General features: G+C 46.2%; 5 protein-coding genes across 5 annotated transcripts; 3 read left to right on the top strand and 2 right to left on the bottom strand.

The window, feature by feature from the left end:
* Positions 1-12,440: 12,440 nt before the first annotated feature.
* rab38b (RAB38b, member of RAS oncogene family) lies at positions 12,441-37,856 on the bottom strand. The gene is made up of 5 exons (XM_055941382.1): positions 37,678-37,856; positions 37,307-37,472; positions 20,397-20,548; positions 20,166-20,294; positions 12,441-14,692 (listed from the first exon to the last, which is right to left on the bottom strand). The coding sequence occupies exons 1-5, from the start codon at positions 37,708-37,710 to the stop codon at positions 14,540-14,542; spliced, it is 633 nt and encodes a 210-aa protein (XP_055797357.1). The 5' UTR covers positions 37,711-37,856; the 3' UTR covers positions 12,441-14,539.
* A 5,010-nt stretch (positions 37,857-42,866) lies between these two features.
* Positions 42,867-55,726, bottom strand: LOC129867906 (uncharacterized). The gene is made up of 2 exons (XM_055941381.1): positions 54,939-55,726; positions 42,867-52,106 (listed from the first exon to the last, which is right to left on the bottom strand). The coding sequence occupies exon 2, from the start codon at positions 49,544-49,546 to the stop codon at positions 43,790-43,792; it is 5,757 nt and encodes a 1,918-aa protein (XP_055797356.1). The 5' UTR covers positions 49,547-52,106; positions 54,939-55,726; the 3' UTR covers positions 42,867-43,789.
* Positions 55,727-62,987: 7,261 nt separating this feature from the next.
* kpna7 (karyopherin alpha 7 (importin alpha 8)) lies at positions 62,988-70,987 on the top strand. The gene is made up of 13 exons (XM_055941270.1): positions 62,988-63,104; positions 63,328-63,468; positions 64,731-64,816; positions 65,450-65,618; positions 66,628-66,727; positions 66,807-66,889; positions 67,491-67,577; positions 67,852-68,028; positions 68,161-68,217; positions 68,599-68,775; positions 69,761-69,943; positions 70,334-70,480; positions 70,835-70,987. Exons 1-13 carry the CDS (start codon positions 63,039-63,041, stop codon positions 70,919-70,921), a joined length of 1,560 nt encoding a protein of 519 aa, XP_055797245.1. The 5' UTR covers positions 62,988-63,038; the 3' UTR covers positions 70,922-70,987.
* A 4,213-nt stretch (positions 70,988-75,200) lies between these two features.
* timm10b (translocase of inner mitochondrial membrane 10 homolog B (yeast)) lies at positions 75,201-79,593 on the top strand. The gene is made up of 3 exons (XM_055941380.1): positions 75,201-75,495; positions 75,608-75,703; positions 78,067-79,593. Exons 1-3 carry the CDS (start codon positions 75,469-75,471, stop codon positions 78,697-78,699), a joined length of 756 nt encoding a protein of 251 aa, XP_055797355.1. The 5' UTR covers positions 75,201-75,468; the 3' UTR covers positions 78,700-79,593.
* Positions 79,594-100,484: 20,891 nt separating this feature from the next.
* fgl1b (fibrinogen like 1B) lies at positions 100,485-122,729 on the top strand. Its single transcript, XM_055941269.1, has 9 exons — positions 100,485-100,544; positions 100,758-100,894; positions 102,534-102,613; positions 104,416-104,575; positions 105,912-106,009; positions 107,792-107,880; positions 112,123-112,248; positions 115,153-115,217; positions 122,298-122,729. The coding sequence occupies exons 1-9, from the start codon at positions 100,485-100,487 to the stop codon at positions 122,482-122,484; spliced, it is 1,002 nt and encodes a 333-aa protein (XP_055797244.1). The 3' UTR covers positions 122,485-122,729.
* The last annotated feature ends 11,401 nt before the right edge of the window (positions 122,730-134,130 follow it).

Genomic DNA, 134,130 nt, shown 5'->3' with positions numbered 1-134,130 from the left:
ATGCTCTATAGGGGCTAGAGTGGTGCTCTGTAGTGGCTAGAGGGGTGCTCTGTAGGGGCTAGAGTGGTGCTCTGTAGTGGCCAGAGTGATGCTCTATAGGGGCTAGAGTGATGCTCTATAGGGGCTAGAGTGGTGCTCTGTAGTGGCCAGAGTGATGCTCTATAGGGGCTAGAGTGGTGCTCTGTAGTGGCCAGAGTGATGCTCTATAGGGGCTAGAGTGATGCTCTGTAGTGGCCAGAGTGATGCTCTATAGGGGCTAGAGTGGTGCTCTGTAGTGGCTAGAGTGGTGCTCTGGAGGGGCTAGAGTGGTGCTCTGTAGGGGCTAGAGTGGTGCTCTGTAGGGGCTAGAGTGGTGCTCTGGTGGGGCCAGAGTGGTGCTCTGTATCCAGTTTTTTTTTGTACCAGGGTAGATGGGACTGGGGTACAGCATCCAGGGTTATTTGTACCAGGGTAGATGGGACTGGGGTACAGCATCCAGGGTTATTTGTACCAGGGTAGATGGGACTGGGGTACAGCATCCAGGGTTATTTGTACCAGGGTAGATGGGACTGGGGTACAGCATCCAGGGTTATTTGTACCAGGGTAGATGGGACTGGGGTACAGCATCCAGGGTTATTTGTACCAGGGTAGATGGGACTGGGGTACAGCATCCAGGGTTATTTGTACCAGGGTAGATAGGACTGTGGTACAGCATCCAGGGTTATTTGTACCAGGGTAGATGGGACTGGGGTACAGCATCCAGGGTTATTTGTACCAGGGTAGATAGGACTGGGGTACAGCATCCAGGGTTATTTGTACCAGGGTAGATGGGACTGGGGTACAGCATCCAGGGTTATTTGTACCAGGGTAGATGGGACTGGGGTACAGCATCCAGGGTTATTTGTACCAGGGTAGATAGGACTGGGGTACAGCATCCAGGGTTATTTGTACCAGGGTAGATAGGACTGGGGTACAGCATCCAGGGTTATTTGTACCAGGGTAGATGGGACTGGGGTACAGCATCCAGGGTTATTTGTACCAAGGTAGATGGGACTGGGGTACAGCATCCAGGGTTATTTGTACCAGGGTAGATATGACTGAGGTGTTGAATTAGGTGCTGATCTATGGTGAAGTATTGTGTGGTTTCTCCGTGTTCCAGGCTAGCAAGGCTGAACTGTAATGTGTGGTTTCTCCGTGTTCCAGGCTAGCAAGGCTGAACTGTATTGTGTGGTTTCTCTGTGTTCCAGGCTAGCAAGGCTGAACTGTAATGTGTGGTTTCTCCGTGTTCCAGGCTAGCAAGGCTGAACTGTAATGTGTGGTTTCTCCGTGTTCCAGGCTAGCAAGGCTGAACTGTAATGTGTGGTTTCTCCGTGTTCCAGGCTAGCAAGGCTGAACTGTAATGTGTGGTTTCTCCGTGTTCCAGGCTAGCAAGGCTGAACTGTATTGTGTGGTTTCTCCGTGTTCCAGGCTAGCAAGGCTGAACTGTATTGTGTGGTTTCTCCGTGTTCCAGGCTAGCAAGGCTGAACTGTAATGTGTGGTTTCTCCGTGTTCCAGGCTAGCAAGGCTGAACTGTAATGTGTGGTTTCTCCGTGTTCCAGGCTAGCAAGGCTGAACTGTAATGTGTGGTTTCTCCGTGTTCCAGGCTAGCAAGGCTGAACTGTATTGTGTGGTTTCTCCGTGTTCCAGGCTAGCAAGGCTGAACTGTAATGTGTGGTTTCTCCGTGTTCCAGGCTAGCAAGGCTGAACTGTATTGTGTGGTTTCTCCGTGTTCCAGGCTAGCAAGGCTGAACTGTAATGTGTGGTTTCTCCGTGTTCCAGGCTAGCAAGGCTGAACTGTAATGTGTGGTTTCTCCGTGTTCCAGGCTAGCAAGGCTGAACTGTATTGTGTGGTTTCTCCGTGTTCCAGGCTAGCAAGGCTGAACTGTGACCTCTGAGTCGGACAGGCAGTGTTCTTCTTGTCACCATTTCATTATGTCTTGGGGTTGCTCGTTAAAATACTGTTAAACATTTACTGCCACTGAGCCAAAGGGACAGGGACATACGTGCACACACACACACACGCACGCACGCACGCACGCACGCACGCACGCACGCACGCACACACACACACACACACACACACACACACACACACACACACACACCTCTCATATAAAAGGTTATTGCAGGATCAAGGACGTGGCTGGTTGAGAACTCTGTAAAATAACACATTTATTGGGTTCACATAAAACAACGTCAAATCTGTTAGTTTGATAATAAACGGCTGGGTTCCAACATGTAAGGACTGTGTGTCGGAGTGCGAAGTCAAGCGCAGGAAACAGCAGGTGCAATAACAAATGTTCTTTAATGAACACTGAGAAACTAGGCCACCCTTCTATGCACTGGGTGTTCTCATAAAACAACCCCAGACACGGGGGGGAACGAAAACAGTCCAGTAACAATGTAGATCGAAAACAAACACCACTCTTACCAACTAACAATTCCGCACAAAGAAACGGGCGGGCCGGCTGACTGATAAGCCCAACTAATTACAAACCTAATACAAAACAGGTGTAACCAATAAACACATAGGGAGGGGGAGAAAAGGATCAGTGGCAGCTAATAGGCCGGTGACGACGACCACCGAGCGCCACCCGAACGGGAAGGAGAGCCTGCCTCGGTCGGAGTCGTGACACAACATGTACGTAGGTTGCTGAGACGTCAGACACGCGATTTAAAACCATAATTTCTCTGATAAGTGACCCATAACGCCCTGGAAGGGTCTATTGTATTATCAGTTGTACTGGGAGGCTTGTTGTATTTTATAATCAAATATTTTAGGTTAATTTATGGGGAAACAGTTGGAAGGCAGATATAACATCAAGCAGCCATTTTTAAATCAATATCTAATCATTTCTGGATAACAACGAAGCGCCATACTGTAATAGATTTCCATGAAAAAAGGGAAGAAAATGCATTTTAGCAAAAAAAATATATATTTCTCAAGAAGGAATTTAGCTAGGACTATCTGTGACTGGTGTGAGTGGGGAGGGGGAAACCCGAAAACTAGCTCTTATTGGCTTAGAGGTTTGGAACTGTCTTTCTTATTGGTCTATTAACTATTATACCTCATGGTGATGTCATCAGGCAGGTCAAAACTCTATCCCACCAAAACAGGCCTGAAATTTCAGGCGGTCTTTTCAATAAGTACACAATGCAGAGGATGTTGCAGAAAATACATAGAACGTTTTATTCCAAAACAATCACACGGTTTAAATTACAATGCCTTCAGAAAGTCTTCCAAACCCATTGACTTTTTACACATTGTGTGGTGTTACAAAGTGGGATTAAAATGGTTTTAATTGTAATTTCTTTGTCAACGATCTACACAAAATACTCTGTATTGTCAAAGAGGAAGAAACATTCTAAACACTAAACATACAGAGCCAGTCAACAGTTTGGACACACCTACTCATTACAGGGTTGTTCTTTATTTTTACTATTTTCTACATTGTAGAATAATAGTGAAGACATCAAAACTTTGAAATAACACATATGGAATCATGTAGTAACCAAAAAAGTGTTAAACAAATCAAAATATATTTTATATTTGAGATTCTTCAAAGTAGTAATATTATTTTGACTTGATGACAGCTTTGCACAGTCTTGGCATTCTCTCAACCAGCTTGATGAAGTAGTCACCTGGAATGCATTTCAATTAACAGGTGTCCCTTGTTAAAGTTAATTTGTGGAATTTAGTTGCTTCTTAACCCTTGTGTGGTGTTTGGGTCAGTGGGACCCATTTTGAATGTTTACTAAAAGAAAAATGACACATTTAATTATGTTTTCAACCTGAGACTCATTGGCCTTGGCTCGTTTTCTGTGAAGTACATGTAAAAGAACACATTTTCATTGAGTGCACACTGTTTACTCCCCCACACATTAATATTACATATGTGGTGTTCTGGTCCACTGGACCCCCCCCCCCTACACATTAATATTACATATGTGGTGTTCTGGTCCACTGGACCCCCTCCCCCCTACACATTAATATTACATATTTGGTGTTCTGGTCCCCTGGACCCCCCCCCCCCCCCCCCTACACATTAATATTACATATGTGGTGTTCTGGTCCACTGGACCCCCCCCCCCCCTACACATTAATATTACATATGTGGTGGTCCACTGGACCCCCCCCCCCCTACACATTAATATTACATATGTGGTGGTCCACTGGACCCTAGAGTAATAAAAGTGTGGGAAAGTGTATTTGCTGTGTTCCTTGTTGAGACCTTGTCACATGGGATGACGCTGGACAGACTAAGCAGGTTCGGAGAGTCAAACATTTAATAAAGAACGGACATGGAACGAGACAGGAAACGGACATGGAACGAGACAGGAAACGGACATGGAACGAGACAGGAAACGGACATGGAACGAGACAGGAAACGGACATGGAACGAGACAAGAAACGGACATGGAACGAGACAGGAAACGGACATGGAACGAGACAAGAAACGGACATGGAACGAGACAGGAAACGGACATGGAACGAGACAGGAAACGGACATGGAACGAGACAAGAAACGGACATGGAACGAGACAGGAAACGGACATGGAACGAGACAGGAAACGGACATGGAACGAGACAAGAAACGGACATGGAACGAGACAGGAAACGGACATGGAACGAGACAGGAAACGGACATGGAACGAGACAGGAAACGGACATGGAACGAGACAGGAAACTGACATGGAACGAGACAGGAAACCGACATGGAACGAGACAGGAACAGCGTCAGCAAACAGGAAACAGACAAAAAACAAGTATTGCAGCAGCAGGGATCAGAGCAGGGAACTGACAAATATATGGGAGGAAATAAACCTGGTCCAGGTGAGTCCAATATCGCTGATGCGCGTGACGAGGGAAGGCAGGTGTGCGTAATGGATGATAGGAGTGAGTGATGCAGGGCAGCCTGGCGCCCTCAAGCGACAGAGGAGGGAAGAGCGGGAGCAGACATGACAGCCCCCCCCCCCCCCCCCCCCTCTAAGGGCACCGGGGAAAAGCCACCTGGGAGAACCGGCATGGGCGCTGGGCAAGCCGGTTGGGGCGTGGAGACGAACCGGCAAGAGCGTGGGAGCCTGGCGAGGGAAGGCAGGTGTGCGTAATTGATGGCAGGAGTGCGTGATGCCTGGCGCCCTCAAGCAAAGTAGATATGTTACTAACAAATGAAGATTCCCTAGTGGGCAAAGCCGATATAACAGCTTAGTGGATAAAGGGAAGTAGGTTGGACTGACAGAACGGAAAAGACAAAATGGCGCACAGTTGATATCTATAATAATTAATTAATCTTCTGCACATGAACGCTCACTCATTCGGGAATAATTGCAATCAATCAATATTTACGCCCAGGTGTCGTGATCTTTCCTGTTGGAATCCGGTCCGTCTGCTGGAGACTTCATCCGAGTCTCTCTCTTTCTGTTTCCTTGAAGATCAAACATAATTAGTGGTTAGGATGGATACTTCAGAGTACCATTCAGAAATGTTCTCATAAAATAGATGTTTCGGCGGTTGTCGGTATTCAAATCAAATCAAAATCAAATCAAATTGATTTATATAGCCCTTCTTACATTAGCTGATATCTCAAAGTGCTGTACAGAAACCCAGACTAAAACCCCAAACAGAAAGCAATGCAGGTGTAGAAGCACGGTGGCTAGGAAAACCTCCCTAGAAAGGCCAAAACCTAGGAAGAAACCTAGAGAGGAACCAGGCTATGAGGGGTGGCCAGTCCTCTTCTGGCTGTGCCGGGTGGAGATTATAACAGAACATGGCCAAGATGTTCAAATGTTCATAAATGACCAGCATGGTCAAATAATAATAATCACAGTAGTTGTCGAGGGTGCAACAGGTCAGCACAAAGCCATATCTCTAATAATAAAACTTTTATATTGTATAGTTTAAGGTGTCTTAATAAAATTCAAAATCAAATAGGAAAATGATCCTTGGTACGAACTTCTTAAAACAATTCCATGTGCTATAGGTTAGTAGTATTTTTAAAAACGAGCCATAGAAAGTTAGTTGCAATTTCAGTTTAATCAATTAATTCAGTTTAATAAACCAGAAAAGACAAAACAAATTTTACAACAAATATTATGGTTAAACTGAAATAGCAGAAATCGATAAAGATAAATAATTGTAAATTATATAATAAATAGGCCTGGTAGAGATATGTCACACATGCAGCTAACAAAAGTATGTGGAAATGTCTGCTCTACGCAAAATTACAGCCAACTAATTGCAGTATTACTGCAAAAATGGAAGAGGCAAGTAGAAGGGGGAGAAAGTAAGGAACTTGTCTGTCAGTCATTAAAGAACATAAATGGTTAAAGAAAATTGTGATTAATAAAAAGTTTCATTTAAGGACCCAGACGTTTTTCAACATACAATTATTAAACAAAATTCTTGCAACCAAATGAATGTCACACCCTGATCTGTTTCACCTGTCTTTGTGCTTGTCTCCACCCCCCTCCAGGTGTCGCCCATCTTCCCCATTATCCCCAGTGTATTTATACGTATGTTATCTGTTTGCCTGTTGCCAGTTCGTTTTGTTCGTCAAACCTACCAGTGGTTTCCCCTCCTGTCGTTTTCTAGTTCCTGTTTTCTAGTGGTGTCACACCACCCTGGATAACTGACCTCTGCCTGCCCTTGACCTGTTGTTTTGCCTGCCCCTGGTTTATTCATAAACTTTTGCTAATTCGACACTGTCTCCATCTGGGTCTTCTCCTGAAAACGTGATATGGGGGATACACGCTAAATTACTTCTATGCTCGCTTTGAGGCAAGCGACACTGAAGATGCATGAGAGCACCAGCTGTTCCGGACGACTGTGTGGTCACGCTCTCCGTAGCCGATGTCAGTAAGACTTTTAAACAGGTCAACATTCACAAGGCTGTCGACGGATTACCAGGACGTGTACTACATGCATGCGCTGACCAACTGGCAAGTGTCTTCACTGACATTTTCAACCTGTCCCTGACCAAGTCTGTTATACCAACATGTTTTAAGCAGACCACCATAGTCCCTGTGCCCAAGAAAACCAAGGTAACCTGCCTCAACGATTACCGCCCTTTAACACTCATGTCCAGAATCACTAAGGTGCTTTGAAAGGCTGGTCATGGCTCACAATAACACCATCTTCCCGGAACCCCTAGACCCGCTCCAACAGATCCACAGATGATGCAATCTCAATCGCACTCCACACTGCCCTTTCCAACCTGCACAAAAATAACCCCTACGTGAGAATGCTGTTCATTGACTACAGCTCAGCATTCAACACCATAGTGCCCACAAAGCTCAACACTTCTCTAAGTACCCTGGTACTAAACACATCCCTCTGCAACTGGATCCTGGACTTCCTGACGGGCCGCCCCCAGGTGGTAAGGGTAGGCAACAACACATCCGCCACGCTGATCCTGAACACTAAGGCCCCTGAAGGGGTGAGTGCTTAGTCCCCTCCTGTACTCCATGTTCACTCCCTGTCCACTCATGACTGCACGGCCAGGCAAGACTCCAACACCATCATTAAGTTTGCAGATGACACAACGGTGGTAGGACTGATCACAGACAACAATTAGACAGCCTACAGGGAGGAGGTCAGAGACCTGGCAGTGTGTTACCAGGACAACAATCTCTCCCTCAGCGTTATCATGACAAAGTAGATGATCGTGGACTACAGGAAAGGAGGGCCGAGCACGCCCCCATTCACATGGATGGGACAATAGTGGAACAGGTTGAGAGCTTCAAGTTCCTCGGTGTCCACATCACCAACAAACTATCATGGTCCAAACCTACCAAGACAGTCGTGAAGAGGGTACGACAAAACCTATTCCCCTTCAGGAGACTGAAAAGATTTGGCATGGGTCCTCAGATCCTCAAAAAGTTCTACAGCTGTACCATCGAGAGCATCCTGATGTGTTGCATCACCACCTGTCATGGCAACTGCTCAGCCTCCGACCGCAAGGCTCTCAAGAGGTTTCCTGCTACCGCACGGGGCGGTACCGGAGCACCAAGTCTTGGTCCAAAAGACTTCTTAACAGCTTCTACCCCCAAGCCATAAGACTGCTGAACAGCTAATCAAATGGCTACCTGGACAATTTGCATTGATCCTTTTTTAACGCTGCTGCTACTCACTGTTTATTATCTATGAACAGTCACTTTACGCCTACCTACATGTACATATGACCTCAATTACCTCGACAAACAATGACCCCAAGCATATTTCCAAAGTTGTGGCAAAATGGCTAAAGGACAACAAAGTCAAGGTATTGGAGTGGCCATCACAAAGCCCTGACCTCAATCATATAGAACATTTGTGGGCAGAACTGAAAAAGCTTGTGTGAGCAAGGAGGCCTACAAACCTGACTCAGTTACACCAGCTCTGTCAGGAGGAATGGGCCAAAATGAACTCAACTTATTGTGGGAAGCCTTTGGAAGGCTACCTGAAACGTTTGACCCAAGTTTAACAATTTAAAGGCAATGCTACCAAATACTAATTAAGTGTATGTAAATTCTGACCCACTGGGAATGTGATGAAATAAATAAAAGCTGAAATAAATCATTCTCTCTACTATTATTCTGACATTTCACAATCTTAAAATAAAGTGATGATCCTAACTGCCCTAAGACAGGGCATATTTACTAAGATTAATTGAAAGGAATTGTGAAAAACTGAGTTTAAATGTATTTGGCTAAGGTGTATGTAAACTTCTGACTTCAACTGTATCCCAGTAACAGTAACTGATGATCCCAGTAACAGACGATCCCAGTAACAGTAACTGATGATCCCAGTAACAGTAACTGATGATCCCAGTAACAGTAACTGATGATCCCAGTAACTGATGATCCCAGTAACTGATGATCCCAGTAACAGTAACTGATGATCCCAGTAACTGATGATCCCAGTAACTGATGATCCCAGTAACTGATGATCCCAGTAACAGTAACTGATGATCCCAGTAACTGATGATCCCAGTAACAGTAACTGATGATCCCAGTAACAGTAACTGATGATCCCAGTAACTGATGATCCCAGTAACAGTAACTGATGATCCCAGTAACTGATGATCCCAGTAACAGTAACTGATGATCCCAGTAACAGTAACTGATGATCCCAGTAACTGATGATCCCAGTAACTGATGATCCCAGTAACTGATGATCCCAGTAACAGTAACTGATGATCCCAGTAACAGTAACTGATGATCCCAGTAACTGATGATCCCAGTAACTGATGATCCCAGTAACTGATGATCCCAGTAACAGTAACTGATGATCCCAGTAACTGATGATCCCAGTAACTGATGATCCCAGTAACTGATGATCCCAGTAACTGATGATCCCAGTAACTGATGATCCCAGTAACAGTAACTGATGATCCCAGTAACTGATGATCCCAGTAACTGATGATCCCAGTAACAGTAACTGATGTGCATTCAGAAAGTATTCAGACCCCTTTCTTCTTCCACAGTTTGTTACGTTACAGCCTTATTCTAAAATGGATTGCATTATTTTTTCCCCTCATCAATCCACACACAAGCACCCCATAATGACATCACAATACCCCATAATGACATCACAATACCCCATAATGACATCACACCCCATAATGACATCACACCCCATAATGACATCACACCCCATAATGACATCACACCCCATAATGACATCACACCCCATAATGACATCACACCCCATAATGACAAACCAAAAACAGGTTATTCTAAATGTTTGTATATTTTATTCAGACCCTTTACTCAGTACTTTGTTGAAACACCTTTGGCAGAAAACAAAAATCGATTATAGCCTTGAGTCTTCTTGAGTATGATGCTAGAAGCTTGGCACATCAGTATTTGGAGAGTTTCTCATTCCTCTTTGCAGATCCTCTCAAGCTCTGTCAGGTTGGATTGGGAGCATTGCTGCACAACTATTTTCTGGTCTCTCCAGAGATGTTCGATCGGGTTCAAGTCCGAGCTCAGACTGGGCCACTGAAGGACATTCAGAGACTTGTCCCGAAGCCACTCCTGTGTTGTCTTGGCTGTGTGCTTAGGGTTGTTGTCCTGTTGGAAGGTGAACCTTAGCCGCAGTCTGAGGTCCTGAGCGCTCTGGAGCAGGTTTTCATCAATTATCTCTCTGTACTTTGCTCTGTTCATCTTTGCCTCAATTCTCCCAGTCCCTACCGCTGAAAAAACATCCCCACAGCATGATGCTGCTACCACCATGCATCACCGTAGGAATAGAGCCAGGTTTCCACCAGACGCGATGCAGAGCATTCAGACCAAAGAGTTTAATCTTGGTTTCATCAGACCAGAGAATATTGTTTCTCATGGTCTGAAAGTCTTTAGGTGCCTTTAGGCAAACTCCAAGCGGGCTTTCATGTGCCTTCCGTCTGCTCAGCATCTCAGTGCTAGAAGGCATCACTACAGACCCGGATTCGATTCCAGGCTTTATCACAACCGGCCGTTATCACAACCGGCCCATAGGGGAACGCACAATTGGCCCAGCGTCGTCTGAGTTAGAGTAGGCCTTTCATTGTAAATAACAATTTGTTCTTAACTGACTTGCCTAGTTAAATAAAGGTAAAATAAGAAAAATAGAAAAGGCCAGATTGGTGGATCAAGATTCTCTCTGCACGTTGCTCAGAGAATCTTGTTTCTCAAAGTCTGAGAGTCCTTTAGGTGCCTTTTGGCAAACTCCAAGCGGGCTGTCATGTCCCTTGTACTGAGGAGTGGTTTCTGTCTGGCCATAAAGGCCTGATTGGTGGAGTACTGCAGAGATGGTTGTCCTTCTGGAAGGTTCTCCCATCTCCACAGAGGAACTCTGGATCTCTGTCAGTGTAACCATTGGATTATTGGTCACCTCCCTGACCAAGGCCCTTCTCCCCCTGATTGCTCAGTTTGGCTGGGCAGCCAGCTCTAGGAAGAGTCTTGGTGGTTCCAAACTTCATTTCAGAATGATGGAGGCCACTGTGTTCTTGGGGACCTTCAATGCTGCAGAAATGTTTTGGTATCCTTCCCCAGATCTGTGCCTCGACACAACCCTGTCTCAGAGCTCTACGGATAATTCCTTCGACCTCATGGCTTGGTTTTTGCTCTGACATGCACTGTCAACTGTGGGACCTTATATAGACAGGTGTGTGCCTTTCCAAATCATGTCCATTTAATTTAGTTTACCACAGGTGGACTCCAATCAAGTTGTAGAAACATCTCAAGGATGATCAATGGAAACAACACCTGAGCAACATTTTGAAACTCATAGCAAAGTGTGTGAATACTTGTGCAAATAAGGTTTTTATTTTGAAAACTTTTGCAAAAATGTTTAAAAAATTCTGTTTTGGCTTTGTCATTATAAGGTATTGTGTGAATATTGATTAAAAAAATGTTTAATCCATTTTAGAATAAGGCTGTCACAAAATGTGGGAAAAGGGAAGGGGTCTGAATACTTTCTGAATGCTCTGTATAAACATTTAATTTGGGAGGTATTTCATTCAGTGTCACGACTTCCGCCGAAGTTGGTCCCTCTCCTTGTTCGGGCGACGTTCGGCGGTCGACGTCACCGGCTTTCTAGTCGCCACCGATCCATGTTTTGTTTTCGTTTTGTTTTGTCTTCATTTTACACACCTGGTTTCCATTCCATAATCAATGTTCCTTATTTAACCCTCTGGCTTCCCTTTCTGTTTTGTGCGTGATTGTCGTTGTCATGGTGGTTCATTATTTTTGTGCTCAGGATATCTGTATTTTTCCTTGTTGGAACATTGCTTGAATTTTGAGGAAACTCTGTGTATCATACCTGTGTCCTGCGCCTGACTCCGCCTTATCTGTTAATTACTCATACCTGTGTCCTGTGCCTGACTCCGCCTTATCTGTTAATTACTCATACCTGTGTCCTGTGCCTGACTCCGCCTTATCTGTTTATTACTCATACCTGTGTCCTGTGCCTGACTCCGCCTTATCTGTTTATTACTCATACCTGTGTCCTGCGCCTGACTCCGTCTTATCTGTTTATTACTCATACCTGTGTCCTGCACCTGACTCTGCCTTATCTGTTTATTACTCATACCTGTGTCCTGCACCTGACTCTGCCTTATCCGTTTATTACTCATACCTGTGTCCTGCGCCTGACTCTGCCTTATCCGTTTATTACTCATACCTGTGTCCTGCGCCTGACTCTGCCTTATCCGTTTATTACTCATACCTGTGTCCTGCGCCTGACTCTGCCTTATCTGTTTATTACTCATACCTGTGTCCTGCGCCTGACTCTGCCTTATCTGTTTATTACTCATACCTGTGTCCTGCGCCTGACTCTGCCTTATCCGTTTATTACTCATACCTGTGTCCTGCGCCTGACTCTGCCTTATCCGTTTATTACTCATACCTGTGTCCTGCGCCTGACTCCGCCTTATCCGTTCACCAAACCGCTGACACTCAGTAACAGTTAAACATTTAATTTGGGAGGTATTTCATCTGTTACATGTGTCAAGTCTCCAAATCAGACATTATCAAATTTACGTGACATATAATTAGGCACACCTCCCCATTATTTTGTATAAAATTGTGCAAACTCCAAAACATATCGCAGTGCGTGTCGGGATATCACTTCGCTCTGAAGCTAGCAGCCTTGCTGGTTGAAGTGGCAATATGAGGGTCTAATATTTACTCCCTCGGCTTGCTGGCTTGGTTGAAGTGGCAATATGAGGGTCTAATATTTACTCCCTCGGCTTGCTGGCTTGGTTGAAGTGGCAATATGAGGGTCTAATATTTACTCCCTCGGCTTGCTGGCTTGAAGTGGCAATATGAGGGTCTAATATTTACTCCCTCGGCTTGCTGGCTTGAAGTGGCAATATGAGGGTCTAATATTTACTCCCTCGGCTTGCTGGCTTGGTTGAAGTGGCAATATGAGGGTCTAATATTTACTCCCTCGGCTTGCTGGCTTGAAGTGGCAATATGAGGGTCTAATATTTACTCCCTCGGCTTGCTGGCTTGGTTGAAGTGGCAATATGAGGGTCTAATATTTACTCCCTCGGCTTGCTGGCTTGGTTGAAGTGGCAATATGAGGGTCTAATATTTACTCCCTCGGCTTGCTGGCTTGAAGTGGCAATATGAGGGTCTAATATTTACTCCCTCGGCTTGCTGGCTTGAAGTGGCAATATGAGGGTCTAATATTTACTCCCTCGGCTTGCTGGCTTGGTTGAAGTGGCAATATGAGGGTCTAATATTTACTCCCTCGGCTTGCTGGCTTGAAGTGGCAATATGAGGGTCTAATATTTACTCCCTCGGCTTGCTGGCTTGAAGTGGCAATATGAGGGTCTAATATTTACTCCCTCAGCTTGCTGGCTTGGTTGAAGTGGCAATATGAGGGTCTAATATTTACTCCCTCGGCTTGCTGGCTTGGTTGAAGTGGCAATATGAGGGTCTAATATTTACTCCCTCGGCTTGCTGGCTTGGTTGAAGTGACAATATGAGGGTCTAATATTTACTCCCTCAGCTTGCTGGCTTGGTTGAAGTGGCAATATGAGGGTCTAATATTTACTCCCTCGGCTTGCTGGCTTGGTTGAAGTGACAATATGAGGGTCTAATATTTACTCCCTCGGCTTGCTGGCTTGGTTGAAGTGGCAATATGAGGGTCTAATATTTACTCCCTCGGCTTGCTGGCTTGGTTGAAGTGGCAATATGAGGGTCTAATATTTACTCCCTCAGCTTGCTGGCTTGGTTGAAGTGGCAATATGAGGGTCTAATATTTACTCCCTCGGCTTGCTGGCTTGAAGTGGCAATATGAGGGTCTAATATTTACTCCCTCAGCTTGCTGGCTTGGTTGAAGTGGCAATATGAGGGTCTAATATTTACTCCCTCAGCTTGCTGGCTTGAAGTGGCAATATGAGGGTCTAATATTTACTCCCTCAGCTTGCTGGCTTGGTTGAAGTGGCAATATGAGGGTCTAATATTTACTCCCTCGGCTTGCTGGCTTGGTTGAAGTGGCAATATGAGGGTCTAATATTTACTCCCTCGGCTTTGGGACACGAAGTTGCGCATGAATGAGTAAATGGAGGGCCAAGGATCGAGGAGAAGGGGATGTTTTGAAATCAGCGCCTCTGTCTTCTGGAGAGGTGGATATGAAGGGCACTTGTAGTGACATTCAATCATCTCTCCACTCTCTGCTCCACAACATATTAAGAATAATATATTACATTTAGCAGACACTTTTATCCAAAGCGACTCACAGTCACGCGTGTGTACATTTTACGTATGGGTGGTCCCTGGAATTGAACCCACTACCCTGGTGTTACAAGCACCATGCTCTATAAACTGAACTACAGAGGACCAACATAGTCCCGTTCCACTTCCGCTTTCTCCTCTCCAGGATCTGCCTCCTCTCCTCTCTTCACCTCTCCTCCACTCCTTCCTCTATAGTTTGAACCAGTTCTCTCTTCCTATCTTCTCCTCCCCTCGTATTATCCCCAGTCCTCTCCTCCTCTCCTCCCTCTATGGTTTGTAGCAGGCAGAGCAGATCCCAGGTTGTGAGTCGTCTAGCTATGGTTTGTAGCAGGCAGAGCAGTTCCCAGGTTGTGAGTCATTTAGTTTTGGAGAGATGGTGTCTGGGACCACTGACTTTAGGAAATCATTCTCTGTAGCCATGATGTGTTTCACCAGGAAGTTTGCGGCCTCGCTGATGTTGGTGTTCTCCTAAAGGAGTAAAACAACAAGATTAAAAGTTATTGGCTAGTTTCAGAGCTGTTGCCTTGTTAAACAAAATCAGGTGCTCCTTTGACATGGTTCAGTACACGTATATAAACACATTTTCATTGTACGAAATGGCAATGTTTTTATTGATCCTTACAGTGCCGGTCGGAAAGTATTCAGACCCCTTGAGTTTTTGCAATTTTTTTTAACGTTACAGCCTTTTTCTAAAATTGATTAAATTATATTTGTCCTCATTAATCTACAAACAATATATAGTAATGTCAAAGAGAAAACATGTTTTTAGAAATGTTTGCAAATTAATAAAAAAAATAAAAAAACAGAAATACCTTATTTACATAAGTATTCAGACCCTTTGCTATGAGACTCGAGAATTCAGCTCAGTGGCATCCTGTTTCCATTGATCATTCTTGAGATGTTTCTACAATTTGATTGGAGTCCACCTGTGGTCAATTCAATTCATTGGACATGATTTGGAAAGGCACAAACCTGTCTATATAAGGTCCCACAGTAGACAGTGCATGTCAGAGCAAAAACTAAGCAAGGATGTCAAAGGAATTGTCTGTATAGCTCTGAGACAGGACCGTGTTGAGGCACAGATCTGGGGAAGGGTACCAAAAATATTCTGCAGCATTGAAGGTCCCCAAGAACATGGTGGACTCCATCATTCTTAAATGGAAGAACTTTAGAACCTCCAAGACTCTTCCTAGATCTGGCCTCCCGGCCAAACTGAGCAACCGGGGGAGAAGGGCCTTGGTCACGGAGGTGACCAAGAACCCGATAGCTGTGCAGCGGCGCTCCCCATCCAACCTGACAGAGCTCGGGAGGATCTGCGGAGAAGGATGGGAGAAACTCCCCAAATACAGGTGTGCCAAGCTTGTAGCTTCATACCCAGGAAGACTTAAGGCTGAAATCGCTTCCAAAGGTGCTTCAACGAAGACAGACCCTTTACTGAGTAAAGGGTCTGAATGCTTAAGTAAATGTGATATTTCTGTTTTTTATTTTTTAATAAATGTACAAAATGTTCTAGAAACCTGTTTTTACTTTGTCATCGTGGGGTATTATGGGGTATTATGTGAAGATTGATGAGAAAAAAAAACAATTTCATCTATTTCTAAATATTATTTACAATAATAATAACGTAACAAAATGTGGAAAAAGTCAAGGGGTCGGAATACTCTCCGTATTCACTGTACCCAGGTAAAACAACCTAACCCTAACCCTAACCCTAACCCTAACCCTAACCCTGTACCCGGGTAAAACAACCTAACCCTAACCCTAACCCTAACCCTAACCCTAACCCTAACCCTGTACCCGGGTAAAACAACCTAACCCTAACCCTAACCCTAACCCTAACCCTGTACCCGGGTAAAACAACCAGGTAAAACAACCTAACCCTAACCCTAACCCTGTACCCGGGTAAAACAACCAGGTAAAACAACCTAACCCTAACCCTAACCCTAACCCTAACCCTGTACCCGGGTAAAACAACCAGGTAAAACAACCTAACCCTAACCCTAACCCTAACCCTAACCCTGTACCCAGGTAAAACAACCTGGTAAAACCCTAACCCTAACCCTGTACCCGGGTAAAACAACCTAACCCTAACCCTAACCCTAACCCTGTACCCAGGTAAAACAACCAGGTAAAACAACCTAACCCTAACCCTAACCCTAACCCTGTACCCGGGTAAAACAACCTAACCCTAACCCTGTACCCGGGTAAAACAACCAGGTAAAACAACCTAACCCTAACCCTAACCCTGTACCCAGGTAAAACAACCAGGTAAAACAACCTAACCCTAACCCTAACCCTGTACCCGGGTAAAACAACCTAACCCTAACCCTAACCCTAACCCTGTACCCGGGTAAAACAACCAGGTAAAACAACCTAACCCTAACCCTAACCCTAACCCTGTACCCGGGTAAAACAACCTAACCCTAACCCTAACCTTAACCCTAACCCTAACCCTAACCCTGTACCCGGGTAAAACAACCTAACCCTAACCCTGTACCCGGGTAAAACAACCAGGTAAAACAACCTAACCCTAACCCTAACCCTAACCCTAACCCTGTACCCAGGTAAAACAACCAGGTAAAACAACCTAACCCTAACCCTAACCCTGTACCCGGGTAAAACAACCTAACCCTAACCCTAACCCTAACCCTGTACCCGGGTAAAACAACCAGGTAAAACAACCTAACCCTAACCCTAACCCTGTACCCGGGTAAAACAACCTAACCCTAACCCTAACCTTAACCCTAACCCTAACCCTAACCCTAACCCGGGTAAAACAACCAGGTAAAACAACCTAACCCTAACCTTAACCCTAACCCTGTACCCAGGTAAAACAACCTAACCCTAACCTTAACCCTAACCCTAACCCTAACCCTAACCCTGTACCCGGGTAAAACAACCTAACCCTAACCTTAACCCTAACCCTAACCCTAACCCTAACCCTGTACCCGGGTAAAACAACCTAACCCTAACCTTAACCCTAACCCTAACCCTAACCCTAACCCTGTACCCGGGTAAAACAACCAGGTAAAACAACCTAACCCTAACCCTAACCCTAACCCTAACCCTCTCCGTATTCACTGTACCCGGGTAAAACCCTAACCCTAACCCTAACCCTAACCCTGTACCCGGGTAAAACAACCAGGTAAAACAACCTAACCCTAACCCTAACCCTAACCCTAACCCTGTACCCGGGTAAAACAACCAGGTAAAACAACCTAACCCTAACCCTAACCCTAACCCTAACCCTGTACCCAGGTAAAACAACCAGGTAAAACAACCTAACCCTAACCCTAACCCTAACCCTAACCCTAACCCTGTACCCGGGTAAAACAACCAGGTAAAACAACCTAACCCTAACCCTAACCCTAACCCTAACCCTAACCCTGTACCCAGGTAAAACAACCAGGTAAAACAACCTAACCCTAACCCTAACCCTAACCCTAACCCTGTACCCGGGTAAAACAACCTGGTTCAACTGATTTAGAAGCAGTGGGAATGTGTAGTGACTGTCTGACTGGACAGCAGCTTAGCCCATGACCTCTGACCCCTGTAGAACCTCCTAACCTTAACCCTGTCCCTAACCTTAACCCTAACCCTAACCCTAACCCTGTACCCAGGTAAAACCTGGTTCAACTGATTTAGAAGCAGTGGGAATGTGTAGTGACTGTCTGACTGGACAGCAGCTTAGCCCATGACCTCTGACCCCTGTAGAACCTCCTAACCTTAACCCTGTCCCTAACCTTAACCCTAACCCTGTACCCAGGTAAAACCTGGTTCAACTGATTTAGAAGCAGTGGGAATGTGTAGTGACTGTCTGACTGGACAGCAGCTTAGCCCATGACCTCTGACCCCTGTAGAACCTCCTAACCTTAACCCTGTCCCTAACCTTAACCCTAACCCTAACCCTAACCCTGTACCCAGGTAAAACCTGGTTCAACTGATTTAGAAGCAGTGGGAATGTGTAGTGACTGTCTGACTGGACAGCAGCTTAGCCCATGACCTCTGACCCCTGTAGAACCTCCTAACCTTAACCCTGTCCCTAACCTTAACCCTAACCCTAACCCTAACCCTGTACCCAGGTAAAACCTGGTTCAACTGATTTAGAAGCAGTGGGAATGTGTAGTGACTGTCTGACTGGACAGCAGCTTAGCCCATGACCTCTGACCCCTGTAGAACCTCCTAAACTTAACCCTGTCCCTAACCTTAACCCTAACCCTAACCCTAACCCTGTACCCAGGTAAAACCTGGTTCAACTGATTTAGAAGCAGTGGGAATGTGTAGTGACTGTCTGACTGGACAGCAGCTTAGCCCATGACCTCTGACCCCTGTAGAACCTCCTAACCTTAACCCTGTCCCTAACCTTAACCTTAACCCTAACCCTAACCCTAACCCTAACCCTGTACCCAGGTAAAACCTGGTTCAACTGATTTAGAAGCAGTGGGAATGTGTAGTGACTGTCTGACTGGACAGCAGCTTAGCCCATGACCTCTGACCCCTGTAGAACCTCCTAACCTTAACCCTGTCCCTAACCTTAACCTTAACCCTAACCCTAACCCTAACCCTAACCCTAACCCTTAACCCTAACCCTAACCCTAACCCTAACCCTAACCCTAACCCTAACCCTAACCCTAACCCTAACCCTAAACCCTATCCCTAACCTTAACCCTAACCCTAAACCCTGTCCCTAACCTTAACCCTAAACCCTAACCCTAACCCTAACATTAACACTAAACCCTAACCCTAACCTTATCCCTAACCCTAAACCCTGGCCCTAACCTTAACCCTAAACCCTAACCCTAACCCTAACCTTAACACTAAACCCTAACCCTAACCTTAACCCTAACCCTAAACCCTATCCCTAACCTTAACCTTTAACTTAACCTTTAACTTAACCTTTAACTTAATGCCTAAACTTAAGTTTTAGTTTAACCTTTGTGGAATTTGACGGACAGCTAAGAAACGGCTCCACATTCAGTCGCTGCAGTTACGCCACTGGCATTTTATTTGGAGATTAAGTTGATGTGTCTGTATTTGTATTTATTTATTACATTTTATTTAACCTTTTATTTAACTAGGCAAGTCGGTTAAGAACAAATTCTTATTTACAATGACGGCCTACCAAAAGGCAAAAGGCCTCCTGCAGGGATAAAAAATAAAAAATAAATACAATTAAAATATAGGACAAAAACACACAATATAAGACAAAAACACATAATATAGAACAAAAACACACAATATAGAACAAAAACACACAATATAGAACAAAAACACACAATATAGGACAAAAACACATAATATAGAACAAAAACACACAATATAGGACAAAAACACACAATATAGAACAAAAACACAATATAGAACAAAAACACACACTATAGAACAAAAACACATAATATAGAACAAAAACACACACTATAGAACAAAAACACACATCACGACAAGCGAGACACCACAACACTACATAAAGAGAGACCTAAGACAACAACATAGCAAGGCAGCAACACATGGCAACACAGCATGGTAGCAGCACAACATGACCACAACATGGTAGCAACACAAAACAAGGTAGAAACATTGTTGGGCACAGACAACAGCACAAAGGGCAAGAAGGTAGAAACAGCAATACAGCGTACAAAGCAACCACAACTGTCAGTAAGAGTGTTTTTTGCAGTTCGATCCAGTCGCTAGCTGCAGCGAACTGAAAAGAGGAGTGACCCAGGGATGTGTGTGCTTTGGGGACCTTTAACAGAATGTGACTGGCAGAACGGGTGTTGTATGTGGAGGATGAGGGCTGCAGTAGATATCTCAGATAGGGTGGAGTAAGGCCCATAGAGGGTGGCAGAATGAGGACCCCACAAAGCTGTTGTGCATGTTGTCTGTGTGTGCGTGCACATGGGTGCGTATGTGCGTGTATGTGTTTGTGCGTGCGTGTTCCCACCTTGGCTGAGGTCTCAAACCAGCCCACAAAGCCGTTGTCTTTACAGAACTGGTCCATCTTCACGCCGTTATTGGTCAGAACCTCCCGCCCATGGTCACATTTATTAGCCAATAGGACCGTGGCGATGCTCTGTCCAATAGAGAGGTAAAAGGCAAGAAGGTGATGCATATGAACAGGATGATTTAAATAGTACTTTACCATGGTAGAATCAACTCACTGTCCTGTACTCACCTCTCTGTTGGTCAGCATGAGTTTAGAGTCCAGGTCCTCCTTCCACTTGGTGATGGCTTCGAAGGTAGTCGGCCGTGTCACGTCAAACACGATGAACGCCCCAATGGCCTCTCGGTAGTACACACGGGTCATGTTCCCAAACCGCTCTTGACCTACAGCGGAGAGAGAGAGAGACAGAGATATACTGTTATTGTAACTGGTGGGATTTGAACCTTGTTCTCCCACATAGTAACGCAACATGTTCACCATTAGACCAAGAGGACAACCTTGTGATCAAAGGATGACAATTGGGTTCCGTGTCTCAGGCAGGACTGCTCTGTAACATTATCTTGTCTCAGGCAGGACTGCTCAGTAACATTATCTTGTCTCAGGCAGGACTGCTCAGTAACATTATCTTGTCTCAGGCAGGACTGCTCAGTAACATGATCTTGTATCAGGCAGGACTGCTCAGTAACATTATCTTGTCTCAGGCAGGACTGCTCAGTAACATTATCTTGTCTCAGGCAGGACTGCTCAGTAACATTATCTTGTCTCAGGCAGGACTGCTCAGTAACATTATCTTATCTCAGGCAGGACTGCTCTGTAACATTATCTTGTCTCAGGCAGGACTGCTCAGTAACATTATCTGCCATGTCTCAGGCAGGACTGCTCAGTAACATTATCTTGTATCAGGCAGGACTGCTCAGTAACATTATCTTGTCTCAGGCAGGACTGCTCAGTAACATTATCTTGTCTCAGGCAGGACTGCTCAGTAACATTATCGTCCATGTCTCAGGCAGGACTGCTCAGTAACATTATCTTATCTCAGGCAGGACTGCTCTGTAACATTATCTTGTCTCAGGCAGGACTGCTCAGTAACATTATCGTCCATGTCTCAGGCAGGACTGCTCAGTAACATTATCTTGTATCAGGCAGGACTGCTCAGTAACATTATCTTGTCTCAGGCAGGACTGCTCAGTAACATTATCTTGTCTCAGGCAGGACTGCTCAGTAACATTATCTTGTCTCAGGCAGGACTGCTCAGTAACATTATCTTGTCTCAGGCAGGACTGCTCAGTAACATTATCTGCCGTGTCTCAGGCAGGACTGCTCAGTAACATTATCTTGTCTCAGGCAGGACTGCTCAGTAACATTATCTTGTCTCAGGCAGGACTGCTCAGTAACATTATCTTGTCTCAGGCAGGACTGCTCAGTAACATTATCTTGTCTCAGGCAGGACTGCTCAGTAACATTATCTTGTCTCAGGCAGGACTGCTCAGTAACATTATCGTCCATGTCTCAGGCAGGAAAAGGTTACCAGCACTGTTTAGGAGACAGAAGGAAAAGGTGCAGAGAAAGTATTACTGTGGTTCCTTAGTGATGAGTGTAGCTACTACTCTTAAAAACAGACAGCTACAGCTCATTCCATTCTGTAGTCTAGGGGACTAACAGCAAATCAGTGGATAAGGTTATATTAGTGGCCATTTCAGTGACAGTTAACAGTCTCCACATTCCATCTTGAACAGACCCATTCAGAGTGAGTTAGTGAGTCTCCACATTCCCAGTCATTACATAGGCCCAGTGAAGCAGCTATTTCTGCAGGTCTGATTCTGGTCTAGTCTGGTCTGGTCTGGTCCGTCTAGTCTGGTCTAGTCTGTTCTGCAGGTCTGGTCTAGTCTGGTCTGGTCTAGTCTGGTCTAGTCTGTTCTGCAGGTCTGAGTCTGGTCTAGTTTGGTCTGGTCTAGTCTGGTCTGTCTGGTCTGGTCTGGTCTAGTCTGGTCTAGTCTGTTCTGCAGGACTGAGTCTGGTCTAGTCTGGTCTAGTCTGGTCTAGTCTGGTCTAGTCTGGTCTAGTCTGGTCTAGTCTGGTCTAGTCTGGTCTAGTCTGGTCTAGTCTGGTCTAGTCTAGTCTGGTCTGTCTAGTCTGGTCTGCAGGTCTGAGTCTGGTCTAGTCTAGTCTAGTCTAGTCTAGTCTGGTCTGGTCTAGTCTAGTCTAGTCTGGTCTGGTCTAGTCTAGTCTGGTCTGGTCTAGTCTGGTCTGTCTGGTCTGTCTGGTCTGGTCTGTCTGGTCTAGTCTGGTCTGGTCTAGTCTGGTCTAGTCTGGTCTGGTCTAGTCTGGTCTGCAGGTCTGAGTCTGGTCTAGTTTGGTCTGGTCTAGTCTGGTCTGTCTGGTCTGGTCTGTCTGCTCTGTCTAGTCTGGTCTGACTGGTCTGGTCTAGTCTGGTCTGCAGGTCTGAGTCTGGTCTAGTCTGGTCTGTCTAGTCTGGTCTAGTCTGGTCTGTGTGGTCTGGTCTGTCTTGTCTGTCTAGTCTGGTCTGTCTGGTCTGGTCTGTCTGGTCTGGTTTAGTCTGGTCTGTCTGTCTGGTCTGTCTGGTCTGGTCTGTCTGGTCTGGTCTGGTCTAGTCTGTCTGGTCTGGTCTGGTCTAGTCTGTCTGGTCTGTCTGGTCTGGTCTGTCTAGTCTGTCTGGTCTGGTCTTGTCTGGTCTGGTCTGTCTAGTCTGGCCTATCTGGTCTGTTTAGTCTAGTCGGTCTGGTGTAGTCTAGTATGGTCTAGTGTAGTCTAGTATGGTCTAGTGTAGTCTAGTCTGGTCTGGTGTAGTCTAGTCTGGTCTGTCTAGTCTGGTCTGTCTGGTCTAGTCTAGTCTGGTCTGGTCTGGTCTGGTCTGGTCTGGTCTGGTGTAGTCTGGTCTGGTCTGGTGTAGTCTGGTCTAGTCTGGTCTGGTCTGGTGTAGTCTAGTCTAGTCTGGTCTGGTGTAGTCTGGTCTGGTCTGGTGTAGTCTGGTCTGTCTGGTCTAGTCTGGTCTCTCTAGTCTGGTCTAGTCTGGACTAGTTTGGTCTGGTCTGATCTCTCTAGTCTGGTCTAGTCTGGTCTGGTCTGGTCTGTCTAGTCTGGTCTAGTCTGGTCTGGTCTGGTCTGTCTAGTCTGGTCTGGTCTGGTCTAGTCTGGTCTAGTCTGGTCTGGTCTGGTGTAGTCTGGTCTGTCTGGTCTAGTCTGGTCTAGTCTGGTCTGGTCTGGTGTAGTCTGGTCTGTCTGGTCTAGTCTGGTCTCTCTAGTCTGGTCTGTCTAGTCTGGACTAGTTTGGTCTGTCTAGTCTGGTCTAGTTTGGTCTGGTCTAGTCTGGTCTGGTCTGGTCTAGTCTGGTCTGTCCGGTCTGGTCTAGTCTGGTCTGTCTAGTCTGGTCTCTCTAGTCTGGTCTGTCTAGTCTGGACTAGTTTGGTCTGTCTAGTCTGGTCTGGTCTAGTGTAGTTTGGTCTGTCTAGTCTGGTCTGGTCTAGTGTAGTATAGTCTGGTCTGGTCTAGTCTAGTCTGGTCTGGTGTAGTCTGGTCTGGTGTAGTCTGGTCTGGTGTAGTCTGGTCTGGTGTAGTCTGGTCTGGTGTAGTCTGGTCTGGTCTGGTGTAGTCTGGTCTGGTCTGGTGTAGTCTAGTCTGGTCTGGTGTAGTCTGGTCTGGTCTGGTGTAGTCTAGTCTGGTCTAGTGTAGTCTAGTATGGTCTAGTCTAGTCTGGTCTGGTGTAGTCTAGTCTGGTCTGGTGTAGTCTAGTCTGGTCTGCTGTAGTCTAGTCTGGTCTGCTGTAGTCTGGTCTGGTGTAGTCTGGTCTGGTCTGGTCTGGTGTAGTCTAGTCTGGTCTGGTGTAGTCTAGTCTGGTCTGGTGTAGTCTAGTCTGGTCTGGTGTAGTCTAGTCTGGTCTGGTGTAGTCTAGTCTGGTCTTGTGTAGTCTAGTCTGGTCTTGTGTAGTCTAGTCTGGTCTTGTGTAGTCTGGTCTGGTCTGGTGTAGTCTGGTCTAGTCTGGTCTGGTCTGGTGTAGTCTGGTGTAGTCTGGTCTGGTCTGGTGTAGTCTGGTCTGGTCTAGTCTGGTCTGGTCTAGTCTGGTCTGGTCTAATCTGGTCTAGTCTGGTCTGGTCTACTCTGGTCTTGTCTGGTCTGGTCTAGTCTGGTCTGGTGTAGTTTAGTCTGACAGGTAGGTCTAGTCTGGTCTAGTCTGGTCTGTCTAGTCTTGCCTGTCTGGTCTCTCTAGTCTGGCCTAGTGTGGTCTGTATATTCTGGTCTGCTGTATGTTGGTGTAGTATTTTCTAGTCTGGTATGCTGTAGTCTGGCCTAGTCTGGTCTGTCTGGTCTGGTCTGCTGTAGTCTGGTATGCTGTAGTCTGGTCTACTCTGGTCTGGTATGCTGTAGTCTGGTCTACTCTGGTCTGGTGTAGTCTATTCTAGTCTGGTGTAGTCTGGTGTAGTCTATCGTCATCTGTGATTTTTTAACATTTAAGTAATTTAGCAGACATTATTAGCCAGAGTGACTTACAGTATACTGCGAGTGCATACATTTTCATACTTTTTCATACTGGTTTCCCGTGGGAATCGTGTCGTTAGAAAACTTGACGATGGTGTTGGACTCATGCGCACCCACGCAGTTGTGGGTTAACAGAAGGGGACTAAGCACGCACCCCTGAGGGGAACCCGTCTTGAAGATCAGCGTGACAGATCCATTGTTGCCTACCCTCACCACCTGGGGGTGGCCCATCAGGAAGTCCAGAATCCAGTTGCAGAGGGAGGTGTTCAGTCCCACGGTCCTTATCTTATTGATGAGCTTGGAGGGAACTATAGTGTTGAATGCTGAGCTGTAGTCAATGAACAGCATTCAACACATTGGGGTGACAGGTAGCCTAGTGGTTAAAGCATTGAGCCAGTAACCGAAAGGTTGTTAGATTGAATCCCCAAGCTGACAAATTAAAAATCTGTCGTTCTCCAGCTGAACAAGGCAGTTCCTAGGCCATCGTTGTAAATAAGAATTTGTTCTTAAAATTTCTTCTGGGATTGGTGTCCCATCCATGGGTCTGTTGAGCTAACGTAGGCTAATGCGATTAGCATGAGGTTGTAAGTAACAAGAACATCTCTCAGGACATGGACATATCTGATATTGTCAGAAAGCTTAAATTCTTGATAATCTAACAACAATGTCCAATTTACAGTAGCTATTACAGTGAAAGAATACCATGCACAGTTTTGAACATGAAGTTATTAATAAACAATTTAGGCACATTTTGAACAGAAATGCAATGGTTCATTGGATCAGTCTAAAACGTTGCACATACACTGCTGCCATCTGGTGGCCAACATCTAAATTGCAGCTGGGCTGGAATAATACATTATGGCCTTTCTCTTGCATTTCAAAAACGATGGTACAAAAACAAATACAAAAGAACGGTTAGTTTTTTCCATACATTATCTTGTACCAGATCTATTGTATTATATTCTCCTACATTCCTTTTCACATTTCACAAACTTCAAAGTGTTTCCTTTCAAATGGTACCAAGAATATGCATATCCTTGCTTCAGGACCTGAGTTACAGGCAGCTAGATTTGGGTATGTAGTTTTCGGCGAAAATTGAAAAAAGTTTAAAAAAAGTGCGGATAAAAGATGCGGATCCTGTAAATTGGAGTTGGTCAAAGGGTGTCTGGGATGATTGTGTTGATGTGAGCCATGACTAGCCTTTCATAGCATTTCATGGCTACAGATGTGAGTGCTACGGGGTGATAATCATTTAGACAGGTTACCTTGGTGTTCTTGGGCACAGAGACTATGATGGTCTTCTTGAAATACTGTATCTAGTCTACAAAACTAGGTCAGAGAGAGGATACCAATGTCAGCAAACACGCTTACCAGCTGAGTACACATCCTGGTAATCCATCTGGCCCTGCGGCCTTGTGAATGTTAACTAGTTTTAAAGGTCTTACTCACATTGGCAACAGAGAGTGTGATCACACAGTCGTCCGGAAACAACTGGTGCTCCCATGTGAGGTTCAGAGTTGCATTGCCTCGAAGCGAGCATAGAACGCATTTAGCTCGTCTGGTATGCTCGCATCACTGGGCAGCTCGCGGCTGGGTTTCCCTTTGGAATCCATGATAGTTTGCGAACCCTGCCACATCCGATAAGTGTCAGAGCTTAGTAAGATTCTATCTTAGTCTTGTATTGACGTGCACTTTGCATGTTTGATCGCTCGTCTGAGGTCGTAGAGGGATTTCCTATAAACGTTTGGATTAGTGTCCCGCTCCTTGAAAGCAGCAGCTCTAGCCTTTAGCTCAGTTGCCTGTAATCCATGGCTTCTGCTTGGGATATGTACGTACTGTCACTTTTAGGACAACATCGTCGATGCACCTATTAGTGCGGTGACTGATGTGGTAAACTCCTTAATGCCACGGGATGAATCCCAGAACTTATTCCAGTTTGTGCAAAGAAGTCCTGAAGTTTAGCATCCGCTTCATCTGACCACTTCCGTATCGAGCGCGTAACTTACCACCTTCTCCGCGGCGGGTGTTCCCTCTGCTGTTTACCTGAAGTCCTCGATCATCTCCTTTGTTTTGTTGACGTTGAGTGAGAGGTTTTTTTCCTGACACCACACTCCAAGTGCCCTCATCTCCTCCCTGTTGGCTGACTCATCGTTGTTGGTAATCAAGCCCACTGCTGTTGTGTCGTCTGCAAACTAGATGATTGAGTTGGAGGGCAGTGTGTAGTGTGATAGCGATTGCATCGTCATTGCCCTGTTGGGGTGGTATACAAACTGGAGTGGGGCTAGGGTGGCAGGTAAGTTGGAGGTGATTATGATCCTTGACTAGTCTCTCAAAGCACTTCATGATGACAGAAGTGAGTGTTATGGGGCGATAGTCATTTAGTTCAGTTATCTTTGCCTTCTTGGGTACAGGAACAATGGTAGCCATCTTGAAGCATGTGGGGGACAGCAGACTGCGATAGGGAGAGATTGAATATGTCTGTAAACACACCAGCCAGCTGGTCTGCGCATGCTCTCAGGACGCGGCTAGGGATGCCATCTGGGCCAGCAGCCTTGTGAGGGTTAACACGTTTAAATGTCTTACTCACATCAGCCATGGAGAAGGAGAGCTCACAGTCCTTGGTAGCGGACCGTGTCGGTGGCACTGTATTATCCTCAAAGTGGGCAAAGAAGGTGATCAGTTTGCCTGGCAGCGTGACGTCGTTGTCCGTGATGTGGCTGGTTTTCTTTTTGTAGTCCATGATGGCCTGTAGACCCTGCCACATACGTCTTGTGTCTGAGCCGTTGAATTGCGACTCCACTTTGTCTCTATACCAGGCCCGTCAGGAAGTCCAGGATCAAGTTGCAGAGGGAGGTGTTTAGTCCCAGGGTCCTTAGCTTATTGATGAACTTTGAGGGAACTATGGTGTTGAACGCTGAGCTGTAGTCAATGAATAGCATTCTCACATAGGCGGTCCTTTTGTCCAGGTGGGAAAGGGCAGTGTAGAGTGCAATAGAGATTGAATCATCTGTGGATCTGTTTGGGCGGTATGCAAATTAGTGTGAGTCTAGAGTTTCTGGGATAATGGTTTTGATGTGAGCAATGACCAGCCTTTCAAAGCACTTCATGGCTACGGACGTGAGTGCTACGTGTCTGTAGTCATTTAGGCAGGTTGCCTTCGTGTTCTTGGGCACAGGGACTATGGTGGTCTGCTTGAAACATGTTGGTATCACAGACTTAATCAGGGACAGGTTGAAAATGTCAGTGAAGACACCTGCCAGTTGGTCAGCCCATGCCCGGAGCACACGTCCTGGTATTCCGTCTAGTCCTCGGAGCCTTTTGAATGTTGACCTGTTTAAAGATCTTACTCATGTCGGCTACGGAGAGCGTGATCACACACGTCGTCCGGAACAGCTGATGCTCTCATGGATGCCTCAGCGTTTCTTGCCTCAAAGCGAGCATAGAAGTGATTTAGCTCGTCTGGTAGGCTCATGTCACTGGGCAGCTCGCGGCTGTGCTTCCCTTTGTAGTCTGTAATAGTTTGCAAGCCCTGCCACATCCAACGAGCGTTGGAGCCGGTGTAGTACAATTCAATCTTAGTCCTGTATTGAGTCAACTCCCTGAGTTTAGTCACACACACACACACACACACACACACACACACACACACACACACATACTAACTGGTTAGACTCACCAGTAGAGACTGTAGAGACACACAAACAGGATGGCAATGTAGATTATTCTACTCTATTTTGTCCTATTTTCAAACAAAACAAATAACATTTTAATTAAAACTTCTTGTCAATAGGGGGTGCTGTTAGCACTTTGTAATAAATTAAACTGCCTCGTACTCAATTCTTGCTCGTACAATATGCATATTATTATTACTATTGGATAGAAAACACTCTCTAGTTTCTAAAACCGTTTGAATTATATCTGTGAGGGAAACAGAACTGGACTTAGAGCAATTTTCCTATGTGGATGTGAGAATGCAGAATTCTGCAAGCTGTTCCCAGATCAGTTTATTAATTTGCCTTTCTTCTATTGGTTGAGATGCTCTGCATACGCCTTCCCCTGGATGTCAGCGAATAGTGAGACTTGAAATGGAGTCTCTAGGCAGATCTGAAAGGTTATAAATGGCTTGGGAAGGAAAGGTCCGGCCTTTTCCCTCTTCGCTCTGACACAGGAAGGACCTTGGCATATCGTACTAGAAGCTCCAGTTATAGCTCTTAGATATATCCGGCTGTGTTTTTATTCGATATAGCTGTTAAAGACATCATAATGTTGTTATTTTAAACCAAGTTATATCCGGATTTGTGAGGAAGTACTCATCCCGGATCCGGGAGCACCCTCATCAGTAAAAAAGCTGACTAGCATAGCCTAGCATAGCGTCACAAGTAAATACTAGCATCTAAATATCATTAAATCACAAGTCCAAGACACCAGAAGAAAGATACACATCTTGTGAATCCAGCCATCATTTCTGATTTTTAAAATGTTTTACAGGGAAAACACAATATGTATTTCTATTAGCTAACCACGATAGCAAAAGACCCAACTTTTTTTTTTTTCACAATTTTTTTACTGCATAGGTAGCTATCACAAATTCGACCAACTAAAGATATAAATAGTCACTAACCAAGAAACAACTTCATCAGATGACAGTCCTATAACAGATTTATTGTATAGCATATGTTTTGTTAGAAAAATGTGCATATTTTCAGGTATAAATCATAGTTTGACATTGCAGCCACCCTCACAACTCTCACCAAAGCAGCTAGAATAACTACAGAAACCAACATGAAATACCTAAGTACTCATCATAAACCATTTATGAAAAATACATGGTGTACAGCAAAGTAAAGACAAACATCTTGTGAATCCAGCCAATATTTCAGATTTTTTAAGTGTTTTACAGCGAAAACCCAATATACCATTATATTAGCTTACTACAATAGCCTACCACACAGCCCCATTCATTCAACATAACGTTAGCGATAGCGAATAAACCAGCAAAAGATATTAATTTTTTCACTAACCTTCTCAAACTTGTTCAGATGACAGTCATATAACATCATATTACACAATACATACATGGTTTGTTCGAAAATGTGCATATTTAGCGGCACAAATCGTGGTTATACATTGTGAATAGTAGCCAAACTGCAAACAAAATGTCGGGAGAAATCTTGGGAGAGGCACCTAATCTAATCAATAACTAATCATAAACTTGACTAAAAAATACAGATTGGACAGCAAATTAAAGATACATTAGTTCTTAATGCAACAGCTGTGTTGGATTTTTTAAATTAACGTTACTACGACATACAGCGTACGTTAAAGCGAGACCGCGCCAAAATTAATGGCGGAATAATAGTTTAACTTTTTCGACAGAAATTATGAATTAACATCATAAATAGTTCTTACTATTTGATGAGCTTCCATCAGAATCTTGTACAAGTTGTCATTTGTCCAGAATAATCGTTGCTCGGTTGTAGAATGTCGTCTTCAACTGTGGAATTAGCAGCAAACGTTAGCCATGTGGTGCAGACGTGTCCAAATCCCCAGAATTTAGCACAAAGAAAATTCCGAAAATCGCAATATACTGATATAAACTGATATAACTCGGTTTAAAATAACTACATTATGATGTTTTTAACACATATATCGAATAAAATCAGAGCCGGATATATCTAAGGGCTATAACGAGAGCTTTTCAGAATGCCATCCTGAGGTTGTTCTCGTGTCATGACGAACGTTGTAAAGAAAGTTGAACCCCCGGTTCCAAGAGCTCTTGTTCGGCCTCAGATCTACCTAGACACCCCATTCCAATTCTCACTGCTTACTGTCATCTAGGGAAAGGCGTATGCAGTGCATGTCGACTCATAGATTACATGCAAATTAATAAACTGACCCTGGAACAGAGCCCCCGATTTCAGATTTCTCAGTTCCTGACAGAAAGTTTGCTGCAAAATTAGTTCTGTTTTACTCACAGATATAATTCAAACAGTTTTAGAAACCAGAGAGTGTTTTCTATCCAATAGTAATAATAATATGCATATTGTACGAGCAAGAATTGAGTACGAGGCAGTTTAATTTGGGAACGATTTTTTTACAAAGTCGAAACGGCGCCCCAATATTGAGAAAAGGTTTTAATATAAAGTGATAATAATAAAAAAAAGATGAACAATGGTGGCTCACATTAGATGTCAGGGCAAGTGGAGAAGAGGAAATGGTACCACGACAGAGGTGGAGAAGAGGAAATGGAACAGCGACAGAGGTGGAGAAGAGGAAATGGAACCACGACAGAGGTGGAGAAGAGGAAATGGAACCACGACAGAGGTGGAGAAGAGGAAATGGAACCACGACAGAGGTGGAGAAGAGGAAATGGAACAGCGACAGAGGTGGAGAAGAGGAAATGGAACCACGACAGAGGTGGAGAAGAGGAAATGGAACAGCGACAGAGGTGGAGAAGAGGAAATGGAACAGCGACAGAGGTGGAGAAGAGGAAATGGAACAGCGACAGAGGTGAAGAAGAGGAAATGGAACAGCGACAGAGGTGGAGAAGAGGAAATGGAACCACGACAGAGGTGGAGAAGAGGAAATGGAACCGCGACAGAGGTGGAGAAGAGGAAATGGAACAGCGATAGAGGTGGAGAAGAGGAAATGGAACAGCGACAGAGGTGGAGAAGAGGAAATGGAACAGCGACAGAGGTGGAGAAGAGGAAATGGAACAGCGACAGAGGTGGAGAAGAGGAAATGGAACAGCGACAGAGGTGGAGAAGAGGAAATGGAACAGCGACAGAGGTGGAGAAGAGGAAATGGAACAGCGACAGAGGTGGAGAAGAGGAAATGGAACAGCGACAGAGGTGGAGAAGAGGAAATGGAACCACGACAGAGGTGGAGAAGAGGAAATGGAACCGCGACAGAGGTGGAGAAGAGGAAATGGAACCACGACAGAGGTGGAGAAGAGGAAATGGAACCACGACAGAGGTGGAGAAGAGGAAATGGAACCGCGACAGAGGTGGAGAAGAGGAAATGGAACAGCGACAGAGGTGGAGAAGAGGAAATGGAACAGCGACAGAGGTGAAGAAGAGGAAATGGAACAGCGACAGAGGTGGAGAAGAGGAAATGGAACCACGACAGAGGTGGAGAAGAGGAAATGGAACCGCGACAGAGGTGGAGAAGAGGAAATGGAACAGCGACAGAGGTGGAGAAGAGGAAATGGAACAGCGACAGAGGTGGAGAAGAGGAAATGGAACAGCGACAGAGGTGGAGAAGAGGAAATGGAACAGCGACAGAGGTGGAGAAGAGGAAATGGAACAGCGACAGAGGTGGAGAAGAGGAAATGGAACAGCGACAGAGGTGGAGAAGAGGAAATGGAACAGCGACAGAGGTGGAGAAGAGGAAATGGAACAGCGACAGAGGTGGAGAAGAGGAAATGGAACCACGACAGAGGTGGAGAAGAGGAAATGGAACAGCGACAGAGGTGGAGAAGAGGAAATGGAACCGCGACAGAGGTGGAGAAGAGGAAATGGAACCACGACAGAGGTGGAGAAGAGGAAATGGAACCACGACAGAGGTGGAGAAGAGGAAATGGAACCGCGACAGAGGTGGAGAAGAGGAAATGGAACAGCGACAGAGGTGGAGAAGAGGAAATGGAACCGCGACAGAGGTGGAGAAGAGGAAATGGAACCACGACAGAGGTGGAGAAGAGGAAATGGAATCACGACAGAGGTGGAGAAGAGGAAATGGAACCACGACAGAGGTCGAGAAGAGGAAATGGAACAGCGACAGAGGTGGAGAAGAGGAAATGGAACCACGACAGAGGTGGAGAAGAGGAAATGGAACAGCGACAGAGGTGGAGAAGAGGAAATGGAACAGCGACAGAGGTGGAGAAGAGGAAATGGAACAGCGACAGAGGTGAAGAAGAGGAAATGGAACAGCGACAGAGGTGAAGAAGAGGAAATGGAACCACGACAGAGGTGGAGAAGAGGAAATGGAACCACGACAGAGGTGGAGAAGAGGAAATGGAACCGCGACAGAGGTGGAGAAGAGGAAATGGAACAGCGACAGAGGTGGAGAAGAGGAAATGGAACAGCGACAGAGGTGGAGAAGAGGAAATGGAACAGCGACAGAGGTGGAGAAGAGGAAATGGAACAGCGACAGAGGTGGAGAAGAGGAAATGGAACAGCGACAGAGGTGGAGAAGAGGAAATGGAACAGCGACAGAGGTGGAGAAGAGGAAATGGAACCACGACAGAGGTGGAGAAGAGGAAATGGAACAGCGACAGAGGTGGAGAAGAGGAAATGGAACAGCGACAGAGGTGGAGAAGAGGAAATGGAACAGCGACAGAGGTGGAGAAGAGGAAATGGAACAGCGACAGAGGTGGAGAAGAGGAAATGGAACCGCGACAGAGGTAGAGAAGAGGAAATGGAACCACGACAGAGGTGGAGAAGAGGAAAGGAACCACGACAGAGGTGGAGAAGAGGAAATGGAACAGCGACAGAGGTGGAGAAGAGGAAATGGAACAGCGACAGAGGTGGAGAAGAGGAAATGGAACCACGACAGAGGTGGAGAAGAGGAAATGGAACCACGACAGAGGTGGAGAAGAGGAAATGGAACAGCGACAGAGGTGGAGAAGAGGAAATGTGACCACGACAGAGGTGGAGAAGAGGAAATGGAACCGCGACAGAGGTGGAGAAGAGGAAATGGAACAGCGACAGAGGTGGAGAAGAGGAAATGGAACAGCGACAGAGGTGGAGAAGAGGAAATGGAACCACGACAGAGGTGGAGAAGAGGAAATGGAACAGCGACAGAGGTGGAGAAGAGGAAATGGAACAGCGACAGAGGTGGAGAAGAGGAAATGGAACAGCGACAGAGGTGGAGAAGAGGAAATGGAACAGCGACAGAGGTGGAGAAGAGGAAATGGAACCACGACAGAGGTAGAGAAGAGGAAATGGAACCACGACAGAGGTGGAGAAGAGGAAATGGAACCACGACAGAGGTGGAGAAGAGGAAATGGAACAGCGACAGAGGTGGAGAAGAGGAAATGGAACAGCGACAGAGGTGGAGAAGAGGAAATGGAACAGCGACAGAGGTGGAGAAGAGGAAATGTGACCACGACAGAGGTGGAGAAGAGGAAATGGAACCGCGACAGAGGTGGAGAAGAGGAAATGGAACAGCGACAGAGGTGGAGAAGAGGAAATGGAACAGCGACAGAGGTGGAGAAGAGGAAATGGAACCACGACAGAGGTGGAGAAGAGGAAATGGAACAGCGACAGAGGTGGAGAAGAGGAAATGGAACCACGACAGAGGTGGAGAAGAGGAAATGGAACCGAGACAGAGGTGGAGAAGAGGAAATGGAACAGCAACAGAGGTGGAGAAGAGGAAATGGAACAGCGACAGAGGTGGAGAAGAGGAAATGGAACAGCAACAGAGGTGGAGAAGAGGAAATGGAACAGCGACAGAGGTAGAGAAGAGGAAATGGAACCACGACAGAGGTGGAGAAGAGGAAATGGAACCGCGACAGAGGTGGAGAAGAGGAAATGGAACAGCAACAGAGGTGGAGAAGAGGAAATGGAACAGCGACAGAGGTGGAGAAGAGGAAATGGAACAGCGACTGTCTGCCTGCGTTCCTGTCTATCTGTCTGCCTGTCTGCCTGCCTGTGTGCCTGTCTATCTGTCTGTCTGCCTATGTGCCTGTCTATCTGTCTGCCTGCCTGTGTGCCTGTCTATCTGTCTGCCTGTCTGCCTGCCTGTGTGCCTGTCTATCTGTCTGTCTGCCTATGTGCCTGTGTGCCTGTCTATCTGTCTGCCTGCCTGTGTGCCTGTCTATCTGTCTGCCTGTGTGCCTGTGTGCCTGTGTGCCTGTCTGTCTGTCTGTCTGTCTGCCTGCCTGCCTGCCTGTCTGGCTGTCTGGCTGTCTGTCTGGCTGTGTGTCTGTCTGTTTGTGTGTCTGTGTGTCTGTCTGGCTGGCTGGCTGGCTGTCTGGCTGTCTGTCTGGCTGCCTGTCTGTTGTGACACACTTCTTCTTCTTGTATTGTCATTAATGTCACAAGAGTTTTGATGGGATAAAAGGTTGATATAGTAACATTGTATTGTTTCTGAACAAACAGCCAAGGCTGTAAAGCCAGTTATAGGCAGACAGATAGGTGTGAGACAAGTACTGTGTGTGTGTGTGTGTGTGTGTGTGTGTGTGTGTGTGTGTGTGTTTACAATGGTACTACTGTGACTTGCCCTTAAATCTCCCTCACATGGGCTCACATGATTCCACCAATACCTCCACGAGATAGATGAACCGTGAGAGAGAGAGAGAGAGAGAGAGAGAGAGAGAGAGAGAGAGAGAGAGAGAGAGAGAGAGAGAGAGAGAGAGAGAGAGAGAGAGAGAGAGAGAGAGAGAGAGAGAGAGAGAGAGAGAGAGAGAGAGAGAGAGAGACAGAGAGAGAGAGAGAGAGAGACAGAGACAGAGACAGAGAGAGAGAGAGAGAGACAGAGAGAGAGAGAGAGAGAGAGAGAGAGAGAGAGAGAGAGAGAGAGAGAGAGAGAGAGAGAGAGAGAGAGACAGAGACAGAGACAGAGACAGAGACAGAGAGAGAGAGACAGAGACAGAGACAGAGACAGAGACAGAGACAGAGACAGAGACAGAGACAGAGACAGAGACAGAGACAGAGACAGAGACAGAGACAGAGAGAGACAGAGACAGAGAGAGACAGAGACAGAGACAGAGAGAGACAGAGACAGAGACAGAGACAGAGACAGAGACAGAGACAGAGACAGAGACAGAGAGAGAGAGAGAGAGAGAGAGAGAGAGAGAGAGAGAGAGAGAGAGAGACAGAGACAGAGACAGAGACAGAGAGACAGAGAGACAGAGAGACAGAGAGACAGAGAGACAGAGAGACAGAGAGACAGAGACAGAGACAGAGACAGAGACAGAGACAGAGAGACAGAGACAGAGACAGAGACAGAGACAGAGACAGAGACAGAGACAGAGAGACAGAGAGACAGAGAGACAGAGAGACAGAGAGACAGAGAGACAGAGAGACAGAGAGACAGAGAGACAGAGAGACAGAGACAGAGAGACAGAGACAGAGACAGAGACAGAGACAGAGACAGAGACAGAGACAGAGACAGAGACAGAGACAGAGACAGAGACAGAGACAGAGACAGAGACAGAGACAGAGAGAGACAGAGAGACAGAGAGACAGAGAGACAGAGAGACAGAGAGAGAGAGAGAGAGAGAGAGAGAGAGAGAGAGAGAGAGAGAGAGAGAGAGAGAGAGAGAGAGAGAGAGAGCTTCTAAAGGAAAGTCACACGCTGCATCAAATACAGAGAGTTTCTCCAACAAAGACAGTTCATGAACTGGAACCACCACTTTAAAACCAGTACAATCCAAAACCAGCAGGAATGATGAACACATGTTACATATTAAGATGCAGCATTTCATATGGCAGTTGTTCTTGGCTCTCTTCTTGTTCTTAATACACCGTGTGTGGACACCTGCTCGTCGAACATCTCATTCCAAAATCATGGGCATTGATATGGAGTCATAGTATGTATGCTGTAGCGTTAAGATTTCTCTTCACTGGAACTAAGGGGCCCGGACCATGAGAAACAGCCCCAGACCCTTATTCCTCATCCACCAAACTTTACAGTTGGCACTCCGCATTTGGGCAGGTAACGTTCTCCTGTCATCCGCCAAACCCAGATTTGTCCGTCGGACTACCAGATGGTGAAGCGTGATTCATCACTCCACAGATCTCATTTCCACTTCTCCAGAGTGGTGATCTTAGGCTTGTGTGCGGCTTCTCGGCCATGGAAACCCATATCATGAAGCTCCCGACGAATCGTTCTTGTGCTGAGGTTGCTTCCAGAGAAAGTTTGGAACTCGGTAGTGAGTGTTGCAACCGAGGACAGACGATTTCTACGCACTACGTGCTTCAGCACTCGGCGGTCCCGTTCTGTAAACTTGTGTGGCCTGCCACTTCGCGGCAGAGCCGTTGTTGCTCCTAGATGTTTCCACTTCACATAACAGCACAGTTGACCAGGGCAGCTCTAGCAAGGCAGAAATTTGACGAGCTGACTTGTTGGAAAGGTGTTATAGTGAAGCGCTAGAAAAGTCACGTTGAAAGTCACTGAGCTCTTGAGTAAGGCCATTTTACTGCCAGTGTTTGTCTATGGAGATGTTATACACCTGTGAGCAATTGGTGTGGCTGAAAAAGCTAAATCCACTAATTTGAAGGGGTGTCCACACACTGTTGACCATGTAGATTACTATAATAATATATATATAATAACATAACAATAACATATATAATATGATATTATGTACATTATCATTCCCATTCCCCCATCATTCCCACCTGTCCATTTTTTTTATATGAATTTATTACAGACAGTCATTCAACATCATTCTTGAATGACTGTCTCAGTGCTTCAAATAGAATAACAAGAGTTTTCCCCCAATAAGATGTCGTGTTGCCCAACAACAATATAAATAACTTTTTCCGGGTATGAACGAAGTTGACAAAAACAAGTTTGGATAAAGATGTGTTCTAATTGATGGTGGTAGCTTAAATTAGATAGAGAGGCATACAGTATAACAGAAGTTGATTTAAGAAGCGCGATTACTTAGTAGCGCTAGATTAAGGAGCTGTCTATCCTACCGGCGATGTCCCAAAGTTGTAGCCGTATGGTCTCAGAGTCCCAGTTCAGGACCTTCAGGGCGAAATCCACGCCAATGGTGGCGCGGTAGTTGGTGGAGTAAGTCTGATGGACATACCGCTTAATGATGGAGGTCTTCCCCACACCCAAGTCCCCGATCACCAACACCTGGAACACAGAGCACAAGCAGAACCCCACATCTACTATCATCATTCTCAAATTAGAAACCATTACAAATTGTCAGAGCACAACCAAACGAGACATCACCCGTCATTCTCCACTATAGGTCTAAATCATAAGACATTTTCATTCAAAATATCTATTTTATCATAATAACTTAATAAATACATTGAAGATATAAATATGAGGTTACCTTGTACAGGTGTTCCTTCCCGGGGTTCTGCATCCCGGCGGCGAAGGACAGAGGAAGTTGAAGGTCCTGTTCCACCCCGTAGTTTAATAATATGTTAAGACGGAAAAGGGGTGTTTGGTTCTAAATATCGTTTTACATAGCAGTTCCCTTTTCTTCTGTCCTCTCCTCTGCTCGGAAGCACGCGCACGCACACGCACACGCACACGCACACGCACACGCACACGCACACGCACACGCACACGCACACGCACACGCACACGCACACGCACACGCACACGCACACGCACACGCACACGCACACACACACACACACACACACACACACACACACACACACACACACACACACACACACACACACACACACACACACACACACACACACACACACACACACACACACACACACGGCAGGGAGGAATTCCTAGCTACAGGGGCACATGTGACCCAGCAGCAGCAGCTCCGGTTTCGCCTCGTGCCACGGGGAGGGAGACACACGATAGGAAGCTCGTGAGAGCCACATTCATGTTGAGTTGTCATGTCTGCGTCACGGGAGATTGTAAAGAACATCATCTGGGTGTTAACCAACAACACCGGCTCCGTGACTGGCTGCCATTACGGCTCCTCTAATACAAGTAGTTTATAGTCCACTACAATCACTGTGACTGGCTGCCATTACGGCTCCTCTAATACAAGTAGTTTATAGTCCACTACAATCACTGTGACTGGCTGCCATTACGGCTCCTCTAATACAAGTAGTTTATAGTCCACTACAATCACCATGACTGGCTGCCATTACGGCTCCTCTAATACAAGTAGTTTATAGTCCACTATAATCACTGTGACTGGCTGCCATTACGGCTCCTCTAATATAAGTAGTTTATAGTCCACTATAATCACCATGACTGGCTGCCATTACGGCTCCTCTAATATAAGTAGTTTATAGTCCACTACAATCACTGTGACTGGCTGCCATTACGGCTCCTCTAATACAAGTAGTTTATAGTCCACTACAATCACCATGACTGGCTGCCATTACGGCTCCTCTAATACAAGTAGTTTATAGTCCACTATAATCACTGTGACTGGCTGCCATTACGGCTCCTCTAATATAAGTAGTTTATAGTCCACTATAATCACCATGACTGGCTGCCATTACGGCTCCTCTAATATAAGTAGTTTATAGTCCACTACAATCACTGTGACTGGCTGCCATTACAGCTCCTCTAATACAAGTAGTTTATAGTCCACTACAATCACTGTGACTGGCTGCCATTACAGCTCCTCTAATACAAGTAGTTTATAGTCCACTACAATCACCATGACTGGCTGCCATTACGGCTCCTCTAATATAAGTAGTTTATAGTCCACTACAATCACCGTGACTGGCTGCCATTACGGCTCCTCTAATACAAGTAGTTTATAGTCCACTACAATCACCATGACTGGCTGCCATTACGGCTCCTCTAATGCAAGTAGTTTATAGTCCACTACAATCACTGTGACTGGCTGCCATTACAGCTCCTCTAATACAAGTAGTTTATAGTCCACTACAATCACCATGACTGGCTGCCATTACGGCTCCTCTAATATAAGTAGTTTATAGTCCACTACAATCACTGTGACTGGCTGCCATTACGGCTCCTCTAATATAAGTAGTTTATAGTCCACTATAATCACTGTGACTGGCTGCCATTACGGCTCCTCTAATACAAGTAGTTTATAGTCCACTATAATCACTGTGACTGGCTGCCATTACGGCTCCTCTAATACCAGTAGTTTATAGTCCACTACAATCACTGTGACTGGCTGCCATTACGGCTCCTCTAATGCAAGTAGTTTATAGTCCACTACAATCACTGTGACTGGCTGCCATTACAGCTCCTCTAATATAAGTAGTTTATAGTCCACTACAATCACTGTGACTGGCTGCCATTACGGCTCCTCTAATACAAGTAGTTTATAGTCCACTATAATCACTGTGACTGGCTGCCATTACGGCTCCTCTAATACCAGTAGTTTATAGTCCACTATAATCACTGTGACTGGCTGCCATTACGGCTCCTCTAATACAAGTAGTTTATAGTCCACTACAATCACTGTGACTGGCTGCCATTACAGCTCCTCTAATGCAAGTAGTTTATAGTCCACTACAATCACTGTGACTGGCTGCCATTACAGCTCCTCTAATATAAGTAGTTTATAGTCCACTACAATCACCATGACTGGCTGCCATTACAGCTCCTCTAATGCAAGTAGTTTATAGTCCACTACAATCACCGTGACTGGCTGCCATTACAGCTCCTCTAATACAAGTAGTTTATAGTCCACTACAATCACCGTGACTGGCTGCCATTACAGCTCCTCTAATATAAGTAGTTTATAGTCCACTACAATCACTGTGACTGGCTGCCATTACAGCTCCTCTAATGCAAGTAGTTTATAGTCCACTACAATCACCGTGACTGGCTGCCATTACAGCTCCTCTAATACAAGTAGTTTATAGTCCACTACAATCACCGTGACTGGCTGCCATTACAGCTCCTCTAATATAAGTAGTTTATAGTCCACTACAATCACTGTGACTGGCTGCCATTACAGCTCCTCTAATGCAAGTAGTTTATAGTCCACTACAATCACCGTGACTGGCTGCCATTACAGCTCCTCTAATATAAGTAGTTTATAGTCCACTACAATCACTGTGACTGGCTGCCATTACGGCTCCTCTAATGCAAGTAGTTTATAGTCCACTACAATCACTGTGACTGGCTGCCATTACGGCTCCTCTAATGCAAGTAGTTTATAGTCCACTACAATCACTGTGACTGGCTGCCATTACAGCTCCTCTAATATAAGTAGTTTATAATTCAATTATATCACTAGGGGCCATGTTTGAATCACTATGTTCTGGGCCCTGTGTGAATCACTATGCTCTGAGCCCTGTGTGAATCACTATGCTCTGAGCCCTGTGTGAATCACTATGCTCTGGGCCCTGTGTGAATCACTATGCTCTGAGCCCTGTGTGAATCACTATGCTCTGAGCCCTGTGTGAATCACTATGCTCTGGGCCCTGTGTGAATCACTATGCTCTGAGCCCTGTGTGAATCAATATGCTCTGAGCCCTGTGTGAATCACTATGCTCTGGGCCCTGTGTGAATCACTATGCTCTGAGCCCTGTGTGAATCACTATGCTCTGAGCCCTGTGTGAATCACTATGCTCTGGGACCTGTGTGAATCACTATGCTCTGAGCCCTGTGTAAATCACTATGCTCTGAGCCCTGTGTAAATCACTATGCTCTGAGCCCTGTGTAAATCACTATGCTCTGGGCTCTGTGTGAATCACTATGCTCTGAGCCCTGTGTGAATCACTATGCTCTGAGCCCTGTGTGAATCACTATGCTCTGAGCCCTGTGTAAATCACTATGCTCTGAGCCCTGTGTAAATCACTATGCTCTGGGCTCTGTGTGAATCAATATGCTCTGGGCCCTGTGTGAATCACTATGCTCTGAGCCCTGTGTGAATCACTATGCTCTGAGCCCTGTGTGAATCACTATGCTCTGGGACCTGTGTGAATCACTATGCTCTGAGCCCTGTGTGAATCAATATGCTCTGAGCCCTGTGTAAATCACTATACTCTGGGCCCTGTGTGAATCACTATACTCTGGGCCCTGTGTGAATCACTATACTCTGGGCCCTGTGTGAATCACTCATGTGTGCTCACTGCACTCAGTGTTACGTACACTTGGCCTTTTCTTAGAGCCCAAAAATAAAATACCTCCAGGTATTTTTTTTTATGCAATTCAAATCAAATCAAATGTTATTTGTCACAAACACGTGTTTAGCAGATATTATTGCGGGTGTAGTGAAATGCTTGTGTTTCTAGCTCCAGTAATATCTAATAAGTAATATCTAACAATACACACAATCTAAAGTAAAGGAATGTAATTGAGAATATATAAATATTAGGATGAGTGATGTCAGAGCGGCATAGACGAAGATACAGTAGAATACAATACAGTATATACATATGAGATGAGTAATACATAGACTGAGATACAGTAGAATAGAATACAGCATATACATATGAGATGAGTAATGCAAAATATGTTCCATTATTAAAATGGCCCATGATTTCAAGTCTATGTAAAAACTAAGCAAAAAAATAAACGTCCCTTTTTCAGGACCCTGTCTTTCAAAGATAATTTGTAAAAATCCAAATAACTTCATAGATCTTCATTATAAAGGGTTTAAACACTGTTTCCCATGCTTGTTCAATGAACCATAAACAATTAATGAACATGCACCTGTGGAACGGTCGTTAAAACACTAACAGCTTACAGACGGTAGGCAATTAAGGTCACAGTTATGAAAACTTAGGACACTAAAGAGACCTTTCTACTGACTCTGAAAAACACCAAAAGAAAGATGCCCAGGGTCCCTGCTCTCTGTGTGAACGTGCCTTAGGCATGCTGCAAGAAGGTATGAGGACTACAGATGTGGCCAGAGCAATAAAATGCAATGTCCGTACTGTGAGACGCCTAAGACAGCGCTACAGGGAGACAGGACGGACAGCTGATCGTCCTCACAGTGGCAGACCACGTGTAACAACACCTGCACAGGATCGGTACATCTGAACATCACACCTGCGGGACAGGTACAGGATGGCAACAACAACTGCCCGAGTTACTCCAGGAACGCACACTACCCCCATCAGTGCTCAGACTGTCCGCAATAGGCTGAGAGGCTGGACTGAGGGCTTGTAGGCCTGTTGTAAGGCAGGTCCTCACCAGACATCACTGGCAACAACGTCGCCTATGGGCACAAACCCACCGTCGCTGGACCAGACAGGACTGGCAAAAAGTGCTCTTCACTGACAAGTTGCGGTTTTGTCTCACCAGGGGTGATGGTCGGATTCGCGTTTATTGTCAAAGGAATGAGCGTTACACCAAGGCCTGTACTCTGGAGCGGGATCGATTTGGAGGTGGAGGGTCCGTCATGGTCTGGGGCGGTGTGTCACAACATCATCGGTCTGAGCTTGTTGTTTTTGCAGGCAATCTCAATGCTGTGCGTTACAGGGAAGACATCCTCCTCCCTCATGTGGTACGCTTCCTGCAGGCTCATCCTGACATGACCCTCCAGCATGACAATGCCACCAGCCACCCTCACCACCCTGCTCGTTCTGTGGGTGATTTCCTGCAAGACAGGTGTAGTGGCTTCCTTTCCTCTTTACCATAGCCACTGCCCAAGCCTGAAGCGGGGTTGTTTCGGACGCATACAGTCCACACTTAACGTTTCCAAACGGCCAAACATTCAATGAGATCCAGGGATATGGTGCAACAAAAAATGTTTATTCTTCTTATCTAACAAAAAGGTATTCTCCAATCAACTTAAAGCAGAGATTACTTGAAATGCAAATACATAATATAATATGACCTGTCTGTCTTTCTGTATGTATGTCTGTATGTCTATATGTCTATATGTCTATATGTCTATATGTCTATATGGTCAAAAAACTATACCGCTCCCGCATCTAGCAAGGACTCCCCCCCCCGAAGGCCCAACTTCCTGCCTTTATACTAACACAATTAACACAGTACAATGAATGGGCAAGAGGGGGGGCCAAAAACTGAGTTACACTAATAACAAATGAATATATCTCAATCCGGTAAATAAATCATAAAGGTACGTACCTAATATTTCATCATATACATTAATATTTAATATATTTACACAAATGTACATGGAGCTCAGTATGTTCAGTCTTTTATACAAATATGCCCAAATCGGCTCTAACATACCGGCCCTTAATTGTTGACTGCACTGAATGCACAACAATTACTTAATATTCAAACGTAGAGCCAATACAAAAACATTCTATACCAGAGCACCATTACAGTTCATAGCTATATACAAATATACAAGGTGCCATATAGGAAAATAGTCCATAGATCTCAGTCTGAGTTGAAGTGTAAAGGTGTTCAACTTCCAAAAAATGTCAAGAGTTTGACGTCCAAAAAATGTATGACATCAAAGAATGTAAGAGTACGACATCAACGAATCAGAGGTGCACATGATTCAAAGATGGAGCACTGTGTGTGTGTGTGTGTGTGTCTCACTTCGTCGCCTCAAGGAGCAGACAGAGTTTATTGATAGGTCTCTGTAAGATATTGGTCTTAGTCTTAACCATGACGCTCCGGACAAGACCTTTGGCCCCTGGCAAAGCCTTCACCACACGCCCCATTAGCCAAGAGTTCCTTGGGGCGGTGTCATTGACGATGACCACAAGGTCACCAGGACTGAAGTTTCTCTTAGTTTTGTTCCACTTGTTCCGCTCCTGCATAAGTGGAAGATACTCCCTGATCCATCTCTTCCAGAAGAGGTCAGTGATATATTGTACTTGCTTCCATCTCCTTCGTGAGTATAGGTCACTTCTCTGGAATAGTCCTGGTGGCAGGACTGGCTTTGCTTTCAGATGAAGCAGATGGTTCGGAGTCAGGGGTTCTAGATCGTTAGGGTCATTTGTTACAGTAGTGATTGGTCTGTCGTTCATAATCGCCTCAACTTCACACAAGGCTGTCTGCAAAGCCTCATCATCCAGTACTTGCTCTTTAAGGACTGAATAGAGGATCTTTTTCACCAGTCGGATCAACCTCTCCCATACCCCCCCATGGTGGGCTCCAGAGGGAGGGTTGAATGACCATGTCACTCCTTCCTTCAGTAATTTATTTTGAATCTTGTTGTGATCCAGCTCTTTCAGAGCTTCTCCTAGCTCTCTGTGTGTTCCAACAAAGTTGGTGCCATTGTCTGTTCTGATACTTGTTACTGGGCCCCTTCGACAGATGAACCTGCGCAGGGCATTGATGCAGGAATCAGTATCCAGATAACTAGCAACTTCTAGATGGACAGCTCGACTCACAAGGCAAGTAAAGATCACACCATACCGCTTCACATGAACGCGGCCTCGCTTCACCTCTATGGGGCCAAAGTAATCTATGCCCACATGGGTGAAAGGCGGCAAATCAGGTGCTACCCGATCTTGTGGAAGGTCAGCCATCTTCTGTTCTCCAGCTCTAGCTTGCATCCGCCTGCAGAAGACACAGCTCTTAAGGATCTTTCTTGCTAAGGAGTTGGCACAGGGTATCCAATATCGCTGGCGAAGTCTAGAAAGCATGTGACCTCTCCCAGAGTGGCCAACCTGCTCATGGATGTGGAGTAAGATCAGTCTGGAGATGTAGGAGTCTTTGGGCAGGATCATAGGATTCTTTAGTTCCGTAGGCATAGCAGCTTTGCTTAACCTTCCTCCTACTCTCAGAATGCCATTGTCAACTATTGGATCAAGCTTACAGATTGAGCCGCTTCTCTTGGCACATTGTTTTCCTTTTACAACTAGTGCAATTTCTTGTTTAAAGTGCTGTCGTTGCTCAAATCGAATGATGACCTTTTCTGCTTCATCTAGGTCATCTACAGACAGACTTTCTTTTCCAAACGTCAGTTTGAACTTGTCAATTTGTTCCTTCAGTGAGTTTGTCAGACTCTGATCTGATCCTGGATCAGTTTGGGTGAGAACTTTCCTTTTCTGGCTTAACTGTAGTAGAAGTCTCTTCAGTTTCAGCATCCAGGCAACTGCTTTCTTCAAGCTGTTCCATGTTGAATAGTACTCAATCAGTTTGCTGGTCGGACTCTTTTCTTCCACACATGTACTGTTTACGATGACGTCTTTTCTCACCTCTGGATCATCTGGAGGGATGGAGCCAAGCTCCTCGGGGACTTTCGGCCATTGTGTTTCTGTTTTCTCCAGGAATTCTGGTCCTTTGCGCCATCTCTTTGAGTTCAGGAAAGTTTCAACATGTAATCCTCTTGAGGCATCATCGGCTGGGTTGTGTTTGGAGTTCAAATACCTCCACTGTTTTGCTTTCGATAGGTCACGGATCATAGCAACCCTATTAGCCACAAAAGTATGGAATCTCTTGGTATCGTTGCGGATGTATTTTAGCACCGACTGGCTGTCTGTCCAGAAAGTTGACTCCTCAAGTTCAATCTGGAGCTCCAACCTTAACATCCTGTCCACTCGCACTGCCAATGTTGCTGCAGCAAGTTCCAGTCTGGGGATCGTCATCTGCTTGAGTGGAGTCACCCTTGATTTCCCCAGTATGAATGCGATGTGGACCTTTTCCATAACGTTTGTGAACCTAAGGTAGCTTGCCGTGCCATAACCTTGTTCACTTGCATCACCGAAGTGATGCAGCTGTGCGGTCTTGATTTGACCAAAGTTCTCAGGCATCATACACCTGTCTATCTGGAATCTGGAGAGCTGGTCCAGCTCTGAGAGCCATCTCTTCCATGAAATAGAGTGTTCTTCAGGGATAACTTCGTCCCATCCACGCTTGCAGAGCACTTGAAGAATTTGCTTTGCCTTTAATACGAATGGGGCGAGGAAACCTAATGGATCATAAATAGAGCTGACAGTTGAGAGAATACCTCTTCTTGTAAGGGGTCTGTTCTTGACAGTGACCTGGAAGTTAAACACATCCCTTTCAATGTTCCATCGGATTCCAAGTGCTCTTTCAACAGGCAGCTTTTCTCTGTCCAGGTCCAGTTCTTTTATCTGCTTGGCTTTGTGTTCATCAGGGATAGAAGCTAGTACAGTGCGGCTGTTGCTGACCCACTTGGTCAATTTGAACCCACCTTGAGAGCACACATCCCTGAGGTTTCTTGTGAGAGCTATGGCTTGTTCTTCTGTGGCCACTGACTTGAGGCAGTCATCAACATAGAAGTTGGACTTGACTGTTTGAATCACCTCTTCATCGTACCCCTCACAGTTGTCTTCTGCAGTCTTCCGCAGTGCAAAGTTTGCACAACTTGGAGAGGATATAGCACCGAAAAGATGTACTGTCATTCTGTACTCCTCCAATCTTTTGTTAGTATCACCATCCGGCCACCATAGGAATCGCAGGAAGTCTAAGTCATCTTCATGGACACGTACTTGATGGAACATTCCTTCGATGTCTGCCATCATGGCAATGTGCTCTTGCCGAAATCTTAGCAAGACTCCTATAAGCGTGTTTGCCAGGTCAGGGCCTTGAAGGAGTTCACTGTTAAGAGATGTACCTTTATAGGATGATGAACAGTAAAACACCACTCGTATCGTTCCTTTGCGCTTATGGTGAACGCCATGGTGTGGTATGTACCATACCTTGCCTTTCTCTCTGAGGAGCTGTTCTTGTGGTACCTTCTCGGCGTAACCTTTTGTTATCATCTCTTCCATGAAGCCTTTGTACTCTGCAGCGTAACCTTTGTCCTTCTTGAACTTCCTGATAATATTTAGAGCCCGCTGCTTTGCCATGTCACGGTTGTTTGGCAGGACTACATCTTTGTTGCGAAAGGGCAACGGTAAGTAGTAGTGATGGTCTTTGAGGGTTATGGAGCTTGATACAATCTCCATAAACCTACGATCCTCAGCTGACATCTCACTTTTCTCTTCATACTCTCTCTCAGGGAAGTCATGGTTGTACTGATTTACAAGAAGAACCCCCAGGTCGGCCATTGAGATACAATTGGCCATCACCGTAGGATGCCCAGATTCTTCTGCCATGGTACAACTGTTGAGAGGACCATTCATCATCCATCCAAAGAGGGTTTTCACTGCATACGGTCCGTTGCCTTGGCTATTTATGATTTGCCAGGGTTCCATTGCCTTTGGAGCATTTACGCCAATCAGAAGTTCGACGTCGGCATCAATCTCCTTCAACTGAACCTCTTTCAGGTATGGCCACCTTTTGAGATCTTTCTGAGTGGGAATGTTCTCTCTTGTCACTGGGATCTTATGTTGGGTGTAGACCTTTGGTAATGCAAGAAATGTGTCGCCTTCCACATTGCCAATCTCTAATCCAGATATCTCAAAGCTCTTGGTAGGACTCTCCTGCCCCATTGTGCGTAGCAGAATTTCAGTCGCACTGCCTTTAGCTTGCAACTGCCTCATGAGTCTCTCCGTACAAAATGTTGCTGAGCTACCAGAATCGAGAAACGCATAGGTTAACACAGACTTGCTTCCATTTGCCACCTTTACTTGAACTGGCACAATTGCAAGTGCACAATCTGTACCGGCCCCGGTATCTTCACCAGCTTCCAGTGAAACAAGAGCACTGCTGACAGTCTCCTCCCGCTTTACTGCTACACCACTCATATCTGCCTTTTGAGATCTAAATCTCTCTCTTCCTTCAATGTGCAGGATAGTGGGGTGCTTTCTTTGACAGCTCTGACAGGTCATCCTTCTTTTACATTCTCTGCTTAAGTGTCCTCTCATCAAACAGCCAAAACAAAGGCCTTTTGATCTCAGAAACTCAACCTTGAATTCATGTGGCTGTGCCTTCACCTGTTGGCAGTCGACCAATAAATGCGCACCAGCACAAAATATACATGAGATACTGGGAGCATCAGAAGGGTAGGTGCCTGGTCTCTTTACTTTGAATGTTTGTTCTTTTAAAGGTTTTTCAGAGTCACAATCTGCCACTACAGCTACTGTAGTGGCAAAGCTGCTTCCCCTACTCTTGGACTTGAACTGCTGTTTAAAGTCAGCTTCTGTTTTGGGTTTTAAAAACCTTTTGTTGTACAGGGGATCTTGAATATCTCCATACAACGGATCCTGCAGTATTTTGGCCTGTTTTTCCATGAACGTTACCAGGTCACTGAACTGGGCCCTCAGGTGACTTCTCTCTAAAATATCACATGCCATAGACCTCCATTTTTCCCTTAGTTTGTAGGGAAGTTTTGACATGATCAGCTTTATGTTGGAGGGAAGATTAAGCTCTTCCATGTTCTGTAGGTCTTGCATAGCGTTACAGCAACCTCTTAGATAGAGTGCATAACCACCCAGTCCCTTTCCATCATCGGGTTTGATGTTTGTCCAGTTCCAAGCCTTTTCCATGTAAGCAGTGGTGACTTTGATTTCATTGCCAAAGTGTTCCTTTAACAACCTCTTAGCTACTGCATAGCCTCTTCTGGCTTCCATATGCAGACAACTACGGACCAGATCCTTGGGCTGACCAGAGGTGTATTGTTCCAGGTAATAGAGCCTATCCTGGTGACTGCTTGTCTTATCTTCTATACCATGCTCAAATGCACGCATGAATGGCCTAAAGTTTAGAGGATCACCGTCAAACATAGGTATCTCCCTAACAGGGAGTGTGGCCTGTTTGTGCTGTAGTACAAGGAGGTCAGCAATTTCATTCTGCCTTTGCATGACAGTAGAGAGGTTATCATGGCTGGTATTATGGCTGATACCCGCAGTGTTGATTCTGTGTTGATTGCTAGACCTTGCTGTTGGCTGCTGAAGAGTGTGGTTTACGACTGTTTTCGGAATAGGGTTTGATGGCTTTGTGGTCGGTTGTTGTAAAACTCTTTGTAGTGGGGTCTTTGGAACTGCACCTAATGCAGCAAACTCAACAGGTGATGGTTCAGGTTCCACATAGACCTCTGGTTCCTGTTTCTCAAAATAAGAGTTCATTCCATCTTCTTGGCTTAGTAAATGGGCTGCCACAGAATGGGATTGAGAAGTTGACTCAGTACTCTCCAGGACCTTCAGTTTGGCATTATATGCTGCTATGTCCGTTTCCAGTGCCATTTTTTCCATCCTAACATTCAGTTGAGCTTTCTCCAGTTCCAATGCATGCTTGTCTTGTAATGATGCTTGGCGAGCTAGTAGAGCTGCTCGTTCTGCCTCGGCTTTAAGGCGTTCAGAGGACACTGAGGAAGCAGTCTTAGAATACTTAGTTTTACTTGATATTTTTGACACATTGGAAATGCTGTCATGTGGTTCAATGAGCGTTTGTGGCTCAACTTCAGCCTTTTTCCATATTTCCACCTCCATCATTCACTTTTAGTTCACTCAATTTACAATGACACGGTTGTTGGTTTGATTGTTAAACGTAATGCCCCTTTAGACCTCCTTTAATCTTTAAAAACACAGTCATCCATTTCAGCATATTGACCCATTTTGAATTGCACATGTGCAAGTTTGGCATTTTAGATGCGTTTTAAACATTTCATCCCGTTGAGGTTTTGTCCCTTTAATGAAGTTAACACGCAGTATCTTTAGATCCTTAAGTTGCATTCGTTGCGTTGATGCATTGCATTTCCACGTTAGGCCAAATATTAGATATATGATTAGGCTACATTGTGCATAGGATCTGTGTTTCCCAAACTTAAACTTCTTAATTGTTTTCACAGCGCTGTATTTTGAATTCCATTCCCAAGTTTATCAAACATTCCAATTATAAGCACATTTGCGCTTCCATAATATGCATGATCAAACGATCGCATTGAACAGGGCAGCTCATTCATTCGCAGTGGTTACTCACGGCTGGCGAAATCTAGGAGTTCAAATCCTTCCAAGCGAGCTGTCCTTATGGTCCGAATGCAATTACAAAAATAACAAAATCCAGCGTGTGTCCGAACCGGAGATTTCCTTCCGGTAGTAATCCTTCACGGAGTTTTTTGACTTGATTGTAGTGGCTTCCTTTCCTCTTTACCATAGCCACTGCCCAAGCCTGAAGCGGGGTTGTTTCGGACGCATACAGTCCACACTTAACGTTTCCAAACGGCCAAACATTCAATGAGATCCAGGGATATGGTGCAACAAAAAATGTTTATTCTTCTTATCTAACAAAAAGGTATTCTCCAATCAACTTAAAGCAGAGATTACTTGAAATGCAAATACATAATATAATATGACCTGTCTGTCTTTCTGTATGTATGTCTGTATGTCTATATGTCTATATGGTCAAAAAACTATACCGCTCCCGCATCTAGCAAGGACTCCCCCCCCCCCCGAAGGCCCAACTTCCTGCCTTTATACTAACACAATTAACACAGTACAATGAATGGGCAAGAGGGGGGGCCAAAAACTGAGTTACACTAATAACAAATGAATATATCTCAATCCGGTAAATAAATCATAAAGGTACGTACCTAATATTTCATCATATACATTACTATTTAATATATTTACACAAATGTACATGGAGCTCAGTATGTTCAGTCTTTTATACAAATATGCCCAAATCGGCTCTAACAACAGGAATGCCAGTGTTCTGCCATGGCCAGCGAAGAGCCCGGATCTCAATCCCATTTAGCACGTCTGGGACCTGTTGGATCGGAGGGTGAGGGCTAGGGCCATTCCCCCCAGAAATGTCTGGGAACTTGCAGGTGCCTTAGTGGAAGAGTAGGGTAACATCTCACAGCAAGAACTGGCAAATATGGTGCAGTCCATGAGGAGGAGATGCACTGCAGTACTTAATGCAGCTGGTGGCCACACCAGATACTGACTGTTACTTTTGATTGTGACCCCCCCTTTGTTCAGGGACACATTATTCCATTTCTGTTAGTCACATGTCTGTGGAGCGTGTTCAGTTTATGTCTGTTGTTGAATCTTGTTTTGTTCATACAACATTTTTACACATGTTAAGTTTGCTGAAAATAAACTCAGTTGACAGTGAGACAACGTTTCTTGAGGATCAGCAAAGTGGAGCTGTTTTTTCCTACCTTCGCCACCTGGGGGCGTCAGAAAGTCCAGAACTCAGTTGCACAGGGAGGGGTTGAGATCCAGGGTCTCCCAGACTCCCAGCTTGATGATGAGCTTGGAGGGTACTATGGTGTTGAATGCTGAGCTCAATTTCAATCAATTTTATTTTATATAGCCCTTCGTACATCAGATAATATCTCGAAGTGCTGTACAGAAACCCAGCCTAAAACCCCAAACAGCTAGAATGCAGGTGTAGAAGCACGGTGGCTAGGAAAAACTCCCTAGAAAGGCCAAAACCTAGGAAGAAACCTAGAGAGGAACCAGGCTATGAGGGGTGGCCAGTCCTCTTCTGGCTGTGCCGGGTGGAGATTATAACAGAACTATGCCAAGATGTTCAAAAATGTTCATAAGTGACAAGCATGGTCAAATAATAATCATGAATAATTTTCAGTTGGCTTTTCATAGCTGATCATTAAGAGTTGAAAAACAACAGGTCTGGGACAGGTGGCGGTTCCATAACCGCAGGCAGAACAGCTGAAACTGGAATAGCAGCAAGGCCAGGCGGACTGGGGACAGCAAGGAGTCACCACGGGCGGCAGTCCCGATGCATGGTCCTAGGGCCCAGGTCCTCCGAGAGAAAGAAAGAGAGAAGGAGAAAATTAGAGAGAGCCAAGATTTTCAAAATGTTCATAAATGACAAGCATGGTCAAATAATAATCAGGAATAAATCTCAGTTGGCTTTTCATAGCCGATCATTAAGAGTTGAAAACAGCAGGTCTGGGACAGGTAGGGGTTCCATAACCGCAGGCAGAAGAGTTGAAACTGGAATAGCAGCAAGGCCAGGCGGACTGGGGGCAGCAAGGAGTCACCACGGCCGGTAGTCCCGACGTATGGTCCTAGGGCTCAGGTCCTCCGAGAGAAAGAGAGAAGGAGAAAATTAGAGAGAGCCAAGATTTTCAAAATGTTCATAAATGACAAGCATGGTCAAATAATAATCAGGAATAAATCTCAGTTGGCTTTTCATAGCCGATCATTAAGAGTTGAAAACAGCAGGTCTGGGACAGGTAGGGGTTTCGTAACCGCAGGCAGAAACAGTTGAAACTGGAATAACAGCAAGGCCGAGTGTAGTCAATGAATGAAATGAGCTGTAGTCAATGAACAGCATTCTTACATAGGTAGTCCTCTTGTCCAGGTGGGATAGGTGCACTGTGTAGGCGATTGCATCATCTGTGGATCTATTGTGGCTGTAAGCAAATTGAAGTGGGTCTAGGGTGGCAGGTAAGGTAGAGGTGATTTGATCCTTGACTAAAATCAAATCAAATCAAATGTATTTATATAGCCATTCTTACATCAGCTGATATCTCAAAGTGCTGTACAGAAACTCAGCCTAAAACCCCAAACAGCAAGCAGTGCAGGTGTAGAAGCACGGTGGCTAGGAAAAAGCTGGCTGTCTCCAGCTTCAACTCAACCAGACTCTGGCTGTCTCCAGCTTCAACTCAACCAGACTCTGGCCGTCTCCAGCTTCAACTCAACCAGACTCTGGCTGTCTCCAGCTTCAACTCAACCAGACTCTGGCCGTCTCCAGCTTCAACTCAACCAGACTCTGGCCGTCTCCAGCTTCAACTCAACCAGACTCTGGCCGTCTCCAGCTTCAACTCAACCAGACTCTGGCCGTCTCCAGCTTCAACTCAACCAGACTCTGGCTGTCTCCAGCTTCAACTCAACCAGACTCTGGCCGTCTCCAGCTTCAACTCAACCAGACTCTGGCTGTCTCCAGCTTCAACTCAACCAGACTCTGGCCGTCTCCAGCTTCAACTCAACCAGACTCTGGCCGTCTCCAGCTTCAACTCAACCAGACTCTGGCCGTCTCCAGCTTCAACTCAACCAGACTCTGGCTGTCTCCAGCTTCAACTCAACCAGATTGTGGCTGTCTCCAGCTTCAACTCAACCAGACTCTGGCTGTCTCCAGCTTCAACTCAACCAGACTCTGGCTGTCTCCAGCTTCAACTCAACCAGACTCTGGCCGTCTCCAGCTTCAACTCAACCAGACTCTGGCCGTCTCCAGCTTCAACTCAACCAGACTCTGGCCGTCTCCAGCTTCAACTCAACCAGACTCTGGCCGTCTCCAGCTTCAACTCAACCAGACTCTGGCCGTCTCCAGCTTCAACTCAACCAGACTCTGGCCGTCTCCAGCTTCAACTCAACCAGACTCTGGCCGTCTCCAGCTTCAACTCAACCAGACTCTGGCCGTCTCCAGCTTCAACTCAACCAGACTCTGGCCGTCTCCAGCTTCAACTCAACCAGACTCTGGCTGTCTCCAGCTTCAACTCAACCAGACTCTGGCCGTCTCCAGCTTCAACTCAACCAGACTCTGGCTGTCTCCAGCTTCAACTCAACCAGACTCTGGCCGTCTCCAGCTTCAACTCAACCAGACTCTGGCCGTCTCCAGCTTCAACTCAACCAGACTCTGGCCGTCTCCAGCTTCAACTCAACCAGACTCTGGCTGTCTCCAGCTTCAACTCAACCAGACTCTGGCTGTCTCCAGTCGCGGATTCTGGAGTCACGGTGGTAGCTTATGTATTGATGTCGTAGAAATGCTTGGTTGTCTTGGAGGTCCATGAGCTCAGGAGTAACTTTACACTAATCATTGGTTAACATTATATATTGATAAATAAATAGACCAATGAGGAAACTTTATTTCCAGACGTAATGAGATGAGATGTGGTTCAAAAGAGAGAGATGAATGAAACATGTTACTTTAAATAATAAACAAAGCATGACAATGATTAGCACAAGAGCAATAATAATAATATCAGCTAGTAAATGACTATATAAAGCACCGACACATGTTCCCTTTGGAGAGAGACTGAGGAGGCTCTGATCTGAGCAGGCATAAGCGCTGTCAGTCAACCTATAGGGCTACCCATACTCCCACAGTGTTAGAAAGGATGTTTCCCCCTCATAAACCTGCCCATCAAAATCCCTTGACCTCTATGAAGTCAGAAGCTGGGAATGGCCCTGTCGGAGGATGGGTGGAGTGAGATGTGATAACAGAGGGGATCACTGGCAGAGGGAGTTCTCTAACTTACACAAACTGTTACACAATATGCTGAATTTACACTTCTGGAAGTCCATTTACTATTATTTTACCCTGCAGAGAAGTCCCTCTGCCTGTGGTCCCTCTGTTATCACATCTCACTCCACCCATCCTCCGACAGGAAAACAGCATGTTGCTTAAACACGAAACAAAACTCATTTGATTTTATTTTGACAGCAAATGGCTGGAAAGGGTAATCAATAGCCCAGGAAATGGCTGGAAAGGGTCATCAAGAGCCCAGGAAATGTCAGGAAAGGGTAATCAAGAGCCCAGGAAATGGCTGGTAAGGGTAATCAAGAGCCCAGGAAATGGCTGGTAAGGGTAATCAAGAGCCCAGGAAATGACAGGAAAGGGTCATCAAGAGCCCAGGAAATGGCAGGAAAGGGTAATCAAGAGCCCAGGAAATGGCTGGAAAGGGTAATCAAGAGCCCAGGAAATGGCTGGTAAGGGTAATCAATAGCCCAGGAAATGGCTGGAAAGGGTCATCAATAGCCCAGGAAATGTCAGGAAAGGGTAATCAAGAGCCCAGGAAATGGCTGGTAAGGGTAATCAAGAGCCCAGGAAATGGCTGGTAAGGGTAATCAATAGCCCAGGAAATGGCTGGTAAGGGTAATCAATAGCCCAGGAAATGGCTCTGCTACATACCTGAGACGACTGAGGCTGTTCTTGAGGAGCTGGTGGTGGGGAGGAGCGTAGCTGAGTTGGCCCAAGAGTTAGGGACTATTAGGAAATACACCAAGATGATAAAAATAAGAAATATCCCAATTCCCCTCACTCCAACCTGGCCCTCACCCCGGAAGAGTAGCGCCAGCTTGTTGCGCCAGCTTGTCCCTTTGAGCCGGACTGTGGTCAAGCTCTTGGCTCGAGCCATCATCAAAGTAAGTGGCCGACCGACCATTGTAAATCTGAAGAGGGGGTTGAGCAATAACTTGTGGTCCAGTTTCCGAGTTCGCCACCCTGAACTGAACACTAGAATTCCAGACCATTTGGAGCGGGCCCAGGGTCTTGTTGAGCAATGCCACGAGACCGTCTACGTCAAGCATGGTTTTTAAAGACAAAAACCACACCTCGTCTACGACTGTGACGAAACAGGGTTCAGGTCCCAACCAGGCTCTGAGGAGTGGCCAGTCCTCTTCTGACTGTGCCGGGTGGAGATTATAACTGTACATGGCCAAGATGTTCAACCAACCCAGGTCAAGAGAGAGGGTGCTGTGGCAGAAGAACCAGACTCTGGCTGTCTCCAGCTTCAAGGTCCAAACCAGGCTCTGAGGAGTGGCCAGTCCTCTTCTGACTTCTGCCAGGTGGAGATTATAACTGTACATGGCCAAGATGTTCAACCAACCCAGGTCAAAAGAGAGGGTGCTGTGGCAGAAGGGTCATCACAGTTCACGTCGGCGGAGAGCACAGAACACTTCCTTCAGAATGTTTCATGTTCTACGTTGTTATGTGTTGCTATGTGTTGCTATGTGTTGCTATGTGTTGCTATGTGTTGCTATGTGTCTTGACCATAAATGAAGTTCCGTCCCAGGAAATAAAAGATATTTGAATTGATTACTTCACACACACACACACTAGGCTTGAGAGTAACAATGGTCAAACGGGAGGGCTTTCTTTCTCACTCTTGTTATATTTACTGTCTGGAGACAAACACATACAGAGTCTTCGGTGAACTTTCTTGTTAACTGCAGTTACCATATACAGGATCTTCAGAAATTGTATATCATTTTTTTTTTTTTAACACTAGGCTCCCAGAATAGGTTGAATTCCAACTTCAGGTTTGCCTGTGTAATGCGGAGCAGAGGTTTAAACAATAGCTTTCTTTTTTAAGAGTCTTACGCAATGAATTATTGTTTCAGGTGTTATTGATAGTCACATTGCTATTAACTCGTGAAAGATTAGTCTAATATAGGTCATAATAACATTAATACTAGTAATATTTATTTAAAGGGCTATATAAAAAAATATATATAAAATAAAATAAATAATGAAGGTTTCTTAAAAGTTAATATGGTTAAGCATGTGTCCATCTGCGGTATATCTAGTAGAAGAGCTGCCCCTGCTGGATAAAGGCAGTATGGCACACAGTAACGTGTGCAGGATCAGGTTTTTTTTTCTTCTTTTCTCAAATAACATTGGTCCAATACCATGTCAATCAAGTCTAAAGGAAAAAAGGGTAGATAATTCGCCATATTTTGAAGCTACATGTAACACATTAGCAAAAACCCAGTTCAAATTAAATGAAATCAAATTTTGTCACATGCTCCTAATACAACACCTTACTGTGAAATGCTGACTTACAAGCCCTAAACCAACAATGCAGTACAGTGAATAGGGTTAAGAAAATATTTACTAAATAAACTAAAGTCAAAAATGTAATTAAAGTAACACAATAAAATAACAATACAGAGATTATATACAAGGGGTACCGGTACCGAGTCAATGTGTAGGGGTACAGGTTAGTAATGAGGCTATATACAGGGGGTACCGGTACCGAGTCAATGTGTAGGGGTACAGGTTAGTAATGAGGCTATATACAGGGGGTACCGGTACCGAGTCAATGTGTAGGGGTACAGGTTAGTAATGGGGCTATATACAGGGGGTACCGGTACCGAGTCAATGTGGAGGGGTACAGGTTAGTAATGAGGCTATATACAGGGGGTACCGGTACCGAGTCAATGTGTAGGGGTACAGGTTAGTAATAGGGCTATATACAGGGGGTACCGGTACCGAGTCAATGTGGAGGGGTACAGGTTAGTAATGAGGCTATATACAGGGGGTACAGGTTAGTAATGAGGCTATATACAGGGGTACCGAGTCAATGTGTAGGGGTACAGGTTAGTCGAGGTCATTGTACATAGGTAGGTAGGTAGGTAGGTAGGTAGGTAGGTAGGGTAGGGGTAAAGTGACTATGCATACATAATATACAGCGGGAAGCAGCAGTGTAAAAACAAAGGGGGGGGGGGGGGTCAATGTAAATAGTACGGGTGGCCATTTGATTAATTGTTCAGCAGTCTTATGGCTTTTGGACCGAGACTTGGCACTCCTGTGCCGCTTGCCGTGTGGTATCAGAGAGAACAGTCTATCAATCAATCAATCAAATGTATTTATAAAGCCCTTTTTACATCAGCCAATGTCACAAAGTGCTGTACAGAAACCCAGCCTAAAACCCCAAACAGCAAGCAATGCAGGTGTAGAAGCACGGTGGCTAGGAAAAGCAGGAACCTAAGAAGAAACCTTGAGAGGAACCAGGCTCTGAGGAGTGGCCAGTCCTCTTCTGACTGTGCCGGGTGGAGATTAAAACTGTACATGGCCAAGATGTTCAAATATTCATAGATGACCAGCATGGTCAAATAACAATAATCACAGTGGTTGTCGAGGGTGCAACAGGTCAGTACCTCAGGAGTAAATGTCAGTTGGCTTTTCACAGCCGAGTATTCAGAGTTAGAGACAGCAGGAGAGAGAGCGAGTCGAAAACAGCAGGTTTGAGACAAGGCAGCACGTCCGGTGACAGGTCAGGGTTCCATAGCTGCAGGCAGAACAGTTGAAACTGGAGCAGCAGCACGACCAGGTGGACTGCGGACAGCAAGGAGTCCTCATGCCAGATAGTGCCTGAGGCATGGTCCTGGGACTCAGGTCCTCCGAGAGAAGAGAGAAAAGAGATAAAGAGAGTGAGAGGGAGCATACTATATAAGACAGGAGAAATACTCCAGATGTAACAGACTAATCCTAGCCCCCCGACACATAAACTATTGCAGCATAAATACTGGAGGCTGAGACAGGAGGGTTCAGGAGCCACTGTGGTCCCGTACCGACGATACTCCCGTATTGTTGCCTACTCTTACCACCTGGGGGCGGCCCGTCAGGAAGTCCAGGATCCAGTTGCAGAGGGAGGTGTTAAGTCCCAGAGTCCTTAGCTTAGTAATGAGCTTTGCGGGCTCTATGGGGTTGAACGCTGAGCTGTAGTCAATGAACAGCATTCTCACATAGGTGTTCCTTTTGTCCAGGTGAGATAGGGCAGTGTGGAGTGCGATTGAGATTGCGTCATCTGTGGATCTGTTGGGGAGGTATGCGAATTGGAGCGGGTCTAGGGTGTCCGGGAGGATGCTGTTGATGTGAGACACGACCAACTTTTCAAAGCACTTCATGGCTACCGACGTGAGTGCCACGGGGCGGTAATCATTTAGGCAGGTTACCTTCACTTCATTGGGCACAGGGACTATGGTGATCTGCTTGAAACATGTAGGTATTACAGACTCGGTCAGGGAGAGGTTGAAAATGTCATTGAAGACACTTGACAGTTGGTCAAGTTGGCATGCTTTGAGTACACGTCCTAGTAATCCGTCTGGCCCAGCGGCTTTGTGAATGTTGACCTGTTTATTAAAGGTTTTGCTCACATCGGCTATCGAGAGCGTTATCACACAGTCATCCAGAACAGCTGGTGCTCTTGTGCAGTCGTCAGTGTTGCTTGTCTCGAAGCGAGCATAAAAGGCATTTAGCTCGTCTGGTAGGCTCGTGTCACTGGGCAGCTCGCGTCTGGCTTTCCCTTTGTAGTCCGTAATAGTTTTCAAACCCTGCCACATCCGACGAGCGTCAGAGCCGGTGTAGTAGGATTCCATCTTAATCCTGTATTGACGCTCTGCTTGTTTGATGGTTCGTCTGAGGGCATAGCGAGATATCTTATAAACGTCCGGATTAGTCTCCCGCTCCTTGAAAGCGGCAGCTTTAGCCTTTAGCTCGATGAGGATGTTGCCTGTAATCCATGGCTTCTGGTTGGGATATGTATGTACAGTCACTGTGGGGACGACTTCATCGCTGCACTTATTGATGAAGCTGATGACTGAGGTGGTGTACTCCTCAATGCCATTGGATGAATCTCGGAACATATTCCAGTCTGTGCTAGCAAAACAGTCCTGTTAGCATCTGCGTCATCTGACCACTTCCGTATTGAGCGAGTCACTGGTACTTCACGCTTTAGTTTTTGCTTGTAAGCAGGAATCAGGAGGATAGAATTATGGTCAGATTTGCTAAATGAAGGACGAGGGAGAGCATTGCAGTAGTCTGATCTGGAAGTGACAAAAGCATGGATTAATTTTTTGGACAGAAAGTTTCACACATTTTTGCAATGTTACATTTATCAAATTATGGGGTTCTAGTCAGGATTCTAGCAGCCGTATTTAGCACTAACTGAAGTTTATTTAGTGCTTTATCCAGGTAGCCGGAAAGTAGAGCATTGCAGTAGTCTAACCTAGAAGTAACAAAAGGATGGATTAATTTTTCTGCCAAATTTTTAGACAGAAAGTTTCTGATTTTTGCAATGTTACGTAGATGGAAAAAAGCTGTCCTTGAAACAGTCTTGATATGTTCGTCAAAGGAGAGATCAGGGTCCAGTATAACGCAGAGGTCCTTCAGTTTTATTTGAGACGACTGTACAACCATCATTCATTGATTAATTGATTAATTGTCAGATCCAACCGAAGATCTCTTTGTTTCAGTGAAAATACTGCCCCCTAGCTCGAAAAGGCTAGCTAGCTAAATTTAAGTTTAAATAATGACCATAATTTAAATAATGACCATATCATATAGCTGACAACATCTTCACTTTAGCTAATTTGTATACATTATTACAGGAAAATAATCTCACAACAAGATCAGTATTTACAAGTTAATGGTGAGCTAATTACAGTAAATAGCTTAAAGTTGTGATTGTGTCGAAACAAAAGCAGGGTATTCTACCAAAGAATTTTAGAGCTTGGACACTGTCTCGTTGGCCTAACGGTATGTCATGATTTGACTTTGGTGCAGGTCATGTTGTTCTTCACATTACCGTATCTGGTGAACACACACTATATGAAATGAAATCAAAGTTTATATATCATATAAAATGTATGTTTATTTGTCACATGTACAGGATACAGAAGGTGTACACGGTACAGTGAAATGGTTACTTCCATAGTAGAGTATTTTGTTTAGACATGTAGCTAGCTAGCTAAACAATGAACCATAATCCCAACTCATAACATTACTACCCTGCATGAATCTACAGGTAGCTAAAGCGAACCAACTAGCTAGCTAAGTTCAATGCTAGATAACATTAGGCTATAACTAGTAATGCAAATGGATCTGAGAATTTAATAATATTACTACACAGATCACATAACTAACGTTAGTTAGCGTGCCAGCCAGCCAGCTAACATTAGCTAGCTAGCTAACAGTATGTTTTATTTTGCAATGAAAACGACTTTATGACAAAATTAGAAACGTATAATATTTAAAAATATAGTAAGCTAGACTCTCTTAACCGTATACATGGATGAACGCTTCTCCCTCTGTCATGGTTGCCATGGTTGCCCTTAGTTTGAAGAAGTACTTCGGAGACAGGTGTTTTATACAACAGCCTTATATGTTCTCTTTTTGACTCTCTCCGCATTTGCAATCAAAAGTCTGAATTTTCTCCATCTCCTTAGCTATCATGTTCCACTGATTTCAAAACTCGGTCCTCCAGAAAGTACAGAGAACAACACTTATGCAGTTATATCTCAAAAAAGCTGCTTTAGAAAGGTTTACCTACACATACTGAGCAGCTCATATTATAGACAGAATCGAGCTACATGGCAGACCAATCCAAACTCATCTCTCGGCATGTCCAACCCACTCATTATCTCAGCCAATCATGTTTAGCAGGAAGGTTACTGGCTTTTTCTGTGGCTAAACCAACTAGGCTCGTAATTTAACAATTTTATTCATATTTACAGATGGCATAAAAGTTTGATATTAAGGCACATGAAAGTTCACATGTTCCAGAAAGTATTTCTGCCAAAAAACACATGCTTACATTCAAATGTCTCTCCTGTAAAGTAGTGTTGCGCGACATACGCCTAGTTTCCTGAAACGAGTCACAAATCACCATTGATCTCCCTTAGCAGTTTCCTTCCTCTCCGGCAACTGAGTTAGGAAGGGTGGTTGTATCTTTGTAATGACTAGGTGTATTGATACACAATCCAAAGCCTATTTATTAACTTCACAATTCTCAAAGGGATATTCAGCGTCTGATATTTTGCATTTTTATACATCTACCAATCGGTTCTACCGTCCCACCTGGCCAACATCCTGTGAAATTGCAGAGCGCCAAATTCAAAATACAGAAATAGTCATAATAAACATTCATAAAATATACAAGTCTTATACATCAGTTTAAAGATGAACTTCTTGTTAATCCAGCCGCTGTGTCAGATTTCCAATAGGCTTTACGACGTAAGCATACCATGCGATTATCGGAGGACAGCGCCCCGCTTACAAAAGCATACAAACATTTTACAACCAAGTAGAGGAGTCACGAAAGTCAGATATAACGATAAAATTAATCACTTACCTTTGATGATCTCCATCTGGTTGCAGTCACAAGAGTCCCAGTTACACAATAAATGTTTGTTTTGTTCGATAAAGACCCTCTTTATATCCCTAAAACTCAGTTTTGTTGGTGCGTTTTGTTCAGTAATCCACTGGCTCAAAGGCGGTCAAAACATGCAGACAAATACATCCTAATAGTACCGGTAAAGTTCATCGAAACATGTCAAACGATGTTAATAATTAATCCTCAGGTTGTCAATTGTCTAAATTATCAATAATAATTAAACCGGACAAAAGCGCCTTCAATAGAAAGGAAAAACAACGAAGGGCGCGCACACGGTCACGCAAGGCTCTGCATTCTTCCTCAGTCCACAGAGAGAATGGTCTCATTCTTCTTCATTTTTCAGAAAACAAGCCTAAAACAATGTCTAAAGACTTTTGACATCTAGTGGAAGCCATAGGAACTGCAATCTGGGTCCTAACTCATTATATGGCCGATAGGCTTTCAATTGAAAAGCACCAATATCAAAAATAATCCCACTATTCCTGGATGGATTTTCCTCTGGTTTTCACCTGCCATATCAGTTCTGTTATACTCACAGACAATATTTTAACAGTTTTGGAAACTTTAGAGTGTTTTCTATCCAATACTAGCTTCTGGGCCTGAGTAACAGGCAATTTACATTGGGCACCTCATTTATTCAAACTTCAAAATACTGCCCCCTACCCAAGAGAGGTTATTGACTCAAGACATTTCAGCTTTACATTTTTTATAAATACATTTGTAAAAATAATAATAACTTTGTGTGTAGATCAGTGACACAAAATCAAAAGGTTTAATTCAAGCTGTACCACAACAAAATGTGGAAAAAGGGGTGTGAATACTTTCTGAAGGCTCTGTATCAGAACACAGATCAAAATCGGTCACACTTTTACAGCATTCGCTTCATCAACTGCTCTACAATATGATGCAAAACACAGGAAAAAACAGCATTTTGACTGCACTGGACCTTTAAGACTGCGTTTGACTGGTAATATAGAGTAGCTTTATGAAATATTTAAATCAGAGTATTGAGTTTGTAAATAGAAGAAAAAGACACAGTTTCACACAATGTATGTGCTTGCTATGGTCCGGGTTGTGCACTAACGAGGCATTCCATTGGTTTTCAAGGATATTTGCACACCGGCGCCACAGGCGAGCTCAATCAAGCGCACCATTGGATTGACCGGGGAAACAATTAGGAGGAGCGTGTGTCAGGAGTGTCACTCTAATCACCAGCATGGAGATGCACCTGTCATCCTTCTGAAGATGTATTTAATCTCCTGACAACCCTACAGGAGGCATTCGGCTGTTGTGTCTCAAAGAGAGAACTTTGTTCGTCTAACCCAACGGTCAACATGCCCACCAAGAGTGCTACTGATGACCGTCTGAGCAAGTTTAAGAACAAGGGAAAAGAGCCGTCGGTAAATCAGATCCGTAGCCTAGACTTTGATTCTCTAAACTGTCGAGTTAGTTTAAGGTCCTTTGTTTTTGTTCTGCATTATCTTTTCCACATTTCGGTTTGGATCTTTCCAACTCCATGAGCGCAGGATGACAGCACTTATAGCCTTCAATCGTAACGATTTTCCGAAAATAATTTTTTATTGAATACCTTGTCGCCTGACATGAATGTAATTTTGTCTGTAGAAGCTCCGTGAGCGGCGGATAGCGGAGTGCGTAGAGCTGCGTAAAGCCGCGAAGAACGAGAACTTCCTCAAGAGGCGGAACATCTCCACTCTACCGGAGGATGCGGTCCAGTCACCAGAGTTCAACACCGACAACCACGAGGTACATATTTGAGTTGTTACAGTAAAGGGATGGTTCTTCCAAATTACAATGACTGGATTCATGTTACCTAGGCTGTGAAGTCTACGGACGAGGTATGACGCCGGCAATCCACTTGTCTCCACATGCTAACGTTATATCAACAAGTGTAGTACCAAACCCATTCAAATCATGGGATTGATAATAGAGGTTTTGAACGTTGTGTGAAATGTTAATATTGACCTATGACTTGAATGGTATTTGTGCACGTGCTAAAACGTATAAGGAAACATTTCTGGTGAAAATTAACCATGGATTGATGGCAAACTGTACCTTAAAGTAATCTCTAGATAACAGTCATATTTGTGGCCTACAATCAAACCATGGTTAAGGGATGTTAAACGGAGTGCCTGGACACAGCCCTTAGCTGTGGTGTATTGGCCATATACCACAAACCCCCTGAGGTGCCTGGACACAGCCCTTAGCTGTGATATATTGGCCATATACCACAACCCCACGAGCTGCCTGGACAAAGCCCTTAGCTGTGATATATTGGCCATATACCACAACCCCTGAGGTGCCTGGACACAGCCCTTAGCTGTGATATATTGGCCATATACCACAACCCCCCCTGAGGTGCCTGGACACAGCCCTTAGCCGTGGTATATTGGCCATATACCACAACCCCCCCCCCCCCCCCCTGAGGTGCCTGGACACAGCCCTTAGCTGTGGTATATTGGCCATATACCACAACCCCCCTGAGGTGCCTTGCTGTTTAACTGGTTACCAACATAATTAAAGCAGTGAAACTACATGTTGTCATGGCCATTTTATATGGTCTGATATACCATGTCTTTCAGCCAATCAGCATTCAGCGCTCAAACCACCCAGTTTATAATATAAGAGTTCTTGGCACCTCCAGGTGACTGACTTTCAGGATATTGTTGGTTTATTAAAGGTATAACAGCATCCCATATAACACCCTTCTGTACATGGATTACTACTTTAGCCTCTATGGGCCCTGGTTAAAAGGCCACTAGAGTAGGGACTAGGGTTCCATTTGGGAAGCTGATCTGGTCAATTTCAATTCAGGAAGTGAACTCAAATTCCTAGACCATGTGTCAGAGTATTGTGGGGATTCTTTATTTGAATGTCAGATTTCTGAATTAAAATTGACCCTGAATTACTATTGAAAAGGATATGACCCCACCTCTCAGGGTATTTTTTGTAAGTTCTGTCATGACATTTGGTTGTCATGACATTTGGTTGTCATGCTTTGTCTCCAGGTGACTGTGACTACCATCGAGGAGGCTGTTGGTCACGTGAACAGTGACTGCAAGGAGAGACAGACCAGAGGATGTCAAGCTGCCAGGTAAGGTCCAGCAATGAGTTGGTTCCTGAGGAAATTGACCTTGGCGTTACTAACAGCACTTACCAACTGGGCCGCATGACCACTTCTGGTTTATGTTGACGCGTTGGCAGCAGCCTCATTTCTCACAACTTAAGTCTTTGCTGTGCATCTCGATTTTAGACTAGTCGAATGATGGTTTGAAGGTACTAAGGGCACTGGCGAGGTCATATTCATGTCCACTGGCGAGGCAACAGTGACTGTTTCTAATACATCTCTGTTAATGGCTGTGTGGAAGGGGATACCTGGTCGGTTGCATTACTGAATGCATTACCACTGAATGTTGACGAGACCTACAGGGACTAGAGGGACCTCCCGGGTGGCGCAGTGGTCTAGGGCACTGCATCACAGTGCTAGCTGCGCCACCAGAGTCTCTGGGTTCGCGCCCAGGCTCTGTCGCAACCGGGAGGTCCGTGGGGCGACGCACAATTGGCATAGCGTCGTTAGGGAGGGTTTGGCCGGTAGGGATATCCTTGTCTCAGTATGTAAAAAATGTAATAAAATGTATGCACTCTACTGTAAGTCGCTCTGGATAAGAGCGTCTGCTAAATGACTAAAATGTAAAATGACTAGGGTAACTAATTTCCCCCCCTGTAGGAAGCTGCTGTCCCGTGAGCGTAACCCCCCTCTAAAGGAGATAGTGGAGGCAGGGCTGCTGTCCAGATTTGTTGAGTTCCTCGGGAGAGACGATGACCCCAGTCTGCAGTTTGAAGCCGCCTGGGCTCTTACCAACATCGCCTCGGGCACCTCCTGGCACACACAACAGGTGCATGCACACACACAGCCCGGGGCTTTCACCATTGCTTCAGGTACACTGGAGTCACTCACTAAGCTAGCTATGGCTCGGCTAACCTGGTGAGTCCCCCTCGGTGGTGAAAGACTTCTATACTGAACAAAAAAAAATGTTAAAACGCAACATGTTGGTTTCATGAACTGAAATTAAAGATCCCAGAAATGTTCCAAGCTTATTTCTCAAATTGTGCAGTTTACATCCCTGTTAGTGAGCATTTCTCCTTCGCCAAGATAGGTCACACCTGTCAGGTGGATGGTTTATCAATAAGCTGTTTAATCAGCATGGATCATTACACCGGTGCACCTTGTGCTGGGGAAAATAAAAGGCCGCTGTAGAATGTTTGTCACAACACAATGCCACAGATTTTGAGTGCAATTGGCATGCTGACTGCAGAAATGTCAACCAGTGCTGTTGCTAGAGAATTGAAGATTCATTTCTCTACCATAAGCCGCTCAATTTTGAGAATTTGGCCATATGTCCAACCGGCCTCACAATGGCAGACCACGTAAACATGCCAGCCCAGGACTGCTTCACCTGGGGGATAGTCTAAGAGCCACCCCGACAGATGACACTGAGGAGTATTTCTAGCTAAAGCGCTTTTGTTGGGGAAACACTCTGATTGGCTGGGCCTGGCTCACAAGTGGGCTGGGCCCCTGCCCAATCGTGTGAAATCCATAGATTAGGGCGAAACCTTTTCAATTGATTTCCTTATGAACTAACTTGGTCAGTTTATTTTTGATCAGTATATTTAACTTTCCAAACTGTTGCACTGCTCATCATCCTCTAGATGGCACTGTGGAGCGCACAAGTGGTACCAGCCTTGGTGCTTGCTCTTTAATTATTTTAAACTGCATTGTTGGTCAGGGCTTGTAAGTGAACAATTCACTAAGGTCTAATACACCTGTTGTATTTGGCCCATGTGATGTAACGATTTTCTGTATGGCTTGGCTGGATTTGACCGGGTTAATGTCTCCCTCTACAGGTGGTAGAGCATGGTGCAGTACCAGCTTTCATATCTCTGCTGGCATCCCCCATGTTGCACATCAGCGAGCAGGCTGTCTGGGCCCTGGGCAACATAGCAGGTAACACAGAGGCCAGGAAACACGAGGGCAACTGGGTTTGAACAACAGCCTACATACTAAGACTGTTTCCTGTTATCAGGTGACGGTCCGGTGTATCGAGATACTCTGATAGAATGTAACGTGATCCCTGCTCTGCTGTCTAGAATCACCCCAGACACACCTGTAAGTTCACGTACACCTGTCCTAAGTAAACACACTGTAGGGTCCTTTAATGTACACCTGCTCTTATCTACTTTTCATGTTACGTTTGGCTCCACCCACCAGGTGGGTGACCTTTGTCACCTGTCATGTTTGAACCAATTTTACATCCTGTTCCTTAAATAATTGTGTTCCTTCTGTTCTGACACGGAAAATACAATTCTTAACCTCTTCTGAATCAAAGAAACTGTTTAATAAGATTTCACCAATTCGTGTGGCTCGAACAGCTTTTCTAAGGAGTGGGGAAGCTATTTACTGTCATTGAAAATAAGAATTTGTTCTTCACTGACTTGCCTAGTTAAAATAAAAAAGCCAGACGAGTAGGGTGCAAGATGCAGGTGAGGGGTGAGGCGGCTTGGCCTCAATGCATGTCATAAGATGCCCAGCGCTGAATTAGGCCTGCGGAATTAGTGTATTGAAAGATGTCAGACCCCTTGACTTATTCCACGTTCTGTTACATTACCGACTTATTCTAAAATTTAGGGTAGGAACAGAATGAATGTCCCCCCCCCCCCCCCACACTTTCAGTTTCCTGAACTGGTCACAAGTCATCTCTCCTCTCCAGGTAGGATACCTTCGTAACTTGACATGGACCCTGTCTAACCTCTGTAGGAACAAGAATCCCTTCCCTCCCCTATCTGCTGTCCAACAGGTAACCTCCACAAACCTCCACAAACGCACACTGTTGCACTCAGTTCACTAACCCCTCATCTAGAAGTGTGCACTGCCTCCCCTCATCTAGAAGTGTGCACTGCCTCCCCTCATCTAGAAGTGTGCACTGCCTCCCCTCATCTAGAAGTGTGCACTGCCTCCCCTCATCTAGAAGTGTGCACTGCCTCCCCTCATCTAGAAGTGTGCACTGCCTCCCCTCATCTAGAAGTGTGCACTGCCTCCCCTCATCTAGAAGTGTGCACTGCCTCCCCCAGGTGCTGCCTTCTCTGCTTCAGCTCCTCCACCTGAATGATCAGGATGTCTTGAGTGATGCATGCTGGGCCGTGTCCTACCTGACTGATGGTGCCAACGACCGTATCGATATTGTGGTCCAGACCGGTATCGTCCCCCGTCTGGTGGCCCTCATGGCCTTTGAGGCGCTCACTGTGGTGGTAAATAAAGACTAGTGCTCATTTACTGTCAGCGGGAGTGACCCGGGGCTCGCTATAGAGACTAAACACTACATCTGAAGGCCTATGGTGTTCTAAACTGACAGTAATTTGAGCTTATCTCTTCCCCTCCAGACCCCAGCTCTGCGCTCCATAGGGAACATAGTGAGTGGCTCAGACATCCAGACTCAGGTGACTAACTATGGACTGATACACTTTAGCAGTTATTGTTTGGCCTGTAGTTGCTGTTCCCCTTGTAAGCTCTTGGAAGGGTTTTGTCTTGACCAAGTCACTTAACACCAACCTGCTCCAGGGTGCTGTACTATGGCTGACCCTGTTAAAAAAAACACATTTCACTACACTTAGCCAGTGGTTTTATGATTGCCTGTAAACTTTAGGAGTTAACTAATATTCACTTGATGAAGAAATGTATTTACATTAACTGGCTACTACGCTATGATTACAAGGCTTTGGACGGTCCGTTTGTATTAATAGTTCAGGTGGCTAGAGGATAGTGAACTACCTGTACGCTTGATTTAACTTTGTTACTTTTAATAATTGTATTCCTGTCAGGTGGCCATCGACGCAGGGGTGCTGTCTGTCCTGCCTAGTTTAATGAGACACAGCAAGCCCAGCGTTCAGAAAGAGGCAGCCTGGGCCGTATCCAACATCGCTGCTGGTCCCGCTCAACAGATTCAACAAATGCTCACCTGCGGCCTGCTGCCCCCGCTTATTGACCTGCTACGCAACGTTGGTGACACCTCACTACACCTCCACACTAGCCAACTGATACAGCAGCTACTCACCTGTGCTTTTCAGACTTCTCCTTTGGAACCCTCAGATGTTACAATGTATTTGTAGCCCTGAACTAGAACATATTAATCGAGGGCTAGTTGACAAGTTGTATCAGATGAGCTAGTTCTGGAACGGCTGGCTGGGGGTCCCGGAGGAGAGGGTTGGTAACCACTAGTCTACCGCCTGCACTTATAGACCAGAGGTGTCCTACGAAGCAGGTTTTTAATTTCACAGAAGTGAGCTGGCCGAGTTTAACACGGGATAAACGCTCATACAAATGTGGCGACCTTTAGCATGTCCTTTAGCATGTCCTTTAGCATGTCCTTTAGCATGTCCTTTAGCATGTCCTTTAGCATGTCCTTTAGCATGTCCTTTAGCATGTCCTTTAGCATGTCCTTTAGCATGTCCTGAAGGATTCGTTGCCATTGACAACTCCACTTACCCTGAATGAAGTGTCTGAGCAATTAGTTGAGGACCGACTAGATCAGATTCCCTCGCAAAGATTTGTCGTCCTTTTCATTTGACAAAATATTTAATGAAATATGTTTTGTTAAATAGTAGTAAAAATACAATGTGTTAAGCCTCATGCACAGTAACACTTGTAAGACATTATAAAATATATCAACAGGCGAGGTGAAAGGTGGTGCATTGATAAGCTCAAGTCTGCATTAACGATCATAAGCATTTACCCTGTATTTCTGATTTCTCGGTGACTGATGCAGTGTGGGCCACAACTAGCCACCCCGGTCTAATCCCCGTATCTGGTGTTCTCTCAGGGTGACTTTAAGACCCAGTGGGATGCGGTGTGGGCCGTAACTAACCACCCCGGTCTAATCCCCGTATCTGGTGTTCTCTCAGGGTGACTTTAAGACCCAGTGGGATGCGGTGTGGGCCGTAACTAACCACCCCGGTCTGATCCCCGTATCTGGTGTTCTCTCAGGGTGACTTTAAGACCCAACGGGAGGCGGTGTGGGCCATAACTAACTTCACCAGCGGTGGCACAGTGGAGCAGGTTATCCAACTGGTCCAATCAGGAGGCCTGGAGGCCATCCTCAACCTATTGACTGTCAAAGACTCCAAGACCATCCTTGTCATATTGGACGCCATCCACAACCTCTTCATGGTGAGATACCTAGTCATTGCTCCACAACCTCTTCATGGTGCGATACCTAGTCATTGCTCCACAACCTCTTCATGGTGCGATACCTAGTCATTGCTCCACAACCTCTTCATGGTGAGATACCTAGTCATTGCTCCACAACCTCTTCATGGTGAGATACCTAGTCATTGCTCCACAACCTCTTCATGGTGAGATACCTAGTCATTCCTCCACAACCTCTTCATGGTGAGATACCTAGTCATTGCTCCACAACCTCTTCATGGTGCGATACCTAGTCATTGCTCCACAACCTCTTCATGGTGAGATACCTAGTCATTGCTCCCAGGCAGCGGAGAAGCAGTCTGAGTAGTTACCTCGTTACGTTCGTTCTCTCATCCTCTCCTCTTGTTCCAGGCAGCAGAGAAGATGGGTGAGACTGATAAGCTGTGTCTACTGGTTGAGGAGTTGGGAGGCCTGGATAAGATCGAAATGCTGCAGAACCATGAGAATGACACCGTGTACCGTACGGCCCAGGGACTCATAGAGAAGTTCTTCACTGATGTCAGTAAATAGCACATGGGAGTGGTCGGGAACTGGCACATGGGAGTGGTCGGGAACTGGCACATGGGAGTGGTCGGGAACTGGCACATGGGAGTGGTCACTAAACTGATGGTCCTTCATTCCTGTCTGAAAGGTGTTGAAGCAGTCAAGTCCTCGATCCCTCATGCCCCCCCCTCGGTGCAATGCTCCTCGTCCTCCAATTTAGCTTTTGATTTGAGAACTCATTGAGTTGACTGCTTTTACACTTCAGACAGAGCCCTAGAACAATCTCATTGCATTTTCACTTTGAGAAACAATGTGTTGGTTAAAATCTAATTGATCAGGTGGGTCTAACAACATCTTGCATTATCCCAGGAGGAGGCTGAGGGTCTGCAGACTGAAGCCACTGACACAACCTTGGCCTTCAAGACCCAGGATGTGCAGAAGACCTTCCGCTTTTAATAGTCCATAGTCCAGTGTTAAAATACAACATGATTTTGAATATGTAATAAATATATTTTTTTTGCACTTCTGGGCCAGCTGACTAGTTTATCATCTCCACTGTAATGTTTCATTGTTTACTAGGGTGGTATCAGATTCATACCCATCCAGGGTTATATGATTTTACAGTAGGAGTTATTTCATACCAAATTTAACTTAGCTGGCAAGTAAACATAGTTGGAACATTTCTACTTAACCAAGATCACTTATTTCAAGAGTTGGGCCAGTAACAAAGGTTGCTGTTTGACTCATGCCCTAACTAGGTGAAAAAAATCTATGTGCCCTTCACCAAATGATTTAAATGTACCATGCACCTCCTGAGCTTTTGGGTGGCACAAACCCCCCCCCCAACCTTTTTGATTACTTTTTAATCAGACCCTGTAATCTTTCACAAGCCCATTTGAGTACTATTGACAAGCTACTTTGGTTATGGCACATGATTCCTTACAAGCTGATTTCAAATTAATGTTCAATTGAGCTGCCGGGCTTTACAATTTAATGCAGTATCCCTGAACACCTTTCCACTGGTGCAGAGCTCTCTCGACTCTAATCCCTACTGTTAATGGGTAAAACATGGTCACACTGGTCATTATTGGCAGAACGATTGTCAGTTCCTGATACGTGTTGGTCGATTCACATTTTAATCTCTAACAAAAGCAATGTCTAATCTACCAATCCTGGAACATATTGAAAGCTCCTATACGGCCAATGGAACGTATGGGGAAATATTGAATTTACATTTAAGTCATTTAGCAGACGCTCTTATCCAGAGCTCCTTACAAATTGGTGCATTCACCTTATGATATCCAGTGGAACAGCCACTTTACAATAGTGCATCTAAATCTTTTAAGGGGGGGGGGGTTAGAAGGATTACTTTATCCTATCCTAGGTATTCCTTAAAGAGGTGGGGTTTCAGGTGTCTCCGTAAGGTGGTGATTGACTCCGCTGACCTGGCGTCGTGAGGGAGATTATGCATGTATAATGTAAACTTCTGAGTTGTCATTCATGCACACTAGCAAGGTTTTAAAACTAACCATTTCTGGGAGTCAGTTTTCAGTTTGGTGCTTAGTGAGACCAAGATGGCATTTCCCCAAACATCTATACATCAGGGGTAGGCAATTTAGGCTCGAGGGACACATTGGCGTTTCAAAATGTTCAAAAGCAATTTGCAGGCCAGATAGGGAAGACATTTACTGTGCATGTCCATTTTATAATGGGCATCTAGTTCCACACACTCGTGGGCTGAATTGGCTCCCCTGCATTAGATGGCACATTGTTGTATATGGATTAGAAGAGTCATATATTGCTAACAGACCATTAGGTCCTTAATGTTCAGATGAGGCATGGTGGAAGTTGGGTGGTTTTATACAGACACTAGCTCACCATTGTAGTGAATGACCGTGGGGTATACTACAAAGCAGGCTCAATTATTTCTGGCTGAATCAAACATGCCCAAGCTTATCTTTCTAAACTGAAGTTATTGCCTTTGGAAAGTTTTCAGACCCCTCTTTTCACATTTTGTTACAGCCTTGTTCTAAAATAGATGTAATTTGTTTTTTGCCCCCAAGCTACAGAACACCCCATAATGACAAAGCAATAACAAATCCAATTCAAAAAATCATTTTTACAGTCCCAGTCAAGTTAAAACACATTTGATATTGTAGAATAATAGTGACGACTACGAAATAACACCTATGGAATCATGTAGCAACTAAGTGTTAAAAAAATATATATTTTAGATTCTTCAAAGTAGCCACCCTTTGCCTTGACAGCTTTGCACGTTCTTGGCATTATCAGCTGGAGTGATTCTCCAACAGTCTTGAAGGATTTCCCACATATGCTGAGCTCTTGTTGGGTGCTTTTATTTCAGTCTGCGGTCCAACTCATTCCACATCTCAATTGGGTTGATCGGCTGATGCAGCACTCCATCACTCTACTTCTTGGTCAAATAGCCTTTACACAGCCTGGAGGTGTGTTGGGTCATTGTCCTGTTGAAAAACAAATGATAATCCCACTAAAAGCAAACCAGATGGGATGGCATATTGCTGCAGAATGCTGTGGTAGCCATGCTGGTTAAGGGTGCCTTGAATTCTAAATAAATCCCTGACAGTGTCACCAGCAAAGCCCCATCACACCACCTCCTCCATGCTTCACGGTGGGAACCACACCTCCTCCATGCTTCACGGTGGGAACCACACCACCTCCTCCAGGCTTCACGATGGGAACCACACCACCTCCTCCATGCTTCACGGTGGGAACCACACCACCTCCATGCTTCACGGTGGGAACCACACCTCCATGCTTCACGGTGGGAACCACACCACCTCCATGCTTCACGGTGGGAACCACACCTCCTCCTCCATGCTTCACGGTGGGAACCACACCTGGGGACATCATCTGTTCAGCTACTGTCTCACGAAGACACGGCGGTTGGATCCAAAAATCGAACATTTGGACTAATCAGACCAAAGGACAGATTTCCACCGGTCTAACGTCCATTGCTCGTGTTGCTTGGCCCAAGTTTCTTCTTGTTGGTGTCCTTTAGAACGCTGTGCCACTCGGGAACCCTAAGGCAGTGCATCTCAGAGCCAGAGGAATCACTACAGACCCTGGGTCGAATCCAGGCTATCACACCCGGCCGTGATTGGAGTCCCATTGGGAGGCGCACGATTGGCCCAGCGTCGTCCGGGTTTGGCCCAGCGTCGTTCGGGTTTGGCCGGTGTAGGCTGTCAATGTAAATAAAAATGTGTTATTACCTAACCTGCTTAGTTAAATAAAGGTTACATTTCTTAATAATAAAAAAAAATGTACTGGTTTCTTTGCAGCAAATTGACCATGAAGGCCTTATTTCATGTAGCCTCTGAACAGTTGATGTTGAGATGTGTCTGTTGCTTGAACTCATTTATTTGGGCTGCAATTTCAGAGGCTGGTAACTCTAATGAACTTATCCTCTGCAGCAGAGGTAACTCTGGGTCTTCCTTTCCATTCTGAGGCTGGTATATCTAATGAACTTATCCTCTGCAGCAGAGGTAACTCTGGGTCTTCCTTTCCTGTGGCGGTACTCATCAGAGCCAGTTTCATCATAGCGCTTGATGGTTTTTGTGACTGCACTTGTAGAAACTTTCAAAGTTTTACTCATTGACTGAACTTCATGTCATAAAGTAATGCCTGACTGTAATTTCTCTTTGCTCATTTCAGCTGTTCTTGACATAATATGGACTTGGTCTTTTACCAAATAGGGCTGTCTTCTGTATACCACCCCTACCTTGTCACAACACAACTGATTGGCTCTACCTCTATTAAAAAGATGAGGAACCATCAGCTTTCTATAGGCTAGGCCTACTATTTATTTCTCAGCTTTCTATAGGCTGGGCCTACTATATTTCTCAACTTTCCTACTATTAAGCACATTGCTTCTCTTTACAACAGGAGTATAGGCTTCTCTTTACAACAGGAGTATAGGCTTCTCTTTACAACAGGAGTAGAGGCTTCTCTTTACAACAGGAGAATATGCTTCTCTTTACAACAGGAGAATATGCTTCTCTTTACAACAGGAGTAGAGGCTTCTCTTTACAACGGGAGTAGAGGCTTCTCTTTACAACAGGAGAATATGCTTCTCTTTACAACGGGAGTAGAGGCTTCTCTTTACAACAGGAGTAGAGGCTTCTCTTTACAACGGGAGTAGAGGCTTCTCTTTACAACAGGAGTACAGGCTTCTCTTTACAACAGGAGTAGAGGCTTCTCTTTACAATGGGAGTAGAGGCTTCTCTTTACAACGGGAGTAGAGGCTTCTCTTTACAACGGGAGTAGAGGCTTCTCTTTACAACGGGAGTAGAGGCTTCTCTTTACAACGGGAGTAGAGGCTTCTCTTTACAACGGGAGTAGAGGCTTCTCTTTACAACAGGAGTAGAGGCTATTAGATTAGAGACATCAGTAAATGTTCCTCGCCAACAGGATCCTGATGGGATCCTGATGTTAAAAAAGGTGGACTTTTAGTAGAAATAGGAGAAAGTAGGCATTGTGGCTGAACGTTTATTGAGGACTCCATCACAGGCCCCTGAGTCTGTATAGGGATGTGATCTGGACTATGACTGAAGGAGTGGGATGGGTCGAAGGAGGTATTTTATTTGTTGTATTGTATTTGTTTTTTCCCTTTCCCGCAATGGATTTTTTTTTCCGTTCATTACCCATACAGTAGGTGGCGGCATGCGCCTTTTACGTTTCCGGACCGGTATAACACCACAGAAGAAGGAGGTACGTCCTAGGGATCCCGGATAGCACTAACCTCAAAGTCAAGCTGCTCTATTCTGTCATATCAACGTGATTATTTTCGGTCGTATGTTCTCTTCATTGTAACTATATGTTTTTACGTATTCATACATGAACTGCACATCGTGTGGAGGCGTCTTTTCAGTTCAATATAAACATAGAGTCTGGCAAGATATTTCAACGCTAACGCATTGCAAAGCTAGTGAAGCTAACTAGCCGATTTGACAAGACGTTACACCATGGAGCCCGAAGCACAGATACGAAACGTAAGTTCATCCCATGTGATCATGTTTTTATCAACGGACATGTTACAGATGTAGCCATGAGATGACTCCAAGACGAGGCTTTTTGTGTTGATCCTACGTTTGGTTGTTTTAGCTGCGGGACTTTCTGATGGTCTACAACCGTATGACAGAGATCTGTTTCCAGAGATGCACCAGTAACTTCAACTACAGAAGTCTCACCATGGACGAGGTGAGGCCTGGCACATTACATGGCTGTAGGTGTGTGTGTGTGTGTGTGTATGAGACATGGGGTTGGTAGTTAAACTCCTCAGGGACAAGGCTTTTGTCTTTACCCGGTGGTGTAGTGATTTTAGTTTTTTTAGGTGAGTGGGCAACATCGTTTCCTCATTCAAAGTTTTGTATTGACCGATGTAGCCTATTGAATGAATACACACACACACACACACACACACACACACACACACACACACACACAGCATTCAGAAAGTATTCAGACCCCTTGACATTTTCCACATTTTGTTACGCTACAGCCTTATTCTAAAATTGATTTTCTCTTCGTAATCTACACACAATACCCCCCAATGACAAAGAATGACCAAGGAAAAACAGGTTTAGAAATGTGCAAATGAATTACAAATTAAAAACTGAAAAAATTACTTTTAAATAAGTATTCAGACCTTTTACTCATTACTTTGTTGAGGCACCTTTTGTCAGCGATTACAGCCTCAAGTCTTCTTGGGTATGATGCTACAAGCTTGGCACACCTGTATTTGGAGTTTCTCCCATTCTTCTCTGCAGATCCTCTCAAGCTCTGTCAGGTTGGATGGGGAGTGTCGCAGAACAGCTATTTTCAGGTTTTTCCAGAGATGTTTGATTGGGTTCAAGTCCGGACATTCAGAGACTGCTGCAGAAAAACATCCCCACTGCATGATGCTGCTACCACCATGCTTCACCATAGGGATGCTGCCAGGTTTCCTCCAGACGTAAGACTTGGCATTCAGGCCAAAGAGTTCAATCTTGGTTTCATCAGACCAGAGAATAGTGTTTCTCAGGGTCTGAGAGTCGTTTAGGTGCCTATTGGCAAACTCCATGTGCCTTTTACCGAGTGGCTTCCGTCTGGCCACTCTACCATGAAGGCCAGCTGCAGAGATGGTTGTCCTTCTGGAAGGTTCTTCCATTTCCAAAGAGGTACTTTAGAGCTGACCTCCCTGACCAAGTCCCTTCTCCGCCGACTGCTCAGTTTGGCTCGGCGGTCAGCTATAGGAAGAGTCTTGGTGGTTCCAGACTTCTTCCATTTAAGAATGATGGAGGTCATTGATGGGGACCTTCAATGCTGCAGAAATGTTTTGGTACCCTTCCCCAGATCTGTGCCTCGACACAATCCTGTCTCAGAGCTCTACGGACAATTCCTTCGACCTCATGGCTTGGTTTTTGCTCTGACATGCACTGTCAACTGTGGGACCTTATATAGACAGGTGTGTGCCTTTCCAAATCATGTCCAATCAATTGAATTTAACACAGGTGGACTCCAATCAAGTTGTAGAAACATCTTAAGGATGATCAATTAAAACAGGATGCACCTGAGCTCAATTTCATGTGTCATAGCAAAGGGTCTGAATACATATGTAAATAATAAATAAGGTGTTTCTGTTTTTAATTTGTAATACATTTGTAAATATTTCTAAAAACCTCTTTGCTTTTTCATTATGGGCAATTGTGATGTCATTATGAGGTATTGTGATGTCATGGGGTATTGTGATGTCATGGGGTATTGTGATGTCATGGGGTATTGTGATGTCATGGGGTATTGTGATGTCATTATGGCGTATTGTGATGTCATGGGGTATTGTGTGTAGATTTATGAGGGGGAAAAATGAATCAATTTTAGAATAAGGTTGTAACGTAACAAAATGTGTAAACAGTGAAGGGGTCTGAATACTTTCTGAATGCTCTGTGTATATATATATATATATATATATTCCAGTACCTCTGGCGTCCCATGTGGAAGCAAAAAGTGAGCGCCAGAGGTACTGGAACGCATGAGAAAACAAATGACCTTTATAATTATGCATTGCATGCATCACATTTGCATTGTGGCACACATGGGAAACATTTGTTGTGGCCTTTTATTAATCTATTTCATGCAATTATACGTCATGTTACATGACTGGAGACTTTGGCATAATCATTTTAAATGCTGCGTTCAAGACAACTGGGAAATATCTGACTTCAGACCGTTCAAGACAACTGGGGAATTGGGGAACACCTCTAACCAAGAGTGGTAAATCAGTCTTTACTGGTTCTAACAGCAGACCTATCAGCTTTTAGAAAACTGTTGGAACAAATGGTGTTTGACCAGATACATTGTTATTTCTCTGTAAACAAATGCACAACAGACGTTCAGCAGGCTTACAGAGAAGGACACTCAACATCTACTGCACTGACTCAAATGACTGACGATTGGTTGAAAGACATTGCTAACAATAAGATAGTGGGAGCTGTTATATTTCACTGCTTTGATACTGAAGGACCATGACACAGTGTTTAGAATGAGATGTGATTGACACCTGCGTTTATCCTCCCGTCCTCTAGGAGCGCTGTGCGGACAGCTGTGCGGGGAAGCTGATCCGCTCTAACCACCGTCTGATGGGGACCTATGTCAACCTGATGCCGGGGATGGTGCAGCGTCGCATGGCTGAGATGGAGAAGAAGAACGCTGAGCTGGTCACAGCTGAGGCTGAGGCTGCAGGGGCACTGCAGGGGACAGCTGACTTGGCTGATCAAAGCCTACCGATAGCCTCAATCGGGGGTAAAGCCTCCGCTCCTGCCCCGGGGACAGGTGAGGCTGTGACGGCTTCAGAGGTATCGGTGATGGCTGGCTCAGTCTTAAAGCCTGCTGTTTTAGATGTCTCTGCAGACCTGGGTCCCGCCACCCCCTCCTCACCTGAACCCCCCTGCACCACCTCTACAGAGGTTAAACTAGCAGCTGCTTCACCCGCCACCCCCTCCTCACCTGAACCCCCCTGCACCACCTCTACAGAGGTTAAACTAGCAGCTGCGTCAGAACCATTGGTGCCTTCCTCCCTCTCCCAGGCTGTGAATGGAGTAGAGCTCACCAGGCTGACTTCAGGCCCAATGTTAGAGTCGTCCCCTGTTCGATATGATCAATCCACAGTCACTGCTGCTCCTAGTGCAGCACCAAGTGGTCCCCACCGTAGTAGGTAACCAGGCGCCAGTAATGTTAGTTCCGCCCTACTGCCCCCATCCACCCTAACCCCAGCTCCTACCAGTGATGCCCCTCTCTCTCCCCCAGCCTACTGCCCCCATCCACCCTGACCCCAGCCCTGACCCCGTCCCTAACCCCAGCTCCTACCAGTGATGTCCCTCTCTCTCCCCCAGACTACTGCCCCCATCCACCCTGACCCCAGCTCCTACCAGTGATGTCCCTCTCTCCCCCCCAGACTACTGCCCCCATCCACCCTGACCCCAGCCCTGACCCCGTCCCTGACCCCAGCCCTGACCCCAGCCCTAACCCCAGTCCCAGCTCCTACCAGTGATGCCCTTCTCTCTCCCAGCCTACTGCCCCCATCCACCCTGACCCCGTCACTAACCCCAGCTCCTACCAGTGATGCCCCTCTCTCTCCCCCAGACTACTGCCCCCATCCACCCTGACCCCAGCCCTGACCCCAGCCCTAACCCCAGTCCCAGCTCCTACCAGTGATGTCCCACTCTCCCCCAGACAACTGCCCCCATCCACCCTGACCCCAGCCTACTGCCCCCATCCACCCTGACCCCAGCCTACTGCCCCCATCCACCCTGACCACACAGGACTGTCATCTTGAGTGTATGTATAGAGTTGAACCAAGGATCCTGGAGAACTACTGGAGGTGCAGGGTTTCAATACAGCCCTGCACAAACATTCTGGTCTTCAGTCAGTCTGGAGTCCTTGCTATACTTGTCTGAATCAAGTGTGTCACCTTACTACCCTGCAGTGCTTGGTTGTCAGCGATACAGAGTACAATATGTTGATGAGGATTTTGCCTTGTTGTACAACACTGGCTTTTACATCGTGATGGAAAAATACTATTCTGTCAAATATTAAACGATTCTGGAAAGGAAGTTGTGATTTTTAGATTTCTTGTCAAACTTCTTTCCTATGATGTGTTTTGTCTGTGTGATTTTTGAGGAGGGAAATTGTTCTTCCCCCTGAAGGAGTTAAAAGCAGTGGAATGCACAAGACATTTCAGTCTCTCGCTCAAATTGCTTTATTGTCATGAAATACAATTAGTAGCTATTGCCAAAGCATTATAGTCGTACAGCATTTCAGTAAATACAGTGCAATGCAACGAGAATAATGAAATACAGGTCATTTCAGTAAATACAGTACAATGAGGATAATGAAATACAGGTCATTACAGTAATTACAGTACAATGAGGATAATGAAATACAGGTCATTTCAGTAAATACAGTACAACGAGGATAATGAAATACAGTACATTTCAGTAAATACAGTACAATCAGGATAATGAAATACAGTACATTTCAGTAAATACAGTACGAGGATAATGAAATACAGTACATTTCAGTAAATACAGTACAATGAGGATAATGAAATACAGTACAATGAGGATAATGAAATACAGTACATTTCAGTAAATACAGTACAATGAGGATAATGAAATACAGTACATTTCAGTAAATACAGTACAACGAGGATAATGAAATACAGTACATTTCAGTAAATACAGTACAATGGGGATAATGAAATACAGTACAATGAGGATAATGAAATACAGTACATTTCAGTAAATACAGTACAACGAGGATAATGAAATACAGGTCATTTCAGTAAATACAGTACAACGAGGATAATGAAATACAGGTCATTTCAGTAAATACAGTACAACGAGGATAATGAAATACAGTACATTTCAGTAAATACAGTACAATGAGGATAATGAAATACAGGTCATTACAGTAATTACAGTACAATGAGGATAATGAAATACAGGTCATTACAGTAAATACAGTACAATGAGGATAATGAAATACAGGTCATTACAGTAAATACAGTACAACGAGGATAATGAAATACAGGTCATTACAGTAAATACAGTACAATGAGGATAATGAAATACAGGTCATTTCAGTAAATACAGTACAACGAGGATAATGAAATACAGTACATTTCAGTAAATACAGTACAACGAGGATAATGAAATACAGGTCATTACAGTAAATACAGTACAACGAGGATAATGAAATACAGGTCATTACAGTAAATACAGTACAACGAGGATAATGAAATACAGGTCATTTCAGTAAATACAGTACAACGAGGATAATGAAATACAGGTCATTACAGTAAATACAGTACAACGAGGATAATGAAATACAGGTCATTTCAGTAAATACAGTACAACGAGGATAATGAAATACAGTACATTACAGTAAATACAGTACAACGAGGATAATGAAATACAGGTCATTTCAGTAAATACAGTACAACGAGGATAATGAAATACAGTACATTACAGTAAATACGGTACAACGAGGATAATGAAATACAGGTCATTTCAGTAAATACAGTACAACGAGGATAATGAAATACAGTACATTACAGTAAATACAGTACAATGAGGATAATGAAATACAGTACATTTCAGTAAATACAGTACAACGAGGATAATGAAATACAGTACATTTCAGTAAATACAGTACAACGAGGATAATGAAATACAGTACATTTCAGTAAATACAGTACAACGAGGATAATGAAATACAGTACATTTCAGTAAATACAGTACAACGAGGATAATGAAATACAGGTCATTACAGTAAATACAGTACAACGAGGATAATGAAATACAGGTCATTTCAGTAAATACAGTACAACGAGGATAATGAAATACAGTACATTACAGTAAATACAGTACAACGAGGATAATGAAATACAGGTCATTACAGTAAATACAGTACAACGAGGATAATGAAATACAGGTCATTTCAGTAAATACAGTACAACGAGGATAATGAAATACAGTACATTACAGTAAATACAGTACAACGAGGATAATGAAATACAGGTCATTTCAGTAAATACAGTACAACGAGGATAATGAAATACAGTACATTACAGTAAATACAGTACAACGAGGATAATGAAATACAGGTCATTTCAGTAAATACAGTACAACGAGGATAATGAAATACAGTACATTACAGTAAATACAGTACAATGAGGATAATGAAATACAGTACATTACAGTAAATACAGTACAATGAGGATAATGAAATACAGTACATTTCAGTAAATACAGTACAACGAGGATAATGAAATACAGTACATTTCAGTAAATACAGTACAACGAGGATAATGAAATACAGTACATTTCAGTAAATACAGTACAACGAGGATAATGAAATACAGTACATTTCAGTAAATACAGTACAACGAGGATAATGAAATACAGTACATTTCAGTAAATACAGTACAACGAGGATAATGAAATACAGTACATTTCAGTAAATACAGTACAACGAGGATAATGAAATACAGTACATTTCAGTAAATACAGTACAATGAGGATAATGAAATACAGTACAATGAGGATAATGAAATACAGGTCATTTCAGTAAATACAGTACAACGAGGATAATGAAATACAGTACATTACAGTAAATACAGTACAATGAGGATAATGAAATACAGTACATTACAGTAAATACAGTACAATGAGGATAATGAAATACAGTACATTTCAGTAAATACAGTACAACGAGGATAATGAAATACAGTACATTTCAGTAAATACAGTACAACGAGGATAATGAAATACAGTACATTTCAGTAAATACAGTACAACGAGGATAATGAAATACAGTACATTTCAGTAAATACAGTACAATGAGGATAATGAAATACAGTACATTTCAGTAAATACAGTACAACGAGGATAATGAAATACAGTACATTTCAGTAAATACAGTACAATGAGGATAATGAAATACAGTACAATGAGGATAATGAAATACAGTACATTTCAGTAAATACAGTACAACGAGGATAATGAAATACAGTACATTTCAGTAAATACAGGACAACGAGGATAATGAAATACAGTACATTTCAGTAAATACAGTACAACGAGGATAATGAAATACAGTACATTACAGTAAATACAGTACAATGAGGATAATGAAATACAGGTCATTTCAGTAAATACAGTACAACGAGGATAATGAAATACAGGTCATTACAGTAAATACAGTACAATGAGGATAATGAAATACAGTACATTTCAGTAAATACAGTACAATGAGGATAATGAAATACAGGTCATTTCAGTAAATACAGTACAACGAGGATAATGAAATACAGGTCATTTCAGTAAATACAGTACAACGAGGATAATGAAATACAGTACATTTCAGTAAATACAGTACAACGAGGATAATGAAATACAGTACATTTCAGTAAATACAGTACAATGAGGATAATGAAATACAGTACATTTCAGTAAATACAGTACAACGAGGATAATGAAATACAGTACATTTCAGTAAATACAGTACAATGAGGATAATGAAATACAGTACAATGAGGATAATGAAATACAGTACATTTCAGTAAATACAGTACAACGAGGATAATGAAATACAGTACATTTCAGTAAATACAGGACAACGAGGATAATGAAATACAGTACATTTCAGTAAATACAGTACAACGAGGATAATGAAATACAGTACATTACAGTAAATACAGTACAATGAGGATAATGAAATACAGGTCATTTCAGTAAATACAGTACAACGAGGATAATGAAATACAGGTCATTACAGTAAATACAGTACAATGAGGATAATGAAATACAGGTCATTTCAGTAAATACAGTACAACGAGGATAATGAAATACAGTACATTTCAGTAAATACAGTACAACGAGGATAATGAAATACAGGTCATTACAGTAAATACAGTACAACGAGGATAATGAAATACAGGTCATTTCAGTAAATACAGTACAACGAGGATAATGAAATACAGTACATTACAGTAAATACAGTACAATGAGGATAATGAAATACAGTACATTACAGTAAATACAGTACAATGAGGATAATGAAATACAGTACATTTCAGTAAATACAGTACAACGAGGATAATGAAATACAGTACATTTCAGTAAATACAGTACAACGAGGATAATGAAATACAGTACATTTCAGTAAATACAGTACAACGAGGATAATGAAATACAGTACATTTCAGTAAATACAGTACAATGAGGATAATGAAATACAGTACATTTCAGTAAATACAGTACAACGAGGATAATGAAATACAGTACATTTCAGTAAATACAGTACAACGAGGATAATGAAATACAGTACAATGAGGATAATGAAATACAGTACATTTCAGTAAATACAGTACAACGAGGATAATGAAATACAGTACATTTCAGTAAATACAGGACAACGAGGATAATGAAATACAGTACATTTCAGTAAATACAGTACAACGAGGATAATGAAATACAGTACATTACAGTAAATACAGTACAATGAGGATAATGAAATACAGGTCATTTCAGTAAATACAGTACAACGAGGATAATGAAATACAGGTCATTACAGTAAATACAGTACAATGAGGATAATGAAATACAGTACATTTCAGTAAATACAGTACAATGAGGATAATGAAATACAGGTCATTCCAGTAAATACAGTACAACGAGGATAATGAAATACAGGTCATTTCAGTAAATACAGTACAACGAGGATAATGAAATACAGTACATTTCAGTAAATACAGTACAACGAGGATAATGAAATACAGTACATTTCAGTAAATACAGTACAATGATGATAATGAAATACAGTACATTTCAGTAAATACAGTACAACGAGGATAATGAAATACAGTACATTTCAGTAAATACAGTACAATGAGGATAATGAAATACAGTACAATGAGGATAATGAAATACAGTACATTTCAGTAAATACAGTACAACGAGGATAATGAAATACAGTACATTTCAGTAAATACAGGACAACGAGGATAATGAAATACAGTACATTTCAGTAAATACAGTACAACGAGGATAATGAAATACAGTACATTACAGTAAATACAGTACAATGAGGATAATGAAATACAGGTCATTTCAGTAAATACAGTACAACGAGGATAATGAAATACAGGTCATTACAGTAAATACAGTACAATGAGGATAATGAAATACAGTACATTTCAGTAAATACAGTACAATGAGGATAATGAAATACAGTACAACGAGGATAATGAAATACAGGTCATGTTGTGTGAATTTATCCAATTCAATTTGAATTCAGCCTGTAACACTCTGATCTTGTAGATTGTTTAGGAAAGTATTTATGAATCATAGATTTGAATATGCATGAAAAAGTCCACATTCAGTTCTTTAACCCATGTTGGAAGATTAGTGTTCATAGAATTAGATAATAGGGAGAATACTGTACAATAGTAGGTTATAACCTGGTCTAGTACCTGCACTAACCATGGGACTGTTATAACAGGGAGAATAGTGTGTTCAATAGTAGGTTATAACCTGGTCTATAGTGTTCAATGGTAGGTTATAACCTGGTCTATAGTGTTCAATAGTAGGTTATAACCTGGTCTATAGTGTTCAATAGTAGGTTATAACCTGGTCTATAGTGTTCAATAGTAGGTTATACCCTGGTCTATAGTATTCAATAGGAGGTTATAACCTGGTCTATAGTGTTCAATAGTAGGTTATAACCTGGTCTATTACCTGTACTAACCATGGGACTGTTATAACAGGGAGAATAGTGTACAATAGGAGGTTATAACCTGGTCTATAGTGTTCAATAGGAGGTTATAACCTGGTCTATAGTTATCAATAGGAGGTTATACCCTGGTCTATAGTGTTCAATAGTAGGTTATAACCTGGTCTATAGTGTTCAATAGGAGGTTATAACCTGGTCTATAGTGTTCAATAGGAGGTTATAACCTGGTCTATAGTGTTCAATAGGAGGTTATAACCTGGTCTATAGTGTTCAATAGGAGGTTATACCCTGGTCTATTACCTGTACTAACCATGGGACTGTTATAACAGGGAGAATAGTGTACAATAGGAGGTTATAACCTGGTCTATAGTGTTCAATAGGAGGTTATAACCTGGTCTATAGTGTTCAATAGGAGGTTATAACCTGGTCTATAGTGTTCAATAAGAGGTTATAACCTGGTCTATAGTGTTCAATAGGAGGTTATACCCTGGTCTATAGTGTTCAATAGGAGGTTATACCCTGGTCTATAGTGTTCAATAGGAGGTTATACCCTGGTCTATAGTGTTCAATAGGAGGTTATACCCTGGTCTATAGTGTTCAATAGGAGGTTATACCCTGGTCTATAGTGTTCAATAGGAGGTTATAACCTGGTCTATAGTGTTCAATAGGAGGTTATACCCTGGTCTATAGTGTTCAATAGTAGGTTATAACCTGGTCTATAGTGTACACTAGGAGGTTATAACCTGGTCTATAGTGTTCAATAGGAGGTTATAACCTGGTCTATAGTGTTCAATAGGAGGTTATACCCTGGTCTATAGTGTTCAATAGGAGGTTATAACCTGGTCTATAGTGTTCAATAGGAGGTTATAACCTGGTCTATAGTGTTCAATAGGAGGTTATACCCTGGTCTATAGTGTTCAATAGGAGGTTATACCCTGGTCTATAGTGTACACTAGGAGGTTATACCCTGGTCTATAGTGTACACTAGGAGGTTATACCCTGGTCTATAGTGTTCAATAGTAGGTTATACCCTGGTCTATTACCTGCACTAACCATGGAACTGTGTGATTACATTGCCAAGTATAGCAGCATGCGTTAGGTTCAATCTGGTACGGCTTGGTGTGCGCTTTTCTCCGTAACGATTTAATTAACTTATATTATCAACTGTTACTAGTGATCCTCAGCAACAACCACACGGCCGTGACGGCGTTTACAGAAGAAGCAAATGAAGGTAAACGAAACGATGTAATTAAATGGAATGATAATGTAGGCTCTACCAACTGAAGGGAACTAACAGTGTAATTACATGGAATGATAATGTAGGCTATACCAACTGAAGGGAACTAACAGTAAATTGTCAGTGTAATATGTGTGGTTATTAGGCCTACTGATGGTTGATACGGATAGTAGCTAATATTTAACCTGTCTAGGATCAGCGTGGCGCTAGCGGCACACCCCCCCCCCCCCCACTGAAAAACCAGTGCCGCGAAATTCAAAAAAAATATTTTTTTAAAATATTTAACTTTCACACATTAAAGTCCAATACAGCTAATGAAAGACACAGATCTTATGAATCCAGTCAACATTTCCGATTTTTAAAATGTTTTACAGGGAAGACACAATATGTAAAGATGTACATCTATTACCTAAAAACACATTAGCATATTCCACCATCTTTTATTTGTCCACCAACACCAGTAGCCATCACCAATTCGGCTAAACTAAGATATTTATAGCCCCTAACCAACAAAAAAACTCATTAGATGACAGTCTGATAACATATTTATGGTATGGGATAGGTTTTGTTAGAAAAAAGTGCATATTTCAGGTATATGGCATAGTTTACAATTGCACCCACCATCACAAATGGACTAGAATAATTACAATGAGCAACGTGTTTACCTAACTACTAATCATCAAACATTTCGTAAAAATACACAGCATACACGAATCGAAAGACACAGATCCTGTGAATACAGACAATATTTCAGATTTTCTAAGTGTCTTACAGCGAAAACACAATAAATCGTTATATTAGCTTAGCACATAGCAATTAGCAGCCCAGCATTGATTCTAGCCAAAGTGAGCGATAAAAGTCAACATCGCCAAAAGATATTAATTTTTTCACTAACCTTCTCAGAATTCTTCCGATGACACTCCTGTAACATCACATTACAACATGCATATACAGTTTGATCGAAAATGTTTATATTTAGCCACCAAAATCATGGTTAGACAATGTGAAATGTAACTCAGCTGGTCAGAATTTGTCCTTGCGCCACTTAGACAGTGATCTACTCTTATACATAAATACTCATAAACGTGACTAAAAAATATAGGGTGGACAGGGATTGATAGACAATTTAATTCTTAATACAATTGCGTTATTACATTTTTTAATTTATCCTTACTTTTCAATACAGTTTGCGCCAAGCGAAGCTACGTCAAAAAACATGGCGTCCTAAGCCACTAAAATGTTTCGACAGAAACACGATTTATCATAATAAAAATGTCCTACCTTGAGCTGTTCTTCCATCAGTATCTTGGGCAAAGGATCCTTTCTTGGGAGAAATCGTCTTTTGGTGGAAAGCTGTCCTCTTGCCATGTGGAAATGTCAACTACGTTCGGGATGAACTGAAAAGCGTTCCCAACTTTTCACATCGTTGCAAAAATAAATGTCCCAAAATCGCACTAAACGGATATAAATTGCTATAAAACGCTTTAAATTAACTACTTTGTGATGTTTGTAACTCCTATAACGAGTGAAAAGATGACCGGAGAAATATAACAGGCTAAACTAATGCTTGGAACAGGAGAGGGTCGGTGTCTTCCACGCGCGTTACGCAGCAAGAAAAGACTTGCTAGCTAAAGGTTTTTTTCATTTGTAGTGCCTGTGAACGAGCAATCGAGCCCGTTGGAATCGTCATCACGTAAAGGCATCCAGGGGAAGACGTAAGAAGTGTCCGTATAGTCATAGCAACGACAGTGCCCGTTTAAATGACTTCAGAAAAGTGGCCAACGTTTCTCAAATCTGACTCCATGTCAGGGAAATTGCTGTAGAATGGGCTCTGTTCCACTTAGAGACAAAATTTCAACTCCTATAGAAACTATAGACTGTTTTCTATCCAATAATAATAATAATATGCATATTGTACGATCAAGGATTTTGTGGGAAGCCGTTTAAAAAATTAGCCACATTAGCATAAATAGTCTAAACAGCGCCCCCATCCCCAACAGATGATAGTTAAAGGAAACTGAGAAAGTCGCGGTAGACTATAATTAAGACATTCTTGAGAGTGCCCCTGTAACGGATGTGAAATGGCTAGCTAGTTAGCGGGTACGCGCTAATAGCGTTTCAATTGGTTACGTCACTTGCTCTGAGACTTGAAGTAGGGTTTCCCCTTGCTCTGCAAGGGCCGCGGCTTTTGTGGAGCGATGGGTAACGATGCTTCGTGGGTGACTGTTGTTGATGTGTGCAGAGAGTCCCTGGTTCGCGCCCGTGGTCGCGGCGAGGGGACGCCGTAAAGTTATACTGTTACAACCGTCCTTGCAAGTTACAAGGCTGTACAATTTAAATTCTGCATAATGGCAAAGCATTTCATAAACTTTACTGATATGTTGATAAGCTTCAGTCATTTTGTATTTTCAATTCTCTTCTCCAAACGGATTACTCATTTACCTAGCTCTTATCAATAGCTCTTATCACTTATTCAATTACATAGAGAATGGTGTTATAGTAGGCCTAGATGTTTTCCACTTGGGATCGTATGTTCACTAGTCCTGACCTGTAGACACATCTCCAATGGAACAGCACGCTAATTCTCATGCTTAAATTCGTCAGAATATGTATAGACAGAGAAGGTCATTAAAACAGAGCTACGTTCCGTTTACAGGTACTTAACTCGGGTTGGAATTGCGCCCTAAGTAATGTTAATAGATATGGAGAAGCAAGAGAACAGACCTTAGAAAGGACAGCATTGAGCGAGGAGCTGGCTTAGAAGGCAGCATGCTTTCATAGTCTTTTACAGGAGCTGTACGACGAGGATCCAACCAGCCACAGGTGAGTACATCACAGGTGAGTACATCACAGGTGAGTACATGTACATGAGTACATCACAGGTGAGTACATGTACATGAGTACATCACAGGTGAGTACATCACAGGTGAGTACATCACAGGTGAGTACATCACAGGTGAGTACATCACAGGTGAGTACATGTACATGAGTACATCACAGGTGAGTACATCACAGGTGAGTACATCACAGGTGAGTACATCACAGGTGAGTACATCACAGGTGAGTACATGTACATGAGTACATCACAGGTGAGTACATGATGGCCCAAAACCATAATACATACCAAGGTTGTTTTTAAGCCGACTTGAACTCCATCTAGTTTTATCTTGAGTTGTACCAACTAAATAAAACGAGGCTCGTTTCATGTATCTCTTGTTTGATTTTTTTTCTTTGGATGCGGATGGATCCTGGGAGTTGTGAGGATGGAGACTCCTCTAATTGAAAAGAAAGACAACGGTAATGAGGGAAGCAATCAGCCCAGCACAGAGATTGGCTGTCACCTTGAGATTTATGGCCATTCATCGCCCTGTCCTTCATGTTTTACAATCAGCCGGCAAGCCGTTTCTGAAATAGTGATGGGAACATGCCAGGCACTATACAAAGTGCTAAAACGTAGCTAGCTACCTGTCACCGAGGCGGAGAGGCAGAGCGTCGTAACGAAGTATCAGGAGCTTTGGCAGGTTCTACACGGTATAGGATATTTGGACAGGAAACACATCAACATCCAACCCTCCAATCACAGTGGATCGCAGTACCCCAGTGACAAGGCCAACCACTCCATTGTACTAATGGCTTTAGAACAGTGGTTCATAGACCCGTACCCCTTCAAACATTCAACCTCCAGCTGTACCCCTTCAAACATTCAACCTCCAGCTGTACCCCCTCTAGCACCAGGGCCAACCACTCCATTGTACTAATGGCTTTAGAACAGTGGTTCATAGACCCGTACCCCTTCAAACATTCAACCTCCAGCTGTACCCCCTCTAGCACCAGGGCCAACCACTCCATTGTACTAATGGCTTTAGAACAGTGGTTCATAGACCCGTACCCCTTCAAACATTCAACCTCCAGCTGTACCCCCTCTAGCACCAGGGTCAGCACACTCCAGCTGTACCCCCTCTAGCACCAGGGTCAGCACACTCCAGCTGTACCCCCTCTAGCACCAGGGTCAGCGCACTCCAGCTGTACCCCCTCTAGCACCAGGGTCAGCGCACTCCAGCTGTACCCCCTCTAGCACCAGGGTCAGCGCACTCCAGCTGTACCCCCTCTAGCACCAGGGTCAGCACACTCCAGCTGTACCCCCTCTAGCACCAGGGTCAGCACACTCCAGCTGTACCCCCTCTAGCACCAGGGTCAGCACACTCCAGCTGTACCCCCTCTAGCACCAGGGTCAGCGCACTCCAGCTGTACCCCCTCTAGCACCAGGGTCAGCGCACTCCAGCTGTACCCCCTCTAGCACCAGGGTCAGCGCACTCCAGCTGTACCCCCTCTAGCACCAGGGTCAGCACACTCCAGCTGTACCCCCTCTAGCACCAGGGTCAGCGCACTCCAGCTGTACCCCCTCTAGCACCAGGGTCAGCACACTCCAGCTGTACCCCCTCTAGCACCAGGGTCAGCGCACTCCAGCTGTACCCCCTCTAGCACCAGGGTCAGCGCACTCCAGCTGTACCCCCTCTAGCACCAGGGTCAGCACACTCCAGCTGTACCCCCTCTAGCACCAGGGTCAGCACACTCCAGCTGTACCCCCTCTAGCACCAGGGTCAGCGCACTCCAGCTGTACCCCCTCTAGCACCAGGGTCAGCACACTCCAGCTGTACCCCCTCTAGCACCAGGGTCAGCACACTCCAGCTGTACCCCCTCTAGCACCAGGGTCAGCACACTCCAGCTGTACCCCCTCTAGCACCAGGGTCAGCACACTCCAGCTGTACCCCCTCTAGCACCAGGGTCAGCACACTCCAGCTGTACCCCCTCTAGCACCAGGGTCAGCACACTCCAGCTGTACCCCCTCTAGCACCAGGGTCAGCACACTCCAGCTGTACCCCCTCTAGCACCAGGGTCAGCACACTCTCAAATGTTGTTTATGGTCATCATTGTAAGCCCGCCACACACACACTATACAATACATTTATTAAACATAAGAATGAGTGGGAGTTTTTGTCAACGAGGGATGTGGGAAGTGACAAAGAGATCTTATAGGACCAGGGTACAAATAATAATATAAAAATAATCAATAATGTTGCTCTTTATTTAACATCTTACATATAAAACCTTTATTTTTTTTTTTAATTGTGAATAACCACAGGTTCATGAGAAGGGTGTGCTTGAAAGGATGCCCATAACTCTGCAATGTTGGGTTGTATTGGAGAGAGTCTCAGTCTTAAATCATTTTCCACACACAGTCTGTGCCTGTATTTAGTTTTCATACTAGTGAGGGCCGAGAATCCACTCTCACATACGTACGTGGTTGCAAAGGGCATCAGAGTCTTAACAGCGCGTTTTGCCAAGGCAGGATACTCTGAGCACAGCCCAATCCAGAAATCTGGCAGTGGCTTCTGATTAAATTCTATTTTCACAGAACAGCTTGTTTCGATGAGGCCCTCCTGTTCAGATATCGGTAAGTGGACTGGAGGCAGGACATGAAAGGGATAACGAATCCAGTTGTTTGTGTCGTCCGTTTCGGGAATGTACCTGCGTAATTGCGCACCCAATTCACTCAGGTGCATCGCTATATCACATTTGACGTTGTCTGTAAGCTTGAGTTCATTTGCACACAAAAAATCATACAACGATGGAAAGACCTATGTGTTGTCCTTGTTAATGCAGACAGAAAAGAGCTCCAACTTCTTAATCATAGCCTAAATTTTGTCCTGCACATTGAATACATTTGTGGAGAGTCCCTGTAATCCTAGATTCAGATCATTCAGGCGAGAAAAAACATCACCCAGGTAGACCAGTCGTGTGAGAAACTCGTCATCATGCAAGCGGTCAGACAAGTGAAAATTATGGTCAGTAAAGAAAACTTTAAGCTCGTCTCTCAATTAAAAATAACGTGTCAATACTTTGCCCCTTGATAACCAGTGCACTTCTGTATGTTGTAAAAGCGTTACATGGTCGCTGCCCATATCATTGCATAGTGCAGAAAATACACAAGAGTTCAGGGGCATTGCTTTAACAAAGTGAACCATTTTCACTGTAGTGTCCAAAACGTATTTCAAGCTGTCAGGCATTCCCTTGGCAGCAAGAGCCTCTCGGTGGATGCTGCAGTGTACCCAAGTGGCATCGGGAGAAACTGCTTGCCCGCACGCGCCTTACCACTCCACTATGTCTCCCTGTCATGGCTTTTGCCCCATCAGTACAGATACAAACACATCTTGACCACCAAAGTCCATTTAATGTCACAAATCTGTCCAGTACATAAAAAATATCCTCTCCTGTTGTCCTGGTTTCCAGTGGTTTGCAGAAGAGGATGTCTTCCTTAATTGACCCCCCAATAAACGTACCAATGGGAAACACATAGCTGTTGTTAGCAAGATAGCTAGCTAATGTGAGCTATGCATATCTCCCTCTGCCATACTAAATCACAGTACACGTTAGCTTGATGTATTTACCTATCTCCAGTCTCATTCCCCTTCCATCTGTGGTATCATAGCTCGCCTGCCTTGCCAGCGTTATCAAATAATGTTGTATAACTAAAAGTAGTTACTAAATAGCTACTACCAACTACAGTATCTACTTACAGGGCCTTCAGAAAGTATTCACACCCCTGGACTTTTCCCACATTTTATTGTGTTACAGTCTGAATTGTAAAAAATATGTTGTCACTGGTCTACACACAATACCCCATCATGTCAAAGAGGAATTATGTTTTTAGAAATGTTTACTATTTAATTACAAATGGAGAATCTTAATGTCTTGAGTCAATAAGCATTCAATCCTTTTATTATTATTGTTATAAATTAATTCAGGGGTCTTTGCTGAACATGCTATAAGTTATATGGGCTCACTCTGTGTGCAATAATAGTGTTTAACATACTTTTTTTTAGAATTGAATATCCCTTTGAGCATGGTGAAGTTATTAATTACGCTTTGGATTTTGTATCAATACACCCAGTCACTACAAAGATACAGGAGTCCTTCCTAACTTAGTCCCCCGAGAGGAAGGAAACCACTCAGGGATTTCACCATGACTTTAAAACAGTTACAGAGTTTAATGACTGTGATAGGAGGAAACTGAGGATGGATCAACAACATTGTTTGCAAAAAGTAATCAAAGTAATCAATATAATCAATATAATCAATATAATCAATATAATCAATATAATCAAAGTAATCAATATAATCAATGTAATCAATATAATCAAAGTAATCAATATAATCAATATAATCAATGTAATCAATATAATCAATGTAATCAATATAATCAAAGTAATCAATATAATCAATATAATCAATATAATCAAAGTAATCAATATAATCAATGTAATCAATATAATCAAAGTAATCAATATAATCAATATAATCAATATAATCAATGTAATCAATATAATCAATGTAAGGGTATTTCGTCTTTTCTTCACCCAACTTTGACAACTCAACCAAGTGTAAATCAAAACTAGATGTTGATCTGTGCCCAGTGGGTAAGGTCTAGTCACTGTTAGAGAACGGTTTTCAGTCTGCTACTCTCTGGCCTTGTCCTCTGGTAGGTCTAGTCACTGTTAGAGAACGGTTTTCAGTCTGCTACTCTCTGGCCTTGTCCTCTGGTAGGTCTAGTCACTGTTAGAGAACGGTTTTCAGTCTGCTACTCTCTGGCCTTGTCCTCTGGTAGGTCTAGTCACTGTTAGAGAACGGTTTTCAGTCTGCTACTCTCTGGCCTTGTCCTCTGGTAGGTCTAGTCACTGTTAGAGAACGGTTTTCAGTCTGCTACTCTCTGGCCTTGTCCTCTGGTAGGTCTAGTCACTGTTAGAGAACGGTTTTCAGTCTGCTACTCTCTGGCCTTGTCCTCTGGTAGGTCTAGTCACTGTTAGAGAACGGTTTTCAGTCTGCTACTCTCTGGCCTTGTCCTCTGGTAGGTCTAGTCACTGTTAGAGAACGGTTTTCAGTCTGCTACTCTCTGGCCTTGTCCTCTGGTAGGTCTAGTCACTGTTAGAGAACGGTTTTCAGTCTGCTACTCTCTGGCCTTGTCCTCTGGTAGGTCTAGTCACTGTTAGAGCGGTTTTCAGTCTGCTACTCTCTGGCCTTGTCCTCTGGTAGGTCTAGTCACTGTTAGAGAACGGTTTTCAGTCTGCTACTCTCTGGCCTTGACTTCTGGTAGGTCTAGTCACTGTTAGAGAACGGTTTTCAGTCTGCTACTCTCTGGCCTTGTCCTCTGGTAGGTCTAGTCACTGTTAGAGAGCGGTTTTCAGTCTGCTACTCTCTGGCCTTGTCCTCTGGTAGGTCTAGTCACTGTTAGAGAACGGTTTTCAGTCTGCTACTTTCTGGCCTTGTCCTCTGGTAGGTCTAGTCACTGTTAGAGAACGGTTTTCAGTCTGCTACTCTCTGGCCTTGTCCTCTGGTAGGTCTAGTCACTGTTAGAGAACGGTTTTCAGTCTGCTACTCTCTGGCCTTGTCCTCTGGTAGGTCTAGTCACTGTTAGAGAACGGTTTTCAGTCTGCTACTCTCTGGCCTTGTCCTCTGGTAGGTCTAGTCACTGTTAGAGAACGGTTTTCAGTCTGCTGCTCTCTGGCCTTGTCCTCTGGTAGGTCTAGTCACTGTTAGAGAACGGTTTTCAGTCTGCTACTCTCTGGCCTTGTCCTCTGGTAGGTCTAGTCACTGTTGGAGAACGGTTTTCAGTCTGCTACTCTCTGGCCTTGTCCTCTGGTAGGTCTAGTCACTGTTAGAGAACGGTTTTCAGTCTGCTACTCTCTGGCCTTGTCCTCTGGTAGGTCTAGTCACTGTTAGAGAACGGTTTTCAGTCTGCTACTCTCTGGCCTTGTCCTCTGGTAGGTCTAGTCACTGTTAGAGAGCGGTTTTCAGTCTGCTACTCTCTGGCCTTGTCCTCTGGTAGGTCTAGTCACTGTTAGAGCGGTTTTCAGTCTGCTACTCTCTGGCCTTGTCCTCTGGTAGGTCTAGTCACTGTTAGAGAACGGTTTTCAGTCTGCTACTCTCTGGCCTTGTCCTCTGGTAGGTCTAGTCACTGTTAGAGAACGGTTTTCAGTCTGCTACTCTCTGGCCTTGTCCTCTGGTAGGTCTAGTCACTGTTAGAGAACGGTTTTCAGTCTGCTACTCTCTGGCCTTGTCCTCTGGTAGGTCTAGTCACTGTTAGAGAGCGGTTTTCAGTCTGCTACTCTCTGGCCTTGTCCTCTGGTAGGTCTAGTCACTGTTAGAGAACGGTTTTCAGTCTGCTACTCTCTGGCCTTGTCCTCTGGTAGGTCTAGTCACTGTTAGAGAACGGTTTTCAGTCTGCTACTCTCTGGCCTTGTCCTCTGGTAGGTCTAGTCACTGTTAGAGAGCGGTTTTCAGTCTGCTACTCTCTGGCCTTGTCCTCTGGTAGGTCTAGTCACTGTTAGAGAACGGTTTTCAGTCTGCTACTCTCTGGCCTTGTCCTCTGGTAGGTCTAGTCACTGTTAGAGAACGGTTTTCAGTCTGCTACTCTCTGGCCTTGTCCTCTGGTAGGTCTAGTCACTGTTAGAGCGGTTTTCAGTCTGCTACTCTCTGGCCTTGTCCTCTGGTAGGTCTAGTCACTGTTAGAGAACGGTTTTCAGTCTGCTACTCTCTGGCCTTGTCCTCTGGTAGGTCTAGTCACTGTTAGAGAGCGGTTTTCAGTCTGCTACTCTCTGGCCTTGTCCTCTGGTAGGTCTAGTCACTGTTAGAGAACGGTTTTCAGTCTGCTACTCTCTGGCCTTGTCCTCTGGTAGGTCTAGTCACTGTTAGAGAAAGGTTTTCAGTCTGCTACTCTCTGGCCTTGTCCTCTGGTAGGTCTAGTCACTGTTAGAGAACGGTTTTCAGTCTGCTACTCTCTGGCCTTGTCCTCTGGTAGGTCTAGTCACTGTTAGAGAGCGGTTTTCAGTCTGCTACTCTCTGGCCTTGTCCTCTGGTAGGTCTAGTCACTGTTAGAGAACGGTTTTCAGTCTGCTACTCTCTGGCCTTGTCCTCTGATAGGTCTAGTCACTGTTAGAGAACGGTTTTCAGTCTGCTACTCTCTGGCCTTGTCCTCTGGTAGGTCTAGTCACTGTTAGAGCGGTTTTCAGTCTGCTACTCTCTGGCCTTGTCCTCTGGTAGGTCTAGTCACTGTTAGAGAACGGTTTTCAGTCTGCTACTCTCTGGCCTTGTCCTCTGGTAGGTCTAGTCACTGTTAGAGAACGGTTTTCAGTCTGCTACTCTCTGGCCTTGTCCTCTGGTAGGTCTAGTCACTGTTAGAGAACGGTTTTCAGTCTGCTACTCTCTGGCCTTGTCCTCTGGTAGGTCTAGTCACTGTTAGAGCGGTTTTCAGTCTGCTACTCTCTGGCCTTGTCCTCTGGTAGGTCTAGTCACTGTTAGAGAACGGTTTTCAGTCTGCTACTCTCTGGCCTTGTCCTCTGGTAGGTCTTTTCACTGTTAGAGAACGGTTTTCAGTCTGCTACTCTCTGGCCTTGTCCTCTGGTAGGTCTAGTCACTGTTAGAGAACGGTTTTCAGTCTGCTACTCTCTGGCCTTGTCCTCTGGTAGGTCTAGTCACTGTTAGAGAACGGTTTTCAGTCTGCTACTCTCTGGCCTTGTCCTCTGGTAGGTCTAGTCACTGTTAGAGAACGGTGTTCAGTCTGCTACTCTCTGGCCTTGTCCTCTGGTAGGTCTAGTCACTGTTAGAGAACGGTTTTCAGTCTGCTACTCTCTGGCCTTGTCCTCTGGTAGGTCTAGTCACTGTTAGAGAACGGTTTTCAGTCTGCTACTCTCTGGCCTTGTCCTCTGGTAGGTCTAGTCACTGTTAGAGAACGGTTTTCAGTCTGCTACTCTCTGGCCTTGTCCTCTGGTAGGTCTAGTAGTCCTCCTAAGGCTCACATGGGCTTGTCTCCATTTCACATGGAATGTTCTTAAATTAGAAACTTTCACTTTAATACAGTGAATATGCCAATAAAAACGTGACGTGTGCCAATCTTTTCACATAAAAAAAAAACTATTTTTTCCCTCAGTTGCAGCTGGTAAGGATTCTGGGAATACATCTGGAATCAATAAAGGGAATGAATGGTTCCGTTGATGGAAAAAACACAGAAAACTACCTGATGCTAAAACTAAAAGAACACTTCCATTTCAAATGTGGTAGGATGATGTATCATGTTAACCAGGACCAGACAGAGTGGTAGGATGAAGCATCATGTTAACCAGGACCAGACAGAGTGGTAGGATGATGCATCATGTTAACCAGGACCAGACAGAGTGGTAGGATGATGCATCGTGTTAACCAGGACCAGACAGAGTGGTAGGATGATGCATCATGTTAACCAGGACCAGACAGAGTGGTAGGATGATGCATCATGTTAACCAGGACCAGACAGAGTGGTAGGATGATGCATCATGTTAACCAGGACCAGACAGAGTGGTAGGATGATGCATCATGTTAACCAGGACCAGACAGAGTGGTAGGATGATGCATCATGTTAACCAGGACCTGACAGAGTGGTAGGATGATGCATCATGTTAACCAGGACCAGACAGAGTGGTAGGATGATGCATCATGTTAACCAGGACCAGACAGAGTGGTAGGATGATGCATCATGTTAACCAGGACCAGACAGAGTGGTAGGATGATGCACCAGGACCAGACAGAGTGGTAGGATGATACATCATGTTAACCAGGACCAGACAGAGTGGTAGGATGATGAATCATGTTTTTCCAGGACCAGATAGAGGAGAGTGGTTTGTGAAAAATGGTGTGTTATTCACCTTAAGTGTCCCAAATGGATCTCTATTCCCTACGTAGTGCACTACGTTTGATCAAAGCGCTATGGGCCTTGGTCAAACATAGTACACTACATGAGGAATTGGCTGCTATTTGGGACAATGCTCAAATCTTCCCCACAGAGGATGGAGCGTAGCCTAGACACAGGTGGTCACTGATCTGAGATCAGTCTATCCACACCAACTCCCTACCTTGACCACCAGGGGGAAAAGGCAAACTGATCTTCGATCAGATTTCTGGGGTAACTCCATTCTTCTCTTTCTCTTAACACGAACCATGCGGAACCAAGCGGACAGCGTCTGGGCCGATAAATCACCGATATAACGGGCACGGTATCTGAACACACAGCACCTAGACGACAGACCTTCTTTAACTCACAACGGAAGAAACACTGAAGAAGTTAAGGTAGGCTCTAGATATCCATGTTTCTGTTTTATAAACTGTATGTTAAAGCAAAAATATTTAACTATTTAATGTATTCCATTCTATGTAATGTAACCTAATATCAGTGATACTTTTTAGCCGAGATACAGAGTATTCAGACCCCTTGGCTTTTTCCACAGTTTGTTACCGTACAGACTTATTTTAAAATGTATTAAATTGTTGTTTTTTCTCATCAATCTACACAAAATACCCCATAATGACAAAGCAAAAACTGAAATATCCCATTTAGGTAAATAATCAGACCCTTTACTCAGTACTTTGTTGAAGCACCTTTGGCAGCGATTACAGCCTCAAGTCTTCTTGGGTTTGACGCTACAAGCTTGGCACACCTGTATTTGTGGAGTGTCTCCCATTCTTCTCTGCAGATCCTCTCAAGCTCTGTCAGGTTGGATGGGGAGCGTTGCTGCACAGCTATTTTCAGGTCGCTCCAGAGATGTTCGATTGGGTTCCAGGCTCTGGCTGGGGCACTCAAGGACATTCAGAGACTTGTCCCGAAGTCACTCCTGCGTTGTCGTGGCTGTGTGCTTAGGGTCGTTGTCCTGTTGGAAGGTGAACCTTCACCACCAGTCTGAGGTCCTGAGCGCTCTGGAGCAGGTTTTCATAAAGGATCTCTGTACTTTGCTCTGTTCATCTTTCTGTCGATCCTGACTAGTCTCCCAGATCCTGCCGCTGAAAAACATCCCCACTGCATGATGCTGCCACCACCATGCTTCACCTTAGGGATGGTGCCAGGTTTCCTCCAGACGTGACACCTAGAATTCAGTCCAAAGAGTTCAGTCATGGTTTCATCAGACCAGAGAATCTTGTGTCTGAGAGTCATTTAGGTACCTTTTGGTGAACTCCAAGCGGGCTGTCATGTGCCTTTTACTAAGGAGTGGCTTCCGTTCTGCCACTCTACCATAAAGGCCTGATTGGTGGAGTGCTGCAGAGATGTGTTTCCTTCTGGAAGGTTCTCCCATCTCCACAGAGGAACTCTAGAGATCTGTCAGAGTGACCACCGGGTTCGTGGTCACCTCCCTGACCAAGACCCTTCTCCCCTGACTGCTCAGTTTGGCCGGGCGGCCAGCTCTAGGAAGAGTCTTGGTGATTCCAAACTTCCTCCATTTAAGAATGATGGAGGCCACTGTGTTCTCGGGGACCTTCAATGCTGCAGAAATGTTTTGGTACCCTTCCCCAGATCTGTGCCTCGACACAATCCTGTCTCAGAGCTCTACGGACAATTCCTTCGACCTCATGGCCAGGTTTTTGCTCTGACATGCACTTTCAACTGTGGGACCTTATATAGACAGGTGTGTATCTAAAAAATGTCCAATCAGTTAAATTTACCACAGGTGCACTCCAAGTTGTAAAAACATCTCTATGATGATCAATGGAAACAGGATGCACCTGAGCTCAATTTAGAGTCTAATTGCAAAGGATCTGAATACTTATGTAAATAAGGTATTTCTATTGTTTACTTTTTATACAGTTGTAAAAACGGTCTAAAAACCTGATTTCGCTTATTCATTATGGGTTATTGTGTGTAGAGTGATGAGGAAAAACATCTATTTAATGAATTTTAGAATAAGACTGTAACGTAACAAAATGTGGGAAAAAGTCAAGGGGTCTGAATACTTTCCGAATGCTCTGTACCTGCTATGTAGCCCTGTTGATAGATGAAATATACTCGGATCAGTTATTGGACGTGTCAATGTCCTTTGCCTGCATATATGGAGTGAGTTTAGCCTTTCATATTCTTTATTATTTTATCTCGTTATAGACTTGTAACTGAAGATCATGCCTCTGATGCTACTGCTGGTGTTGGTGTGCCAAACCATGGCGTCACCTCGACTCTCAGTATGTACCAATCACTGTGGGGAGCATTCTACACATACCATTCGCTGGCTCTGTAATCTTCCTTAGGCCCAGCTTCCTTTCAACGAGAAAGGGTGCTTTGGAAAGCTTCTGTTTAACTGTTTACGAAGCCAATTTCTCTTTGGGGACACAATTCATTGATTTATTGATTGATTGATTGAGTGATTGATTTAAATTTCCTCCATCTCCCCCGAGGCATCAGACCCCTGTGATCTAGAACTAGAGGAGTTGAGACGCGATGTTCGTATTCTGGAGAACAAACTGTTGATCGGGGCATGGCAGCTCAACCATGTCAAGACACACAGCTACATCATCACCCCCCCACTATCCAGGTGTAGCATGACACACTACTACTCTGTAGCTTGTATTCAGTGGAATCTCCCAGAAGCTATCGTTATAGAGTCTCCTCTTTTAATCAACTCTGACCTCAACCCTGACCCTGACGCTAATACCATGGAGTCTCCCCTTCTAATCAACCCTGACCCAGAAGCTAACACTATGGAGTCTCCCCTTCTCATCAACCCTGACCCTGACGCTAACACTACGGAGTCTCCCCTTCTAATCAACCCTGACCTCAACCCTGACCCTGACGCTAACACTATGGAGTCTCCCCTTCTAATCAACCCTGACCTCAACTCTGACCCTGAAGCTAACACTATGGAGTCTCCCCTTCTAATCAACCCTGACCCTGAAGCTAACACTATGGAGTCTCCCCTTCTAATCAACCCTGACCTCAACCCTGACCCTGACGCTAACACTATGGAGTCTCCCCTTCTAATCAACCCTGACCCTGATGCTAACACTACGGAGTCTCCCCTTCTAATCAACCCTGACCTCAACCCTGACCCTGACGCTAAAACTATGGAGTCTCCCCTTCTAATCAACCCTGACCCTGACGCTAACACTATGGAGTCTCCCCTTCTAATCAACCCTGACCCTGACGCTAACACTACGGAGTCTCCCCTTCTAATCAACCCTGACCCTGACGCTAACACTACGGAGTCTCCCCTTCTAATCAACCCTGACCCTGACGCTAACACTATGGAGTCTCCCCTTCTAATCAACCCTGACCCTGACGCTAACACTACGGAGTCTCCCCTTCTAATCAACCCTGATGCTGACGATAACACTATGGAGTCTCCCCTTCTAATCAACCCTGACCTCAACCCTGACCCTGACGCTAACACTATAGAGTCTCCCCTTCTAATCAACCCTGACCCTGAAGACGACACTATAGAGTCTCCCCTTCTAATCAACCCTGACCCTGACGCTAACACTATGGAGTCTCCCCTTCTAATCAACCCTGACCCTGAAGATAACACTATTGAGTCTCCCCTTCTAATCAACCCTGACCTCAACCCTGACCCTGACGCTAATACCATGGAGTCTCCCCTTCTAATCAACCCTGACCCTGACGATATGGAGTCTCCCCTTCTAATCAACCCTGACCCTGACCTCAACCCTGACCCTGACGCTAACACTATAGAGTCTCCCCTTCTGATCAACCCTGACCCTGACGCGAACACTATGGAGTCTCCCCTTCTAATCAACCCTGACCCCAACCCTGACCCCAACCCTGCCTCCGACCCTGACCCCAACCCTGCCTCTGACCCCAACCCTGCCTCCGACCCTGCCTCCGACCCTGACCCCAACCCTGCCTCCGACCCTGACCCCAACCCTGCCTCCGACCCTGACCCCAACCCTGCCTCCGACCCTGACCCCAACCCTGCCTCTGACCCTGACCCCAACCCTGCCTCCGACCCTGACCCCAACCCTGCCTCTGACCCTGACCCCAACCCTGAACCTAACTCTAACCAGTATTTTTAATCTTCTGGGGAGAATTTGATATGTTTATTTTTTATTTTTTACTTTGCTTTATGCATGGACAATAAAGTAAAATTCTTCTTCTTCCTCACCCTGACCTGTAACTCTGGCCCTGACCCCGACCCTGACCTGTAACTCTGGCTCCAGCACCAACCTAACAGAGGAATACAGGACAGGACAGGTAGCATCTCTACCTCCAGCAGGAAGCCTCATCGTACATGACAAAGGTGAGAGATTCATAGCCTTGTTTTGCCAACTCCAACAGTATAGTCATCATTGTCAATGACCAAGACAACACTTAAACTGATTTGGGATCAGGCTAAGAGGTTACATCCTTCGTTAGCCAACAGATCTGACCCACTGGCTTACAGCTGCACTAGGGTCGGACAATGAGAAATTTGTTGTTCTCCTCATCCCTGTATCGAGGTACGTTTTCCCGAGCCATAGGTTGTGCTGTCTCCGTGGTGTCCTAATCTACACAGGAAGTCTGTCTGACCCTAGTGCAGCTGTAAGCAAGCGGATCTGCTAGCTACATCCTCCGGAAACCTTTCAACACCGTCTACTGTATGGCTGTGTCACCAGTCTCTTCTGAGTCTCATGGGACGGGGTCAGAGGGGTAATTGTGTTTGATAGCTGGTTACAGAGGTGACGTAACAAGCATCAGGTCCATTATAACACTGTGACGTAGGGCCATGGGACGGGGTCAGAGAGGTCATTGTGTTTGATAGCTGGTTACAGAGGTGACGTAACAAGCATCAGGTCCATTATAACACAGTGAAGTAGGGCCATGGGACGGGGTCAGAGGTCATTGTGTTTGATAGCTGGTTACAGAGGTGACGTAACAAGCATCAGGTCCATTATAACACAGTGAAGTAGGGCCATGGGATGGGGTCAGAGGTCATTGTGTTTGATAGCTGGTTACAGAGGTGACGTAACAAGCATCAGGTCCGTTATAACACAGTGAAGTAGGGCCATGGGACGGGGTCAGAGGTCATTGTGTTTGATAGCTGGTTACAGAGGTGACGTAACAAGCATCAGGTCCATTATAACACAGTGACGTAGAGGTGGGAGCTAAAAGCAGACATGGACTTTGAGACGGTGTGAGGAGGTTCAGGGGTGAAACACTAGATCAGGACAGGTAGAAACGGCAGGGCTGGAAATAGACACAGAGACACATTCTGATCATGGCTCAGACCTGAACTGAGTCACCCAAACAGAAGATATTATAGCATAGTCATGTCCAATTGGCTATATACTATTGTAGCGACCCGCACAGACAGCCGTGTGTTATGTGTTAGGCTAGTAGGTGGTTGTGTTGTACCTACCAGTACCCAGTGTTCGCGGGGTCCGACATGTCAATCAACCTGCTATCTGCCAATCACGGGAATGCCTGGAATGTTCTGACGCCGGGCATCGTGGTGGTTGGCGGAGTGGCGTGGAGGGGGGGTTGGGCAGGGGGATGGAGCATTAGAGGTTAGGATCAGGTTCAGCCTTTGTCCTCTCTCTTACGTCTGGGCTTCACAAGAGAAGGTCACGGTTGGCTTGTGGGTTATCTTTCATTTATTTGGCGATTTATTTGGCGTGGGCTACGGCCCAAACAGTAGCCTGTGTAAAGTTAGGTTAATAAACCGTCAATTCGTAAACTCAACCCTCTGTCTGGACAGTTGTTTCTTTATGATCTAGCCAGGTCATTACACTATGTCATATTCTACTGTATTTTAGTCAATGCCACTCTGACATTGCACATTCTAATATTTATATATTTCTTAATTCCATTCTTTCACTTTTAGATTCATGTTTATTGTGGCATGTTGTGAGATACAACAGCACTGTTGGAGCTAGGAACACAAGCATTTCACTACACCTGCAATAACATCTACTAAATATGTGTATGTGACCAATAAAATGTGATTTGATTTGTTTTAATAATAATATCTATTTTTTTATGGTAATTGAGTGTTACGCCGTTTCAGTAAAATGTGCCTTCAGAGTAAGTTGTGATTTATATCTCTGCGTGTGTCACCTCCAGACTGCTCTGAGCTGTATGACAGACGAAGGCCAGACTCCGGGTTTTACCGGATCAGACCTAGAGTGGATCAGGAGCCGGTCCTAGTCTACTGTGACATGGACGATGGAGGGGGATGGACTGTTATACAGCGACGAAGACATGGCAGGGTTGACTTCAACAGGTGTGTGTGTGTGTGTGTGTGTGTGTGTGTGTGTGTGTGTGTGTGTGTGTGTGTGTGTGTGTGTGTGTGTGTGTGTGTGTGTGTGTGTGTGTGTGTGTCTTTGGAAAGCTGGCCTGTTTAACCTCTGCAATCAGCTAGTATTTTATCACATGAGCACTGTGGCATCCAGCTACTAGCTACTGTGTGTCAAATCAAATTGTATTAGTCCTCCTCCTTTCCCTGTAGTCCAGAATCATCTCCTTTGTCTTGATCACGTCAGCATAGTGACGTAGGGGGAAGCAGCAAGTGTGAGACTTTACCCAGTGAATGTTCTCTCCTCCATAGAGACTGACCCAGTGAATGCTCTCTCCTCCATAGAGACTGACCCAGTGAATGTTCTAGACTGACCCAGTGAATGTTCTAGACTGACCCAGTGAATGTTCTCTCCTCCATAGAGACTGAACCAGTGAACGTTCTCTCCTCCATAGAGACTGGCCCAGTGAATGTTCTAGACTGACCCAGTGAATGTTCTCTCCTCCATAGAGACTGACCCAGTGAATGTTCTAGACTGACCCAGTGAATGTTCTCTCCTCCATAGAGACTGACCCAGTGAATGTTCTAGACTGACCCAGTGAATGTTCTCTCCTCCATAGAGACTGACCCAGTGAATGTTCTAGACTGAACCAGTGAATGTTCTCTCCTCCATAGAGACTGACCCAGTGAATGTTCTAGACTGAACCAGTGAATGATCTAGACTGAACCAGTGAATGATCTCTCCTCCATAGAGACTGACCCAGTGAATGTTCTAGACTGACCCAGTGAATGCTCTCTCCTCCATAGAGACTGACCCAGTGAATGTTCTCTCCTCCATAGAGACTGACCCAGTGAATGTTCTCTCCTCCATAGAGACTGACCCAGTGAAGGTTCTCTCCTCCGTAGAGACTGACCCAGTGAATGTTCTAGACTAAACCACTGAATGCTCTCTCCTCCGTAGAGACTGACCCAGTGAAGGTTCTCTCCTCCGTAGAGACTGACCCAGTGAATGTTCTAGACTAAACCACTGAATGCTCTCTCCTCCGTAGAGACTGACCCAGTGAAGGTTCTCTCCTCCGTAGAGACTGACCCAGTGAACGTTCTAGACTAAACCAATGAATTTTCTAGACTGACCCAGTGAATGCTCTCTCCTCCATAGAGACTGACCCAGTGAATGTTCTAGACTGACCCAGTGGATGGTCTCTCCTCCATAGAGACTGACCCAGTGAATGTTCTAGACTAAACCAGTGAATGCTCACTCCTCCATAGAGACTGACCCAGTGAATGTTCTAGACTAAACCAGTGAATGCTCTCTCCTCCATAGAGACTGGGTAGACTACAGAGATGGGTTTGGAGACTTTAAGCTGTGGAACGATGAATTCTGGCTGGGCAACGAACACATCCATTCTCTGGTGAAGGAAGGTAAGATCTGGGGCCAATAAGGGGCCAATAAGGGCCAGTAAGAGCCGGTAAGGACCAGTAAGGACCAGTAAGGACCAGTAAGGACCAGTAAGGACCAGTAAGGACCAGTAAGAGCCAGTAAGGACCGGTAAGGACCAGTAAGGACCGGTAAGGACCAGTAAGGACCGGTAAGGACCGGTAAGGACCGTTAAGGACCGGTAAGGACCGGTAAGAGCCGGTAAGAGCCGGTAAGAGCCGGTAAGAGCCAGTAAGGACCAGTAAGAGCCAGTAAGGACCAGTAAGAGCCAGTAAGAGCCAGTAAGGACCGGTAAGGACCGGTAAGGACCGGTAAGGACCGGTAAGGACCGGTAAGGACCGGTAAGGGCCGGTAAGAGCCGGTAAGAGCCAGTAAGGACCAGTAAGAGCCAGTAAGGACCAGTAAGGACCAGTAAGGACCAGTAAGGACCAGTAAGGACCAGTAAGGACCAGTAAGCGAAAGGTCACTGATTTGAACCACTGAGCAATAAAGGTGTGCTCTAGTATGGCACAACTTTTAAAATAGGAACCACTGTATGTGTGTGTGTGTGTGTGTGTGTAATAATGTGTGTGTGTGTGTGTGTAATAATGTGTGTGTGTGTTTAATAATGTGAGCTTGTGTGTGTGTAATAATGTGTGTCTGTTTGTAATGTGTGTGTAATGATGTGTGTGTGTGTGTAATAATGTGTGTGTGTAATGATGTGTGTGTAATGTGTGTGTGTTTGTGTAATAATGTGTGTGTGTGTAATAATGTGTGTGTGTTTGTAATGTGTGCGTGTTTGTAATGTGTGTGTAATAATGTGTGTGTTGTGTGTGTGTGTGTAATAATGTGTGTGTGTGTGTAATGTGTGTGTGTTTGTGTGTAATAATGTGTGTGTGTGAGTGTAATGTGTGTGTGTTTAATAATGTGAGCTTGTGTGTGTGTAATAATGTGTGTGTGTTTAATAATGTGAGCTTGTGTGTGTGTGTGTGTGTAATAATGTGTGTGTGTTTGTAATGTGTGTGTGTGTAATAATGTGTGTGTGTGTGTAATGTGTGTGTGTGTAATAATGTGTGTGTGTGTAATAATGTGTGTGTGTTTAATAATGTGAGCTTGTGTGTGTGTGTGTGTGTAATAATGTGTGTGTGTTTGTAATGTGTGTGTAATGATGTGTGTGTGTGTGTAATAATGTGTGTGTGTGTAATAATGTGTGTGTGTAATGATGTGTGTGTAATGTGTGTGTGTTTGTGTAATAATGTGTGTGTGTGTAATAATGTGTGTGTGTGTGTAATGTGTGTGTGTTTGTGTGTAATAATGTGTGTGTGTGAGTGTAATGTGTGTGTGTTTAATAATGTGAGCTTGTGTGTGTGTAATAATGTGTGTGTGTTTGTAATGTGTGTGTAATGATGTGTGTGTGTGTGTAATAATGTGTGTGTGTGTAATAATGTGTGTGTAATGATGTGTGTGTGTGTAATAATGTGTGTGTGTGTTTGTAATGTGTGCGTGTTTGTAATGTGTGTGTAATAATGTGTGTGTTGTGTGTGTGTGTGTGTGTAAAATAATGTGTGTGTGTGTGTAATGTGTGTGTGTTGTGTGTAATAATGTGTGTGTGTGAGTGTAATGTGTGTGTGTGTGTAATATGTATGTGTGTGTTGTGTGTAATATGTATGTGTGTGTGTGTGTGTAATATCTATGTGTGTGTGTGTGTGTGTGTGTGTGTGTGTGTGTGTGTGTGTGTGTGTGTGTGTGTGTGTGTGTGTGTGTGTGTGTGTGTGTGTCTGTGTGAGGTGGGAACCTGGTGAAGATTGATCTGATGGACTGGAGCGGAGCCAGGACTCATACCTACTACCAGAACTTCAGGATCACAGAGGAGAAGGTAAGATACCTACTACCAGAACGTCAGGATCACAGAGGAGAAGGTAAGATACCTACTACCAGAAATTCAGGATCACAGAGGAGAAGGTAAGATACCTACTACCAGAACTTCAGGATCACAGAGGAGAAGGTAAGATACCTACTACCAGAACTTCAGGATCACAGAGGAGAAGGTAAGATACCTACTACCAGAACTTCAGGATCACAGAGGAGAAGGTAAGATACCTACTACCAGAACTTCAGGATCACAGAGGAGAAGGTAAGATACCTACTACCAGAACTTCAGGATCACAGAGGAGAAGGTAAGATACCTACTACCAGAACTTCAGGATCACAGAGGAGAAGGTAAGATACCTACTACCAGAACTTCAGGATCACAGGTGAGAAGGTAAGATACCTACTACCAGAACTTCAGGATCACAGGTGAGAAGGTAAGATACCTACTACCAGAACTTCAGGATCACAGGTGAGAAGGTAAGATACCTACTACCAGAACTTCAGGATCACAGGTGAGAAGGTAAGATACCTACTACCAGAACTTCAGGATCACAGGTGAGAAGGTAAGATACCTACTACCAGAACTTCAGGATCACAGAGGAGAAGGTAAGATACCTACTACCAGAACTTCAGGATCACAGGTGAGAAGGTAAGATACCTACTACCAGAACTTCAGGATCACAGAGGAGAAGGTAAGATACCTACTACCAGAACTTCAGGATCACAGAGGAGAAGGTAAGATACCTACTACCAGAACTTCAGGATCACAGAGGAGAAGGTAAGATACCTACTACCAGAACTTCAGGATCACAGAGGAGAAGGTAAGATACCTACTACCAGAACTTCAGGATCACAGAGGAGAAGGTAAGATACCTACTACCAGAACTTCGGGATCACAGAGCAGAAGGTAAGATACCTCCTACCAGAACTTCAGGATCACAGAGGAGAAGGTAAGACACTCATACCTACTACCAGAACTTCAGGATCACAGGTGAGAAGGTAAGATACCTACTACCAGAACTTCAGGATCACAGATGAGAAGGTAAGATACCTACTACAAGAACTTCAGGATCACAGAGGAGAAGGTAAGACACTCATACCTACTACCAGTACTTCAGGATCACAGATGAGAAGGTAAGACACTCAGAACACTGTGTATAGTCTGGGGGAGGAGAAGGTAAGACACTCAGAACACTGTGTATAGTCTGGGGGGGGGGGGAGGAGAAGGTAAGACACTCAGAACACTGTGTATAGTCTGGGGGGGGGGGGAGAAGGTAAGACACTCAGAACACTGTGTATAGTCTGGGGGGGGGGGAGGAGAAGGTAAGACACTCAGAACACTGTGTATAGTCTGGGGGGGGGAGAAGGTAAGACACTCAGAACACTGTGTATAGTCTGGGGGGGGGGGAGGTAAGACACTCAGAACACTGTGTATAGTCTGGGGGGGGGGGGAGAAGGTAAGACACTCAGAACACTGTGTATAGTCTGGGGGGGGGAGAAGGTAAGACACTCAGAACACTGTGTATAGTCTGGGGGGGAGGAGGAGAAGGTAAGACACTCAGAACACTGTGTATAGTCTGGGGGGGGGGAGAAGGTAAGACACTCAGAACACTGTGTATAGTCTGGGGGGGAGGAGGAGAAGGTAAGACACTCAGAACACTGTGTATAGTCTGGGGGAGGAGAAGGTAAGACACTCAGAACACTGTGTATAGTCTGGGGGGGGGGGGAGAAGGTAAGACACTCAGAACACTGTGTATAGTCTGGGGGAGGAGAAGGTAAGACACTCAGAACACTGTGTATAGTCTGGGGGGGGGGGGGAGAAGGTAAGACACTCAGAACACTGTGTATAGTCTGGGGGGGGGGGGGTAAGACACTCAGAACACTGTGTATAGTCTGGGGGAGGGGGGAGAAGGTAAGACACTCGGAACACTGTGTATAGTCTGGGGGGGGGGGGAGAAGGTAAGACACTCAGAACACTGTGTATAGTCTGGGGGGGGGGGGAGGAGAAGGTAAGACGCTCAGAACACTGTGTATAGTCTGGGGGGGGGGGGAGAAGGTAAGACACTCAGAACACTGTGTATAGTCTGGGGGGGGAGGAGAAGGTAAGACACTCAGAACACTGTGTATAGTCTGGGGGGGAGAAGGTAAGACACTCGGAACACTGTGTATAGTCTGGGGGGGGGGAGGTAAGACACTCAGAACACTGTGTATAGTCTGGGGGGGGGGGGGGGGAGAAGGTAAGACACTCAGAACACTGTGTATAGTCTGGGGGGGGGGGGGGAGAAGGTAAGACACTCAGAACACTGTGTATAGTCTGGGGGGGGGAGGAGAAGGTAAGACACTCAGAACACTGTGTATAGTCTGGGGGGGGGGAGTAAGACACTCAGAACACTGTGTATAGTCTGGGGGTGGAGAAGGTAAGACACTCAGAACACTGTGTATAGTCTGGGGGGGGGGGGGGGGAGGTAAGACACTCAGAACACTGTGTATAGTCTGGGGGGGGGGGAGAAGGTAAGACACTCAGAACACTGTGTATAGTCTGGGGGGGGGGGGGGGAGAAGGTAAGACACGCAGAACACTGTGTATAGTCTGGGGGGGGGGGGGAGGTAAGACACTCAGAACACTGTGTATAGTCTGGGGGAGGAGAAGGTAAGACACTCAGAACACTGTGTATAGTCTGGGGGGAGGAGAAGGTAAGACACTCAGAACACTGTGTATAGTCTGGGGGAGGGGGGAGAAGGTAAGACACTCAGAACACTGTGTATAGTCTGGGGGGGAGGAGAAGGTAAGACACTCAGAACACTGTGTATAGTCTGGGGGGGGAGGAGAAGGTAAGACACTCAGAACACTGTGTATAGTCTGGGGGGGGGGGAGGTAAGACACTCAGAACACTGTGTATAGTCTGGGGGAGGAGAAGGTAAGACACTCAGAACACTGTGTATAGTCTGGGGGGGGGGGGGGAGGAGAAGGTAAGACACTCAGAACACTGTGTATAGTCTGGGGGGGGAGAAGGTAAGACACTCAGAACACTGTGTATAGTCTGGGGGGGAGGAGAAGGTAAGACACTCAGAACACTGTGTATAGTCTGGGGGGGGGGAGGAGAAGGTAAGACACTCAGAACACTGTGTATAGTCTGGGGGAGGAGGAGAAGGTAGGACACTGGCTTGTAATGGTCTGTGGGATAGTTCCCAGGAGAGTGGAGGCTGTTATAGCAGCAATGTTCCAACATCTAGTGGAAAGCCTTCCCAGAAGAGTGGAGGCTGTTATAGCAGCAATGTTCCAACATCTAGTGGAAAGCCTTCCCAGAAGAGTGGAGGCTGTTATAGCAGTAATGTTCCAACATCTAGTGGAAAGCCTTCCCAGAAGAGTGGAGGCTGTTATAGCAGCAATGTTCCAACATCTAGTGGAAAGCCTTCCCAGAAGAGTGGAGGCTGTTATAGCAGCACTGTTCCAACATCTAGTGGAAAGCCTTCCCAGAAGAGTGGAGGCTGTTATAGCAGCAATGTTCCAACATCTAGTGGAAAGCCTTCCCAGGAGAGTGGAGGCTGTTATAGCAGCAATGTTCCAACATCTAGTGGAAAGCCTTCCCAGAAGAGTGGAGGCTGTTATAGCAGCAAAGGGGGACTGACTCCATATCAATGCCCACGATTTTGGAATGAGATGTTCGACGAGCAGGTGTCCACACACGGTGTATTAAGAACAAGAAGAGAGCCAAAAACAACTGGCATATGAAATGTGGAGTTGCTACATCTTAATATGTAACATGTGTTCATCATTCCTGCTGGTTTTGGATTGTACTGGTTTTAAAGCGGTGGTTCCATCTGAGTTCATGGATGAAAAGTTAATGGATCAGGGTTGAAGAGTTCATGAACTGTCTCTGTTGGAGAAACTCTTTGTATTTGATGCAGCGTGTGACTTTCCTTTAGAAGGCTTTAGAAGCTCTCTCTCTCTCTCTCTCTCTCTCTCTCTCTCTCTCTCTCTCTCTCTCTCTCTCTCTCATCTCTTCTCCTCTCTCTCTCCTCTCTCTCTCTCTCCTCTCTCTCTCCTCTCTCTCCCCTCTCTCTCCCTCTCTCTCTCTCCCTCTCTCTCCCTCTCTCTCTCCCCTCTCTCTCTCTCTCTCTCTCTCTCTCTCTCTCTCTCTCTCTCTCTCTCTCTCTCTCCTCTCTTCTCTCTCTCTCTCTCTCACTCTCTCTCTCTCTCTCTCATCTCCTCTCCTCTCTCTCCTCCCCCCCCCCCCCCCCCCCAGGATAACTATCGTCTATGGTATGGTGTGTCTAGTGGTCGTGGAGGAGATGCTTTATCAGGAGGAGGGGGGATGGTGGAGAGGTGGTCTTCCTCACTCAGTGGGATGCAGTTCAGCACCAGAGATCAGGTTAGTCACAACTACCTAATCAATCAATCAATCAATCAATCAATCAATCAATCCCAGGTTAGTCACAACTACCTAATCAATCAATCAATCAATCAATCAATCAATCCCAGGTTAGTCACAACTACCTAATCAATCAATCAATCAATCAATCATTCAATCAATCAATCAATCATTCCCAGGTTAGTCACAACTACCTAATCAATCAATCAATCAATCATTCCCAGGTTAGTCACAACTACCTAATCAATCAATCAATCAATCATTCCCAGGTTAGTCACAACTACCTAATCAATCAATCAATCAATCATTCCCAGGTTAGTCACATCTACCCAATCAATCAATCAATCAATCAATCCCAGGTTAGTCACATCTACCCAATCAATCAATCAATCAATCAATCATTCCCAGGTTAGTCACATCTACCCAATCAATCAATAAATCAATCAATCAATCATTCCCAGGTTAGGCACATCTACCCAATCAATCAATCAATCAATCATTCCCAGGTTAGTCACATCTACCCAATCAATCAACCAATCATTCCCAGGTTAGTCACAGCTACCTAATCAATCAATCAATCATTCCCAGGTTAGTCACAGCTACCCAATCAATCATTCCCAGGTTAGTCACAACTACCTAATCAATCAATCAATCATTCCCAGGTTAGTCACATCTACCCAATCAATCAATCAATCATTCCCAGGTTAGTCACATCTATCCAATCAATCAACCAATCATTCCCAGGTTAGTCACATCTACCCAATCAATCAATCATTCCCAGGTTAGTCAATGCTATCTAATCAATCAACCATTCCCAGGTTAGTCACATCTACCCAATCAATCAACCAATCATTCCCAGGTTAGTCACATCTATCCAATCAATCAACCAATCATTCCCAGGTTAGTCACATCTACCCAATCAATCAATCAATCATTCCCAGGTTAGTCACATCTACCCAATCAATCAATCAATCATTCACAGGTTAGTCACATCTACCCAATCAATCAATCATTCCCAGGTTAGTCAATGCTATCTAATCAATCAATCATTCCCAGGTCAGTCACATCTACCCAATCAATCAACCAATCATTCCCAGGTTAGTCACATCTACCCAATCAATCAACCAATCATTCCCAGGTTAGTCTCATCTATCCAATCAATCAACCAATCATTCCCAGGTTAGTCACATCTACCCAATCAATCAATCAATCATTCACAGGTTAGTCACATCTACCCAATCAATCAACCAAGCATTCCCAGGTTAGTCACAGCTACCTAATCAATCATTCCCAGGTTAGTCACAGCTACCTAATCAATCAACCAATTATTCCCAGGTTAGTCACATCTACCCAATCAATCAACCAATCATTCCCAGGTTAGTCACAGCTATCTAATCAATCATTCCCAGGTTAGTCACAGCTACCTAATCAATCATTTCCAGGTTAGTCACAGCTAACCAATCAATCAACCAATCATTCCCAGGTTAGTCACAGCTACCTAACCAATCATTCCCAGGTTAGTTACAGCTACCTAATCAATCATTCACAGGTTAGTCACAGCTAACCAATCAATCAACCAATCATTCCCAGGTTATTCACAGCTACCTAATCAATCATTCCCAGGTTAGTCACAGCTAACCAATCAATCAACCAATAATTCCCAGGTTAGTCACAGCTACCTAATTAATCATTCCTAGGTTAGTCACAGCTACCTAATCAATTATTCCATGGTTAGTCACATCTACCTAATCAATCATTCCCAGGTTAGTCACAGCTACCTAATCAATAATTCCCAGGTTAGTCACATCTACCTAATCAATCATTCCCAGGTTAGTCACAGCTACCTAATCAATCATTCCCAGGTTAGTCACAGCTACCTAATCAATAATTCCCAGGTTAGTCACAGCTACCTAATCAATAATTCCCAGTTTAGTCACATCTACCTAATCAATCATTCCCAGGTTAGTCACAGCTACCTAATCAATCATTCCCAGGTTAGTCACATCTACCTAATCAATCATTCCCAGGTTAGTCACAGCTACCTAATCAATAATTCCCAGGTTAGTCACAGCTACCTAATCAATAATTCCCAGTTTAGTCACATCTACCTAATCAATCATTCCCAGGTTAGTCACATCTACCTAATCAATCATTCCCAGGTTAGTCACAGCTACCTAATCAATAATTCCCAGGTTAGTCACATCTACCTAATCAATAATTCCCAGGTTAGTCACAGCTACCTAATCAATAATTCCCAGGTTAGTCACATCTACCTAATCAATAATTCCCAGGTTAGTCACAGCTACCTAATCAATCATTCCCAGTTTAGTCACAGCTAACCAATCAATAATTCCCAGGTTAGTCACATCTACCTAATCAATAATTCCCAGGTTAGTCACATCTACCTAATCAATAATTCCCAGGTTAGTCACATCTACCTAATCAATAATTCCCAGGTTAGTCACAGCTACCTAATCAATAATTCCCAGGTTAGTCACAGCTACCTAATCAATAATTCCCAGGTTAGTCACATCTACCTAATCAATAATTCCCAGGTTAGTCACATCTACCTAATCAATAATTCCCAGGTTAGTCACATCTACCTAATCAATAATTCCCAGGTTAGTCACATCTACCTAATCAATAATTCCCAGGTTAGTCACAGCTAACCAATCAATAATTCCCAGGTTAGTCACATCTACCTAATCAATAATTCCCAGGTTAGTCACAGCTACCTAATCAATAATTCCCAGGTTAGTCACATGCCAGTATGTGATGAAGGCACCTCTTATTGTAGACACATTTGGAGACACTCATAGTGTATTGGGCACAGTGAAGAGCACTACATTTTGGCAGGTAAAAGCACAATGTAAATATAATGTTTTATCCTGATGATTCCTATAGGACCATGACCGCTACCTACAGGGCAGCTGTGCCCAGGAGAACAGAGGAGGCTGGTGGTACAACAGGTGGGTGAGGAGACTAATGCAGCCTCTCGCTTCTCACATTTCAGCTTTTTCATTTGTAATTCATTAGTAAACATTTCTAAAAACATACATTAATTCCACTTTGATATTATTGGGTGTTGCGTGTAGGTCAGTGACACAAAATCTAAATAAAATCAATTTTAAAAGTTGTAACACAACAAAATGTGGAACATCAAAATCAAATGTATTTATATAGCCCTTCTGACATCAGCTGATATCTCAAAGTGCTGTACAGAAACCCAGCCTAAAACCCCAAACAGCAAGCAATGCAGGTGTAGAAGCACGGTGGCTAGGAAAAGCTCCCTAGAAAGGCCAGAACCTAGGAAGAAACCTAGATAGGAACCAGGCTATAAGGAGTGGCCAGTCCTCTTCTGGCTGTGCCGGGTGGAGATTATAACAGAACATGGCAAAGATGTTCAAATGTTCATAGATGACCAGCAGGGACAAATAATAATAATCACAGTGGTTGTAGAGGGTGCAGCAAGTCAGCACCTCAGGAGTAAATGTCAGTTGGCTTTTCATAGCCGATCATTAAGAGTATCTCTACCGCTCCTGCTGTCTCTAGAGAGTTGAAAACAGCAGGTCTGGGACAGGTAGCACGTCCGGTGTACAGGTCAGGGTTCCATAGCCGCAGCCAGAACAGTTGAAACTGGAGCAGCAGCACGGCTAGGTGGACTGGGGACAGCAAGGAGTCATCATGCCAGGTAGTCCTGAGGCATGGTCCTAGGGCATTGGGTCCTCAGAGAGAGAGAAGGAAGGAAAGAAAGTAAGAAAGAAAGAAAGAAGAGAGAGAATTAGAGAGAGCAAATTTAAATTCACACAGGACACCGGACAGGACAGGAGAAATACTCCAGATATAACAAACTGACCCTAGCCCCCCAACACATAAACTACTGCAGCATAAATACTGGAGGCTGAGACAGGAGGGGTCAGGAGACACTGTGGCCCCATCCAATGATACCCCCGGACAGGGCCAAACAGGCAGGATATAACCCCACCCACTTTGCCAAAGCACAGCCCCCACACCACTAGAGGGATAACTTCAACCACCAACTTACCATCCTGAGACAAGGCTGAGTATAGCCCACAAAGATCTCCGCCATGGCACAACCCAAGGGGGGGCACCAATACTTTCTGAAGTCACTGTACATCATCTAATTAGATTGTATTTGTAAAGTCATCAACAGCTATTGTTTCAATTCAACCCAGATTTCAACTAAAAATAGACAATACATATACAGTTGAAGTCAGAAGTTTACATACACCTTAGCCAAATACATGTAAACTCAGTTTTTCACAATTCCTGACATTAAATCCCAGTAACAATTCCCTGGCTTAGGTCAGTTAGGATCACCACTTTATTTTAAGAATGTGAAATGTCAGAATAATAGTAGAGAGAAGGATTTATTTCAGCCTCCCCTATTTTCCTCCAAACATAACGATGGTCATTATGGCCAAACAGCTCTATTTTTGTTTCATCAGACCAGAGGACATTTCTCCAAAAAGTACGATCTTTGTCCCCATGTGCAGTTGCAAACCGTAGCCTGGCTTTTTTATTGCGGTTTTGAAGCAGTGGCTTCTTCCTTGCTGAGTGGCCTTTCAGGTTATGTCGATATAGGACTCATTGTACTGTGGATATAGATACTTTTGTACCTGTTTCCTCCAGCATCTTCACAAGGTCCTTTGCTGTTGTTCTGGGATTGATTTGTACTTTTCGCACCAAAGTACGTTCATCTCTAGGAGACAGAACGCGTCTCCTTCCAAAGCGGTATGACGGCTGCGTGGTCCCATGGTGTTTATACTTGCGTACTATTGTTTGTACAGATGAACGTGGTACCGTCAGACGTTTGGAAATTGCTCCCAAGGATGAACCAGACTTGTGGAGGTCTACAATTTATTTTCTGAGGTCTTGGCTGATTTCTTTTGATTTTCCCATTATGTCAAGCAAAGAGGCACTGAGTTTGAAGGTAGGCCTTGAAATACATCCACAGGTACACCTCCAATTGACTCAAATGATATCAATCAGCCTATCAGAAGCTTCTAAAGCCATGACATCATTTTCTGGAATTTTCCAAGCTGTTTAAAGGCACCGTCAACTTAGTGTATGTAAATTTCTGACCCATTGGAATTGTGAAACAGTGAATTATAAGTGAAATAATCTGTCTGTAAACAATTGTTGGAAAAATGACTTGTGTCCTGCACAAAGTAGATGTCCTAACTGACTTGCCAAAACTATAGTTTGCTAACAAGAAATTTGTGGAGTGGTTGAAAAACGAGTTTTATTGACTCCAACCTAAGTTTATGTAAACTTCCGACTTCAACTGTACGTCTAGGGTTTCAAGCTCTGGTTGATTTCAAATGTAATCTTCAAGTTATTGATGAATATCTCAAATGTACTAATTGATAAATAAAATATTATTTTGAGGATTTTTTTTTAAAACAATGTAGAATCTTTGTAAAATATATCCTAAATATGACTGGTGGAGTTATGTCACACATGCAGCTAACATAAACACATAGAAATGTCTGCTCTACCCAAAATTACAACCTACTAACTGCAGCATTACCACAGAAATGGAAGAGGCAAGTGGAAGGAGGAAAAAGTCAGGAACTTGTCTGTCGGATTAAAGACTGTAATTGGTTAAAGAAGATTGTGATAAATAAAAAAGTATATAAGTTTAATTTAGTTCCATATAGAATGCAAAATAGTTGGGAAGAGATTTTTGACGTGCCGATTCCATGGCTAATGAACTGATACATAAAACGACGCCGGATTCAAAACTTAGTTTTGCAATTAAAAAGATTGTACAAACTTCTCTATTTGGGGGATACATCCTTCCCAGCTCTGCAGATTTTGCTGCGAAGAGACAGAATCATTAGATCGTTTGTTTTGGTATTGTCCATATGTAGCTTGTTTTTGGTCGCAGGTTCAGGAATGACTGAAGAATTGCAGCATTTACCTGGAGCTCACTCTGCAGATAACAATACTGGGTGTCTTGAAAAGCCATAGAGCCTAGCACTATGGAACATAAGGAAAGGGAGGAGCCTAGCACTATGGAACATAAGGAAAGGGAGGAGCCTAGCACTATGGAACATAAGGAAAGGGAGGAGCCTAGCACTATGGAACATAAGGAAAGGGAGGAGCCTAGCACTATGGAACATACGGAAAGGGAGGAGCCTAGCACTATGGAACATAAGGAAAGGGAGGAGCCTAGCACTATGGAACATAGGGAAAGGGAGGAGCCTAGCACTATGGAACATACGGAAGGGGAGGAGTCTAGCACTATGGAACATAAGGAAAGGGAGGAGCCTAGCACTATGGAACATAAGGAAAAAGGAGGGGCCTAGCACTATGGATCATAAGGAAAGGGAGGAGTCTAGTACTATGGAACTTAAGGAAAGGGAGGAGCCTAGCACTATGGAACCTAAGGAAAGGGAGGAGCCTAGCACTATGGAACATAAGGAAAGGGAGGAGCCTAGCACTATGGAACATAAGGAAAGGGAGGAGCCTAGCACTATGGAACATAGGGAAAGGGAGGAGCCTAACACTATGGAACATAAGGACAGGGAGGAGCCTAGCACTATGGAACATAAGGAAAGGGAGGAGTCTAGCACTATGGAACATAAGGAAAGGGAGGAGCCTAGCACTATGGAACATAAGGAAAGGGAGGAGCCTAGCACTATGGAACATAAGGAAAGGGAGGAGTCTAGCACTATGGAACATAAGGAAAGGGAGGAGCCTAGCACTATGGAACATAAGGAAAGGGAGGAGCCTAGCACTATGGAACATAGGGAAGGGGAGGAGCCTAGCACTATGGAACATAAGGAAAGGGAGGAGCCTAGCACTATGGAACATAAGGAAAGGGAGGAGCCTAGCACTATGGAACATAAGGAAAGGGAGGAGCCTAGCACTATGGAACATAAGGAAAGGGAGGATTCTAGCACTGTGGAACATAAGGAAAGGGAGGAGCCTAGCACTATGGAACATAAGGAAAGGGAGGAGCCTAGCACTATGAAACATAAGGAAAGGGAGGAGCCTAGCTCTATGGAACATAAGGAAAGGGAGGAGCCTAGCACTATGGAACATAAGGAAAGGGAGGAGCCTAGCACTATGGAACAGACGGAAAGGGAGGAGCCTAGCACTATGGAACATACGGAAAGGGAGGAGCCTAGCACTATGGAACATGCGGAAAGGGAGGAGCCTAGCACTATGGAACAGACGGAAAGGGAGGAGCCTAGCACTATGGAACAGACGGAAAGGGAGGAGCCTAGCACTATGGAACATACGGAAAGGGAGGAGCCTAGCACTATGGAACATACGGAAAGGGAGGAGCCTAGCACTATGGAACATACGGAAAGGGAGGAGCCTAGCACTATGGAACATAAGGAAAGGGAGGAGCCTAGCACTATGGAACATGCGGAAAGGGAGGAGCCTAGCACTATGGAACATACGGAAAGGGAGGAGCCTAGCACTATGGAACATACGGAAAGGGAGGAGCCTAGCACTATGGAACATAAGGAAAGGGAGGAGCCTAGCACTATGGAACAGACCGAAAGGGAGGAGCCGAGCACTATGGAACATCCTTAAAGGGAGGAGCCTAGCACTATGGAACATAAGGAAAGGGAGGAGCCTAGCACTATGGAACATAAGGAAAGGGAGGAGCCTAGCACTATGGAACATAAGGAAAGGGAGGAGCCTAGCACTATGGAACATACGGAAAGGGAGGAGCCTAGCACTATGGAACAGACGGAAAGGGAGGAGCCTAACACTATGGAACATAGGGAAAGGGAGGAGCCTAGCACTATGGAACATACGGAAAGGGAGGAGCCTAGCACTATGGAACAGACGGAAAGGGAGGAGCCGAGCACTATGGAACATACGGAAAGGGAGGAGCCTAGCACTATGGAACAGACGGAAAGGGAGGAGCCGAGCACTATGGAACAGACGGAAAGGGAGGAGCCGAGCACTATGGAACATACGGAAAGGGAGGAGCCTAGCACTATGGAACATAAGGAAAGGGAGGAGCCTAACACTATGGAACATAGGGAAAGGGAGGAGCCTAGCACTATGGAACATACGGAAAGGGAGGAGCCTAGCACTATGGAACAGACGGAAAGGGAGGAGCCGAGCACTATGGAACATACGGAAAGGGAGGAGTCTAGCACTATGGAACATAAGGAAAGGGAGGAGCCGAGCACTATGGAACATAGGGAAAGGGAGGAGCCGAGCACTATGGATCATAAGGAAAAAGGAGGAGCCTAGCACTATGGAACAGACGGAAAGGGAGGAGTCTAGCACTATGGAACATAGGGAAAGGGAGGAGCCTAGCACTATGGATCATAAGGAAAAAGGAGGAGCCTAGCACTATGGAACATAAGGAAAGGGAGGAGCCGAGCACTATGGATCATAACGAAAAAGGAGGAGCCTAGCACTATGGATCATACGGAAAGGGAGGAGTCTAGCACTATGGAACATAGGGAAAGGGAGGAGCCTAGCACTATGGAACATACAGAAAGGGAGGAGCCTAGCTCTATGGAACATACAGAAAGGGAGGAGCCTGGCACTATGGAACATACAGAAAGGGAGGAGCCTAGCACTATGGAACATAAGGAAAGGGAGGAGCCTAGCACTATGGAACATAAGGAAAGGGAGGAGCCTAGCACTATGGAACATAGGGAAAGGGAGGAGCCTAGCACTATGAAACATAAGGAAAGGGAGGAGCCTAGCACTATGGAACATAAGGAAAGGGAGGAGCCTAGCACTATGGAACATAAGGAAAGGGAGGAGCCTAGCACTATGGAACATACGGAAAGGGAGGAGCCTAGCACTATGGAACATACGGAAAGGGAGGAGCCTAGCACTATGGAACATAAGGAAAGGGAGGAGCCTAGCACTATGGAACATACGGAAAGGGAGGAGCCTAGCACTATGGAACATAAGGAAAGGGAGGAGCCTAGCACTATGAAACATAAGGAAAGGGAGGAGCCTAGCACTATGGAACATAAGGAAAGGGAGGAGCCTAGCACTATGGAACATAAGGAAAGGGAGGAGCCTAGCACTATGGAACATAAGGAAAGGGAGGAGCCTAGCACTATGGAACAGACGGAAAGGGAGGAGTCTAGCACTATGGAACAGACGGAAAGGGAGGAGCCTAGCACTATGGAACCTAAGGAAAGGGAGGAGCCTAGCACTATGAAACATAAGGAAAGGGAGGAGCCTAGCACTATGAAACATAAGGAAAGGGAGGAGCCTAGCACTATGGAACAGACGGAAAGGGAGGAGCCTAGCACTATGGAACAGACGGAAAGGGAGGAGCCTAGCACTATGGAACAGACGGAAAGGGAGGAGTCTAGCACTATGGAACAGACGGAAAGGGAGGAGCCTAGCACTATGGAACATAAGGAAAGGGAGGAGTCTAGCACTATGGAACAGACGGAAAGGGAGGAGCCTAGCACTATGGAACATAAGGAAAGGGAGGAGCCTAGCACTATGGAACATAAGGAAAGGGAGGAGCCTAGCACTATGGAACATAAGGAAAGGGAGGAGTCTATCACTATGAAACATACAGAAAGGGAGGAGCCTAGCACTATGGAACATAAGGAAAGGGAGGAGCCTAGCTCTATGGAACATACAGAAAGGGAGGAGCCTAGCTCTATGGAACATACGGAAAGGGAGGAGCCTAGCACTATGGAACATACAGAAAAGGAGAAGCCTAGCACTATGGAACATACGGAAAGGGAGGAGCATATGGCTCTGTGTCCATCTCTTTCTCTTGGCTAGGCTTAACAGTGTAACACCATAAATGTCTATGTCCCACTCTGTGTATCCAACCAGATCTCCCTCCTGGCAGCGCTTGGTCCTGGTGCTCCAACTCTGTACATGTTGTGTTCCTTTCCTCCTCCCTCTCCAGCTGTCATGTCTTCCTGTCTGTCACTCTCTCTTTATCCGTGTTGCTTACTATCTCTTGGCTGCACTTGATAAGCTCTAACACTGTAATGTATTTCTCTTGCTCTGTACTCAGATCTCAGTACATGTGTTGTGTGTTCAACCTGTCTCTCCAGGTGTCATGCAGCCAACCTGAATGGGAAGTTCTACCGCGGCGGAGTCTACAAGGGTCTCTATGACAACGGTGTGGTGTGGGGCACCTGGAGAGGCCTGTGGTACTCCATCCGACACACCACCATCAAACTACGGCCCCTGATCTCCCTGGACAGCCTGGCAGGCAGCGGAGCAGGGCCAGATGGGTAGATGGGTCCAGGAAATACCGAGGCTTCAGCCAGCGCTAGGCCTCAACACATGGAGACACCCAACCACCTGCTCTAGATTGTATTAGAGGCAACTAGTAGGGCTTTAAAAAAAACATTATTTTAAAATATGTTTTCATTTATTGTTTGTTATTTTCCCATCTTTTGTCAAATTCTTTGTAAATATATAAAATGTTAATGAGAATTTGTCTTTCCAGTTTCATAGTATAGTTGACACATTAAGCTCACAGCAGGGGAATTATATAGTTCAGACGTATATATGATTTGAACTAAATGCAATTATGCAATAATAATAAATGAGAGTTATAAACTAACACGTCTCCCTGATGTTTACATGATCAGTATAAACCAACACGTCTCCCTGATGTTTACATGATCAGTATAAACCAACACGTCTCCCTGATGTTTACATGAGCAGTAAGGTTGAAAGGTGAAAAGACAAGCCGCCATCTTGTAAAAAAGGTCAGTGGAAAGTTCTCTTTGGGTAACAGACTACGTTCACATTGCCCCTGAACAATAAACACGCACACGTGAATCACCCGTAACTGTGATGAGCAACACAAACACATCAATCAAATGTAATACATTTAAATAGTCCCGTGATATGGCCTCAGTAGACAGAGCCCACACCACAGTGTAGGACAGTTACAGTGATAGTAGAGATATTGGCTACCCTTGGAAAAGTAAGGTTAAAATAGTCAGGCTTAAATAGTCAGGTTAAAACAGTCAGGTTAAAATAGTCCGGTTTAAACAGTCAGGTTTAAACAGTCAGGTTAAATCAGTCAGGTTAAAATAGTCAGGTTTAAACAGTCAGGTTTAAACAGTCAGGTTGAAACAGTCAGGTTTAATTAGTCAGGTTGAAACAGTCAGGTTAAAACAGTCAGTTTGAAACCATCAGCAACCAGCCCCAGAACCAGCCCCAGGACCAGCCCATCAGCAACCAGCCAATCAGCAACCAACTCATCAGCAGCCAGCCCCAGGACCAGCCCATCAGCAACCAGCCCAAGGACCAGCCCCAGGACCAGCCTGTCAGCAACCAGCCCCAGGACTAGCCCATCAGCAACCAGCCCATCAGAAACCAGCCCCAGGACCAGCCCGTCAGCAACCAGCCCAAGGACCAACCCGTCAGCGACCAGCCCCAGGACCAGCCCATCAGCAACCAGCCCCAGTACCAGCCCCAGGACCAGCCCATCAGCAACCAGCCCATCAGCAACCAGTCCATCAGCAATCAGCCCCAGGACCAGCCCATTGGCAACCAGCCCCAGGACCAGCCCATCAGCAACCAGCCCCAGGACCAGCCTGTCAGCAACCAGCCCCAGGACCAGCCTGTCAGCAACCAGCCCATCAGCAACCAGCCCCAGGACCAGCCCATCAGCAACCAGTCCCAGGACCAGCCCCAGGACAAGCCCATCAGCAACCAGCCCATCAGCAACCAGTCCATCAGCAATCAGCCCCAGGACCAGCCCATTGGCAACCAGCCCCAGGACCAGCCCATCAGCAACCAGCCCCAGGACCAGCCTGTCAGCAACCAGCCCCAGGACCAGCCTGTCAGCAACCAGCCCATCAGCAACCAGCCCCAGGACCAGCCCATCAGCAACCAGTCCCAGGACCAGCCCCAGGACCAGCCCATCAGCAACCAGCCCAAGGACCAGCCCATCAGCAGCCAGCCCCAGGAAAAGCCTGTCAGCAACCAGCCCATCAGCAACCAGCCCCAGGACCAGCCCATCAGCAACCAGTCCCAGGACCAGCCCATCAGCAACCAGTCCCAGGACCAGCCCCAGGACCAGCCCATCAGCAACCAGCCCCAGGACAAGCCCATCAGCCACCAGAACATCAGCAACCAGCCCCAGGACCATCCCATCAGCAACCAGCCCATCAGCAGCCAGCCCCAGGAACAGCCCCAGGACCAGCCTGTCAGCAACCAGCCCAAGGACCAGCCCATCAGCAACCACACCCAGGACCAGTCTGTCAGCAACCAGCCCAAGGACCAGCCCATCAGCAACCAGCCCCAGGACCAGCCTGTCAGCAACCAGCCCCAGGACCAGCCCATCAGCAACCAGCCCCAGGACCAGCCCATCAGCAACCAGCCCCAGGACCAGCCCCAGGACCAGCCAATCAGCAACCAGCCCATCAGCAACCAGCCCCAGGACCAGCCCCAGGACCAGACCATCAGCAACCAGCCCATCAGCCACCAGAACATCAGCAACCAGCCCCAGGACCAGCCAATCAGAAACCAGCCCAAGGACCAGCCCCAGGACCAGCCTGTCAGCAACCAGCCCAAGGACCAACCCGTCAGCCCCAGGACCAGCCCGTCAGCAGTCAGCCCCAGGACCAGCCCATCAGCCCCAAGACCAGCCCATCAGCAACCAGCCCATCAGCAACCAGCCCCAGGACCAACCCATCAGCAACCAGCCCCAGGACCAGCCCCAGGACCAGCCTGTCAGCAACCAGCCCAAGGACAAACCCGTCAGCGACCAGCCCCAGGACCAGCCCATCAGCAACCAGCCCCAGGACCAGCCCATCAGCAACCAGCCCATCAGCAACCAGTCCATCAGCAACCAGCCCCAGGACCAGCCCATCAGCAACCAGCCCCAGGACCAGCCCATCAGCAACCAGCCCCAGGACCAGCCTGTCAGCAACCAGCCCATCAGCAACCAGCCCCAGGACCAGCCCATCAGCAACCAGCCCATCAGCAACCAGCCCCAGGACCAGCCCCAAGACAAGCCCATTAGCAACCAGCCCAAGGACTAGCCCATCAGCAGCCAGCCCCAGGACAAGCCCATCAGCCACCAGAACATCAGCAACCAGCCCCAGGACCAGCCCATCAGCAACCAGCCCCAGGACCAGCCCCAGGACCATCCCATCAGGAGCCAGCCCCAGGACCATTCGATCAGGAGCCAGCCCATTAGCAACCAGCCCCAGGACCAGCCCCAGGACCATCCCATCAGCAACCAGCCCATCAGCAGCCAGCCCCAGGAACAGCACTAGGACCAGCCTGTCAGCAACCAGCCCAAGGACCAGCCCATCAGCAACCAGCCCCAGGACCAGTCTGTCAGCAACCAGCCCAAGGACCAGCCCATCAGCAACCAGCCCAAGGACCAGCCCATCAGCAACCAGCCCCAGGACCAGCCCCAGGACCAACCCGTCAGCCCCAGGACCAGCCCGTCAGCAGTCAGCCCCAGGACCAGCCCGTCAGCCCCAAGACCAGCCCATCAGCAACCAGCCCATCAGCAACCAGCCCCAGGACCAGCCTGTCAGCAACCAGCCCAAGGACCAACCCGTCAGCGACCAGCCCCAGGACCAGCCCATCAGCAATCAGCCCCAGGACCAGCCCATTGGCAACCAGCCCCAGGACCAGCCCATCAGCAACCAGCCCCAGGACCAGCCTGTCAGCAACCAGCCCCAGGACCAGCCTGTCAGCAACCAGCCCATCAGCAACCAGCCCCAGGACAAGCCCATCAGCCACCAGAACATCAGCAACCAGCCCCAGGACCATCCCATCAGCAACCAGCCCATCAGCAGCCAGCCCCAGGAACAGCCCCAGGACCAGCCTGTCAGCAACCAGCCCAAGGACCAGCCCATCAGCAACCACACCCAGGACCAGTCTGTCAGCAACCAGCCCAAGGACCAGCCCATCAGCAACCAGCCCCAGGACCAGCCTGTCAGCAACCAGCCCCAGGACCAGCCCATCAGCAACCAGCCCCAGGACCAGCCCATCAGCAACCAGCCCCAGGACCAGCCCCAGGACCAGCCAATCAGCAACCAGCCCATCAGCAACCAGCCCCAGGACCAGCCCCAGGACCAGACCATCAGCAACCAGCCCATCAGCCACCAGAACATCAGCAACCAGCCCCAGGACCAGCCAATCAGAAACCAGCCCAAGGACCAGCCCCAGGACCAGCCTGTCAGCAACCAGCCCAAGGACCAACCCGTCAGCCCCAGGACCAGCCCGTCAGCAGTCAGCCCCAGGACCAGCCCATCAGCCCCAAGACCAGCCCATCAGCAACCAGCCCATCAGCAACCAGCCCCAGGACCAACCCATCAGCAACCAGCCCCAGGACCAGCCCCAGGACCAGCCTGTCAGCAACCAGCCCAAGGACAAACCCGTCAGCGACCAGCCCCAGGACCAGCCCATCAGCAACCAGCCCCAGGACCAGCCCATCAGCAACCAGCCCATCAGCAACCAGTCCATCAGCAACCAGCCCCAGGACCAGCCCATCAGCAACCAGCCCCAGGACCAGCCCATCAGCAACCAGCCCCAGGACCAGCCTGTCAGCAACCAGCCCATCAGCAACCAGCCCCAGGACCAGCCCATCAGCAACCAGCCCATCAGCAACCAGCCCCAGGACCAGCCCCAAGACAAGCCCATTAGCAACCAGCCCAAGGACTAGCCCATCAGCAGCCAGCCCCAGGACAAGCCCATCAGCCACCAGAACATCAGCAACCAGCCCCAGGACCAGCCCATCAGCAACCAGCCCCAGGACCAGCCCCAGGACCATCCCATCAGGAGCCAGCCCCAGGACCATTCGATCAGGAGCCAGCCCATTAGCAACCAGCCCCAGGACCAGCCCCAGGACCATCCCATCAGCAACCAGCCCATCAGCAGCCAGCCCCAGGAACAGCACTAGGACCAGCCTGTCAGCAACCAGCCCAAGGACCAGCCCATCAGCAACCAGCCCCAGGACCAGTCTGTCAGCAACCAGCCCAAGGACCAGCCCATCAGCAACCAGCCCAAGGACCAGCCCATCAGCAACCAGCCCCAGGACCAGCCCCAGGACCAACCCGTCAGCCCCAGGACCAGCCCGTCAGCAGTCAGCCCCAGGACCAGCCCGTCAGCCCCAAGACCAGCCCATCAGCAACCAGCCCATCAGCAACCAGCCCCAGGACCAGCCTGTCAGCAACCAGCCCAAGGACCAACCCGTCAGCGACCAGCCCCAGGACCAGCCCATCAGCAATCAGCCCCAGGACCAGCCCATTGGCAACCAGCCCCAGGACCAGCCCATCAGCAACCAGCCCCAGGACCAGCCTGTCAGCAACCAGCCCCAGGACCAGCCTGTCAGCAACCAGCCCATCAGCAACCAGCCCCAGGACCAGCCCATCAGCAACCAGTCCCAGGACCAGCCCCAGGACCAGCCCATCAGCAACCAGCCCATCAGCAACCAGTCCATCAGCAATCAGCCCCAGGACCAGCCCATTGGCAACCAGCCCCAGGACCAGCCCATCAGCAACCAGCCCCAGGACCAGCCTGTCAGCAACCAGCCCCAGGACCAGCCTGTCAGCAACCAGCCCATCAGCAACCAGCCCCAGGACCAGCCCATCAGCAACCAGTCCCAGGACCAGCCCCAGGACCAGCCCATCAGCAACCAGCCCAAGGACCAGCCCATCAGCAGCCAGCCCCAGGAAAAGCCTGTCAGCAACCAGCCCATCAGCAACCAGCCCCAGGACCAGCCCATCAGCAACCAGTCCCAGGACCAGCCCATCAGCAACCAGTCCCAGGACCAGCCCCAGGACCAGCCCATCAGCAACCAGCCCCAGGACAAGCCCATCAGCAACCAGCCCATCAGCAGCCAGCCCCAGGAACAGCCCCAGGACCAGCCTGTCAGCAACCAGCCCAAGGACCAGCCCATCAGCAACCACACCCAGGACCAGTCTGTCAGCAACCAGCCCAAGGACCAGCCCATCAGCAACCAGCCCCAGGACCAGCCTGTCAGCAACCAGCCCCAGGACCAGCCCATCAGCAACCAGCCCCAGGACCAGCCCATCAGCAACCAGCCCCAGGACCAGCCCCAGGACCAGCCAATCAGCAACCAGCCCATCAGCAACCAGCCCCAGGACCAGCCCCAGGACCAGACCATCAGCAACCAGCCCATCAGCCACCAGAACATCAGCAACCAGCCCCAGGACCAGCCAATCAGAAACCAGCCCAAGGACCAGCCCCAGGACCAGCCTGTCAGCAACCAGCCCAAGGACCAACCCGTCAGCCCCAGGACCAGCCCGTCAGCAGTCAGCCCCAGGACCAGCCCATCAGCCCCAAGACCAGCCCATCAGCAACCAGCCCATCAGCAACCAGCCCCAGGACCAACCCATCGGCAACCAGCCCCAGGACCAGCCCCAGGACCAGCCTGTCAGCAACCAGCCCAAGGACCAACCCGTCAGCGACCAGCCCCAGGACCAGCCCATCAGCAACCAGCCCCAGGACCAGCCCATCAGCAACCAGCCCATCAGCAACCAGTCCATCAGCAACCAGCCCCAGGACCAGCCCATCAGCAACCAGCCCCAGGACCAGCCCATCAGCAACCAGCACCAGGACCAGCCTGTCAGCAACCAGCCCATCAGCAACCAGCCCCAGGACCAGCCCATCAGCAACCACACCCAGGACCAGTCTGTCAGCAACCAGCCCAAGGACCAGCCCATCAGCAACCAGCCCCAGGACCAGCCTGTCAGCAACCAGCCCCAGGACCAGCCCATCAGCAACCAGCCCCAGGACCAGCCCATCAGCAACCAGCCCCAGGACCAGCCCCAGGACCAGCCAATCAGCAACCAGCCCATCAGCAACCAGCCCCAGGACCAGCCTCAGGACCAGACCATCAGCAACCAGCCCATCAGCCACCAGAACATCAGCAACCAGCCCCAGGACCAGCCAATCAGAAACCAGCCCAAGGACCAGCCCCAGGACCAGCCTGTCAGCAACCAGCCCAAGGACCAACCCGTCAGCCCCAGGACCAGCCCGTCAGCAGTCAGCCCCAGGACCAGCCCATCAGCCCCAAGACCAGCCCATCAGCAACCAGCCCATCAGCAACCAGCCCCAGGACCAACCCATCAGCAACCAGCCCCAGGACCAGCACCAGGACCAGCCTGTCAGCAACCAGCCCAAGGACCAACCCGTCAGCGACCAGCCCCAGGACCAGCCCATCAGCAACCAGCCCCAGGACCAGCCCATCAGCAACCAGCCCATCAGCAACCAGTCCATCAGCAACCAGCCCCAGGACCAGCCCATCAGCAACCAGCCCCAGGACCAGCCCATCAGCAACCAGCCCCAGGACCAGCCTGTCAGCAACCAGCCCATCAGCAACCAGCCCCAGGACCAGCCCATCAGCAACCAGCCCATCAGCAACCAGCCCCAGGACCAGCCCCAAGACAAGCCCATCAGCAACCAGCCCAAGGACTAGCCCATCAGCAGCCAGCCCCAGGACAAGCCCATCAGCCACCAGAACATCAGCAACCAGCCCCAGGACCAGCCCATCAGCAACCAGCCCCAGGACCAGCCCCAGGACCATCCCATCAGGAGCCAGCCCCAGGACCATCCGATCAGGAGCCAGCCCATCAGCAACCAGCCCCAGGACCAGCCCCAGGACCATCCCATCAGCAACCAGCCCATCAGCAGCCAGCCCCAGGAACAGCACTAGGACCAGCCTGTCAGCAACCAGCCCAAGGACCAGCCCATCAGCAACCAGCCCCAGGACCAGTCTGTCAGCAACCAGCCCAAGGACCAGCCCATCAGCAACCAGCCCCAGGACCAGCCTGTCAGCAACTAGCCCAAGGACCAGCCCATCAGCAACCAGCCCCAGGACCAGCCCCAGGACCAACCCGTCAGCCCCAGGACCAGCCCGTCAGCAGTCAGCCCCAGGACCAGCCCGTCAGCCCCAAGACCAGCCCATCAGCAACCAGCCCATCAGCAACCAGCCCCAGGACCAGCCTGTCAGCAACCAGCCCAAGGACCAACCCGTCAGCGACCAGCCCCAGGACCAGCCCATCAGCAACCAGCCCCAGGACCAGCCCCAGGACCAGCCCGTCAGCCCCAGGACCAGCCCCAGGACCAGCCCGTCAGCCCCAGGACCAGCCCCAGGACCAGCCCAACAGCATCCAGCCCAAGGACCATCCCCAGGACCAGCCCCAGGACCAGCCCCAGGACCAGCCCCAGGACCAGCCCATCAGCAACCAGCCCATCAGCAACCAGCCCCAGGACCAGCCCATCAGCAACCAGCCCCAGGACCAGCCCCAGGACCAGCCCATCAGCAGCCAGCCCCAGGACCAGCCCATCAGCAGCCATTCCCAGGACCAGCCCATCAGCAGCCATTCCCAGGACCAGCCCATCAGCAACCAGCCCCAGGACCAGCCCATCAGCAGCCATTCGCAGGACCAGCCCATCAGCAGCCATTCCCAGGACCAGCCCATCAGCAACTAGCCCCAGGACCAGCCCATCAGCAACCAGCCCATCAGCAACCAGCCCATCAGCAACCAGCCCCAGGACCAGCACATCAGCAACATGCCCAAGGACCAGCCCATCAGCAGCCAGCCCCAGGACAAGCCCATCAGCCACCAGAATATCAGCAACCAGCCCCAGGACCAGCCCATCAGCAACCAGCCCCAGGACCAGCCCCAGGACCATCCCATCAGGAGCCAGCCCCAGGACCATCCCATCAGGAGCCAGCCCATCAGCAACCAGCCCCAGGACCAGCCCCAGGACCAGCCCATCAGCAACCAGCCCCAGGACCAGCCCATCAGCAACCAGCCCATCAGCAACCAGTCCATCAGCAACCAGCCCCAGGACCAGCCCATCAGCAACCAGCCCCAGGACCAGCCCATCAGCAACCAGCACCAGGACCAGCCTGTCAGCAACCAGCCCATCAGCAACCAGCCCCAGGACCAGCCCATCAGCAACCACACCCAGGACCAGTCTGTCAGCAACCAGCCCAAGGACCAGCCCATCAGCAACCAGCCCCAGGACCAGCCTGTCAGCAACCAGCCCCAGGACCAGCCCATCAGCAACCAGCCCCAGGACCAGCCCATCAGCAACCAGCCCCAGGACCAGCCCCAGGACCAGCCAATCAGCAACCAGCCCATCAGCAACCAGCCCCAGGACCAGCCCCAGGACCAGACCATCAGCAACCAGCCCATCAGCCACCAGAACATCAGCAACCAGCCCCAGGACCAGCCAATCAGAAACCAGCCCAAGGACCAGCCCCAGGACCAGCCTGTCAGCAACCAGCCCAAGGACCAACCCGTCAGCCCCAGGACCAGCCCGTCAGCAGTCAGCCCCAGGACCAGCCCATCAGCCCCAAGACCAGCCCATCAGCAACCAGCCCATCAGCAACCAGCCCCAGGACCAACCCATCAGCAACCAGCCCCAGGACCAGCCCAAGGACCAACCCGTCAGCGACCAGCCCCAGGACCAGCCCATCAGCAACCAGCCCCAGGACCAGCCCATCAGCAACCAGCCCATCAGCAACCAGTCCATCAGCAACCAGCCCCAGGACCAGCCCATCAGCAACCAGCCCCAGGACCAGCCCATCAGCAACCAGCCCCAGGACCAGCCTGTCAGCAACCAGCCCATCAGCAACCAGCCCCAGGACCAGCCCATCAGCAACCAGCCCATCAGCAACCAGCCCCAGGACCAGCCCCAAGACAAGCCCATCAGCAACCAGCCCAAGGACTAGCCCATCAGCAGCCAGCCCCAGGACAAGCCCATCAGCCACCAGAACATCAGCAACCAGCCCCAGGACCAGCCCATCAGCAACCAGCCCCAGGACCAGCCCCAGGACCATCCCATCAGGAGCCAGCCCCAGGACCATCCGATCAGGAGCCAGCCCATCAGCAACCAGCCCCAGGACCAGCCCCAGGACCATCCCATCAGCAACCAGCCCATCAGCAGCCAGCCCCAGGAACAGCACTAGGACCAGCCTGTCAGCAACCAGCCCAAGGACCAGCCCATCAGCAACCAGCCCCAGGACCAGTCTGTCAGCAACCAGCCCAAGGACCAGCCCATCAGCAACCAGCCCCAGGACCAGCCTGTCAGCAACCAGCCCAAGGACCAGCCCATCAGCAACCAGCCCCAGGACCAGCCCCAGGACCAACCCGTCAGCCCCAGGACCAGCCCGTCAGCAGTCAGCCCCAGGACCAGCCCGTCAGCCCCAAGACCAGCCCATCAGCAACCAGGACATCAGCAACCAGCCCCAGGACCAGCCTGTCAGCAACCAGCCCAAGGACCAACCCGTCAGCGACCAGCCCCAGGACCAGCCCATCAGCAACCAGCCCCAGGACCAGCCCCAGGACCAGCCCGTCAGCCCCAGGACCAGCCCCAGGACCAGCCCGTCAGCCCCAGGACCAGCCCCAGGACCAGCCCAACAGCATCCAGCCCAAGGACCATCCCCAGGACCAGCCCCAGGACCAGCCCCAGGACCAGCCCCAGGACCAGCCCATCAGCAACCAGCCCATCAGCAACCAGCCCCAGGACCAGCCCATCAGCAACCAGCCCCAGGACCAGCCCCAGGACCAGCCCATCAGCAGCCAGCCCCAGGACCAGCCCATCAGCAGCCATTCCCAGGACCAGCCCATCAGCAGCCATTCCCAGGACCAGCCCATCAGCAACCAGCCCCAGGACCAGCCCATCAGCAGCCATTCGCAGGACCAGCCCATCAGCAGCCATTCCCAGGACCAGCCCATCAGCAACTAGCCCCAGGACCAGCCCATCAGCAACCAGCCCATCAGCAACCAGCCCATCAGCAACCAGCCCCAGGACCAGCACATCAGCAACATGCCCAAGGACCAGCCCATCAGCAGCCAGCCCCAGGACAAGCCCATCAGCCACCAGAATATCAGCAACCAGCCCCAGGACCAGCCCATCAGCAACCAGCCCCAGGACCAGCCCCAGGACCATCCCATCAGGAGCCAGCCCCAGGACCATCCCATCAGGAGCCAGCCCATCAGCAACCAGCCCCAGGACCAGCCCCAGGACCATCCCATCAGGAGCCAGCCCCAGGACCATCCTATCAGCAACCAGCCCATTAGCAGCCAGCCCCAGGAACAGCCCCAGGACCAGCCTGTCAGCAACCAGCCCAAGGACCAGCCCATCAGCAACCAGCCCCAGGACCAGCCTGTCAGCAACCAGCCCCAGGACCAGCCCATCAGAAACCAGCCCCAGGACCAGCTCCAGGACCATCCCATCAGGAGCCAGCCCCAGGACCATCCCATCAGGAGCCAGCCCATCAGCAACCAGCCCCGGGACCAGCCCCAGGACCATCCCATCAGCAACCAGCCCATCAGCAGCCAGCCCCAGGAACAGCCCCAGGACCAGCCTGTCAGCAACCAGCCCAAGGACCAGCCCATCAGCAACCAGCCCCAGGACCAGGCTGTCAGCAACCAGGCCAAGGACCAGCCCATCAGCAACCAGCCCCAGGACTAGCCTGTCAGCAACCAGCCCCAGGACCAGCCCATCAGCAACCAGCCCCAGGACCAGCCCATCAGCAACCAGCCCCAGGACCAGCCCCAGGACCAGCCCATCAGCAACCAGCCCATTAGCAACCAGCCCCAGGACCAGCCAATCAGCAACCAGCCCATCAGCCACCAGAACATCAGCAACCAGCCCCAGGACCAGCCCATCAGCAACCAGCCCAAGGACCAGCCCCAGGACCAGCCTGTCAGCAACCAGCCCAAGGACCAACCCGTCAGCCTCAGGACCCCCCCGTCAGCAGTCAGCCCCAGGACCAGCCCGTCAGCCCCAAGACCAGCCCATCAGCAACCAGCCCATCAGCAACCAGCCCCAGGACCAGCCCATCAGCAACCAGCCCCAGTACCAGCCCATCAGCCACCAGACCATCAGCAACCAGCTCATCAGCAACCAGCCCATCAG

This window comes from Salvelinus fontinalis, chromosome 13 (genome assembly GCF_029448725.1).
Source record: "Salvelinus fontinalis isolate EN_2023a chromosome 13, ASM2944872v1, whole genome shotgun sequence".
Taxonomy (NCBI): Eukaryota; Metazoa; Chordata; class Actinopteri; order Salmoniformes; family Salmonidae; genus Salvelinus; species Salvelinus fontinalis.
This window is presented reverse-complemented; position numbering and strand designations above follow the sequence as displayed.

Coding starts and splice junctions, on each gene's coding strand:
- kpna7 (XM_055941270.1), top strand. CDS start 63,039: ATGCCCACCAAGAGTGCTACTGATGACCGTCTGAGCAAGTTTAAGAAC. Junction 67,578..67,851: donor CCCTATCTGCTGTCCAACAG/GTAACCTCCACA, acceptor TGCCTCCCCCAG/GTGCTGCCTTCTCTGCTTCA. Junction 68,776..69,760: donor TTATTGACCTGCTACGCAAC/GTTGGTGACACC, acceptor GTGTTCTCTCAG/GGTGACTTTAAGACCCAACG.
- LOC129867906 (XM_055941381.1), bottom strand. CDS start 49,546: ATGATGGAGGTGGAAATATGGAAAAAGGCTGAAGTTGAGCCACAAACG.
- rab38b (XM_055941382.1), bottom strand. CDS start 37,710: ATGCAGAACCCCGGGAAGGAACACCTGTACAAG. Junction 20,549..37,306: donor ACAACTTTGGGACATCGCCG/GTAGGATAGACA, acceptor TCTCCGCTGTAG/GTCAAGAGCGGTTTGGGAAC. Junction 14,693..20,165: donor GGTTTGAGACCTCAGCCAAG/GTGGGAACACGC, acceptor TTACTCCTTTAG/GAGAACACCAACATCAGCGA.
- fgl1b (XM_055941269.1), top strand. CDS start 100,485: ATGCCTCTGATGCTACTGCTGGTGTTGGTGTGCCAAACCATGGCGTCA. Junction 102,614..104,415: donor CCTCATCGTACATGACAAAG/GTGAGAGATTCA, acceptor TGTCACCTCCAG/ACTGCTCTGAGCTGTATGAC. Junction 112,249..115,152: donor AGTTCAGCACCAGAGATCAG/GTTAGTCACAAC, acceptor TGATTCCTATAG/GACCATGACCGCTACCTACA.
- timm10b (XM_055941380.1), top strand. CDS start 75,469: ATGGAGCCCGAAGCACAGATACGAAAC. Junction 75,496..75,607: donor CCGAAGCACAGATACGAAAC/GTAAGTTCATCC, acceptor TGGTTGTTTTAG/CTGCGGGACTTTCTGATGGT. Junction 75,704..78,066: donor GAAGTCTCACCATGGACGAG/GTGAGGCCTGGC, acceptor CCCGTCCTCTAG/GAGCGCTGTGCGGACAGCTG.